This window comes from Microcaecilia unicolor, chromosome 2, assembly GCF_901765095.1.
Source record: "Microcaecilia unicolor chromosome 2, aMicUni1.1, whole genome shotgun sequence".
Classification (NCBI taxonomy): domain Eukaryota; kingdom Metazoa; phylum Chordata; class Amphibia; order Gymnophiona; family Siphonopidae; genus Microcaecilia; species Microcaecilia unicolor.
In genome coordinates this window covers 405,966,779-406,110,957 of record NC_044032.1, presented here as the reverse complement: position 1 = coordinate 406,110,957, position 144,179 = coordinate 405,966,779, and the positions used below count along the sequence as shown (strand labels likewise).

The window sequence follows — 144,179 nt, the reverse complement described above, 5'->3', positions numbered from 1 at the left end:
ACTACTAAGAGGATTCATTGCCTGGCAACCGCAGCATGGCGGTATCTTGAAGCAAGTCCTTTCCTTTGTATTTTTTGCATTGAAAAGATACTTCATTGAAGATTTTGTCACCCGGTTGTTATCAACAGACTCCTGAAGCAAGCCATGGGCGGAAACACAGTGCAGTGTAGAGTCTTTTTATCAATAAATCTTCCTTTAAGTATCAAAGTTGTCCTTCTCGTCTCTAGTATGTGGTCGATTTCCCACTTTTCTCTCTTTGTTAAAGAAACAGTACATACCAGCTTCTATGACAGCTTCAGATGTTATAGCCAGTCGTATTAGAGCAGCAAACAGGTTCCTGGAGTAGCCTAGTGGTTGGTGCAGTGCACAGTAGAGAAGGAGACCCAGCCCCATATCTCACTCAAACTGTTCCATTTGTGGTGGAAAGTGTGAGCTGTCCAAAACCCACCAAAAACCTACTATACCCACATACAGGTGACATCTGCAGCCATAAGGGCTATTTTAGTGGTGTGCAGTTGGGTACAGTAGGTTTTTGATGACCTTTGGCGGGCTCATCATACAATATCTTGGGGGAAGCTATGAGATGTGTACCTGGGACCTTTTATGTGAAGTCCACTGCAGTGCTCCCTAGGGTGCCCCACTGCTCTTCCGGGATGTCTGTGGTGCCAGTCTACTAAGAATGATGCCCCCCCCAGACATCCCAATGGCTTGTTTTTGTGTGTTTTTATCTTGGACTTTTTTTTCCCCAAAAATGGTCACAAAATTAAAACAAACTGAGCACAAAATATCTTTGAAACAAAAATGTAGATGTTTTTCTGGTTCAAAAATGGCCATGTTCGCCACTTGATTTTTGGATGTTTTCAGCAAAAGATCTAAAATCGGATTTAGACATCATATCAAAAATGCCCCTTCCCATGTTCAATCACTCAGAAATGAGGTAAATCATTTAAGTACAGTGCCCCCTCTTCTAAATTCTGCCAGGCTAACAAGCATTGTCTAGTGATTGACCAAATGAAATGTGGCAGTCAGAATCAAGATGTTGCTTGATTTCACTAACCAAGGATACAAGGCAAGACACAGTATTGCATTATTCACAAAACTCAAATTGGCATGGGTAGAGGGCATCTATTTTATTCAGGAAAGAATGAAATTGGAGAAATACAGCTTTTTCTAAAACTTTTGAAATGTTGGATATTGGCTGGAAGTTGGCTGGGTTCTGAGGGTCAAGCTGGATTTTATTTTTTTTTTAGAAGAGAATGAGAAATGAGAACCTTCCAACATCTAGGAAAGTGTTCTTCAACAAAGCTAGGTTTGACAATATTCAAAATAGACTGAAAAAGCCCTAAGTCAGAATTTTTAATCAGATAACATGGCATAGTATCTAACTTTGACACTGAAGCATACATCAAATTCATAATATTAATGAGGTAAAAAAGAGAACTAGTTGAGAAAAGTATCTTCTATGGGCATTTCAAGATGGCCGCATGTTGACTGGTTGCGGAACGTTCGATTATTTTCTCGGAGCAAAACTTACAATTTCCTACCTGACTATGCCGCATACCAAGCGTAAGAGAGTGGTGAAAAGGCTTCCCTCGCCTCCCACTACCTCTACGCCTACACAACCAAGAATTGAACGGTTCTTCTCCAGCTCCTCTCAGGATATACGGGAGAGGGATCCCCTAGTGCCGTTCGCCGGAGAAGAGGAAACGTCACGGGGAGAGGAAGTCTCCCTATCACCATCAACTCAGTCATTCCCTCCGTGCCCCGCGATGAAGACAGCCCTGGAGACGACAGGCTTTGCTGCAGGAAGTGAGACAGAGAAGTCGTCAAAAGAGGGTCCAGGACTGCCGAAGAAGACGCTGGGAGTTGAGGTTACACCTCAAATAACAACTCCGGAGGTGAACTTACAAATGATTTGGAGTAAATTGAACAAAATGGAGGACATTTTACAAAAAACATCGGGTGAGTTACAGCTCCTTAATGGGAAGTTTGATGAAATGAAAAATATGGTAGACACAGTGAAACAAGAGTTTGATTTGAAAATGACCAAAGTAGAAAAAGATTTGGGACAGCTACAAGACTTTAAAATAACTGCAATAAAGGATAATACTGAGATGAGAAGAAAAATAGAATATATAGAGAACTATAATAGACGCCTGAATCTTCGAGTCCTGAACTTCCCTAAATCCCCTGGGTATGCCCCATTAGATTTATTTAAAAGATACCTAAATGAAAACTTGAAATTCTTGAAAGATTCTATGCCTTCGATAAACAAAATCTATTATATTGAAAGCCCTAAAGGGGAAAAGAGAAGGCCTGGAAACGAGGCTGAAGGCCAAATAAATTTAAACAACATTTCACTCTTGTTGGAACAATCCCTAGAAGATATTACCCAGAGATCTACTTTATTAGTGTCATTTGTCTTCGAACAGGATCTGGATGCTGTAATGAGACTATACTTTAAAAATGCAAAATCCCTCTTTGGAGGGGAGAGGATATGGATTTATCCCGATGTTACAAAACAGACCCAGATAAAGAGAAAGGCATTTTTGGCTTTAAAAAAGGAGACGTTGGAAGTGGGGGCCTCCTTTTTTTTAGCGTACCCATGTAAATGCATAGTAAATCTGGGAACAACAAAATATGTGTTTTATTCTCCGGAACAACTTAAATTATTTATAGAAATGAAACAACTGAAAATTTAAAAGAAAATGAGAGACATGCTGCCTATTTAATTTAATATAGTTATTATGAATATGTAAACTTCTCTATTCATTTCGCCTCCCACTTGTATATTATTTAGTGGTCTAAGGAAGCGTGATGTTTATTTGTTTAGTTATATAGAAACTTTACTTTTGTTATATTCTTGCTGTATTTCTGAAACAAGTCTGTATGCTTGTTTATATATTGAAATAAAAAAAAAAAAAAAAAAAAAAAGAACTAGTTGAACAAGGACTAGCAGCTGGCAGTATAGTTGCAAGGCTGAAGATAATTATCTAATTAATCTACAGAAAGAAAAATTACTTATTGGTAATTAGAAGTGAAGCAATATCCTGATTGACACAGGGATTGTTAGTTTTAGTTCAAGCTTGTAAGAACAATATCATGGATGGGGGAGAGCATGGATAGTATAAGGAAGAGCACTCCCTCCCTGTTGATACAGTTCAGCCACCTTGCAGAAGGTGGCACTAGTCTGCAGAGGCAGAGGCTGAAGTTGAGCCTGAGTCAAAGGGATGGGTTCAGGCCAGGAGGACCAGGGGCGTAGCCAGAGAGCAGATTTTGGGTGGGCCTAGTCAAGAAGTGGGTGGGCACCAAGTGTTCTCCCCCCCCCCCCCCAATGCGATGAGGTCAGTATCAGCAGCTTAGGAAGCTTAGACTGCTGAAGTGGAGAGCAGTGTTTTCAGTACCATCACTAGGTAGCACTAAATATGTGCTGCTGTTGGGTGGGCCTGAGCCCTAAGTGGATGGGCCCCGGCCCACTTGTGGCTATGCCACTGAGGAGGACGTTAAATTTCCTGAGCCAGAACAGTTCAGAGAGGTCCCAATACAGAGCTTCCTACCAGGGAGGAGAGAAGCTGCCCTGGAGTGTGGATCTCCACAGCGTAGTGTGGAGAAACTACCCAACCTGATACATGGTAAGCTAAGTTTTAAGCTTCCTAAGGACACTGTTCTTGAGGTCTGGTGAGAGGCAAACCTGTGTGGTAAAACCTGGCAAGTGAATGTGTATACGTGTACAAACTGTGAGGTTAAAGCCAGTAGTTTACAAGCTTGTGTAAAGGTTGCCTCAGTACCTAAGAAAGACTGGATTCTTTATTTTGCTGTACTGTGAAGAAATAGGACTCAGTAACTGATTAAGAAAGGAGATTTATTTCACTTTCCACTTTTGTTTGGCTGTATTTTTATGAGGGATTCCTGCCCAACTCAGTTCACGCAATCACATATGGTGGCAGCTTGGGGAGTTTTTTGTGTCTCTGCAGAAGAGACAGCCCATGTATCTCCAGGGCTGGGGGCCTCAGTACAGTTTTGGGGGAGAGTTTATACAAAAGGCTAAGGAGAGTAGCTCCGCCTTAGAGAGACAGGGGAATAAAAGAGCTATTAAGCACTGGACAAGCAGGTTTTATTTTCTCTGGGTTTTGGAAAAGCGTGCAGTGTTGTAGTGCAGCAAGCAAACTATGGCATGGAATGCACAGGAAGACTGGCCAGGAGGGGCCAGAGAAGTGCAGCAGAGTGTGTTTGGGCTGTTGTACAGGTCACATCTATCCAGGAGAGTTGGCAAGGTGGACGAAGAGAGGAAAAAAATGTTTAAAAGTATGAAAGCAAGTACCTAGAAAGCTGTTCCCTGTTGAAAGCACAATGTGTGCAACTGAACAGTATGCTAATTGGAAACTTTGGAGTGGAGTAATTGTTTCAAGCCAGCCCTCAGCAGACATGGAGGAGAGGGGGGGTGGAGAGAACCATTGCGGGTGCCATAAGGATTGAAGAAGTAAAACTCCAGGATGGGCATTTGGGACCAGCAATGCCCTGTAAATTCTGAGCATTATTGGCCCTGGGAGTAGGGCACGGCTGAGAAACAGGAAAAGCCCAAGAAGAGGGCCATGGAACAGTCACAAAGGATGACTGGCAGAAAGCCTACTGGGGTAACCAAGAAAGCCCCAGGAGGAAGAAAGATAATGAAGTCTCCAAGAGGGAGCAAGATAAGTGACCTGCTAGAAGTAAAAGGGCTTAAGGAGTTTAAGTACACTGACAAAGGCAGGAAGCCAGGAGCCAGATAAATGGCTGGGCAGCAAATGAAAGTGATGCCTGGGCAAAGGAGTGAGTTGCAACCCAAGCCCAGAAGCCCCAAGAAGGAAAAGGGGACCTGTCATGGACAGCAGATAGAGATTAAGTGCTGGTCTCATATGCAGTTCAAGAGGTGGAAGGAAGTCAACCACTGTAGTCTAGAGATGACTGAAGACCTGGATTGTTTGTCTGCCATGGTGTCTCCACCATGGGAGGAGACAGAACCCCTTGAAGACCACCTCAGGATCTAGCTAGCGAGTTGGAGGCTGACTGCTATATAAAAATACTGACGAATTGCAGCAAGGCACTGAGTATGCTGGTCTACGGGAGGAAAAGAAGTACCTCCAACAGCAACTGGTAGAAGTACCAGTTGCAAACTCAAAGAGAAGAGTGGAAGGAAGATCAGACCAGGCTGCAGGATTTGGCAAAAGAGAAAGAGGAGCTGATGGGAGCTCTCATATAGCAAACTGAAAAGTATGGGGAGGAATTACAGAGTATCCACACTGCTATAGAAATGACACAGAAAGAATTACAGGAAACCATTGAACAGCAGATGGAACAGATAAGGCAGCTGAGTGCCAAGTCCCAAGAATGGACCCTGCAGAGACAGGAATGCAAGCAAGACTGAAGGAGCTCCAGGCCTTGGAAATCTCCTTAAGCTACAGAGAGGAGCAACTGGAGAAGGAGTGAGAGTGGTCACAGAGCCAGAATGCATGGCTGAGAGCCCAGTTGAAGGCTATGATCCAGGAAGTCCTGTCTCTAAACTGAAACAGAGAACAAGAGATCACAGAATTGAGGAACTGTCTGGAGCAGAAGACAGAGGAGGTTACCCAGCTGAAGAAGCAGGCAGAGGGGCTGCTTGCTGAAGTGGAGAAGGCAAAGAGACATCCAGTTTGCAGAGGAGCAACATGAGAAGGCCTTGACTAATGTTAGCCAATCACATGAGCAACGCAGGCAGCTGGAACTTGAGGTGGAAGAGCTTCACTGCAAAGAAGCCCAGCTTAAAGGAAAGTACCACATGCTGGCGGAGGAGAAAGCCAGCTGGGCACAAGCAAACGAAGAAGTAACCTGCAGGGTGCAGAATCTACAAGGACAGTTGGAGAGAAGTGTCCCAGCAAACCAATTCAAAGAAATGCAGAAAGGGCTGACCAAGGAGGTAGACAAGAAAGTTAAGCTACTGGAAGCCAAGGATGGAGAGCTGTAACAACAGCAACAAGCAGTCTTGGAGTTGAAGGACCAAGTTAGCTTGTTGATAGTCAAGATTGAGGGCTATCAGGCAAAAACAGAGGCTACAGAAGCTGAAGTAGAGCAGCTGCAGCAAGAGGTGGCAGCATCATGCCATGGTAGCAGTATACTGGGCTACAGGGGCAGCTAACTGAAGTCTTGCAAAGTTGCAAGAAGCTGAAAGCAAGGACACAGGCTCTGGGGGACCTGAATGCTAGGCTCCAAAGTAAAATGCAAGAGTTGAGCCTCTGGGAGGGGGGGGGGGGGGGGCTGTGAGTGAGAGAAAGCAGCCCAGCTAGAGTGTATCAGGTTGGCAGAAGTGAATGGATTATTGACCTGGCAGCTGAAAGAAATGCAAGAAAAGGTATGTGTGGAGTATGTCAGTGCATGGGAACACCAAAAAAAGGTGTCAGTGTTGAACGAAAGAGTGCAGATTCTGCAAGGGCAGCTGGCCCAGAGACAAACCCAGCTGGCCCATATGAAAGTCTCTAGGAGGGAGACCTTGAGGAAGTTGGGGTATATGGATACCCAGATCAATGAAGCTGCTCAGAGAAGGGTTCGTGTGGAGAAACAATTCAAGGAAGTGAAAAGGAGAATGACCAAGAGGCAGCTAATGCAACCCAGGGAGATGTCTCTCCAAGTAGAAGCCTTAAGGAGACAGTTAACAGAAGAATCAGACATTAGAAACGGCATGGCAGATGCCCTGCAGATGGCCAGCTGAGAGCTTGAAAGGGCTCATGCTCAAAGTGTGCTGGATACAAGAAGTGAATGCTAGGGGCGCTAGTCTGAGTGGTCACCAAAGTGATTCAGTGGCAAATCAAGAGTGAGCTGAATGGGCAACAGACATTAGAAGGGGCACACGTGAAAGAGAGTGTGGTCTGACCTGCAGTGAGAAGGAAGGCCAGTTCAGTGTCCCTGAGTTCTGGAGAACAGTTATCACAATGCAGGTGTCCTAAATGAGCTGCTGCAGGCCTATGAGGAAGCCACTGTGAAGCAGTTGAGGGAAATTACAGTGCAGTTCTTGGAGATTGGGAACCCCATGAATTCATATTGGAGTTTCATCCAGAACCAGCACAAGAGGTGGAGAGTTTGAGGGCCCAGCTCAAAAAGGAGTTTCGAGTAAAGGCTATATTGTTGGAGTATAAGCACTTGAGGAGTGGTTGAGAGAGACCAAGAGAAAGAAGAAAGGGCAAGTGGAAGAGGTACAGATTGCTCACCCAGAGTTTGCGCTGGGGGCTGAACCCTTCCTGATACTGAAGAGGATGGTTGGTCTGACACCCCAGAGGTGTGTGCAAGAGTTCAGACTGCTGATTTGTGGAGTAAGGTACATCAGGGAGATGACAGCAGTGCTGCAGAAAGAAGGACAGATATCACTGAGGGAAGTGACTGTCCCCCGAACCCAGTGCCTGAGGATGCAGCTCCAGACTGGAAGATGGATGGCCGAGTACTGATACTGCAAGGCTATTGGTGTGATGGGGCCCAATGGCTGTTGTGCTTACTGTGCTCCATCCACATGATGGTGACAGTCATGATGCCTGTCTGGGATGTGTGTCAAAGTTTGGACCGAGGACAGGTTGGTGGTCCTGGGGTGCTAGTAGGAGCTCCCCTCTAGCCCCTAGGTGGGGTGCCCCAGGTAGTGGCAAGCGCTCAACTTGGTAAGGTTGAGCTGAGGGGGAGGGTATGTGAGGGAGTGAATAGTATAGGGAAGAGCACTCCATCCCTGTTGATACAGTTCAGTCACCTTGCAGAAGGTGGCACTAGTCTGCTGAGGCTTAGCCTGAGTCAGAAGGGTAGGAGACCAGGAGGATATTAAATTCCCTGAACCAGAACAGTTCACAGAAGCCCTGATAAGGAGGTTTCCACCAGGGAGGCACGGGAAGAGAGAAGCCTCCCTACAGTGTGGGTCTCCACAGCACTGTGTAGAAACTACCCGACCTGATACAAGGTAGGCTAAGTTTTAAGCTTCCTAAGGACAGTGTCTGGGGCAGTCTGGTGAGAGGCAGACCCATGTGGTAAAACCTGGCAAGTGAATGTGTATACGTATACAGACTGTGGGGTTAAAGAGTTTACAAGCTTGTGTAAAGGTTGCCTCAGAACCTAAGAAAGACTGGATTCTTTATTTTGCTGCACTGTGAAGAAACAGGACTCAGTACCTGGTTAATAAAGGAGATTTATTTCACTTCCCCTTTTATTTGGCTGTATTTTTATGAGGGCCTCCTGCTGCCCAACTGGGTTTAAGCAATCACAACTTGCTTAATTGCAGTATCTCAAATGGAAACTTGATCTATTCTAGGGAACTAAAAGGTCAAAGAGGCCTGATGTTTAGAAGATAGTGATCCAAGATCAATCAATTTTAATTTACATAAGAATTTAATTATTTGATTGCTGGAAGCAATTGACAGTGCTACAGACATATGAAGAATGGGAAGTGAATAATTGGCCCTGACAAAGGGCTTTAGCTGCTTTTTTTTACCTCCCTCACCACCAGGTACCTTTGCTGGCAGGGATCCCCAACCTCCGCCCAGCTGAAGTCTTATTCAGCGCCGGCACCTTCGCTAATCTGTTTCTATGAATCCTGACGTCCTGTGTGCACATAATGTGCAGGACATGCACGCAGGACGTCGGAAGTCAGGACTCACAGAAACAGATCAGCGAAGGTGCTGGAGATCGGCGCTGAAGAAGACTTCGGCTGGCGGGGGTTGGGGACCCCCTCCAGCAAAGGTACCTGGCGGTGGCGGCGACAGGAGAGGGTTGGCGGCGGCAGGGGAGGTCAAAAGTGGCTGGGGGAGGAAGGCTAAATTGTGCCCCCCCACCTCAGGCTCTGGACCCCCTGAGGTCTGGCTACGCCCCTGCGCTGTAGTACTGGAAGTGGGAAAATACAGAGAAAGGCATCGTTTTCTTAGCTGTGTTAGGTTTTTTTTTTTTCCCGTTGGGGAGATCTAAAGTGTACCTGTCTATATGTGAGTAGGGAAAGCTCAGGAATTTTGAGATATTTAGCGGGGCATTTTCGATATGATGTTTAAAACCAACTTTGGGTGTTTTGTGGAAAAAGTCCAACAATCCAGTAGTGAACATGGCCATTTCTGAACCTAAAAAACATCTTTTTTTTTTTTTTTTAATGGCCATTTACTAGACGTTGTTGTGTGCTCAGTGCGTCTATCTTTTTGGACCATTAAAAAAAATGTCCATGTGAAAATGCACAAAATCAAGCCATTGAGATGTAGGAGGAGCCAGCATTCTTAGTAGACTGGCCACCAAGACACCCAGCAGAGCAGTGGGGCACCCTATGGGGCACTGCAGTGGACTTTCACATAATAGGTCTCAGGTACACTTGTCACCATTATCCTCTTTTATTGTATGGTGAACCCTCCACAACCTGCCAAAAACCTACTGTACCCAACTGTACATCACAACAATCGCCCTTATGCCTTCAAGTGTCACCTATATGTAGGTACTGTAGGTTTTTGGTGGGTTTTGGAGGGCTCACAGTTTCCACCACAAGTGTAACAGTTAGAGTGGGTTATGGGCCTGGGTCCCCTTCTCTACAGTGCACTGCACCAACCACTAGGCTACTAAAGTAACCTTCTTGCTGTTCTAATAGGACTGGCCATAACATCTGAAGAGGTCATAGAGCCTGGTATGTACTGTTTCTTTCATATCTTTGGGGGTGGGTGAGAGGGATGTCGGTGACCACTGGGAGAGTAAGAGGGAGTCATGCCTTAATCCCTCCAGTGGTCATTTGGCAGGGGCGGACTGAGAGTGGTCTGGGCTCCCTGCCTTGCTACTGCCCCGCAATCTTTTTTTTCTATTTTTGCTGCCACTGCTGAAACAGCAGCAGCAGCAGTGGTGGCTGCGGCAGGAAGGTAGTGTGTGGGAATGGGGAGAACAGCAGAAGAACGGCGGGCATCCGGGCAGAATCTCTGGGCCCTCCCGAGCCTCTGGGCCCTCAGGCATTGCCCGGTTGCCCGAACGGTCAGTCCGCCCCTGTCATCTGGTCATTTAGGGAACCTTGTTTTTATTAATAGAGGTCTAGTCCAAAACGTTCAGCTTTTAGCCCTGGACATTTTTGCTTTTTTCTATTATGGCAGAAAAATGTTAGGAATGCTCAAATCCCACCCTATCATGCCCTTGATACACCCCCTTGTGATTTGGACACACTGCAGACGAACTACATAGAAAAAATGGCTTAAAATGTGTTTTGAAAATATCAATTTGGATGTTTTTGCAAGAAAAATGTCCATCTGCAGTTTGTGCCACTTTTTGGGTGTTTTTCACTTTCGAAAATTAGCCTCTTAGCTGCTGGAGTGAAGAGTTGTCTTAGTGAGAGATTGTGTTAACTATCTTTTCTAAAAAGAACAAAAACAAACAAAAAAACAAAAAACCAACCCGCCCCCTCCCAGATTTTGGAGGAGAGAGAGAGTATTTGCGGGCTGTGAGTGGTAAATATAATTGGAGAAATAATAGGAACGTCAAGAAAGTGGAAAGAAGCTAGATCCATGCCATGATAACATCACGACTAGACTACAGTAATGCCCTGTATACTGGCTAAACCAAAAAGAGTTTGTATCAGCTCCAAATAGTTTAGAAAGCTATACTGGCTACCAGTACCTTACAAGGCTAAATTTAAAACTCTATGGGTCAGAGTACTTAAAGAATAAGTTAGCCCTTTATACACCTTTAAGACCCCTCAAGGATCATCACTATTTGTACCCTTGTCAAAAGAAATTGTACAATGTGATACCTGCCAGCAAGCCTTTCAGGAGTAGGATTACCATGAGGGGCATAATCAAACGGGGTGCCCAAGTTTTCCTGAGGATGTCCTCGCAGAACGTCCCGGTGAAGGGGCAGGGAAACCCGTATTATCGAAACAAGATGGGTGTCCATCTTTCACTTCAATAATATGGCCGGGGACGCCCAAATCTCAACATTTAGGTCGACCTTAGAGGTGGTCGTCCCCGGTTTTCGGCGATAATGGAAACCGAGGATGCCCATCTCAGAAACAACCAAATTCAAGCCATTTGGTCGTGGGAGGAGCCAGCATTTGTAGTGCACTGGTCCCCCTCACATGCCAGGACACCAACTGGGCACCCTAGGGGGCACTGCAGTGGACTTCATAAATTGCTCCCAGGTGCATAGCTCCCTTACCTTGTGTGCTGAGCCCTCCAAACACCCCCAAAACCCACTCCCCACAATTGTACAACACTACCATAGCCCTAAGGGGTGAAGGGGGGCACCTAGATGTGGGTACAGTGGGTTTCGAGTGGGTTTTGAAGGGCTCCCATTTACCACCACAAGTGTAACAGGTAGGGTGAGGATGGGCCTGGGTACGCCTGCCTGAAGTGCACTGCACCCACTAAAACTGCTCCAGGGACCTGCATACTGCTGTCATGGAGCTGGGTATGACATTTTAGGCTGGCATAAAAATTTTTTAATTTTGTTTTAGGGTGGGAGGGGGTTGGTGAGCACTGGGGGAGTTAGGGGAGATCCTTCCCGATTCCCTCCGGTGGTCATCTGGTCAGTTTGGGCACCTTTTTGAGGCTTGGTTGTGAAAAAAAATGGACCAAGTAAAGTCAACCAAATGTTCGTCAGTGACGCCGTTCTTTTTTCCTTTACCGGCCGAGGATGCCCATCTCTTAAGCACGCCCCAGTCCCACCTTCGCTAAGCCTCTGACACGCCCCCGTGAACTTTGGTCGTCCCCGCAATGGACTGCAGTTGAGGATGCCCAAAATCAGCTTTCGATTATGCCGATTTGGGCGATCCTGAGAGAAGGATGCCCATCTCCCGATTTGTGTCAGAAGATGGGCGCCCTTCTCTTTCAAAAATGCCCCTACATATGTCCTCTTTTAAGAGGACATGTCCTCCTTTTGGACTTCTTGAGATATGTCCTCCAGGTTTTTTAATTTTTAGGAAAATGTCCTCTTTTTTAATGTGCCTATAAATAACACACCTCCCCACATAAACCATCTCTGGCCTATTAGTCAGTTCACAGAGGGGTGTTAAAGAAAAATGAAATTGCTGATCTCCTCTCTGTTTCCTTGCTGGTTGTCAAAGGAATTTTATTCATGCAGCACAAATTTAGGCATATGCAAAGGCTTTCATATGTATATCAGAAGCCAGCTAAAGTAGTTGATGGATATCCACTCTGTTGACAAGTACACTTGGGCTCAAACTCAAATCTGGAAATTTTTGAAAAGTAGATTATCTACTGCTGTATTGTAAGTCAGTCACTGTTTGATATATGTCCATTAACTGTCTAAAAGCCATTTACACATTTGCTATGATTAAATATTTCTTTAGCAAAGGTAGCAACCATTTTTATTTTTTGGGGTCCTCTTTTTTGCCTCTGCGAATATGGTAACCCCCAGTGCTTTTTTTGTGCCGGTACGGCATGCCGGCACCTTTCTTGTGAGGTCCGGTGGTGTGCTGGAGCCGGCTTGCACCGGCTCGCAAGAGCCGGTTGTTCTTCAGGGCGAGCTGGCTCTTCTCCCTCCCTCCCCCGAGCTACAGGGTCCCAGTCATACCTGAAGAAGGCAACCACCCAGGTTTTCCAGTGGATTTTTTGGGGCAGGCAGGAAAGATCCCCAGTCTTGCCTGCCTGCTGCTGGCGCTGACCCTCCCCCGCTGCCGGATCGCTCCTTAAAAATGGCCGCCAAGACTTCCAGCTTGGCTGAAGTCTTGGAGGCCACCCTTGTAAGTCTCGGTGGCCATTTTGAAAAGCAATGCAGTAGCGCCGTGGGAGAGTCAGCGCTGGTAGTGGGCAGGAAAGCCTGGGGATCTTTCCTGCCTGTCCTGAAGAATCCACTGGACAACCTGGGTGGCTGGAGGAGGGGGGCAGGGAAAGAGGAGAATCGCTGGGTAGGGGGGCTGGAGGGGGGCAGGGGAGAGAGGAGAGTCACTGGACATGAGTGGCTGGAGAGGGGGGCAGCTGAGAGAAGAGAGTCGGTGGACATGGGTGGATGGAGGGGAGGGCAGGGGGGAGAGGAGGGTTGCTGGACATAGGTGGATGGAGGGGAGGGCAGGGGGGAGAGGAGGGTTGCTGGACATGGGTGGATGGAGGAGAGGGCAGGGGGGGAGAGGAGGGTTGCTAGACATGGGTGGATAGAGGGGAGGGCAGGGAGGAGAGGAGGGTTGCTGGACATGGGTGGATAGAGGGGAGGGCAGGGAGGAGAGGAGGGTTGCTGGACATGGGTGGATGGAGGGGAAGGCATGGGGAGAGGAGGCTTGCTGGACATGGGTGGATGGAGGGGAGGGCAGGGGGGAGGAGGGTTGCTGGACATGGGTGGATGGAGGGGAGGGCAGGGGAGAGGAGGGTTGCTGGACATGGGTGGATGGAGGGGAGAGGAGGGTTGCTGGACATGGGTGAATGGAGGAGAGGGAAGGGAGAGAGAAGAAATGCTGGACAGGTGGATGGAGGGGAGGGCAGGGGGAAGAGGAGGGTTGCTGGACATAGGTGGATGAAGGGGATGGCAGGGGAGAGGAGGGCTGCTGGATATGGGTGGATGGAGGAGAGGGAAGGGAGAGAGATGAAATGCTAGACATGGATGGAGGGGAGGGAAGAGTGAGGCAGGAGATGAGATGAGGGAAAAGGAAGAGAGGAGAATAATTGCACATGGATGAAGAAAATAGGCAGAAGCTGGATCCACTGGACCGTCAAGTCTGCGGAGGACCCTAATAGTATATCTTCTTTTTATACCAAGCTTCATTGTTTGCCTATTCCAGCTAGAGTCATATTTAAGCTGGCCTGTTTTCTTTTTAAAATGTCACAAAGGCAGATTCCTAACTATGGGTCCTTTGATAAAGGCGTGCTGGCCTTTTTAGTGCGCTGCTAAAAATAAGTGCACGCTAAATACTAGAGACACCCATAAATTCCTATGGGCATCTCTAGCATTTAGTGAGTGCTAATAATTAGTGCACACTAAAAACGCTACCGTGCCTTTGTAAAAGGACCCCTCTATGCTTGCTCATTTTTGCTTTGCATCCGCAAATAGAGCTTGGAGATCCAAGGCTGACAATTTCCTTATATTTCCATCTGTTAAAGGAAAGAATACATTAAGATTTTTTTCATAGATCATTAGCTGTGAATGGAACAAGATTTTGCAAATATGTTGCTGGATGTTCTGGTTTTCTTGGTTTGGGACCCACATAGAATAGAAGGCAGTAGAGGGATACAAGTCAGGATGTAATGTAATGCATGTATAATATATACTATGTAAGATATGCGTGCATTTATTGAATAGTGCTTAGATGGAATTTTGGCATTCATGTGTATACTAGCCGTTAAGCCTGTTAAAACGGGCTGGTATTAGGGTTTTCGGAGGTCGACGCTGCCCCCCCGCGTGGTCGCCACCGCTCCCCCTGCGAGGTCGCCACTACCGCCGCCAGCCCTCCACCTGGCCAAGGCCCTCTCTCCGCTACTGAACTTACATCCATTCGCCGGAACGCAGCAGGGTAGATCAGCTGAGCTGCCATCGGCCTTCCTTCTCTGCCTGTGTCCCGCTCTCGTGTGACGTAACGACAGCGAGGGTGGGGCACAGGCAGGGAAGGAAGGCGGACGGCAGCTCAGCTGATCTGCGTGCTGCGTTCCGGCGAATGGATATAAGTAATCAGTAGCGGAGAAAGGGCCTGGGCTGGGTGGAGGGCTGGCGGCGGCGACACCGGGTGGGGGGAGCGGTAGCGGTGACCTCGGGCGGGGGTGGGGGCGGGGGCGGTAGCGACCTCGGCGGCTTTGCACAGTTTCCCTCTCCGTCCCGCCCCTGTCATGACGTATTGACGCGGGGCGGGACAGAAAGGGAAGTCTCTACTGCGCGTTTGCGAGTGAGTCGGTCATTCGCCGTTTATATGTTTGATGTGAACACATATGCTTGTATATGCCATTATTCTAATTCAGTGGTTCCCAAACCTGGTCCTGGAGGCACACCAGCCAGTCTGGTTTTCAGGATATGCCCAAAGAATATTCATGACAGATATTTGCATGCAGTGGAGGTAGTGCATGCAAATCTCTCTCATGAATATTCATTGTGGATATCCTGAAAACCGGACTGGCTAGGGTGCCTCCAGGACCAGGTTTAGGAACCACTGTTCTAATTATTTATGTTTGTATTTTCTAGAATTACCCTCATCTCTGTTTTGGGAAGAATGAAGCAGTGCTACAGGTCAGAAGTACAGAGACATTGTGATTAAGGAAATGAGACAGGAACAAACTGACACATGGCAAACAGAGATGGCAAAACTGGTTTCAGAGAACCAAGTCCTACATTTAGCCATGGCGGAAAAAAAACAGCAATTTTTTTCCAAGAAGTAGCAGTACACAGGAAGGCAGGCACGGAAGAATTAGAGAAACAAGAAAACAATGTGGTATGATGCTACATCTGAAACAAACTCTATCTTACAGATTCCACGTTGTCACTATCCACAACATTGTCTATGCCGGTCTCGCCAAAATTACAAGTTTATCTTGAAACTGAATACGATAAGTGCTTGTTTCAGAGAGTTATGAAAAAGTGTAGCTAAATATAAAGGGGCATATTGTCTTCCAGAAAATTACAGCTTGCTTTCTGGTTTCTAAACATGTTTGCAGACTTGTAGAACATATTTTTGAATCTGGTGTTTTCATCCGTTCAATGTGTTGGCCAGTGAGTGATGGATTTCTGCATCATAATATTAAAAGATCCAGTTGACAGTCCAGGAAATGTTGTGCATTATGAATGAGGAATCAATTCCGCTAGTAGTAACTGTTTTCCTTTGCCACAATGATTTACACTGTTACTGTATATTAATTATGGTCAAATGATTGCTGCATACTTTGCAAAGTAGTGGATGAGAGTCCTTAAAATAGGTAAATATGCTAAGAAATAAAACCTTGTGTACTACTTAACTTGGGAAAGGCAGCTGTGACTCCAGTGACCTTGGCTTACCTTTCTCAGTCCACAAATAACTTGGCATATTAAACCTCATAGGAGAAGCATGAAAATTTGACTCTTCATAAATCTGGCCATTCGAAAACTAATACAATTCCTTCAAATAGGTGTAATATGATCCATCAACCACCCCCCATCTGACCAGAACCCAGCCAGCTGCTTTCTGAACCCACTGCAGACACTGCACCAGAGTCCCTGATATATCCAATGCACTGAAGTAGTCCAGATGGGGTATCACTGTGGCAAAGTCATGTTTCAGAAAATAAGGACTTAACTCAAACACTAAGTGGCCCTTTTACTAAAGTACATTAGGCTATTAACACATGGTGTGGTGTATGTGAACAGCTAATGCAAAAATGAGTTAACAGCTTATGCAGTATTTTTTCAGTTAGCACATAGTGAGTTGTATGTTAAGGCCATTTTTTGGAAGGGGCGGGATCGAGCAGGCCATGGGTAGAGAATGGGCGTGGGGAGTGGCACCCTAATTTGCATGCCTAAATTTGAGCTTGTGCCCAAGATGTGTGCTCAAGCTAATTGATTAACAAGCCCTTAAAGAGTAATAATTGGGTGCTAACAACCAATTATTGCAGTTAATTGGTATCAGTCAGGTTTTGTGCGTGAGTTATTCTATAAGGCTTGGCGCCTAAATCCCATAGTGTGTATCTGAAAAGGGGGTGTGGCCAGAGGAATACAGGGGCATTCCAAAAAGTTATGGGGTCCTTTCACAAAGCTGTGGCAAAAAAGGGCCTGTGCTTGCTTTGATGCATGTTTTTCACTTGCGCCGAGGACCCCATTTACTGCAGCAGGTAAAAGGCAGGTTTAAAAAAAAAAGAAATGGATGTGCTGCAAGTGAAGCCCTTGCCGCATGCCCATTGGTAACTGAGTAGCGCCAGCAATGCCCAGTTAGTGCTGGGTACACACTGGCGCCTGAAAAGTCAACATGGAAAAAAATTATGCCTAGGCGAATTCTCTAAAGTATGCCTAAATTATATAGAATAGGCTTAAACTTCCATGCAGTATATAGAATCTGCTGAGCGAGTAGCCATTGTAATAGAAGTGAATTTTAAAGATTGCTTTTCAACTCTGCCTTGACTGATATTGCACTCGGGGTCTGTATTTTTGATTAGAAGTAATTCTGTTTAAAAAAATGATTGTTTAACTTTGTGTGAAGATAAGTTGGAATGTAGAAGATAAGACACAGCTCTAATTAATTTGGTATGTGAAGAGAGAGGTGAAATCTGTTTCGAGTTCAGACTGGCCACCTGGACTGAGAAACATGTGACCACATTCCCACAGTATGGCTTGTTTACCTAAACAGAGAAATTCTCAAGCATTCTGTAATTTTCCTTACCTCTGAACATGAGTTCTAAGCCTAATTAAAAAGGGAGGCCTCTTACAGTGAAGCTGGAAGCTCATCTATGAATGGACGCATTGCATAGAACCAGACTCCTGGTCATGAGACTCTGGCTTCGCTGAAAAAGGGGCTTCTCTCAGCTGATGTAAAAAGCCTGGATGATATAAGGACCAGTGATGGATGTATGTATAATGATTGTTTATTTCTTCTTTTCCTGGTTTAGAAACTCCTAGCATTGCTTGGATGTAGGGACCAGAGATGTAATAATTGTTTATAGGTATTGTTTTTTTCAGTTATATAGCTTAATCATTGTATATATAATATCATTGTGTAACTTAGATCTTAGAACCTCTAATAAAAGTCTCATTTACCTACTACGAATCAAAAAGAATCCACAGTAATTACTGAGTAGTCTGTGTTAGTGCTGTGTCAGTAAGGCAGGCTGTAAAACCAGGTCAGAATAGCCATGTGACCATATTTGGTCATGCCCATTTATGTCATGCCTTACTTGGTGTAAATCCTGATGCCTAAATTAGGCATAGAGAAGGTGTGTTCTATAATAATGCACATACATTTTAGAAATGCCCATGCCCCAACCCTGGCCATGCCCAGTTTTCAACTATGTGACTTAGAATTTAGGTGCACCACGTTACAGAATACACTTAGCAAGTTGTGCACGTAAATCTCAGTTAATGCCAATTAGTGCTGATAATTGCTTGTTGAAACCACTCAAAATCTCCCCAATGGAATACTCTTTAGTAAACGAAACCAAATAATCTACAAAACCAAAGATAGGAACTAACTGTCTGCTAGTAGCCGTACCTTGAATTTTTTCTCTCCTTACACATTATGATATGAAACATATTCATAGTGTAGTATATTCTTATATATATGTATATGTGTAAGGGAACCCTCGGCGCAATAAGGGGAAGCCTAAGTGGATTTCAGCAGTGAGAGACACGGACACGACTTTAAGAAAAGATAAGTTAATTGTTTAGAGCACATGCAGTTTGAGCACTTTTTATGTGTTTGCAATAGCACTACAAAATAATGAATCAAGGGACAGCCCAATGAAGAGATGCTATGCCACTAGGCAAAAGAATTTATGATATTGCCTATAAGTGGTATCTTCCGAGGGTTCCCTTACACATATACATATATATAAGAATATACTACACTATGAATATGTTTCATATCATAATGTGTAAGGAGAGAAAAAATTCAAGGTAGGGCTACTTGCAGACAGTTAGTTCCTATCTTTGATAATTGCTTGTTAACATCCAATTAACAACGCTGATTAGCTAGTTAACCAATTAAGTTATGTGCGTTGTTATAGAATATGCTTCGGGTTCTTTGCAGAATTTCAGGCGCCATGTATAGAATTTCGGGGTTAGTGCTGATATTTTGCATGCCCATTTTTCAGCACCATATGCTGAATCTAGCCCTTAACGTGCTGCACCTTACTGCAGACTAACTAGAAGGCCCTAAGTGGTTTCATATTAACTGCTATCTCATTACTATGCACTAATAGACATTTTAATCTAGGATCTGCAAGTAGAATGCTGGGCACGCCCCCAGTAGTTGCCATGTTAGATTTACACTTAATACATGCTAATTTATTATGTTATTGTATTAAATGTAAAATCTAACACATTTTAGTAAAAGTGCCTCTAAGTGAAATGGCTACAAAACACTACTCATTACTCTAGCTATTTGCTTACACAAACTCCAGTGGAGGGGCAGAGTCATGACAATCTTTGACCAGTGCATCATGTTCCCCTGCAAAAGTCCTGCTTATAGGCTGGTGAACCTCGAAATACTCTTGACTGCAGTATTTCATTTATTGTGAGGTTCCTGTTTTGTCTTTCTCATTTTTCTCTCTTGTGGGTTCATGGAGTCCTAATATTATGCTATTCTAATTATCTTTTTATTATGTATTAGGGGTTCTCCTTTTCTTGCAACTGAATTTAATTGTACAGTTTGAGCTTGAGTTCTTGTTTGGAATTCTTGAAAAAAATTCAATAAACAATATCGGGCCCCTTTTACCAAGCTGCGCCAAAAGGGGGCCTGTTCTGGTATTGGCGTGCATTTTTCCAGCGTGCAAAGGCCCACTTTTACCGCAGCAGGTACTGTAAAAGGGAAGTCTCACTTTTCTGCAGGAAACGACTGTGCGGCAAGTTAAGCATTTGTCGCAAGGCCATTTCGGGGGGGGGGGGGGGAGTCCTTACTACCACCCATTGAGATGGCAGCAAGGGCTTCCACACTACCTTGGGGCCCTTTTTGCCGCAGCTTGATAAAAGGTCCTCTGAATTTTTATGCTGGTTCTCACACCCTAGAAATGTCATTACAATATACACGAGCCTCATTATTCCTTTTTGTAAATGTATATGCAAAGTCATGCTCCCACCCTCACCAACATCTGGAATAGAACAGGGAACGTGTGTGGTGCATGCTCACAGTGTACACTATGCTTGCCATACTTCAGTCCACACTCAATGTCATTTAAATATACTTTTAAACACATATGCACCCTGATCCATAGCAGAGAATGGGGACATAAGACACACAAAAGAAGATAAAGACAAAAATAATGATTAGAAATCAACTCAAACATATTTAATGAACAATGTAAATATTCAATATTATTGTTATAATAGGCACATCTTACAGTAGCGGAGATAAGAACTAATCAGAGTTTAAAATCATGTTTCAGTATATCACCTCCATCAGGGGCACTTAGGGGCCCTTTAACTGCACAGTAAAAGAGCACTACCGTGAAATGCACTGTGTTCTGCTTAGCGCGTGTTAATCCCACGCTCAAAAATATTTTTTATTTTCCAGCGTAGGAGGCATATCTGGGGACAGAGAGTAGGCATGCTTGCACTAATTTGGTAGTGTGGGCACATTACCGAGTGCTACCTAATTAGCGCTGGAGCCCTTTCTGCCTTCTAAATAGGTGACGGTAAGTGCTCCAAGTGGTAATGACCATGTGCTAATGGGGAAATTAGCATGTGGCCATTTTATTGCTGCACTAAAAGTGGTTGCAGCGCACAGGAAACCCACACACTGACAGCGGTGCTGGCTACTTTTTAGCGTGGTTTCGTGAAAGATCCCCTTGAACAGTTCTGGAGAGTCAATCTTACACTGCCTATATAAGTACATAAGTACATAAGCACTGCCACGCTGGGAAAAGACCAAAGGTCCATCAAGCCCAGCACTCTGTCTCCGACAGCGGCCAATCCAGGCCCCAAGAACCTGGCAAAAACCCCAAATTTAATAACGATCAATGGACTTTTCCATTGAGAAGACATGGGAGCATGGATTCTAAATTAAACAAAAATTAGGAATATAATAATAATGAAATGAGATAATGGAAAAAGAGACAACAAAAGAATAATGTGAAAAAAAAACTTCACCTCACAAGATATCAGCCCAAAATGCTGAACTGACAGAATAATAATATTGTGGACCATAAATATACAGACTTGCCTTAGAAGACATAAGGAACCACTAATGCAATTAGGGGGCCTTTTACAAAGCAACACTAGTGTTTTTAACTCAGTAAAAATCAGCAGATGGTAAATGCTTAGATGTCCATTATATTCCTATGGGTGTCTCAGCATTTACCGGCAGCTGATTTTTACCGTGAGCTAAAAATGTTAGCGTGGATTTGTAAAAGGCCCCCTTAATACTGTGTAAAAAGAGAGGGGGGGGGGGGGATGACGACAGGTTTTAAGTTTTAAAAACCAAACCTACTAAAATCCCATAAAATAATAACAACAAAACTTGCCAAGGCTATATGGACTCCTTTTACTAATATGTGCAGATTTAGCATGCAGTAACAATGAGCGTATGCAATAGGCTTCTTATCATTAATGTGTGCTAAATCCATTAGCACACCTTAGTAACTGTAGCCTATGTTACTAGCTTCAACAAAAATCCACGCACCATAAAAATCTTTCATATCTACCAAAAAAATCTTTTCAAACAGCAACATCTTGAAGGACTAACTGGTGTTAACCTCTGGAAAAGCAAATATAGAAGAAGGCACAAGATTAACCAAGCAGTTCTATGGGGGGGGGGGGCTCCATTTACTAACGGGTATAAAGCCCTTAGGGGCCTTTTTACTAAGCTGTGGTAAAAAGGGCCCTGTGCTAGCAGCAGGGGCCGTTTTTGCTGCATGCTGAGGCTCTTTTTATCGCAGTGGGTAAAAAGGCTGAAAAAAGACACGACCGTGCAGTAAGATTGCTCTTACCTAATGTTCCATGCAGGGGAAGTACTTACCGTTCACTGGCGTTCCTACGGGGGCTGACACCCTGGGCAGATCGCCGATGCGCCCCGCCCCCCGGGTGCAGCGCCCCCCCCCGGAACAGCGTGACGCCCCCCCATCCCCCAGCGAACCCCCCCCGGGTGCACGCCGCTGGGGGGGGGGGGTGCCGCGCGCCTGCCGGCTCTTCATTTTCATGCTTCCTCTGCTCCGAACAGGAAGTAACCTGTTCAGGGGCAGAGGGAGCATGAACACGAAGAGCCGACAGGCGCGCAGCACCCCCAGCGGCGTGCACCTGGGGTGGACCGCCCCCACCGCCCCCCTTGGTACGCCACTGTTACCATTAACCATTGAGGTGGCGGTAAGGGCACCCGCGCTAACCTGGCAGCAACCGGGTAGCGTGCAGCGCTGTCTGATTACAGTCGGTTAACCCCCTGCGGAAATATTTGTTGACTATTTCCACTAGCACTGGAAATGCTGCGCGCTGGGGGTGGAATTATTACCGGTGCACACATTGGGCCGGTGTGACTCCAAATTGGCATGCGTCAAGCCCGCAGTGGGCATACCTCCGCTTAGTAAAAGGGCCCCTTAACGTATTGTGAATGCACACTAACAGGCTACCGCAGAAATTATTAAAGCTTGCCTGTTTGCATGTGCTAATCCACATGTTATCTATTTTTAAAAAAAAATTTTAGAACGGGGTGTGTCAAGAGTGGAGAGTGGGCATTCTTGCATTATCTGACTACTTACTGCATTATGATTAGCATATGCTAACTGGATAACACGAGAGTTAATGTGGGAGGATTTATCACCTCCTATATTAATTCATTGCAGGTACTGTGTGCTAATGGGAACATTAGTGCGTGACCTGCAATTAAGAAAAAGCCCTCAAAAATTCCATATTCAATCTGGGCATAGTATGTGAGAAAGTCCCGTGTTAACCCACATTGAGTCCAGATTGTACTGCAGCTTTGTAAAACCAGCACTCAGAAGTAAAAAAGGCTTTTTAAGTTATATATACAGAACCAGTTACATTTCAAAAAGGTAAAAACTGCAGTGGAGCCGGCATTTAAGGCTTTCATTTCATGTCAATACACTTGATTTGCAAAACAGTTCTGATTGGGGTGAAATTGAAAATAAAGCTTCAAACAATTATTTAAGGGGCACTTTTTATAGTTCACAACTTTGCCAACTCTTATTAGAAAAACACAATCTTGGAATGCTTAGAACATGGCTGTTGTCCCCCCCCCCCTTTTTTTTTTAAAAGAAGACTTGTTTTACATTCTTAAAAAAAACAAAACAGAAATAAACTAAACCTTCACTTAAACAATGTTTGTCATGCCCCAAAAACCACTGTTCTCTTTTATTTCAATAAATAATTGTAAGAAATGTAAGACAGTACAGACCAGTTAAATAAAATAAAGTATCAAAAAGCATAAAGAACATAAACATCCATGAAAAAAAAGCATAATAAAAAAATAAAGCAATAATATCAAAAGAAAAACAAAAGAATAGAAAATACATGAGATTGGAAGAGAGTTGTGACTGAGAGATTGAAAAGAATTTAATTGAAATACTGTTGCACAGAATTGAATACCAATGAGAGAGTTTAGTGAGTGAATGTTGCTTTTCCAACAAATGTTTGCTATGTTTTTGAGAAAAATCTTGCACAGCCATTGGGCTCACTAATAAATAATGAAAGAAAGAAAGAAAGAGATAAAGCTGCTGGCTGTGAGAAACTGTGATTGGAGTCTAGAACTGTGTCAGAAACTGTGCTCAGCCTGGAAAACTATCTCTGGGGCTGATTCTCATAACTCTGGTGCTGTAGGGAACAGGGCCGGCCCAACCCGGTAAGCGGGGTAAGAACCGCAGGGGGGCGCCTGCGCTGCTGCCCGCCCAGAGTGGGGTCGTCCCCTCCACCGGAAGTTCCTTTCCAGCCCAGAATTTTAAAAGTCCCTCCCTCCCTCCGAGTTCCAGGGCTGTCCATTCATCCGTCCTGCCCGTCCTCCGAGTTCCAGGGCCCTCCTTCCCTCCGTCCGAATTTGAAAAGCCATCTTCTTACCTTGTCAGGGTTACGGCGGCAGCAGCATGCAGTGAAAAGCGTGCAGGCTCGGCACTTCAGCCTTCCCTTCTCTGTCTCTCAGCTCTGGTCCCACCCTTGCGGAAAAAGGAAATGAGGGCGGGACCAGAGCTGAGAGACAGAGAAGGGAAGGCTGAAGCGCTGAGCCTGCACGCTTTTCATTGCATGCTGCTGCTGCCGTAACCCCGACGAGGTAAGAAGATGGCTTTTAAAATTTGGAGAGAGGGACCCTGGAACTGGGAGGGAGGGGGACCCTGGGTGGGAGAAGAGGGAGGGAGAAGAGAGAAAGAAGATGCTAGATGGGGGGGGGGGGCAGGGGGGCGCCAACTGATAGTCTGCAGGGGGGCACCAGAGACCCTAGGACCGGCCCTGGTAGGGAACAGCCCTGGGAAATACTGCGGGAGCAAGACAGAAAAAAAACTTCATGCTCATTGTTAGCACTGAGCATTGGGAAGTTAAGGGGAAAGAACATGCCTGGAGCATGCACATAAGAGCTGTATGGTAAGCACAGATCTTGTGCGCATGCTCAACCAAAAGATCAGGAGCTCACATCTGTCAGGCCCAAACTCCTGCATGCACTGGTCCTGGGCTCCAATTCCCAGTTGGCTTGTTATGTTTGTCTTCTAAGAAACAAGAGTTTTTTGGGGGCTTATGTTTTGCACCTGGCTGGAATTACAGAAGATTTAGGTGACTCTTTTGTTGGTTTCTACATGCCACAAGTTAAGTCTGTTGCATTGCTTAATTCTTGCCACTAGGTACAGCAATTGTGGTAAGGGCACAGTCTACTTCTGCGTTGTTCTTTGAGAATTGGGGCACGAAAGATGTAAGCACGTCTTTGTAAAAGGACCCTTATATACACTTTACATTCTTGGTGCATTTTATTTAACTGAGTGTTCAATAGCTGTATGTTTTTAAATCTGTAATTATTTATTTTAAGCATTTAACATACTTTGCTTTGAGACAAACATTTTAGTGCAATTAAAAAATCAAAATGATAACAAACTCCATTGAGTCAGTTATGCTTATTGCATGTCATCTTAAACACTGCCTATTACATTAAAAACTTGGAACCTATTATTTTCTCTGTAAATTCTTTAAATGGTATGAGTTTAAACAGGACTCAGTGAATGTTACAAATCCTAACAGAAATTCCATTAATTGCAAGTGCAATTCTTCAGCACTAGGAAATTTGCATTGCCTATGTGGTAAAAATGGCCTTAACAGGCAGGAATGACCCATGTAAGCACACACCAAGGCCATTTTTTTTTACCATAGTTTGGTCAAAGGGCCCCTCAAAGATTATAATACTAATGATAAAATACATCAAATATTAATAAAAAAAACAATAACATGTAAAATTAAAAATAAAAACCATACACGGAAAATAAAAAAACTGAAGCGATCATAAATTACATGCAAAAACCAAATCAACATAATTCATATAACACATTGCCATCTCATAATCAGAGAAGCATTTCCTGATTTTGGCCAAACAGTTGCACAGTATTCAATTCAAATATAACTCTGTTCTTCTTGCTAAAATTGACTATCTATATAATAATTACCTTGTCAAGACATGGATATAACCTGTATCACAGATTCTTTCAGTTCTTCAAAGACATGCCCTTATTCCTTATAGTGTTTAACCAAAGGCATCCATTTCCCTTTTTTACCTCTAATTACTATCACCCATCTAGTATCCAGTAGATAACCCTGTGAAATGACTTGCAAAAAAGTAAGGTATAAAAGAGGTTTGGACAAGTTGCTGAAGAAAAAGTCCATAACAAATATTGGCCAGAAGACGTAGGAGAGCCATAGTTCATCCCTGGAAATGAGCTGTGAGAATGAGATCTACTTCTTGGAATCTGCCAGTTACCTGTGACTTGGATTGGCCACTGTCAGAGAGGTTACTGGGCTCAATAGACCTTGATCTGACTCAGAATGGCTTTTCTTATGTTCTTAGGCCTTTGATCACATCATAGTTCTCCTGAAGCTGGACAACATTCCTGTGTTCAAGAGTGAACCCTTCTGTTCTTATCATGAACTTCTTTGAGCCTCTTGTGTATATATAAAAGGAAATGTGCATCAGGGTTTTGTACATACTCTAAATTTTGTAATATTAGGTCTTTAATGTATAACTATGTGTTGAATTTATTGGATCAGCCAAAACTCATGTGCTTTCACTGAGTTTTAGCAATTTGGACTAGCTGGGCAGAAAATTTAATTGGTTACCCGGAGTGTTTTTAGCATGAATGTAAGACAGCAGTGCCTCATTAATAATTACTGTAATTAAAGATTTGTTGACATCCTATTGGAATTTTCCCTTCCTAAACCAAATTAAATTTGCATTGTAGATATTCTTTTTTCAATATAGTTAGACCCCCCCTCACCCACCATGTATGTACTGACAAGCCCAAATAACAAAAATATTAAGTCAGGCGATGGTTCAGTGCATGTTCTCAGGGGCGTATCTACAGGGGACCTTGGGGGCCCAGGCTCCCCAGTCATGGCTCAGGCCCCCCAAGTTGGGTGCTGTTACAGATTCTGTGCCAGCACCTAAATCTAAGTGCACTATATAGAATCCGGGGAGAGGGGATGTATTCTATAATAATGTGCGTAGATTTTAGAAATGTCCATGCCCTGCCCATGGCCATGCTCCCTTTTCAACTACGTGACTTAGAATTTGAGTGCATCACATTACAGAATACACTTAACGAGTTGTGTGCTTAAATCTCAGTGCCAATTAGTGCTCATAATTGCTTGTTAATATCCAATTAATGTAACCAGGGTTAAGAAAAAATAGTTTAAATGTATTTACCTGGGTCTCTGGGGCCGCGATTTTGTGGGGCACGTCTTTGGGGCTGCAGCGGAGAGGTCGCGTTGCAGCAGCACTGCTGGGGCTGCTCGATGGTGCTGGGGAAGAGCACGATGACAGACAGGTGCCTGAGGAAGGAGGCACTGTGGGGAAGGCGTCGTCGCCAAAATTTGAAGCCTGCAGGGTTGTCCAGTGCTGGAGCGGGAGGAAGTGACTTCGGGGCAGTGAAACGCTGGGGAGGAGCGGCGCCGTTGTTTTTGGGCTCCCGGGGACGATTGGGCATGTCCCCGGGAGCGAAGAGGAGCAGCGCCGTCATTTTTTTGATGGGGGTAGCGAGCGGGGCCTGCCTGGCCCGAGGGAGGAGCGTGACAGGCGTGACGGGGGTGCGCGCACGCGCACGAACTGTTTTTCGGCGGGAGCTCCGGCGAGGCCTACAAGCCTGGGCCTCGATTTTTAAGCCGGAGCTCCAGAAGAATCGCGGTTTTCGGGGCAAATTTTTTAAAACGCTCCGTTTTTGGCCCAGGACCAGCGGGACCGGATCCGTTGGTTGGGATCAAGTGAGGGGAAAATCTTCATTAAGGTAAGGGGTCGTTTGGCCCGGAATTTTGATTGGTTAATTTTTAAATTGTGAAAATAGTGTTTTTTATTTTTAAAAAATCAGGGGTTTATTGGTTTTAAATTATTTTTGCATACTGTATTTGGCTTCAGGGTATTTTTCTTTATTTTTGTGGGGGGTTACATTTTAAATTTTAATATTTTTGGGGGGTGTTCTGGTGTAGTGTGGGTTTTAAGGGGTTAATTACATGGTAAAATTTTAAATTCGACGTAGCAGGTAGAGGGGAGGGGGATTGAATTTTTAAAATGGGTTTCAATTTATTTTGGGATTTTTGAGGGGGGTTTAGGAGAGATAATTGCGGGCGGACTGTAAAAAGTGGTATTTTTAAATTTTAAAAGCAGGATTTAATAGGGAATGGGAAGTTTAATTGGTGTAGAAATTTTGGGGTGATTTGGATATAGTTTTATAGGGTTTTTATTTAATTTTATTATTTTTCCATTAGTTTCTATGGGGTTAAAATGGGGATTTTGCACTGCTGGCCAGAATTCCGCTGGTCAGCAGTGGAGATTGGAATGTTGGTACTAGTCAGGGATTGGCTGGAAGGGTCTTGGAACGCAAGCCAAGGCTGGTTTGGAACGCAAGCCAAGGTTGGTTACCAAGGCAACCGGGGAGTTGCAGTTGGTCAGAGTGGGATTGATGGTCAGAGAGAGTGGAGGTGTTGTGGAGGTGCTGGTAGTGAGAGGAGGGTTTTAAGGGTAAAAGTTAGGATTTTGGGGAAAGTTTCTGGTGATTGATGGTAAATGAAAGTAAGGTGTGTAAGTAAGGTGTGATTTATAGTATAAGTTTTAAAATTTTGGTAGGTTTGTATGAACTGGGGTATAAGGTAGGAGTTAAGGGGAATTTGATAAGAGAGGGTTATTAGTGTATTTGTAGTAATAGCATAAGGAGTATTTGGGAAAGGGTTTAGGAATAAATTTAAAATTTAATTCAATGGAAGTAGAGTTATAGCTTAAGGGGTAGTGAGTTGACTAAGAGTTTGAATAAGTGTAATAAAAGAATTGTGTGGGAGTGATTGTGTGAAAGGACAATCAATCTTTCTCACCACTAGTTCAGGGAAAAAAAAACCTAAAGATTAGATCTGGAAGATAGGGAACGTTTGGTTATTTTATTTTTAAAGAAAAGTTGGCCACAGTTTTTGGACAAATCCTTTAGAGTTCCCGTACGAAATCAGGAAGAGAGGGTTTTGCTTCCTGTTCATTTGCTTAAAGGAAGGTTTAGGAGGAAGACTTCAAGAAAAATAAAGCATCTGCTGTCAACGGGCCCCCACGCAAGAAAGACGGCGACAGGAACAGAGAGTTAACCAAAGACAGCTAAGTGACATGTTGGGACATATAAAAAGAATTTAAGTAAAGAGTGAAAGACTGATAGGAAAAAATATATAAAAACATACTTACCTTATTACCTTGATGAGAGAGGTGAGCTGCTTACAGTGACCTGAGAAGAGGAAAGAAACAACAAAGAATCAAATTCAGGGAAATACACACAGAGAGAGAAAATACATAAAATAATTGAGGTTGTTAAGGTTCTTTTTATACTTATCTGATATTGAGTATATCCTGACGTGAGTAAGAGATACCTAGAAGGGAAAAGAGATACAAAAATAAGTAAGATAGCACAACAAAAGAGTTAATCTGCACATTGTATTACTATCATTATTTACTTTAAATGTTATAAGATTTGTTATAGAAATTTCTGAAATTAAAGTTGACTTATTGTTTGAAAATCTTAATATTGTGTTGGTTCTGGTTAATTTGGAAAAGTATCCAATTTAGTTTATTTTTCCTCCCACATCTTTTTGAAAGGGTGGGACGTGGTTAGTATTCCTGCACCATCCCCTGAGCTCCGTGTGGTACCCAACATTAGCCACGACTACCAACAACAGGTGTTGGGTAAACCACCACAGATACAACGGAGCGCAGGAGGGTGGTTACATTAACAGCGCTGATTAGCTAGTTAACCAATTAAGTTATGCACATTGTTATAAAATACGCTTTGGTTTCCATGTGGAATTTCAGGCACCATATATAGAATCCGGGGGGTAGTGCCAGGACTCACATCTAACTTTGGGGTCTGTTTACAAAGGCATTCTAGCATTTTTAGCGTGTGCTTAAAATAAGCGTGTGCTAAACATTAAAGATGCCCATATATTTCTATGTTGTGTCTCTAGCATTTAGCACGACCTAATCATTAGTGTGCACTAAAAACGTTAGTACGCCTTTTTAAGAGGACCCCTTTGGACACGAGAATTTACACCAACTGAAACCTGATGTAAATCCTCACGCATAAACTAGGTGCAGATTCCCAGAATTCTATAATACTGACCCGACTATGCTCCTCTCATGGCCACGCAACCTTTTCAGTTACACATTTAACAAGATTTGTTGTGTATCTTTATAGAATATCACTAAGCAAGATGCATGCACAAATCCAACTTGTTGAAAATTAATGCCAACAGTTGATAGCACCCAATTATTAGTGCTAATTGGCGTGCTACTCAATTAAACTGCATGTGCAAATTGGGAGTGCGCTCAAATTTGCACAGACAACTTTGGGCACCATTTATAGAATCCCGGGGAAAGTCTTAACATTAACCCATAAAATACATTACTCAGGAATGCGCTTGTTCCTATACCAACTGTTTGTGCCCTATATAATCTTTCATTCACTTCGATTGGCTCAACCGTCCTTTTGTCAAATCTGTTTTGAGACTATATAATTCTCTATATTCTCTGTTGTTGCTCCTTCACTATAGAACAAATTCTCTTGAACTGAACTCTCATATCCCAGATTTAAGACAGGCTTAAAAACATATTTCTTCTCCAAATGTTATGGTGCCTGATAATTCATACATTAGAACCTCCAACTTTGGCTGTAGGCCTTGATGGCCTTGTAATAGCACTGTGAGTTAAGATCTTTTCTTTGGTTATTGTAGCTTCTGTTTTTCTGCTTTGACTATTATGATGTATTTGTAAGCTGTCTAGATAGCTATACTGATGAGCAGTATATCAAATGAGAAATACTACTACTACTACTACTTACTACTTAACATTTCTAAAGCGCTACTAGGGTTACGCAGCGCTGTACAGTTTAACAAAGAAGGCCAGTCCCTACTCAAAGGAGCTTACAATCTAATGAAACTTGGAAACTTGGGGGTTGATATTCAAATTCATTTAACCAGCTAGTGAAATCGCTTGTGCTGGGCTATCCACTGATGTTCAATGACAGTTAACCGGTTAGCACAGCTCAATATCACCACTGACTACTAAACTGAAAGCCATCTATTTTGTGAGTGGTCTGGGAGCAGAGTCAGCATTAATATGGCAGACCTTGTGACACAGCAGTAGCACATCTTGACTCCAGATCAGAAGGCTGTGTGTTCAAATCACATCAGGGTCATGGCACCTTGGGGCTATATCTCTCTTTTCTAGTAGATAATATAGTGTAGAGGTCAGAGCACTTGCCTCATGATAGAAGAATTTTGAGTTCAAATCCCTCAAGAGATAGTCTTTCCTAATGTGCCACGAAGAAATAGTAATTTTATTACTACTATTTGGGTTTCTGCCTGGCACTTGTGACCTGGATTGGCCACTGTTGGAAACAGAATACTGGGCTAGATGGACAATTGGTCTGTATGCTCTTGAGTGCCAATAGTCAACTTTTAACCGCCTAAGGGGCCCTATTACTAAGCCACGTAGAGCGCCTATGCATGCCCAACATGTGCCAATTCGGAACTACCGCCTGGCTACCACGTGGCCTGGGCAGTAATTTCATTTTTTACACATGTCCACTACGTGCACCGGAAGATATATTTAATTTTACAGCGCGTAGTGCTAACCGAGCGGTAATTGTCATTGTACGCACGCAAATGATTACTGCTCGGTTAACGCGTGAGACCTTACCGCTAAGTCAGGTCTCAGGCCCAAAATGGACGCACGTCAATTTTTATTTTGCCCATTTTCGGCCAAAAAGGGCATTTTTTTGCAGGTGCGCTGAAAAATGGACCTGCGCGCGTCTGATACACACGTCTACAACAGTGCAGGCCATTTTTCAGCGTACCTTGGTAAAAGGACCCCTAAATTTAGCAGTCAAATTGGGCTGCATAAAAATCAGTTTTATCTTTATGTGTTTATGTGATGTCGATTAGGCAGTTAAGTGCTTTGATATCACAGCTGTGTAAGAGATAACCAGAAACATAAACCTGGATATGCAATGCTGGTGCCCGGACACTGCCCAGCACTGAATATCTAAGAATAATGCTGCCACCGGTTAGAAAAAATAAACCTTAACACCGCTGATTGAATATCGACCCCTTGGTTTATAGTTGTACTGTTTTCTGTGTATTTATAACTGGAATTCTGTACACTTTGTGTTGGAAATGTTAATATGTAACTTCTCATTTGATGATCTTGGGTAAGTCACTGAGCCCTTCATTGCCTCAGGTACAAACAGATTGTAAGCTCCTCCAAGGACAGGAAAAAACCCCACTGCACTTGAATTACAGAGAAACAGATGAGCTAAATCCAAATAAAGTTCTTGCATAGACATAAGTGACAGCAAATAGCATATATTCAGCAATTTACCATATCCAGACAATGTCTTGCTGAGATAATATGCAAGGAAGAGACTGTCTAGCAGAGGCTTTTCTTTTTTTTGAGTTTTAGTGGATGATGTCTGAGTACACCTACTCTGTATTTTTTAGGCCCTATTCAAATTCTACCAATATCCTGGTTCTGTTTCCACAGACAACCACTGTATTTTAGTTACACTGCCAGCATACTGAAATCAATCTAACTTCTGTTTTATTTTTTTGCGCTGCTTTGTAGGCCAGATAAGTTCTTAAACTTGTGGTTTGCTTCCTGTTCTCTATTTTTGGCATTTGGTTGGATAGTTGACTAACATGACATACCAGATAATGTACTTTCCCATCTGCTTTGGATGTTATCATTTGGGCTTGTGTTCTGGAACTCTTCCAGCCCCTGTTCCAGTCTTCTGACCTGCCTACAGACTCCAAGCAAGACCTGTGGCTTTTGGCTCCAGGGTATTTCTTAGGTCATGCCTGACCTCGCCTAAGTGTCCATGCCTGGGGCTTGGACCTGCTCTAGCAATAGTCACGTGAGACTACCACTAGGGGCACCATTTGGAGGACATTACCTGAAGTGGGTAGGAGGCTAGGAGCTTCTGTCTGAAGAGCCCCTGGACCCCTGGACCACCTCATAGACCCATGGGCAACCCCCTAGGACCCCTGGACAAGCCCCTTGTCCCTCCCGGACCACAACAACCATTTAAGGTAGCCACTATGGGGGGGGGGTGGTTCTTGGGGGTACCTTACATTTGGGGGTTTGTTGGAGGGGACCCAGAGCTGCAGGCCAGGGGCATCAGGCCATGGCTTTGCGTGGCCCGATGTTCAAGGACCATGGGAGTAACGCTGCTTGTACGGTGGCTCACAAGCAGCCATATTCCCTTGGCCTGGGATTCAGCAACCTGTAGTACCACAATCCCACAGGTTGCTGAATCCCGTAGGACATCTAGGTGCAGTAAAGGTCAAACTTTCACCACACTTTGATGAATTTCCCCCTAACTCTTACTATTTTAGCACAGTTCCCATTTTAAACAAAGAGACCTGGTTACTAATAACTGGGGTTAATAGTAAAATAGCCATCTTAATGGTAGCCCAAATTGATAACTTTGCCCCTTAGTTGGTTAGCTGCCTCTTACATACAGAAGTGTACACTTCCTGCAAAAGTGCTGGTATTTTGTACATTCACGCATACAGGTGGCGTGTACATGCAGGTGTCCAGTTACAGAATTGCCCTTATGGATTGTGGGTAATTTTCCAACATCCCCTTTTACCTGGGTAATGGCTTCTGAAAACTGCCCTGAAAACAACCCTGAATTCTGAGTATGAAAATTTGTCTTTACCGATATATTTGCACTTCAGTTTGGAACAGTCTTTGCAAAAGAAAAAACAATATCATAAGTACATAAGTATTGCCATACTGGGATAGACCAAAGGTCCATCAAGTCCAGCATCCTGTTTCCAACAGTGGCCAATCCAGGTCACAAATACCTGGCAAGATCCCAAAAAAGTAGAAAACATTTTATGCTGCTTATCCCAGAAATAGTGGATTTTTCCCAAGTCTAATTTAATAATGATCTAAGGACTTTTCCTTTAGGAAGCCGTCCAAACATTTTTTAAACTCTGCTAAGCTAACTGCCTTTACCACATTCTCTGGCAATGAATTCCAGAGTTTAATTACATGTTGAGTGAAGAAAAATTTTCTCCGATTCATTTTAATTTTACTACTCTGTAGCTTCATCGCATGGCCCCTAGTCCTAGCATTTTTGGAAAGCGTAAACAGGTGCTTCAGGTCTACTCGTTCCACTCCATTCATTATTTTATAGACCTCTACCATATCTCCCCTTAGCTGTCTTTTCTGCAAGCTGAAGAGCCCTAGTGGCTTTAGCCTTTCCTCATAGGGAAGTCGTTCCATCCCCTTTATCATTTTTATCACCCTTCTCTGCACCTTTTCTAATTCCACTATATCTTTTTTGAGATGCGGCGACCAGAATTGAACACAATATTTGAGGTGTGGTCGCACCATAGAGCGATACAAAGGTATTATAATGTCCTCACTTTTGTTTTCCATTCCTTTCCTAATAATGCCTAACATTTTATTTGCTTTCTTAAACGCAGCAGCACACCGAGCAGAAGGTTTCAACGTATCATCAATGACGACACCTAGATCCCTTTCTTGGTCCGTGACTCCTAACGTGGACCCTTGCATGATGTAGCTATAATTTGGGTTCCTCTTTCCCACATGCATCACTTTGCACTTGCTCACATTAAATGTCATCTGCCATTTAGACGCCCAGACTCCCAGTCTTGTAAGGTCCTCTTGTAATTTTTCACAATCATCCTGCGATTTAACGACTTTGAATAACTTTCAGGCTTATTTTCGAAAGTGATCACTGGCCATTTCCCGACATAAATTGGGAGATGGCCGTCGATCTCTCAAAAGCGGCAAGATCGGTATGATTGACAGCATCACCGCTTTCTTGACAGCATCGCCGCTTTCCCATTGCCTTGCCGGCGAAAGTTCAAGGGGGCGTGTCAGCGTCTTAGCGAAGGCGGGACATGGGTGGGCATGGGCGTGGCACCAGATGGCCGGCTTTCACGGATAATGGAAAAAAAAAGCTGCGTTAAGCAGTATTTTGCCGGGTTTACTTGGTCCTTTTATTTTCATGACCAAGCCTCAAAAAGGTGCCCCAACTGACCAGATGACCACTGGAGAGAATGGGGGATGACCTCCCCGTAGTCCCCCAGTGGTCACCAACCCCCTCCCACACACAAAAAAAATACAAATCAAAACTTTTTTTGCCAGCCTGTATGCCAGTCTCAAATGTCATACCCAGCTCCCTGACAGCAGTATGCAAGTCCCTGGAGCAGTTTTTAATGGTTGCAGTGCACTTCAGGCAGGCAGGCCCAGGTCCATCCCCCCCTTACCTGTTACACTTGTGGTGCTAAGTGTTGAGCCCTCCACCCCCCCCAAACTCACTGTACCCACATGTAGGTGCCCCCTTCACCCATAAGGGCTATGGTAATGGTGTAGAGTTGTGGGGAGTGGGTTTGGGGGGATTTGGGGGGCTCAGCACCCAAGGTAAGGGAGCTATGCACCTGGGAGCTATTTGTGTATTTTTTAAACATTTTTAGAAGTGCCCCCTAGGGTGCCCGGTTGGTGTCCTGGCATGTCAGGGGGACCAGTACATTACAAATTCTGGCTCCTCCCATGACCAAATGCCATGGATTTCGTCGGGTTTGAGATGGCCAGCATTTTTTTCCATTATCGCTGAAAAACAAAAACCGGCAATCTCAAACCCGGCGAACTCTGGCATTTGGCCAGGCTAAACCGTATTATCGAAAAAAAGATGGCCGGCCATCTTTTTTGATAATATGGTTCCGGCCAGCTGTTGCGCCGCTGCCAAAATAGATTCGCCGGCAACGTTCAATTATGCCCCTCTTTGTGTCATAAGTACATAAGTAATGCCACACTGGGAAAAGACCAAGGGTCCATTGAGCCCAGCATCCTGTCCATGACAGCGACCAATCCAGGCCAAGGGTACCTGGCGAGCTTCCCAAACGTACAAACATTCTATACATGTTATTCCTGGAATTGTGGATTTTTCCCAAGTCCATTTAGTAGTGGTTTATGGACTTGTCCTTTAGGAAACCGTCTAACCCCTTTTTAAACTCTGCCAAGCTAACCACCTTCACCACGTTCTCCGGCAACGAATTCCAGAGTTTAATTATGCGTTGGGTGAAGAAAAATTTTCTCCGATTTGTATTAAATTTACTACACTGTAGTTTCATCGCATGCCCCCTAGTCCTAGTATTTTTGGGAAGCATGAACAGACGCTTCACATCCACCTGTTTCACTCCACTCATTATTTTATATACCTCTATCATGTCTCCCCTCAGCCGTCTCTTCTCCAAGCTGAAAAGCCCTAGCCTCCTTAGTCTTTCTTCATAGGGAAGTCGTCCCATCCCTGCTATCATTTTAGTCACCCTTCGCTGCACCTTTTCCAATTCTACTATATCTTTCTTGAGATGCGGCGACCAGAATTGAACACAATACTCAAAGTGCGGTCGCACCATGGAGCGATACAACGGCTTTATAACATCCTCACACCTGTTTTCCATACTTTTCCTAATAATACCCAACATTCTATTTGCTTTCCTAGCTGCAGCAGCACACTGAGCAGAAGGTTTCAGTGTATTATCGACGACGACACCAAGATCCCTTTCTTGGTTCGCAACTCCTAACGTGGAACCTTGCATGACGTAGCTATAATTCGGGTTCTTTTTTCCCACATGCATCACCTTGCACTTGCTCACATTAAACATCATCTGCCATTTAGCCGCCCAGTCTCCCAGTCTCGTAAGGTCCTTCTGTAATTTTTCACAATCCTGTCGCAAGTTAACGACTTTGAATAACTTTGTGTCATCAGAAAATTTAATTACCTCACTAGTTACTCCCAGCTCTAGGTCATTTATAAATATGTTAAAAAGCAGCAGTCCCAGCACAGACCCCTGGGGAACCCCACTAACTACCCTTCTCCATTGAGAATACTGACCATTTAACCCTACTCTCTGTTTTCTATCTTTTAACCAGTTTTTAATCCACAATAGGACACTACCTCCTATCCCATGACTCTCCAATTTCCTCTGGAGTCTTTCATGTCAAACGCCTTCTGAAAATCTAGATACACAATATCACCCTTATCCCTTAGGTGGCGCTCTAACATAATGGATGACTAAAACCTGTGTGAGGTTAACCAGTTCGGTAGGTAGAAAAACAAAATGAGCAGTTGTAGGCTATAGGTCATATTTAGAACATTTACTTTCAGATATGATTAGAATTCCTGCTGCTTACTTCTAAATCCTTCTGAAGCTGACTACATGCTCTTGCACCGTAACAAAAACAAACAAACAATCAAAATCATAGGAAACAGTCATATTTCCTGGAAGAATCAGTCTTGGGGAATCTTAGGTAAAAAATGGCTTTAGCACTTCCTTATGTGGGTCATTCCCGCATGCTAAGGCCATTTTTTGCTGCAGGGTAAAATGGCCAATTTTTCCATTTCCAGTATTAATGGCCACATGCTAATATTCCCATTAGCACAACGCCATTAGCATATGAGCCTCTACTGCCACCTATTTTGCAGGTGGCAAGGGCTCATGCGCTAACCACGTGCTAATCTGTTAGCCCGTGGCAATGGAGCTACGCTAACTGATCAGCACAGAGTATGACCATTCTCTGTCACTAGACCCACCCCAGAGCTAAAAAATAAATATTACTTTTTAGTGTGTGGGTAGTGTGCGCTGATCTCAAAACTACTACCAGTTGCCTGAGCGCACCCCGCAGTAAGGCATTTTTAGCTGCAGTAACCACGCGTTGTGCTTACCGCAACTTAGTAAAAGGATCCCTTAGAAAGTAAAATTATTTCTGCATTCAAATGGCACTTTATTGCCAATGCAATAAAATCAGTAATTCTATAACTGGACTTCTCCAAGGTCACGTGATGCGCTGAGAGTGGCAGCTGTGTTTGAGCTCTGCTCCGGGGTCCCCGCTCCGTTTTCTGTGACATAACGCAATCCTAGACCTCTGGTTTGGAACAATTTGACCTTCAAGTGGTGTGTGAAGAGTGCATGGATTAATATCTGGTACCAATGCCGGCCAAGACTTTGAAAAGGGGAGTAGAATCGGAGAAAGACAAGTCACTCTACGCGGAGCCAAAGATGGCGGAGGGGCCGTTGCAGATGGATCTCGAGTTCTCCGAGAAACAACTGGCTCAGATCACTGTGGCGGTGGGTGCAGCATTTGAACCCCGATTTGACTTGCTGACCGGTCAATTCTGTAAACTGGAAACTTTGCTGACTGAAACAACAAAGCGGACCACTGAGGTGGAGAAAAGAATCTCAGAGATGGAGGACTCATGGGCACAATGTAATCCCGAAATCTCGCTTTTAAAATGTAAGCTACAAGAACAGCACAATAAAATTGAAGATTTAGAAAACAGAACGCACCAATGTAATCTTAGAATAGTGGGTCTGCCTGGGACATTACCTGACAGGAATTTAGGCCCTCCTCTGGAACAATTGCTGGCGAAGGAGTTTGCGTTGTCCGACAGCAGCGGTCCATTCTGCATCAAGAGAGCCCATAGAATTGGCAGATTGCAAGAGGGCAGGCAGCGCCTTAGGGTGGTGATCATTAAGATTCACAACTATGTGCATAAAACTGAAATCATGATGGGCTACAGATCAAAGCGGGACTCTTTAGCATATGAGGGTACATTGATCAGAATTTTTCAAGACTACTCCGCCAGTGTGCAAGAGAAGAGACGGCGATTTGCCCCTATATGTGCGGCTCTTGTGGAGCGGAAAATTTGCTTCATGCTTCAGTATCCACTTCTGAAGGTACAATTGGGGGGGGAATGGAGCTCTTTTGACTCAGTGTCTGTGGTAATGGATTTCATCAACAAAGATTCGGGAGAGGTTCATCTGCCCTCCGGATGAATGGGGGTACGGCGAGTGGCCCTAATAAACGTAAAGCAAGATCACTGTGGCGATTTCTATGTGAGGATGGACCTTTTTCTGGACATTACTGGTGCTTGGACATGAGATTACATATGTGCGGATTTGGGATATGCAAGGTATTGCAGTTACGGGAGGGGGCTCGGGGACCCCAGCATGTTGTGACCTGAACTCTGTGATGGTAGTTAATCCATCAGGGTTTGAGGGTTTGGTTCGGGGGGAGGGAGGGGGGAGTTCCGGGGAGGGAGGTGGGATCGAGGGAGGTGGTGTGTTTGGGAGGGGGTTTGCAAACTGTGTTAGTTGTTGATGTGAAGGAGAGTGTTGGGTGTGTGGGGGGTACGGGGGGGGGGGGGGGGTTGGGGTTCCATGTAATAGTTACGCTGTATGTATCAGTTTGATGGGGGGAGGTGGATTTAGGTTCTTGGAATTGGCTAGAAGTGTACTTCAACTGAAGGTGCAGGGGTCTGGTGGTGTGATATGGGTCTGCAAATTGTTTAAACAAGGTGAGGTGGTGGATTTGGGGGAAAGGCAGGGCCCTTGGATTTGATGGGGAATTATGCTTCTCTGCATAAATTAGTGACACTCTTGGGTGATGCTTCAGTGTAAGATAATATCATGGAATGTGGGTGGGATCACATCCCTGATCAAGCGTAAAAAGATTCTGTCCCATTTAAAACGGCTTAAGACGGACATCGCATATCTTCAAGAGGCTCGCCTCTCGGACTCAGAACATAGTAAGCTAAAACAGGCCTGGGTGGGTCAGGTTAGTTCCGGCTCTTCAGGGGGTCAGAAAGGGTGTGTGGCGATCTTATTCCACAAACAGTTGGTCTATACCTCAGAGGTCCTTTTACAGGATCCGCAGGAAAGATATTTATTGGTGCGACTATGGCTACAGGGCCGGAAGCTATATTTATTATCAGTGTATGCTCCGACTCCATATGATCCGAAGTTCTTCCCTGGGCTCCTGGATAAATTGTTACCATTACAGGGCAAGCTGTTACTGATTGTGGGGGACATGAACTTATTAATGGATCCTGAGGTGGACAGCACAGGGGCCCGGGGGGTGGGGGGGGGGGGCGGGGGGAGCAGTTTCATGCAAGGCAGGCAGGGGAATGCTGCAATCTTTCTGCACCTCCCTCTCCTTGGTGGACACTTGGAGGTTATTGCATCCTGGGGAAGAGTAACCCTAGATCCTTTAGCACTCAACATGCTAATTCACTCACTCATAATTTCACAGCTTGACTATTGCAATTCATTCTACCAAGGAATCAGAGGCAAAGACCTCAGATTGCTACAGTTAATACAAAATACTACTCTCAGGCTTACAGAGAATATTGGCAAATATGTTCATATTATCTGCCACCTAAAAGTAGCACGTTGGCTACCCTTTCTGCACCAAATTAAGCATAAGTTGCTCCTTTTAGTTTTTAAAACCCTGCTCTCAAGAGGAAACCTCATACCTTTCCCATCACTTGACTTGCTATGTTCCCCATTGAACACAGATCCCTCAATCAGAATTGTCTTTATACTTCTACTCATGAAGAAACCATCCATGAACACACAAGGGATTCCATTTTCTCTGTCCAGAGCCCCCTCTCTGGAATTCCCTGCCCACACATCTTTGCCTTCAAACTTCATTGACTCAATTTAAAATTGATTTGAAAACGTGCAAGATGCTTTCGCCTAAACTCTCTTTAGTCAGAACCCTGTTGATAATCCATAGGAGACACATTTCCCTTCCCCACTTTTCTATCTACAATTGTAATTCTGCCCCCTTTCCTCACTGTGTTGTTACATGTCTTCCCTTTCTCACTCCCCTCCCTAATAATTTTAGATTGTGAGTTATCTAGATGGCACGTCTATAGCATAGTATGGAAAGTACCGAATAAACTTGGAAACTTGGTTTATAGAATAGTGCTTAGCACCAGGAATAGCAACTACATTTAGGTGCGACCATTTACACCTGGTGTTAATCCCCACATGCAAATTAGGCTCAGATCCCACTAATTTTTATAGCAACATGCATACATTTCAGTAATGCCTCCTTACCCTCCCATGCCCCTCCCGTGGCCACACCCCTTTTGGATCCATACACTAGAATTTACATGCACCTCTTTATAGAATACACCTACAAAGATGTGCTTTAAATTCTAATTATTGCCAACTAGTGCCGATAATTGCTTTCAATTGTCCAGTTATTGGCACTGATTATTTCTTTATTTATTTTGTTACATTTGTACCCCGCACTTTCCCACTCATGGCAGGCTCAATGCGGCAGGCAATGGAGGGTTAAGTGACTTGCCCAGAGACACAAGGAGCTGCCCGTGCTGGGAATCGAACTCAGTTCCTCAGTTCCCCAGGACCAAAGTCCACCACCCTAACCACTAGGCCACTCCTCCACAATCAATGAAGTTGCACATGCAAATTGGACACGCATCCAAATTTGGCATGCACCTCAACTCTTTCAGTAATTCATCCTCCTGGAGTAGAGGCTGTAGATCTTTTATGATTTTTCTTAATTTTTCCAGCTCTGGGTTATATCAAACATATAAACGGCAAGTGACCTGACTCACCTGCAAATGCGCAGTATAGACTTCCCTCTCTGTCCCGCCCTCGCGTCAAGATGTAATGATGTCAGAGGGTGGAACAGAGAGGGAAACAGAGTCGGAGTCACTGTCGGACGCTGCCGCCTGGAAACGAACATCGCGCGCACCAACCTCCACCTTCCCCCCCATCCCTGCCGCCGCTCCCGCCCTCCTCTGTATCGGGCCCCCTGCACTGACCTGACAGCGCCTCTCACCTCCGTGTGGAAGCACTGCAGGCAGAAGCAGAGCAATCTGCTGCTGCCTGCAGCGCTTTCACATGGAGGTGAGAGGCGTTGTCAGGTCAGTGCAGGGGGCCCGGCACGGAGGTGGGAGGGAGCGGCGGCCAGGAGGGTAGCTGGAAATCTCGCCCATTTTAACAGGCTTAATGGCTAATGTCACTATAAGGTGGATTCTGTCTGTGGCTTTTTTTCCTTTGTACTGTAGCAGATTTTCCCTGGGTGTTTTGAGGGAGGAGGCAATATTCTTGGAGATTATTTTGGGGTTGTAGCCTTTCTGTTCGAAGGATGCAGTCAGGATTTCAAGGTGTCTGTCCCCTGGGTCAGAGCAGATACGGTGGTATCTTGTGGCTTGGCTGTAAATAATGGATCTTTTTGTATGTGAAGGGTGGATGCTGGAGTTGTGGAGGTAACTGCATTTGTCTGTGGGTTTTTTGTATATGGATGTTTGTATATAGCCATCGCTGATTGAGACTGTGGTGTCCAAAAAATTGACTTTTTCTGGGGAGTAGTCAATTTTGAATCTGATTGTAGGATGGTATGTATAGAGGGTGCCTAAAGTTTGGTTCCTATGGATCTTATATGTACACGTAAACTAATTAGGCACTAGCAATCAAATATTGGAGTTAATTAGAATTGAATAGCACTTAATTGGCAGTAATTAGGATTTACAGGCACCTCTCCCCTAGACCTTATTCTATAACACGAACACCTACATTTCATAGTGTGCAACTCAAAAGGGAGTGTGACCATGGGACAGACTTGGGCGGGTTAGGAGCATTCTCAGAAATTAGGTGTGATGTTATAGAATACTTGGATTTACATGCCTAAGTGCCATCAGTTGGGCATGAGGATTTATATCAAGTTTCAGCAGGTATAAGTCCTTATGCCCCAAGTTGGGTGCAGAAACCACACTCAGTTTAGCTGCCAATTATTGGTGCCAATCACACGCACACAGAAGCGCTACTGTTCTATAGACCAGGTGCAATGTTTTGTCTAAATTAAGGTACCAGCTTATAGCATTGTGTCACATCTGTGGCCGTGACCACCCTTAGCCTTACCTTCTTTCTGGGGGTCAGCAGCTCTGCTGGCTTCTGTCTGTGTTTGTCTTGTCTCTAGTCTCTGTGCTGATTGCTTCACTAGACCTCACCTGTGTGGGCTATGCCTCTCTAGGGAGCCAGCATCTAAGATGGCTGCCACCGGCTCTGTGCCAGCGTCTAAGATGGCTCCAGCTTGTCTTTCCTGTGGGCTCACTTCCTATGTGTGTCAAGCCTCTCTTTGGGGTCAGTGTACTTCCTGCTTCTGTCCTGCTGCAGGTGACTCATCAGTGAGAGCCTTCATAAGGATGTGCTGTGCTTGCAGTCTGGGCCTTTGCATAAGTGTTATGCTCTTAGGCCAGGTCAGGTTAGTAAGTATCTGCTGCACTACTGCTTAGCCTCTCTCTGGGTTCCAGCCCAGTTTCTTTCTGTGTCTCTGTTGTCCTTCCGTGGGGGGTCTTCCCTGCCACTGTCTGTCTGTGGACTGCAGTCCTTCCTGGCTTACCCTGTGTTTGGGGTGAAGCCTCTGCTCCAGGCTTATCCTGTGTTGGGGTGAAGCCTCTGTTCCTGGCTTACCCTGGGTTGGGGTGAAGTCTTTGTCCGGGTTTGTTCTCTGTCTGTATGCGAAGCCTCAGCCTTTGTGAGTTCCTCAGTCAGTGTGTGGAACGGCTGTGGCTTCAGACCCTTGGCCTGTTATTCCTGGTTTGCTCTCTTTACCCTGAACCCTGCCTTGCCTAGCCTGTGTGCCTTCCCTGCTTGTAAATCCTGAGGGTATATCCTGAATCCTGTATCTGTCTGGCTAGTGTGTTTTCCTGGGTGATTATTCCTGTATCCTGTCTCCACCTAGCTAGAGGGTTTACCCTGTGGGTATTCCCGGATCCCTGTTCTGCCTAGTGTGTATGCTGCCCTAGTCCTTGCTCCTGCTAGGCTTCTGTACGCTTTGTGTTTCTTGGTCTGTCTTCTGGGTCTTGCTAGTGGCTGTGCAGCAGCACACTGTCTGTGTTTAGTTCCTAGTCTGGTTTCCCTCGTGTATCCCAGACCCAGGGTGGGTCCTCTGGATCTTCAGTTCCTGCCTTATCCTGCAAGTCCTGCCGGCCACCTGCACTTCGGAGCTCAACTCCGGAGGAACGGTGGCTAAGTGCAGGTGAAGCTGTTCCTGTTTCGTCTGTTCTAGTTGCCTGCCTTGTACTACTCCAGTCCAAAGTTCCAGTACTGCTCTTCGGGGTATCCAGTTCCAAGGTGGTCTTGCCTGCCGCTGCCGCTCCTCGGCAGTGGTCCAAGGGCTCACGAACTCCAGTCCTGCCTCGAGGAACTGACAGTATGCCAAGGCCCTCGAGAACACAACACATTGCCCTTTGTGACAGCAAATGGAGATTGCATTTATATCTGTACAGAAATTTCATACATGCAGCTCCTTGCTAACACGGTACTACATATAAAATAAAGTTAGAGAAAGTGAGAGCCTGCAGTGACATTCCTTTAAATGTCAGTACATTCATATGTAGCGGTGAACTTTTAATAAAATAGACAAGAAAAAAAATCCCTCATATTCCATCTATTCATTTATGCATTATAATAATAAATTCATGTCATTGTATCTCATTTCACATGATGAATTTCACCTACAAGCAAATATTTTTTTGCAACCTATGGTCATCAAGTGGGCTCATTTGTAGTAGTCTATGAATGTGGCTTATAACTGTTATTAGTTTTCTCCCATATTCTTACGGGTCGAAATTCAAAGGATTTCTTTAGCTAACTTTTACAGTTAGCCCAATAGAGCAAAAGGTTTTTGTTTCAAAAATTCTTGTTTTCTAGATGTTGTTGTGCTCAATGCGTCTATCTTTTCATACCATTAAACAAAAATGTCAGGGAAAAACACACAAAAATAATTCATTGGGATGTCTGGGGGCCAGGATTTGTACTAGACTTGCCACACAGTCATCCCAGCAGAGCAGTTGGGCAACCTAGGGGACTGCAGTGGAACATACAAGGTCCCAGGTACATACCTCATCATAACCCAGTGGTTCTCAAGCCTAGTCCTGGAGGCACTCCAGCCAGTCAGGGTTTCAGGATATCCACAATGAATATTCATGAGAGAGATGTGAATGAACTGTCTCCACTACATGCAAATTTCTCTCATGAATATTCATTGTAGGTATCTTGAAAACCTGACTGGCTGGGGTGCCTCCAGGACCAGGTTTGGGAACCACTGCCATAACCCCCTTATATTGTATGGTGAGCTCTCCAGGAACATCAAAAAATGTACTGTACCCAACTGTACACCACCACATAAGCCCGCCCGTAAGCCTGCATGTAGGTACAGTAGGTATTTAGTGGTTTTTGGAGGGCTCACACTTTCAACCACAAGTGTACCAAATAGAATGGAATATGGGCCTTGCTCCCCTTCTATAGATTCCACTGCATGACCACTAGGGACCACTAAGAGAAATGGCCATTACATCTGCAGCTGTCATAGACCCTGGTATGTACTGTCACTTTCACCTCTTAGGGGAGTGGGAGGGGGTCAGTGACCTCTGTGAGATTAAGGGGGAGGTCATGCTTTTGTCCCTTCAGTGGTCATCTGGACAATTTGGGCAACTTTTTGGCACTTAGTCATTATTGAATCAGGTTCAGCCTAAAACATCCTATTTATTGGACATTTTTGCAACGTTCCATTTATCACTGATAAACATCTCAATCATAATCCTACCCTAGTCCCACCCAAGACGTGCCTCCTTGAGATTTAGATGAATTGCATAGAAAACTGTCTTAAAAATGGCTTTCAAAAATAGCGATTTGGATGTTTTGGCAAAAAATCCCATCCATCTGTCACTTTGTGCCACTTTTTGGATGTTTTTCTGTTTTGAAAATGAGTCCCTAAATATTGTGCAACCAAACTATTGAATATTGTACTCTTAGAGACAGCACTGTACTGAGCTATAGCTGCACCATATGTGTTTCGTTTATTTGCATCCCTACCCACCTGCTTTGCCAATACCAATAAGAGATGGTGGACTGGAAGCAATTTTAACACCCCTCAATATTTGCACCCTGTGTGGCCTCACTGCTTGCACGGCTCTGGCTACTGCAGAGTAGATGTTAATTTTATAATAGGTGCCTATTGGGCTCATTTTCAAAATAGAAAAACATCTAAAAAGTGGCATAAAGCAGCATTTGGCCTTTTTTCTCACAAAAACGTCCAAATCAGCATTTTTGAAACCTATTTTTAGATGTTTTTCTTTGAAGTTTATCAGACGTGCATCTAAATCTCAAGGGGGCGTATCACTATGTATGTAACTATGTAGACGTTTTTCAGCCATATTGGAAGAAACAAAAGCACCCAGGATTAAAACTAAGACATTTTGAGCTAGACCTGTTTTTATAATTAATAGGGCACAAAAAGGTGCCCTAAATAACTAGATGACCACTGGAGGGAATCAGGGATGACCTCCCCTTATTCCCCCAGTGGTCACTAACCTCTTCCTACCCTCTAAAAATTTGATGAAAAACATTACTTGCCAGCTTCTGGCCAGCCTCAGATGTTATTCTCAGGTCCATTAGAACAGCATGCAGGTCCCTAGAGTAGTCTAGTGGTGGGTGCAGTGCACTGCAGACAGGTGGACCCAGGTTTCTACCTCCCCCTACCTGTTACACTTGTGGAGGAAACTTTGAGCCCTCCAAAACTCACCAGAAACCCACTGTACCCATTTATAGGTGCCCCATTCACCTGTAAGGGCTATGGTAGTGATGTACAGTTGGGGGTAGCAGGTTTTGGTTGGGTTTTGGGGGGCTCAGCAGCCAAGGTAAGGGAGCAATGGTCAGATGTGTACCAGGGAGCATTTTATGAAGTCCACTGCAGTGCCCCCTAGGGTGCCCTATTGCTTTCCTGGGATGTCAGGGGGACCAGTCTACTAAAATTGCTGGTTCCTCCTACATCCCAATGGCTTGATTTTGTGTGATTTGAACCTGGACTTTTTTTTTTCAAACATGGAACAAAAAAATAAAACGTTCAAATCACAAAACCTTCTATTTTCAAAAACAAAAGATAGACGTTTTTCTTTTTGGAAAATGACTTTGTTTGCTATTCAGATTTTGGAAGTTTTTTGCAAAACGTCCAAAGTCGGACTTAGACGTCATATCGAAAATGCCCCTCTATGTGTCTTTATACAAATATTCAACAAACACTGCACATACTGTACACGCACACCAGCTCAGGAGCTTTGATAAATATACATGTGTGCAATGTGTAAGTCACACATAATTTGTGACTCTACTCACACTCTACCCAAAATCTGCCCCTTCAAACATGCCTACACCAGAGTCACAGGGGCAGATTGTGACCAGAAATTGGCCCAGGCATGAGGATCTTGTCCCAGCTCTTCCTGTCCCTTCAGTTTCTCCCTCTCTTACCTTCCCAGCTAGCCTTGATGATGCATCCTGTATTAGTCCAGGCTTTGGCTGCTATTGCTTCACTCATCTCTGCTTGAACCATGACTGCAACTGATGTAAACAAACCGCAGGAGCAGTAGTTCAATTTCAGGTTTGCCTTCTTAAAGGCACAGGGGTTCATAGACTGGCAGCTCTTCCTATTCTGCTGGCCTGCCAACCCATGCACCTTTAAGAGGATAGACTCAAAGAGGATGCATTGTTGCAGTATGCTTGCATCAGTGGCCCTCTGGAAGATACTTGATCCCCAATAGGCCAATCTGCCCTTGCATAGTCCACACTTGATATACCGCCTTTCTGTAGATACATTCAAAGTGGTTAGTTATGCACAAGTATGCACATTCAAGACTTTGCATTTGTACATGTGAGGCAATTTTATAAGTGGCATTATACACATATTTAGTGGTATATATGCTCAAAAAGCCTTTATATAGGGCTAGATTCTATATATTGTGCTGAGATTTCTGCATGGAAATCAAAGTGTATTCTGTAAAGCAGAGGTTTTCAACCCAGTCCTTGGGGCACACCCAGCCAGTCGGGGCTTTCAGGATATCCCCATTGAACTCAATGGGGCCATCCTGAAAACTCTGATTGGCTGGGAATGCCCCGAGGACCGGGTTGAAAATCCCTGCTAGAAAGTATGCTTTAATTTCAGGGTACCTTATAGAATATGCTGAGTGCTGGTCCATGTGACTAAATTTAGTCATGTTCAATTATGCCAACTAAAACCTGGTATAAATCCTGACGTATGAATTAGGCGGGTGTATTCTGTAATAGCCCATATGGATTTTAGAAACCCCCATGACCTGCCCATTCCATGCCTATAACCATGCCCACTTTTCATTGATGTGACTTAGAATTCACACGCACCACGTTACAGAATACGCGTAGCAAGTAGTGTGCGTAAATTCTAATTAATGCCAATTAATGCTGATAATTGCTTGTTAACATCCAGTTATCAGTGCTGATTAGCTTGTTAACTAAGTTATGCATGTTGTTATGGAGTACGCATCGATTTCCACAAGGAAATCTCAGCGCGATATATAGAATCCAGGGGATAACTGACTATGTTAGAGACCAATTTACTAATGTGTGATGAAATTTGCAAAGATGAATTTACATGCTGCAATTGCTTTTAGCATGATTAAAATGGGACTTTATTTGTGGTTTTAGCATGCATAACTTCACTTTTTTTTTACAGTGACTTTAATAAGTGAATCTTTTTCTTTTGTGAATTTTCATGCAATATGTAAAATGGCATATTTATTGGGAATACTGTATGAACATTCTATCCCCAAATTTTTATCTCTCGGGAGGTGCAGTTAAATGTTTCACAATAAAGTGCTTATGTAAACTACATGAGAATTTGCCACTGGGCTTATTTGTGTTATGATTTCTGATAATAGAATAAACAAATAAACAAAAACATAGCATACCAACTGCTGCACATTTCAACAGACTTTGCTGCATTGGCTTCTTTCTGAGCTAATTTCTAGTTTTGTAACTCCAGAAAAACTCTTAAAGTTAGCAGTTGGTTATGTTGGACCCACTTAAAAACTGGATGCAGTGCCTGAAAGCAGTTTTGTCCTCTTTATAAAGCTACAAATAATAATAAAATGCATACTTTGAACATTTTGTAGAAGTACAAGCAGAAGCTATGGAAAGCAAATCAAAAACACTTTGCATTTGAGAGTTTAAAATGTAGAATTTTGCTTTTTTACAGCATTTTAGGAAGAGTGCATAACTGGAAATGTTGCATTCTAAAGCAATCGTTAATAAAAGGTAATCAAAGTTACATTTTTTAATGAATCATATTTTGCTGTACACTTAGAAAAGCAGTCAATTGTTTTATTTTGCTATTATAATTGGAAGTAATTACTAGTGACTACTGATTAGTTAACTATAAGCTCTGCTGAAATATTCATCCTCAGAATATTTCTCCTTCAAGTCTTCGGGTACTGCAACTCTATTCATTTGATGTGAACAAAAGAAGAAAAGCAGGAAGAAATGTTCTCATGACACCAAAGTGGTTGGTTTACGTCGTGCCCATCTGCGTCCTTCACTATGAGATGTTCTATGGGCAGAACACTCTTGATTCCTTGGCCTGGAAACTCTAGTCTGATTGGTCACTATTGCTTCGACTTTCAGTTGATTGGCTACTTTCACTGCTACTTCCAGAGGACTGGCTACTGTCATTGTGGAACTTTTTCTTTCTTAGACGTTTGTTAATCTTCTGACGCACGGTGTTATTATATATCCTATCTGCAGCCTTTCTGTTGTTTTTGACTTTCACAACTTCCCCATTAGTGGTGACAGTATGAAAATGACCTTTCTGGTTTTTCTTTTTATTATTAATATCATTAATATGATTGTTTTGTGAACTCTTGCTCCTGCCCTGGTGTTTATTTTTATTTGAAATGTTTTTGTGCAAGGGATTCTCCACACTGACGGTTGCATTAAGTTGATCTTTTCCACGTATATCTGTATAATCAGCACTTTCTATTTTGCTATTGTTTTTCCTTTCATTAACACGGTCAGTATATTCTTGTATCCCTGAAGTCTCAGTATAGATAGTTTTCAAATTGTCCCAATCAGCTGTTCCATTACTGGTACTGGTGTTGTCCTCATCCTTTTCTAGAACACCACTGTAAACAGTTTCTTGTATGTCACCACTGGAATTCCAATGAACCTTCCCAGACTGAACTATTTCTGGGGTAGTGAAACCTGGATTAACAGTGGTGTCTTCTGTTTTATCCAGAACAACAGTGGAATCATTTCCTTCTGTGCGGCTGTTGCTGTTTCCACTACCACCATCTTCTTCATCTATGTTGAGAAGGTTTGTATCATGAGTGCTGTCCATGTCATGGTGATCCCTATCCGTGTCTTTCTTTAAACCGTTTGGGTTATGGCTGGTACTGGAATGTTCACTCTTCTTTGGAGATTGTACCTTATTCATACCACCTGGGTCACTGTGCATGTCTTTCGATCTATCATTGTTAACATCTTTCAGAGGAAATGGCGTATCAGTACTGCCTGTGCTTTCAGGACTGAAAACCCCGTAAGTAGCATCAAGTTCAGTACCTTTGTGGCTTTTGTCTAGAAAATCACTGTTACCGCTGCCTTCTGTGTCACATCCAAGGATGATATCAGCATCCACGTTTTGTAGATTCTGGATACCAGAAGCAATGTGACAATCTACATGAAGTTTGTCTCTACTGTTAGGCATGGCATCCTTTTCAGACTTTTCTTGAATTATATTCTCCATGTTTTTAACAGCTGGTTCATTCTGGTGTTTCTTATGATGAAGATTCAGAACGTCTGTCTGTAGATTTGCAACATAGACATCCTCAAGCTGATGCATGGCAGCATTGATGTGGGTACCTTTGTCTTCCTTCTAAATTGTTTAGAAATGAGAACAAGACATTGACTTCAATATTAAATATGCCTCACTGTCTAAACAGCCTTGTTTCTGTTTTTACACTTTTGCTAAATCTTTAACAAAATTTTTTCTACATTTGTTCTCGATGACAGCATATATTAGGTTCATAAAGTGCTTCTTCCATGACAGTATCTTTCAAATCCAAAGGTTTGTCCGTTTTCAGGAACAGTTTCTGACATAATCATGACATTTTGGGGTGTAGTTATCAGTGTGGGCTACCGTTAAGGTGTGATATTTTACCACTAACCCATGCTATTTTATGCAATGAGATGTAGTTACTAATAACTGGGGTTACCATTAAAATAACATCTTAACAGCAGCCCATGTTGCTAACTTCCCCAATTTGTCCTGGTGCCCATCATTTACAAAGTACCAGTTTCCAAGAATGGCATCAGCCCAAGCAACAGTGACAGGGTGAAATTTACCTTTTGTGAGAAATATTCAATCTTTTTTTTTTTGAGCTTACAAGTTTAAGGCATTTAAAAATCTTTCAAAACTTTTAAAATCTGTCTGATATTCAAAAGAGTTGAATGGGGCAGGAGAGGTTCCTGCCTGGTTAAACCTTTTTGAATGACGCGTCACGAGATATCCAGCAGCACTTGACTGGTTAGTGCTACTGAATATCACTGCTAATCAGCCGTCTCCTAACCAGTTAGGTTAGGGGCGGGCTGGGGAGGAGCATGGGAGGAACATCTACTTAGCCGGTTAGCTAACCGACCAACTAAACCTATAAAGTTAGGACAGTAAAAAGTCTCCCCTAACTTTATGTGCTAAAGTTAATGGGGCACCGGTTAACTTCCGGGTGATCACTGAGACCTGGAAATTCAATGATGGGTTCCCCACATGCCCTGGCGTTTAGTATCCAGGGTCAGTTCTGTGGCTGTGAACAGCTCAGAAGCCACTTACCCCTATAGACTGAATATTGGGCAGTATATATTACACAAAAGGTAAATAAATATTGTCACTTCTGCAGACAAAGACTAGTGTTCTGATGAGTGAATTGTAATAATCTAAATCTAAAATCTAAATTGATACTTCTAACCACTTATTCACTATAAAGGTCCAAAGCAGCTTACAACTTTAAGAATTTTTTAAATATTTAACACATGCTTACAAATTATAAAAATTCTTGATATGTAGCAAACACTTTAAAATTATAAATAAAATACATATCTATTTAGACATCTAAATTCACATATTTCTTTAAAAAGAAAAGTTTTCATAGCCTTCTGAAATAACATATAAGAAGGTTGATTCTTTAAACTGGATGGTAAATTATTCCAAGCTTGAACAGCTTGGTATGAAGAAGAATTTGACAAAACTTAAAATCTAACTCCCTTAAATGAAAGAAAACTTAAGCCCATCTGATATAATGACCAAGTAGAACTTAGACTAGATGAGTAAGACATCAATTGAATAACCTGCAAAGATGTTAAGCCATACCAAACCTTAAAAATAACACAACAAATTTTAAAATTATTCATGCCTGCAATGGAAGCCAGTGTAGCTCCTTCAATAATGGAGACACGTGATCAAACTTATTCATTCTAAAAATCATGTGAGCTGCTGTAATTTGTAATAGTAGTAAATGATTCCTCAATTTCACTGATATACCCAAATACAACAATCCAATTGGGCCAAAATGAGACTCTGAACCAGTAACCTGAAATGGTGCTCATGAAAATAAGACCTAATAGTTCGTAGTTGTCTTAATTTCAAAAAGACTTTCCTAAATAGGCTATTAATCTGTGCTTCAAAAGATAAGGACAAATCCAATATCACTCCTAATACTCTGGAAAATTTCTCAACTATCAATTTATCATATTGCCCAATTTGAATTGATTCTGGAAGACATTCAACTTGATTAGCAAACCAGAGAACATTGGTTTTACTTATATTTAACTTTAATTTAGAAGCTGATGCCCGAATATTACTTTACTCAATGTGTGATTCAAATCATCAAGTACAGGCACCAGAATAAAAATGTCTCTGCATAAGAATAGATCACTTTATCAGTGGCCAAATAAAGAGAATAAGAGAGAGTTTGTTCCCTAAGAGTCACGCCCTCAAGGAAATGATGTCAGAAGGCGGGACTCTGCGGAACAAACCACGTCACGAAGGGAGAGAAGACTAGAGACGGGCAGGGCAGGCTGAAATGACGCGGCCGTCGCTGGGACAAGGTAAATTAAAGATTTAAAGGGCGGCGCGGGGCAGATAGGAAGGAAGTGGAAGGGGAGGGAAAGGGAGACTCACGGCGCCGCTCGCCCGCCCAGAAATTCGGACAAACGGGCTGGCGGGCGGCCAAAACCCCTCGGATGCCGGCTGGGGAGGCTTAGCCTCCCCAAGCCTCTTATACCGGGCGCCTATGCCTCTGGGGGAAGGTAAAACTTGTTCAATTACCATGCATTTAAGATTGTCAATCGTGTGCTTTTTCACTACACAGTGCTGCACCAGAGGAGCTCCAAACGTTTGGGCTGCTACACGTGAACAGTGCTCAATCATTCTCTCATGCAGAAATCTGGTAGATTTTCCTATATACAGTTTACCGCAGGGACATCTAATGTAATAGATGACACCCACGGACCAGCAATTCGTGCTGCCTCTCAACTTATAAATCTTGCCTTCATTCTGGAAACTTCTTCCTTCTATTGTTATTAGGCATGTCTTACAGTGTATCTTCATACATTTATGATGACCCAATTGAGTTGTTACTTGTCTTGCCACGGTCATCCCCCCAATTTCAGGTAATCTAGCTGGACTAAGTATTTCCTTCAAATTCCTAGATCGCGAAAAAGCAGTTCTAACATTATAATTGCTGAATAGGGGGTGTGATCTCATTACATCCCAATGCCGTTTTATAATCCCCATTATGGCTTCTCCTCCAGGTACATATCTCGTCACAAGCGTCATAGTATGGTCATCACGATCTTGTCTTTGTCTTTCCTGTAGCAACAAGTCCCTGTTGTTAAATTTCACCCTGGTGTAAGCGCGCTTCACAATTTTATGTGGATAATTTCTTTGTATTAATCTGGCACCAAAATGTTCAGAATGTGCCTTGTAATCTTGTTCTGATGTGCATATGTGCTTAAACCGAAGAAATTGGGAAAACGGGAGGCTCTGTCTCAGTGCTTTCGGATGACAACTCCCATATTCCAGAAACGTATTTCTGTCAGTAGTAAATGCTCTCGTACTAAACTGTTTGTGCATCAAAAGTATCTCTACATCTAGGAAGTGTATCTTATCATGTGAACAAGTTAGCGTGAACTGAATTCTGGTGTGAGAACGATTCAGCCAATGGTGAAATTCTTGAAGCTGTTGTACATTCCCATGCCAAAGTACAAAGACGTCATCAATAAAACGTCTCCATATACCTATCTTATCTTTAAAGGGGAGGAAACCAACCAATTACCCTCAAACCATGCCATGTACAAATTGGTTAATGTGGGGGCGAACGTCGCCCCCATTGCCACTCCAGATTTTTGCAAGTAGATGTTATCACGAAATGCAAAAAAGATTTTACATAATGCTATTTTCGTTAATTCTGGCAAAAAAAACTTGTAGGGACCTCATGTGGTCTCGGACGAGAGTCCAATGTATCAGTAACTACTTTTAGCAGCTCATCCTGTGGGATCATAGTGTACAGTGACTTGATATCCCAAGTTGCCATCAGTGGCGTTCCTAGGCTGCCTGACACCCGGGGTGGATCCCCGATGCGCCCCCCCGGTGCAGCGCCCCCTCCCGGCGAAATTACACCATTCCCCCTGGGTGCATTTTTACCTGCTGGGGGGGGGGGGGTGCCGTGTGCCTGTTGGCCGAGTCCGCTCGTTCCCTCCCTGCTGCTCCCTCTGCCCCGGAACAGGAAGTAACCTGTTCCGCGCAGAGGGAGCAGCAGGGAGCAGCAGGGAGGGAATGAGCGAACTCGGCCAACAGGAGTGCGGCACCTCCCCTAGCGGCGTGCACCTGGGGTGGACCACCCCCCGCCCCCCCTTGGTATGCCACTGGTTGCCATTAGTATGGGACAATCTGGCACCTGGACTGCTTGTAAGATGTTCAAGAAATGAGTGGTATCCTTGATGTACGCTGGAGATTTTTTTTACAAAATCTTGCAGAAAGGTATCCACATAAACTGAAATTGGTTCCCTATGCTCCTATGTAATTTTGTAAGTCTAATTGCTTTGAAAATATGCCTCCTACTAGGTCTCTTATTGCTAGGGAATGTTCCTTTTGTTTGTGATTGTAATATGTATGTCTTTCTTTCTTCTCCGCCTTGGATAAAGGCAGTTTAGAAATAATAAATTCTAATTCTACCCCCAGATACTATATATAGTGCCTAGATTTTCACATCCTAATATGGACACGCTCCCAAGATGCACACGCAAATTAATTGGATAACAACCAATTATTGAAGTTAATTGACACCCATTAGAATTTGTACGTGCATCTGGATTTGTACTTTTCTATATGGCAGTGCACCTAGCTCCCACTGGCGTGTACCTCAAAAAAGGGGCACGGTCATGTCAGGGATGTTACAAACACTTGTGCGTGTAGTTGTAGACCACTGGGTCATTGTGCCCAACTTGGGCCCCAGCATTTACGCAAGGTTTCAGCATGCGTAAGTCTAGGAGTGTATTCAGACCTGTTATTTTGGGTGGGCCCTGAGTTAACCTGGGTGGGCCCTTCCCTTCCCACCCCCACCCCTGTCCATACATACAGTATGTAAGCTATGTAAGACCAACAAAAAGAGAGTCCAAGTCTCCAGCAAAAAACACAAAACAACAAAGAGAGCGGAAGAGAACCAAAAATCTTTACGCCTTTGATCGATTTCAGACAGCACCAGCGTTTATGCTTTTTCTCCATGTGAATTCTGGAGGAACATCCATGTACGTCAATTTGAAGACCCCTGAAGAAGGCCGTTTGGCTGAAACACGGACCGTGTTGGGTCCCAATAAAACGTTTTTGGTGCTCTTACTCTTTGTGGTTGTTGTCTGGTCTATTTTGGTTCTCTTCCGCTCTCTTTGTTGTTTTGTAAGCTATCAGGCTTATTTTTGAAAGAGATCGCCGGCGATCTTCCGACACAAATCGGGAGATGGCCGGCCATCTCTTAAAACCGGCCAAATCGGTATAATCGAAAGCCGATTTTTGGACACACTCGCCGGCATTCCGTCGCGGAGGCGGCCAAATTTCAAAGGGGCATGTCGGCAGGGTAGCGAAGGTGGGACGTGGATGTGCTTACGAGATGACCGGCTTCAGCTGATAATGGAAAAAACATTTTTTTGCCAGCCTCTATGCCAGCCAGCTCCATGATAGCAGTATGCAGGTCCCTGGAGCAGATTTAAAGCCAGGTGCACTAAACTGCACGGAAGAGTCCTTTCCTTAACGATCCCTTAGCGAATCAGTAAGGGAAGGGCATGCATGAAGGAAATCGCATGCAAATGAGCTGCTCATTTGCACGCGAATTTCCTTCCCTAGGAGGGGAAGCCAGTCGGCCAGCTCGTAAAAAAAAAAAGGATCTTGCTGATCAGTTATGTTATGACTTACCGTATTTTTCAGACTATAAGACGCACTTTTTTCCCCCAAAATTTTGAATATCGCCGAGACCGTCAGGCAGCATACAGGAGGATGGAGGAGGACGGAGAGCAGCGCGCTGGGCAGGAAAGAGGGGGCTCTTTCCTGCCCCGACGTCACTAGACCACCAGGGAACATCGCTGACGTGAGTAGGGGAGGGCGATCCCGAATTCGGACAAGACGCACCGGAGCACCTAGGTTTTAGAGGAGGGAAAAAGGAAAATTTTTTTTTTTCCTATTTCCCTCCTCTAAAACCTAGGTGCGTCTTATGGTCCGGTGCGTCTTATAGTCCGAAAAATACGGTACTTATTCTGGAGTGCTGTATTTTGTGATACTGTTTTGAGAAATGTTCAATAAAGACTTCATACAAATTAAAGAAGTCCCTGCCGTGCATTTTCCCTTGATGGCCATCTTTCTCCCCGAACAGGTAAATCAAAATTGTTTTTGCTCATAGCTTTTTTAGTAGTAGCAGTGGGATTTGAACCAGCCATGTCTACATTACAAGACCAGTGATGTAATCACTTGGCCACAGCTCCACTTAGTTGGATGTCCCTCCCTTTTGATTATACCCCTTCAGGTCTCTCTCAGCCAATCAGCGCACGTTTAGCTGTCTGTGAGTGGCTGACAGAGACCTGGAGGGGCATAATCAAAAGGGAGGGACATTCAAGTAAGTGGAGCTGTGGCCAAGTGGTTACATTACTCATAGGTGCCGACTCCGTGGGTGCTGTGGGTGCTCGAGCACCCCCAATATTTCGCCGACCGGAAGTTCCCAAAGTCCCTCCCTCTGAGTTCCAGGGCCCCCCTGCCCATCTGTCCATCCCTCCAGGGCCCCCCCGCCCGTCTGTCCATCCCTCCCTCCAAGTTCCAGAGCCCCCCCCCCCCGCATTCGCCCCTCCGTCCGTCCAAATTTGAAAATCCATCTTCTTACCTCGTTGGGGTGTTAAGGCGCCAGCTGCACTTAGTGAAAAGTGTGCATGCTCGCGCTTCAGCCTTCCTTCGTCTGTCTCTGAGCTCTGGTCCCGCCCAAGTGGAAACAGGAAATGAGGGCGGGACCAGAGCTCAGAGACAGACGAAGGAAGGCTGAAGCGTGAGCATGCATGGTTTTCACTACGTGCAGCTGACGCCTTAACACCCCGACGAGGTAAGAAGATGGATTTTAAAATTTGGACGGACGGAGGGAGGGAGGGATGGAGGGGCGAACGCGGGGGGGGGGGGCTCTGGAACTCGGAGGGAGGGGGGGAGGGATGGGCAGAAGGGCGGGGGGGGGGGGGCACTGGAACTGAGGGGGGAATGCACCACCTCTAAAAAAAAAATAGAGCACCCCCAATCATTTAAAAAAGTCGGCTCCTATGACATTACTGATCTTGTAATGCAGAAGTGGCTGGTTCAAATCCCACCGTTACTACTAAAAAAGCTGTGAGCAAAAACAGTTTTGATCTTCCCGTTTGGGGAGAAAGATGGCCATCAAGAGAACAACAGCCATTAAGGGAAGTGCACGTCAGGGATGGCCATCAAGGGAAAATGCACTGCAGGAACTTTTTAAATTTGTATGGTCTTTATTGAACATTTCTCAAAACAGTATCACAAAAAACAGCACTCCAGAGCAAGTAAGTCATAACATAACTGATCAGCAAGATCTAAATATCCAGAAGTACCAGTGCACTACGAATGCTGGCCCCTCCCACAGCCAAATGCCTTGAATTTGGCCGGGTTTGAGATGGCCGGTTCCAGTTTCCATTATCGCTGAAAAACAAAGTCGGCCATCTCAAACCCGGTGATCTATGGCATTTGGCCGGCCCCAACCGTATTATCAAAACAAAAGATGGCTGGCCATCTTTAATACGGTTCCGGACAGCTCTTTGCGGTGCCGCCAAAATAGATGGCCGGCCATCTATTTTGCCAGCGCCATTCAATTATGCCCCTCAATGTAAGTCAGCTGCTTAAAGTTTAGGCACAGGAATCAGTACAAAGGGAGTCTTTTACTAAGTTGCGGTAGTGTTTTTAGAAATCAGCTGGCGGTAAATGCTGAGAAGCCCATAGGAATATAATAGACATCTCTAAAAACACTACCGCAGCTTAGTAAAAGAACACCCCCTATGTGTGAGTCTATAGTGGGCGCGCACCATTTATACAATTGTGCTTAGAACTGATCTTTTCCGGTGCCCTTTCTTGAACATTATTTATAGAATCCAGCCCCACCTGTGTATTATCGCTTCATAGTATAATCTATTGCTCAGTCGAGTGTGCTATTGCTCAATGATGTATTCTATTTATTAATAGGTGCTCTATTGAATAAATGATGCACACTGTTGCACAATAGTGGACACCTTTTGAGCAACAGGATACACTGAGCAATAGGAGACACTTTTTGAGCAATAGGGTGAACTATTCACAATACTGCCCTCTATTGCACACTAATGAATTCTATTTACAATATTGTTCGAAACAAACCCCCTCATTAAGCAAGAAATCCCATAAATGGCATGGAAATGAAACAAAATGAAAATCAGTATCTTGCATGGGTATGTAGCAGCATGCAGAGATTTAAAAACAGTGTTTTCCGGGTGTTGCATGCCAAGTTTTCCCCCAGTAGGTGCGTATTTCATATTTTAGGATGCCAATACATGTATACTTCAAACAATTTCCATAGTGGCATTAACACTTGTTTCAAACCATTCAAAAGTCCAGCTCACTTCTCATTTCTACCTGGGGTTTAGAAGGTTGCTTGAGGGGAGAATTATGCTGACATCTCTGGAGTTTATAACCATCTCAAAAAGCCCAAAACTTTATTTTGGTTGCTCAGCTTCCCTTGAATGTGCTGTGCTATAAACTCTGCCACTTACACATGTAAATGACACCACCTACATGCCTAAGTACTAAAATGACCACTACTTACATGTTCAAAGCCCTGACTGAGCCCCCTGTTTTGCTGAAGGTTATGTGTGTCAAATGGCTTCAAGTAAACATACCTCATTGGCAGAGCTATATGTATATTGTAAAAAGCGCCATCCACCAGCACCCATAACTTTCAAGGAGTTAACATGTATTCAAACTCAAATGAACTCCTACCAAAGTTGATTTTAGCGCTAACCTCAGCGGTGACACTCACCAAATCTTTTTCTTCATATGGTGAGAATTACACACCCACCTCTTCATCGGGTAGTGATACATATTTTAATTATCAAATTATTAACATTTAAATATTCTTCTTCACGTATTTATAGTAGCAGCAATATAGCCATTTTCTTCAAGTAAATAAGGCTTAAAAAGCTTAATACTCATCTTTTTAAATGCTCATATCAGCCGGGGGACATTATAAAAAGCACTGCATCCAGTGAGACGTTTTGTAAATATTTGGATTTCTGATCTAGATGACCTATATAAAATTATTCTCTGAGTTTTCTGTCTAGAAATATCACCTAGTGAGAACATGCATTTTCAAGGTCACTAACACCAAAAGCTGTTCACTCAGCGGAAAGTTATTGCTACTGCAAGATATTTTAAAAAATGAGAGCTTTAAGGAATTAAGCTCCTCCATGGGTTGTGAGGGAGATAGGTATTTGTTTACAGAAGCAGGAATCTCCCAGACCATTATTACATCCGACTGCTGACAGAAGCAGAGCCCCATTCCTGTTCTGTCAAGTTCACAACTTACAATAATGAATGGCTTCATCCACTTGGTTCTCCTTTAAATGCATAGGAGCTTCTGCCGCCTCCTTGCTCAGGTTGTACAGAACGTTCGCCAGTTCATTAACTGAGATTAGCAAGGGCCAGAAGAATGTGGATCATAGCTTCTTTCTTTCTTTCTTTCTTTCTTTCTTTCTTTCTTTCTTTCTTTCTTTCTTTCTTTCTTTCTTTCTTTCTTTCTTTCTTTCTTTCTTTCTTTCTTTCTTTTTAATTTATAGAATTTTAAAGGTATAATTACAAGATTACACTTGCTTTAAGAAATATAGTCAAATCAATCTGTACAATAAACAAAAATAAAGCAAATAGGAAATAAGGATGAAGATGAAAAGACTTAATTAGGCCAAGGGTGGTGGTGGTAGGGGCTAATTCAATAAGAAAAAAAGGGCACATAATCAAAACCTCAAAAAAAACAACTTAGATTACAAAATGCCTGAAACTATTACTGGAGAACATCTCTATAGTGTTTCTTTGTAGCAGAAAGTTGCACAAGATCTACCTACTGTAACATTTGAGAAAACTCCTTCACTGTGTCTAGGGAGGGGTAATCGGTGTAGTGTTTGACACCCCAATCATTTAAAAATGTTGGTGCCCATGTCTGTAATTGAGACTGATCTTAGAGTGCAATTCTGTAACCTATCTCATGTACCTAATGGTGCATTGAGAAACTCTTAGCAGCACTGTAGCACAGATGAGCTTAGCAAGTGCAAAGGGATATTGAAATACTCACTGGCAGTGCATGAGCTGGAGTAAAGAGGCACAGACACACAAGTATAAGTTTCATTTTCAAGAAATCCTGCAAAATACAGCAAAGAGAAACACCTTCTTTTACAATATTTCAAAAAATGGAACATTGTTATTCTGTAAGTCTAGAAACCTTTTTTATACTATGAAAAGAGGAAGTTGGAATACATTTTCCAAAGCTTATGTGGGACTTATGCATGTAAAATAAGGCACTACTTGGATTGGCTATAGGTGGATTTTAATAACAAAATCATGCACAGAAATGTATACAGTAATATACTTAGGGATGTGCTTTCATTTAAAATGAAATAGGATATGATTACTGCAGTTGTCTGGGTCTTGCCGTGTTTGAGTAAGTGGAACCAACGTTTCAGCCATTGTGCTGTGGCTGAAGAAAACCACAGCACAATGGCTGATATGTTGGTTCCACTTACTCAGATGTAGCAAGACCCGGACAACAATATGATGCCAGCTGTGGAAGCCTAATAAGAGAAATAGGATATGTCAACAGAGGGGAGTGGAAAACTAAATAAACCATAAATGAAATAAAAAAATATAAAATGAAAAAAAAAACCTGAAATAAAAAAAAAATAGTAATCAAATGAAAAATCTACCTGTATACATTCCTAAAGTGGATACTTTACGCTATCTGTGGGATTCTATATATTGACCTTAGTGTTCTGCGCATAAATCTAAGCATATTCCATAAGAATGCATACAACTTAATTGGCTTAACAAGCCAATCTGCATTGTTAACAGCACTTAACAAGCAATAATGAGCACTAATTGGCAATAATTAGAATTTACACGCATAACTCACTAAGCGAATGCTGTAATGAACTTGCCTAAATTCTACAGTGTGTAGTTCAAAAGGGGTGTGGCTATGGGCAGGGAAATGGGCATTTCATGGGCGTTCCCAAATTTACATGCATTGTTATAGAATATGGCCCGGTCTGCATAAATCTACACGCAGAGATTTATGCCACATTTTCATTGGTGTAAATGGATGCGTATAGTTTTAGGCACTGGGATATCAATTAAGCATTCCTTAGGGAAAAATGATTTCCACACAGATTTTCCAGGCACCATATATAGAATCTCCCCCTATATGAAGTAAAGTGCATTCTGGAGATGTGCAACTTGAATTCTCAAAAGCTTTGTAATAGATAAAGTCACATACATATATTTAGCTGCATAACAACCTGATGTTTAAAGTTACTTTATGTGTATATTTCGTGTTTGATAATCTGGTATTTTGAACATGTCTGAAATCACGCATCATCTTTGCAGTTGGAGAATTTTATTGTCAACATATAGGATAGTGGTTGCATTTGAATGATGAAAACCTATATACCTTGCCCTAATATATTCCTAATTAGGAATTGTCCACACCAACTTTCCTGGAGATAGGAAATTAATGGCTTATAGAGGTACTTCTGAAGAAATCTTATATCCTGTATATACTGACTGAAAGATCTTAATAGAAAGATTGCAATGCTGAAAGGTAGACAAATAGAACATCTGTCAGTCCCTACAGAAGGGGTCTATACCTCTGCTTCTCAAGGGCCACAAACCAGTGATGTTTTCAGGATCTCCTTAATAAATTTGCATTAGACAGATTTGCCTATTCACTGCTTCCATTGTATGCATACCTATTCCGTGTATATTCATTAAGGAGATCCTGAAAACATCACACGTTTGCAACCCTCAAGTCAATTGTATATGGGAAGGGGGGGCATGGCCCTCATATGCCAGCCTGAAGGAGATGGTCAAGAAGCACTGCTTGGCACTGAAAACAAAAGCATAGATCCTTTGAGTCATTTTGCATCCACACCCCTTTCTTTACGTCACCAGCATTTCTCTTGGTGGGCAGTAGAAATCTGCAGAGCACCAGGCAGGCCAAACAGTAGATCTGAGCTATGAACTGCGTGGGCAGGAGAAGCATGAGCAACAGGAAGAGCAGGTTAGAGAAGCACTAGGCCCGCTGCACTGCCAACTGAGATGGTAGTGAGTTGGAGATGTGTGTGTTTGTGTGTGATTGTACTAGAAGTGGAGGTGGTTGTTGTGGTGTTGTGTATGGTGGTAGTAGTGGTGGTGGTGGTGGGGTGCGTGGGTGTATGATAGTAGCAACGGATGGCCAAAACCTGATTTTATAAAGCCAGGAAATAGATGTATAAACTGCAGTACATGCATGTGGCAAGGGAACATGGTCTGGTCATGTTTTGGGCAGGACTAGGGAGGATCTAAAATATGGACATCCAACTCTGATTTCAGAAGGGGAAGGGTCATCTATGTCTAAAAAATGGAAGCTATTACTTAAACCTGATACTTGGCAGTCCAGGTTATTGAAGGGTTCTCTGATTGAGCAGCTGTCCACTGGAGGGATTAAGGCGCTTCATCTCCCTAATCCTCCGGTGGTTGCTGTCCCCCTCCTTCCCCTAATGTGAAAATGGCAAGGGATATCAGGATCTATGACAGTTACAGGAACCGTAGATATTCTTAATAGACTTCTGTACAGATCTGAGGAGTAGCCTAATGGTTAGTGTAGTGAACTAAGTGCGAAGGGACCGGTGTTCAAATCCAACTTTGTGTGTTTTATTAAATTGTGAGCCTTCCAGTTACAGAAAAATACATACTGTACCTGAATATATAAGAAACCTGCAAATCTTCCTGATGCATTTATGACAATAAACACTGTGTGCAACAAAACTATCGACTCCCTGGTTTGTGTTGGAAGAGTCATCCTCATACCTCTACTCCACTTAAACTGGGAGCCTATTCTATAAAGGCACCTTGCACCCAGATTCCATTATAGAATGCTAGCATAATCTGATATCGGCATTTCTAACATTTATGTGCAGTTATACCAGCCATAGACCCGGTGTAAATGTGGGCATGAAATATGGCAGGGAGGTATGTAACTTATAGTATTCTGTTAGTTATGTACAGAAGTAGGAGCCCTACCCATGTCTCGTCCATGCTGTGCTCAATTATACACAGCCTTGCACTCATACCCTATGCTACTTATGCATGCCATTGTAGAATAGCACTTAGGGCTTTCATGAGTAACTGTACACTTAAATGCATACGTACTAATATTCTATACCTCTGCGTATATAAGAGACACATAAATGTAGATGCAGAGGTTATAGAATGCTTTTAAAGTATCTTACTATTGTTGACTATTTACTCTCTGAAGTCCTTGAAGTAAGCACAAAAAAATTAGTATGAAATATACCTTGTAAATACAAGGGACTTCATATTCATTTAAGTATCCCTACTCCCTTAGGGTCATATGTGTGCACTTGGTGCAAAGAGCTCCTAACTCTTAGGGTACTAGTCTGATCTCTGGATCCTCGAGTAACAGACTTGAAGGAGCTTAGGCAGACAGAGAGGTATACAGTATAGAGGGAGTTTTCAGAGACATAGTATAGAAGTTCCACCTCCAGTCTGATTGGAAGAGAGAGGTCACTGGAAGAAGAGCATCATGTTTGTATGGCAGAAAGTGATTTGTAGCCAGGACCTGCCCGCCAGGGGATACAATATCCTCTTCCACAGAGGATGTGTCTTCAAGGGCTTTTGCCCAGGATGGAAGGATTCATATGGCTGTTTGAGTTGATGATGCAATCATTAGGAATATAGATATCTGGGAGTTGTCAGGATTGCTTGTAACTTGCCTGACTGGTGTGAAGGTAGCAGCAGCATCATCTACAATTTAGATAGAGCTGGGAAGTAGATGGCTGTTTTGGTACATGTAGATATCTATGACATAGGAAAGTGTGGGAGGGAGTTCTGTGGGCCAAATTTAGGCATTTAGGTAGGCATTTAGGTAGAACCTCTTGCCCCTAATACAGATGTTAGCTGAAACATGTCCATGTTAGGCTTTACTGCCCATTTGACTTAATGGTTTTATTGAATGATTTTTAGAGATTGGTGTATGGTCTTACTTTTTGTTTGCTGTGATCTTTTTTTAAAACAACAACACTTGGCCTCTCTCCTATTTAGATGATTTGATAAACAATTGCCATCAAAAGAATGTTACAGTCTGGTGAAAGTTACAGTGGCAGTCACTGATGGTTTTTATTCTCAAGAGTACAGTAATTTCTGTTTCTCATGATCCTTTAGGAAATGCATCTTTCATTTTTTCATGTCTAGAAATTTGTTTTACTGAGGTAATGAAGATAATATAACTCTTAAAAACTCATTACTAATGTATTGTTAGCCAATTAAATAACAATACCTCCCTGCAACTTATATATTGACCTTTATTTCTATAAATCCTAATAAATATGTTGTAAAAGTATTTTTACTGAACAATGTTTTCCACCTTTACAGTTTTACTTATAACTCCCTCTTCACCTAGTACGAAAATAGCATGTCGGCTATCCAGCTATAATGAAAGCTAGCAACTACCTATGCAATTTTTCTACAATAACTGTTCTTTGTGAAAGAACATTATTATTGGACAGTGATTATAGTGATATATAGTAATTAAATCATTTTCTCATTTTGTACAGTTACAGCAGTGTACCTAGAGAAACAGAATGGACACATTTTAATGGATTTTAAGATTTTTTTGGTTTGTATGCAACTTTTATATCATTTCTATGTATTTTTAACTGTGCTACAGACTGCTTATAACCAGGTGCCAGTAGCCTATAATTAATGTAAAAGATCTAAATCTCAATCTAAATCTGGAGATTTATATCAACATAGATATACAGAATCAGATAAATATGTTTAAATCTATAGATCTACACATATAGAGATATATAAAATTTTACATTAAATTGATTTCTTATGGTAACTATAGAAAGGTTAGCTAAAAGAAACAACAAAACCTAACAATAATAATTATAAAATGATTTACCTTTTGTCCTTGGAATGTAAGATGTCTTCAACAGAACTTGTAAACTTTGTGCATTTTTCTGAAATTTAAAGTTCTGGTAAAGTTTCTACTCAACCAATCAGCTCTGTCTGCTTCTGGTAAATAGTGCCTCATATGTGCCCACAGACAGCAGTGGGATAATTTTATTCTAAAAATTGTTTTTGTGGTGACAAGAGCAAATAAGAGATGTTCCACATAACAGAAAAACAAAAACAAAACAGATGCTGTATAAATATCTTTGTTTTGAATTCAATTGTAATCATAATTCATTGTGAAGCTTTTGGATTGAAGTAGCATAGCTGTACAATACACCAACTATTTTTTAAAAAAGTCTTATAAAATAAACAATGCAACCACATTTTAATTATACCCCATGTCCCCCTTTATTTCATCTCCATCCTAGATAGCATGCCACAGGCCAGGAGGGAAACTCTTTTGGGACTTACTCTTAGTATTGCTGTGACTGTAGGGTGACTCCATTAACAGCAGCCATCTTCCCTTCCTCCCCACTCTGCAAAAAGCCTCATAAAATGACCCCACATGGCAGTGGTGTTCCTAGGTTGGCTGCCACCCAAGTACAGTCCCGAAGCGGGAGCGGAGCGGGACTGCTCCTGACCTGGGCAACTGGATTACAGTGGAGATGCTCGGGGTGGGTGCGGGTGGGTCAGCATCAGTGGAGGTGAATCTTATGTTTAGGGGTGGAGCTTTTGGAAGAGCAGGGGTTCAGATGAGGCAAGACTTGAAACTTAAGAGGTGATGGAATGGAGGGAGGGGGATATCAGGGGGAGGTGCACCACCACAGCGCTTCTTTCAAGTACAATCATGTTATTGGACTACTGCTTCTTGTATAGACATATGTAGACTTTAAAAAGACCATCAAGCCAAATTCAACTTCAAAGACGCCTCTTTTGGCATTTCTTTGTAGCAACTATTTCCATTTAGTGGTTTATGTAATATCAAGAGAGTTTTACCTTGCTTTAGGAGTAAATGCAGAACTGCTATCAACTGGTGTATTGACTATGCTTTACTGGATCAGAACTCTTTTAACCATGATGAAGACATTTTGAAACATGGGCATGACGGGTATTTGATTTATAGTTCAATAATGACCTTTTATCTTTCATTGGTTCCTGGATCTGCTGTTTTTCCATGCCTCCCTTGGGTGTGGATCTTACATAGAGACATAGAAAATGTAGACAAAGACCATATGGCCTATCTAGTCTTTCCATCCATGCCATTTACTCTCCCTATCACTTCTTTAGAGATCCTGCATACTTGTCCCAAGTTCTCTTGAATTCAGATGCTGTTTTCATTGCCAACACTTCCACGGGGAAGCTGTTCCATGAATTCACCACCCTTCCTGTGAAAAAGTATTTTTCTGTGAAGAAGTATTTCCTCAGGTTACTTCGGAGCCTATCCCCTATCACATTCATCCTATGCCCCCTTATTCCAGAGCTTTCTTTCAAATGAGACTCGCCTTCTGTGCATTTATGCTGGATAGATATTTAAATGTAACTATTATATCTTCCTTCTATCGTCTTTCTTCCAAAGTATACATATTGAGATTTTGAAGTCTGTCCCCATCTGCTTTATGATAAAGACCACTGACCAGTTTGGTAGCTGACCTCTGGACTGACTTCATCCTGTTTATATCATTTTGAAGGTGCAGTCTCCAGAATTGTACACAATATTTTAAATGAGGTTTCACTAGAGGGCATAATCAGCTCTTTTTTCCTACTGGCCATTCCTCTCACTATGTACCCAAGCATCCTTCTAGCTTTAGTCATTGCCTTTTCTACCTTAAGATTATCACATGTAATCACACCCAAGTCCCATTCCTCTTTCACGCACAAAAGTTCTTTACCTCCTAAACAAGTGACTTTCAACCCTTTTCATCTGATGGGACGCTGACAAGGAACAAAAATTGTCAAGGCACACCATCAGCTTTTTTAGGATATATACGTATTTTATCATTTAACAAATGAGTATTAAGATTGTGTTTACAGTTCTTTGTACTTGAATGTTTTTATTGAAGACCCAAGTTGGCAAAAGGGTAATAATACACTTCAGAGATAACGAAATAGCCACAAATACATGCATTCAAAAATATGGAAGGCACTATTCAAAAATATTCCAATTCTCATGTCATCTGAGCTATAGCAAAATAAAACTCTCCACTATTAAGCACATTGTGAAATACATAACACAGACAAAGCCGCATCAAATACAGAACAGAATCACAAACTAGAAATAGAGATAGAAAGGCAAAAATTGAACTGGGAACCCCAAGAAGTCAAACTAAGCATGTACCACAACATGGGAGAAATAAAAACAGAAATGTATTTCCTCTTATACTGAACATAATACAAAGACAGCCACAATATACATTTCCAAAACTAACATTGTTAATAAATTCAAAATAAAATACTTTTTTCTACCTTTGTTGTCTGGATATTTTTCTCATCATGTTGATCCTAGTTTTTCTTTCTGCTTTCCTGTCTGTCTTCTCCTCTTTCCAGGGGTTGTTGTTCAGTTCTCATTTCTCTTCTCTCCTCTTGTTCTGTTCCCTTATTACATCTGTCTCTGACATATTGATCTTTCTGTTTTAGCTCTTTCCTCCCTTTATTTTTCTTCCACTCTGTCAACTCAGATTTCAACCACTTTCTCACCCCACAGTTCTCTATTTCTTTTAACTTTTCAACTACTTATCAACTTCCACCTCTTTCTCTCACCCCCTAGCTCTCCCAGTTTCTATCTCATTCCTTCTCCTACCTCTTAAACCCTTCTATCTTTCCTTTACTCCCTATTACCGCATTTGTACCATCTGTACAAATTATCCTCCTCTCACTGATCTCTTTGATAACCCCCATGACCTCTCCCTCATGGTTCCTCCATTCCCAGTTCCTCCCCTCCCTCTTCCTCCTTCTGTCCCCATTTGTTAGCCCCCCACCCCACCCTCCCTTCCTCTCTTGTAGCCTGACAACTGTATATTTCTTCTCTCCATCCCCCAGTATCATTTCTCTCCTGTCCCTCACTGCCCTATGGCCCAACATCTTTCTTCCTTCCCTCCACCTTCAGGTCCATCATTTCTCTCTTTCTTCCTCTCTATCCCTTGGGTCCATCATTTCTTCTCTCCCCCTTGAGTCCACTTCTCCTTCTTGCTTCTTTCCCCTCAGGCTCATCAATTCTCCCTCCTTCTTGTCCATCACTTCTCTCCTCCCCTGTGCCTCCTCTGGTTCAAGGCTTTTCTCTCTTCTTTCAAAACTTCCCTCTACCACTAGGTTCAGTATTTATCTCTTTCTCCCCCCCCCCCATGGGTCCAGCATTTTTTTCTTCCCTCCCTTCCCTTTCCCTCCTCATGGTTCCAGAATTTGTCTTTCTTCCTTTCTCCCTCCACCCCCAGGTGCAACCTCTCTCCCTCTCTCTTTCCAACCCCCCACCCTCATGTCTACTTTAAATCATGTCTTCAAGGAGGTTCCCTTCCAGTGGCAATAATTCACAGCCACTGTATGCAGCCTGCTCGGAGCCTCTCTTCTGACCTGATCTGCCCCTGTATAAATGGGAAATTGTGTTAGAAGGGGGTGGGTCATGGCAGAAGAGAGGCTCTGAGCAGACTGTAATCATTGGCTGTGAATTATTGCCACTGGAAGGGAACCTCCTTGAAGACATGATTTAAAGTAGACATGAGGGTGGGGGGTTGGAAAGAGAGAGGGAGAGAGGTTGCACCTGGGGGTGGAGGGAGAAAGGAAGAAAGACAAATTCTTTGTAGATGTGCCATAGGTTCATAGTGACTCTTTTACTTAGGAGTCTAGTTAGGGATTTATGTGCATTTATTCTAAGCCAGTGGTTATCAACCTGGTCCTGGAGGCACCGCAGCCAGTCAGGTTTTCAGGATACCCACAATGAATATTCATGAGAGACATTTTCATGCACTGCCTCCACTGCATGCAAATCTCTCTCATGAATATTCATTGTGGGTATCCTGAACCTGATTGGCTGGTGTGCCTCAAGGACCAGGTTTGGAAACCACTGCTCTAAGCTGTTTATACAATCAGACTGCCCTTGTCTTTATTCTTGCTTTCTTTGCATATTATCTTTGCTGCTATTGTAAATAACGATGAGGGAACACATTTGATTCTGACACTTTACTCACTAAGGCTGGTATTGTAACTGGGGTAGGAATTAAAAGGAAAACAATACTTACCTGGGGTCCGTTTTGGGGGCTCCGGGCTATTTTTGTGGATGGAGGGCGTCTGGGTGCCTGGAGAGGTAGGCAGGAGCGCTGCGGGAGGAGTAGCGTTGTGTTTCCGTGGCCCGGGACGTTCTCGGGTCTGTGGAGAGGACCGGGCGGTGAGAAGTAGCGCTGAGTTTTTTTAGGGGCCAGGAGGGCGCTGCGGGAGGCAGCGCCTTCGTCTTGTATGTCCGGGGACGATTGAGTCCCCAGACATGTGGCCTAGAACCGGCATCTCCGGTATTTTCGGGCCCTGCTGGGCAGCGTTTTCGCGTTTAGGCCGAAGCCGGGGCCTAAATTTTGGGCCCGGCTTCGGAGCTTTTTTATTTTTGCCTCCGTTTTTGCGGGAAGACAGCGAGGACCGGAACCGAAGGCAGGGGTCGTGTGAGAGGAAAATCCCGGTTAAGGTAAGGGGTCTTTTGACCCGAAATTTTAATTTATTTATTTTTAAAATGTGTAAATTCGGGTTTTTATTTTTAAAAAATCAGGGATTTGTTTAATTTAAATTCTGTTTTTGGTTTTGGGGTTAGGGAATTTTTTAGGATTTTTGTAGTACTTTAGTTTTTTAATTTTTGTTTTTTAAATAGGAGTTTTTGACAGGAGTGGGTTTTATAGGGTTAGGAAAGGGTTAATTTTTTAAATTCGACAGGGTAGGTCCGGGAGGGGAGTTGGAAATTTTTGGGATAGTTTTTAATTGGATTTGGGAATTTTAGAGGGGTCTGGGATAGTTTGTTTGAAGGCGGACGTCAGAATTTGGGATTTTTAAAATTGGAAAACAGGGATGGATAGGGAATGGGGAGTTTAATTTTTGGGTCAAGTTTGAAGTGATTTGAGAAAATTTTAAGGTGATTTTGGTTAATTAATATGATTTTCCATTAAAGTCTATGGGGTTTTATTTTTTAAAATGGAGCTGTAGCAGCGCTGGCCAACATTCCACAGGTCAGCTCAGCCAGCTTGGAATGTTTAAAAGGGATAGTGATTGGCTGAGCTGGTCTCGGAATGGCAAGCCAGCGCTGGTCTCCCTGGAAACGGTGGTTGAGGCAGTTGGTCAGAAGGTGTTGGTCAGTCAAGGAGAGAGGTGTGTGGTGTGTGAGGGGAGAGAGTGGAATGTGTTTGAAGGGTAAAAGTGGAGGAAATTTGAGAAATTTTGAAGGAAAAAATAATTAGAGAATAGTGTATTATTGAGGGGGTTATAGTGATTTAGTGGGGAAGTTTGGTTAAAATTTATTAAGTTTAGGAAATAGGATTAATAGTAATTGGGTTTGTAAGGGGTGCAGGGTGTGAGTTATATAAGGGGGTGTTTGGGAATATAGTAGGGGTGTAATAGTTAAGGAATTTTTGGAATTTAAAATAGTTTTTTTTTTAGGAGTTAAGTGTTAAATTACTGAAGTGGTTAGAAAACAATATAGAAGTATGAATGGAATGTAAAGTGATATAAAGTATTGTGAAAGAGTAGTGAAAGTGTCTAAGACCGGCCAACACTATTACATTAGTGTTAGTTAGGGAAAGAAAAAATAGTTAGAAAAGGAGAAAACTTAAGAGAAAGGGACAAACTGAACTTATTTTAATTTTAAGAGACAGAGGGCCACAGTGTAAAATTCTCCTAGAAGCAGAATTTCTGCCGTTACCCAGAGCAGACAGGGTTTTCTCTCCATTTACTTTGGTTTTGAGGGGAGGTTTAGGAGGAAGATCAGCTGTGCATTTAAGAAAATCTACAAGGGCCCCGGCGCAAGAAAGATTTCACCGGCACGCTTGGAATCAAAGGAATTGATACACCGACAGCTAAGTGACTGAGATACTGGGACTGAGTATCAAGGGGAAAGTGGGGGTTACTTACCTTAAAGGGGAAAAAAGGGGAAAAGAGAGAAGAGAAAAAAATTCCAAACCAAATGCTTACCTGTTTCTGAAGGGGGGGAAGAAGACGTTTCTTGCAAAACATAAAGGGGAACACAAAGTATCAAATTCCGGTGAAACATCTTTTGGGAGAGTACAAAGAATTGTTAACAGGGGAAAGATTTAGTGAAAACAAAAACATTATACTTATCTGATGTCTGTTCTGATTCTGTGATAAGAATACCTGAAAAGAGAAAAGAAGCAAGTTTATATTTCCTTTTAGAAGAAACAGGTTATTCATTGTACATAAATTGTGGGATCATTGTATAATTTTGTAAGTTGTCTTTAATTTACTTTGAGATTGAATTTAAAGAATTTAAAATAAACACCAATTTATTGTATTGAAAAGAACCCTGTGGCTGATTGAGTTGTGTGGGAGCCCAATAGGGAGAATCCTAAATTTAGTTTCATTTTCCTCTTCCATTCTTAGAGAGTGGAAGACGAGGATAGTGATTCTAACGCATTTCCGGTAACTTATAGTGTGCTCGCATTCAGGCCCGACTACAAACACCTGACTTTGGGTGAGCACACAGTTACAACTGAGGTACCGGAAGTGCCGGTTGGAGTATCACTAGAGATCTAATTTAGGTGGAATCTAAGCTAAGTGACAGTTAGCCTAATAACACCACCAAAGTGTGTTATCTGTAATGTGCCTACAGGGTGAGCAGAGAGTTGGATCGAGGGAGAATGCTAGATGTGGTGTATTTATATTTTAGCAAAGCCTTTGACATGGTTCTGCATAGATGATTCATAAACTGAGTGCCCTCTGTATGGGATCTAAAGTGACTGAGTTGGGAGCTGGTTGAGTGGAAGGCAACAGAGGACAGTGGTAAATGGAGCTCATTCTGAGGAAAAGGATGTTACCAGTGGTGTGCCACAAGGTTCATTGCTTGGGCCAGTTCTTTTAAACCTTTTTTAAAGCAATATTGCTGAAGGGCTGTCTGATGTTTGCCTTTTTGTGGATGATACCAAAATCTGCATTAGGGTACACAACCCAGATGGTGTGGATAACTTGAGGAAGGTCCTAGTGAAGCTAGAGGAATGGTCTGGAATTTGACAGCCAAGATTTAATGCTAGAAAATGCAGTCTCATGCATTTGGGCTGCAAAAACCCGAGGGAATGGTACAGTTAAGGGGTTAAGAACTTTTGTGCTTGAAAGAGGAGCAGGACTTGGGTGTGATTGATTATATGTGATGATCTTAAGGTAGAAAAGGCAATGGCAAAATCTAGAAGGATGCTTGGGTATATAGGAAGAGGAATGGCCAGTAGGAAAAAAAAGAGGTGATGATGCCCCTATAAAAGACTCTGGTGAGACCTCATTTAGAATATTGGGTACAATTCTAGAGACTGCACCTTCAAAAAGATATAAACAGGATAGAGTCAGTCCAGAGGGCGGCTACTAAAATGGTCATTGATCTTTATCATAAAGCAGATGGGGACAGACTTAAAGATCTCAATATATATACTTTGGAAGAAAGGCAGGAGAGGGGAGATGTGATAGAGACATTTAAATACCTAGATGGCATAAATCCACAGGAGGTGAGTCTCTTTCAATTGAAAGGAAGCTCTGGAACAAGGGGGCATAGGATGAAGGTGAAAGGAGGTAGACTCAGAAGTAACCTGAGAAAATACTTCTTCATGGAGAAATGCTTGTTCACATAAAGAGTGGTGAATTCATGGAAGAGCCTCCCCAAGGAAGTGGTGGAGATGAAAACAGTATCTGAATTCAAGGTATGTAATTTATCTTTTATTAATATGTAATTTATCTTTAAAATCAAACATGGTACCGGAAGACTGGGGGGCCAATGTAACACTTGTTTTTAAAAAAGGATCCACAGGTGATCTGGGAAATTATAGACCAGCGAGCCTGACGTCGATGCAAGGCAAAATGGCAGAGACTATTATAAAGAGCAAAATTGCAGAGCATATTCAAAAGCATGGATTAGTGAGACAAAGCCAAAATGGATTTAGTGAAGGGAAATCTTGCCTCACCAATCTACTACATTTCTTTGAAGGGGTGAACAAACATGTGGATAAAGGTGAACTGGTTGATATTGTGTATCTAGATTTTCAAAAGGCATTTGACAGAGTACCTCATGAAAGACTCCAGAGGAAATTGAAGAGTCATGGGATAGTAGGCAGTGTTCTATTATGGATTACAAACTGGTTAAAAGATAGAAAACCCGGACTATAGCTATGTGATGTAAGGTTCTACATTAGGAGTCACAGACTAGAAAAGGGATCTAGCTGTCATCGTTGATGATATGTTGAAACCCTCTGCTCAGTGTGCAGCGGCGGCAAATAAAATGTTAGGTATTATTAGGAAAGGAATGGAAAACAAAAATGAGGACATTATAATGCCTTTGTATCGCTCCATGGTGCGACCACATCTTGAATACTGTGTTCAATTCTGGTCACTGCATCTCCAAAAATATATATTGGAATTAGAAAAGGTACAGAGAAGGGCGACGAAAATGATAAAGGGGATGGGACGACTTCCCTATGAGGAAAGGCTAAAGTGGCTACAGCTTTTCAGCTTGGATACAAGATGGCTGAGGAGATATATGATAGAGATGTATAAAATATTGAGTGGAGTGGAACCGGTAGACATGAATTGCTTGTTTACTCTTTCCAAAAATAGTAGAACTAGGGGCACACAATGAAGCTACAAAATAGTAAATATAAAACAAATTGGGGGAAATATTTCTTCACTCAATGTTGGAAACAGGATGCTGGGTTTGATGGACCTTTGGTCTATCCCAGTATGGCAACACTTGTGTTCTTAAGTACATAGGATCTCTAAGGGAGTGATACTGAGAGTAGATGGTATGGATGGGAAGACTGGATAGGCCATATGGTTTTTATCTGCCTACATTTTCTATCTCTATGTAAGATCCACACCCAAGGGAGACATGGAAAAAACAGCAGATCCAGGAACCAATGAAGAATAAAAGGTCTTTATTGAACCATAAATCAGATACCCGTCATGCCCATGTTTCAGTAATGGACAATCAATTTTGGTGGTTTTTGCTGCAAATTACGACGCTTCAGGATGCGGTTGATTCTGTTTCTGCTACCTGCCCTTTTGCTATACAAGCTGCATTTAACCATCATTGTGCTGGGGCACTTTTAGCTGCCTTGCTTTTATTTATGTTTGTATATTATTGAGGAATAATATCTGTTTTAGTTGTGTTCTGAAATGTTTTGATCTCAGTTGACCCCTGATGCAGGCATATACATGCCGAAACACAGCCCATGTCGTGCCAATTTATTAAAGCACTCTTGATTGTCCCACACTTGAAGGCCCTTGTGTGCTTTTTTTTGCTTTGGCCTTTGAAACTTCTATATGATTGTGGGACACAACCCCCTCCTTAGGGAGATTATCACCTATGTGTACTTTTCCCTCCCTCCCTGGTCTCCTCAAGAACATGCCAATAAGTCATGGGGCGATGTGCAGCTACTAGCATCAGTGAGGGCCACAAACCAGCTAACATGATGATACCACAGGTTGAAGCCCCCAAACCTAGCTTTCCCACCTTTCAGTTTGTAAAGTGCCTTTCTTGGGGGTCCCAGCAGAAGTGGCCAGAAGGATGGGAGGATCAAATAAGGTCTCCTGCCATCTCCCAGCCAGCTGTAAGCCACATCATAGACACACACACACACACACACACACACACACACACACACACACACACACACACACACACACACACATCCATGACAACAGCTGTAGCAATGGCCCCAGCCCTGCAACACTGCAGAGGCATACTACCTCCCAGCCAGTGCCTAGTCACCCAGGGCCCTCCAGCAGAGCCAGGACCCTTCTTGCATGCTTGTAGGGAGACAACCTTCTCAGAGGACAGAAAGCTATCATATCAGTGGCTCCATGGTTCTCTGCCACAGATCATCCATGTCCCCGATGTAACAACCAACAGCCTCCAGCTGGCTCTGTCCTTGTATACCAATAGCTAGCTGTACCACTATGAAATTCATGTAGGATGTGCTGATCTCAATTGGAAACCTTGAAACACATAGGTCACCCTTCAGCTTCCACCCAGCCCGGCTCTGAGCGGTCTGCCCTGGACCAGCACGGCCCTGATCAAACTACCCAGGACCAGTCTTCTCTGGATCAACCCCATCTGGACCAATCTGCTGCCAAGAGGGCCTGGAAGTGCTGTTGGTCCCTGGCCAGTGGGAGGTGTTCCTCATCCCACAACAGGCCATACCCAGCTCAAGACTGAACTAGAGGAGGAAGAGGACCCCTGGAGGGACATGATCCCATTGGAGGGGGAAGAAGGGGCTGACAAAGTGCCTCTCCAGGCAGCTAGACAGGAAGTCACAGCAACTGATCTTTCTGAAATGGCTGCCATATGAAGTTTAGATGAGAGGTGAGTTGATCCATGAAACATGTGGGTGGGGCTTTTATTAAGTAGTTGGGGCATGCATCAAGGGTGTAGTGTGCGGCTGAGAATTATTTTTATCGCTTGTGTAACTGTTGTGATGGTTATATTTGTGAAGGACATCCAGGTTCTGTCTGCTGGTGTTTCATCTGGGGGGTGGTCGAGTTCATTCAGTAAGTTTTCAAAGTTGGTATTTGCCTGAGGTAGATTTTTTCGTATGTTGAGAATTTTCTCCTCAAAGTATTTGGCCAGTTCTAGTGCTGGTGGAGGTTCATCATTTCCTGTTGTTATGGGTTTGGTATTTAGTAGGTTGTTTATGAGTTTGTAGAGTTTTTTTTCTGTTTGAGTAGTCTGGGCCTACTTGATCTTTGTAGTATTTCCTCTTGGCCTGTCTAATTTTGTTTTTGTAATTTCTTTGTGGTGCTCTCCATGCTCTGATGGTGGAATCATTTTTGATTTTTTTCCAAATCCGTTCATGTTTTGTGCTTTGGGTTTTTTGTTGTTTCAGGTCTTCGTTGTACCATGGGATGTTTTTTCTTTTTTTGTATGATTTTGGGTTTTGTGGGGGAGATTGTGTTTTGTATGGTGGCACATCGTTTGTCCCATTCTGTTAAGAAATCTGTGGAATCAATTGGTGGTGACCATTGGTCATCGTATACAGCGGACCAGAATTTGGTTGTGTCGACCTTTCCTCATGATTTATGGAGGGTTTTTGGTTGTGTAGGGTTGATGTGTTGTCCTTTCCAGTAGAGGGTCATGTTCAAACTGAAATGATCAGACCATGGGGTTTCTGTACATTGTTGGTTCTATATTTTAAAGTTCTGGGTTGTCGAGAGTCTGTGTGCTATCAGGTCTAGTGCATGGCCTTTGATATGTGTCAAGGGGTCATGATCTTTGGAAGTTCTTGAGGTGTAGGAATTCTAAGCAGTCTTTGGTGAATTTGGAGCTCTGATTCTCCAAGTGCAGATTAATGTCTCCTATTTTCATGGTGTTGGGGTTAGTTAGATTGGTGTTTAAGATGAAGTCCATGAAGTTGATTTGGGCCAGTTTTCTACTACCACTACTACTACTACTACTACTTATCATTTCTATAGCGCTACTAGATGTACACAGCACTGTACACTTGAGTTTCCTGGAGGTCTGTAGAATAGGATACACGTCAGTTGGTTCTGTAGAGTTTTGTTGCCTATTTTAAATGAGGCGATTTCAAGTTGTGGTGTGATGGATTCTGCGATGGGTTCTGCTGTAAAGAGGGATCAGTAGATCATTGCGGTGCCCCCTTCTTTTTTCCCAACTCTCATCCAATGTAGAATTTTGTATCCTGGGGGACATAGGTAGAGTATTATGGGGTCTTCTTTATCGTGTATCCAGGCTTTGTTTAGAAAGACCAAGCCTAGGTTTTTTTCCAATATCCAATCTTTGATCGTTTCAGTTTTGTTTACCACTGACCTGGATTTGATATATCCTACAGGTATTGGCAGATATCTCTCTTCTGTTATTGTTGATTTAGGGATAGTCACTAGTTGACAATAGTTTGGGTTTCGAGGTTGGCTGTTTTTTGTCGATTTTTGTAGTAAGATGGTTTTGCTGTTTGTCTTATTGCCAGGTTGTTTGGTTGAATCTATTTGTTTGTGAATGTGGAGTTTGTCTTGTGGGAGCTCAGTGTATTTAGTTTGGTGATTTGGATTGCATAGATTTGGATTGTGTAGTCATCTGGCATGAGGGTTTTTGTGTTTGGAAGCAGTATGTTTAGTAGTGTCCATGTAATATGCATTTTTGTTTGTCTGTGTTGCAGTGTAGCTTGGGGGTTTTGTTAGGGAGTTTGTGTTATTGTGTGGATTGGAGGTTTTTGTCTTTTCTTTTCTTTCCTTTTTTTTGGTTGCTTCTTCCTTGTTCCTTTTTTTGGTTGCTTCTTCCTTATCCCTCTACCTTTGTCTTCTTGCAGTGGGTTGCGATGGGATCCTACTCTTCTCATGAGTTCTGATGTTGAGGAGTCAGTAGCACTGGAGCTCTGGTTATGCAGTCGTCAGGGAGCAGTGTCCAGCTGTTTGCTGGTTGGTGTGCTTCTGAGGGATCTGGAGTCTGCTTTCTCTTGGGGAGCTTTTTCCAGCAGTGCGTGTTCCTTCTGGGTCTCGCAACTCCTCCACTGGCTGGTGCTTCTTTGAGAGGTCGCATCCTGCTCTCTCCATGAGTCCCTAGCAGCGGAGCGCTTCCCTCTGGAGCTGCATGGCTTCTCTGCTGGCCAGCACAGTATTGGGGGTCACGGGTCTAAGCATTAGACTGTTGGTGCACTGCACAAGTCCTCTGGGACACGCATGGTTGGACTAGCCAGGGAGGAGCACGCCAGGACTGGCCCGGTCAACCTCACAGGTGATAAAGAGGACTGCCGAGACAGTGGATCACTGAGAGGCTGTACAACTTCATTGGAGCCGTGGGCCCCAGAGGACTTGTGCAGTGCACCAACAGTCTACTGCTTCGATGGAGCCATGGGCACTCTGACTGTCCTCCACCTCTGTAGTCTCTCTCGCTTCTGGTGGGTGGGTGGTTGGTTGTCCAGCCCTCATATTCGCTGCTCGATCTGGTGCACTCTGGCCATCTCGGGGGCCAATCTATCTCAGCTCATTCTGAGTGCAGTTTGTTCTGTTCCTCACAGGTGACCTGTCCTCTCAATTTGGTGGACTCTTGCTTTTGTGGCCAATCCTGGATCCTTGGCCTTGGTTTGAATGCTTCTCCTATCCTATCCGGCTGATGTAGTAAGTCCCGGTCGACTCCCAGGGCTTTGGGCCTTGACAAATCTGGTCAGTGAGTCCGGAGCTGCCTCAATGCATCCATCTTAGGCAGCCATGTTGCATATTTTGCATGCATTTATCCTATTTCCTCCTGTCTTATTCCATTCTCTTACTACAGCTGTCTACAACATATTGATGTTTCTCTTAAAGCTCTCTCCTCTATTTGTTCCCTTTTCTGCCTCTGTGTCCATTCAAATTTCAACTTTTTACTCTACTCCTTTTCACTTTTCATCTACTCATCAACTTTCTATTTCCTTCTCTCATTCCCAGCTTTCACATTTCCCATCTCACTCATTTCTCATCTGCCTATTCCCTTCTATATTTCATTTGCTCCCCATTACCACATTTTTACCCTCTGCACTGACTATTCTCCTGTTACTCATTTCTATGACAATTCTCCTATGGTCTCTCCCACATGACTCCACTATTCCTAGCATGTCCCTTCCCTATCCCTAGTCTTTGAGTTCCTGTCAAGCTCCAGTCCTGCCTGTAGCCCCAGCCTGGTTTGTCTTGTCTCTTGTCATGTCTGGTACTGTCTGGATCCAGTTCTTGCCCTGTCTTGTCTGGACCCAGCTCCTCTCTCTCTCTTTCTCATCCCCACACTTAAATCCTGATCTCTCCTTCCCTCCTGCCTTCCCTCCCCCAACTATGACATCTCTCCTTTCCTCTCTTCTTCCTACCAAGTTTGACATCTCTCCTTCCCTCCCTACTGCCCCACAAATACATCTCTCCCTTTGCTCTTCCCTAAGTCCATCTTCCCCCTTCTGCTCTCCCTGAGTAATCTCTCCCCATCTCCCATCCGCTCCCACATCCTTTTTCCCCTCTCCCTTTCTCTATTCTGCCCCTCCTGGAGGCTGACATCTCTCCCTCCCCCAAGTCCATCTCTCCGTCTTCCCCTTCTTACTCCCACCCTCTCCGTCCATCTCTCCCTCTTCTGCCCTCTCCCCTGAATCTGACATCTGTCCCTCCCACCCTTCCATTACCCCATTCTCACCTGACATCTCTCCCTCCTTCCCTTCTTTACAGCCCCCCCCCCCCAAGTCCAACATCTCTCTCTCTTCTGCCTCTTGTTTTCTCCACACTCTCTGTCTCTCTCCACTCCATCCCCCTTTGACCATGGTCTGGCATCTCTTCCTTTCCATCCTCAACCCCGTTCCTCAAGTCTACCTTCCTTCTTTGCTTTCCAAATGTCATCATCATCAGCAATTCTCATTTGCTGCCCTGCTGCTAGCCTTTACCCATCTCTATGACATACTTTCTGTTTCCTTAGAGGTGGGCCACAGTAGAGAAGTGGCCAGGTCAGGTGGAAGGGCAGTGTGTAGGAATCACTGCCGCTGCCTACTTTTGAAAAGCAAAGAAGGAAAGGGGGATGAGGAAGCAAGGGGGGAGATGTCAGACTGCAGACAGAGGGGGGAGAAGTGAGGGAGAAATGTCGGCCTGGAAGAAAGGGGATGGAAGAAAGGATGCAAGTTCTGCAGAGAAGGAGAGATGGTAAGTAGGCAGACCAGCAGGCAGCGGCAAAATGCCACTCCATGAAAGGTGCCACCTGAGGCACTCTCCTCAGTTGGGCTAATAATACTACGGTATTTGTAAGCCACATTGAGCCTGCAAAGAGGTGGGGAAATGTGGGATATAAATGCAGAAAATAAATAAATATGGCCTCCCCTGCCTATAGGTGTCCTCATGTGCTTTTTTTTTGGGGGGGGGGGGACCTCTGATTACAATATGTGTGCAGTCAAGGAGGCCTATGATGGTGGGGAAGTGGTCTTTGGTGTAGAACTGAGCCATGTTGTTCTGGAGGACCTGGGCGGTAGTGGAGAAGGTAATATACTGTGCAGTGCGGGTGAGGAATGCATCAAGGAACTGGGTAAGACAGTTGGTGGGATGGATGAGGCCTGCAATGACTACTAGCACTGACTGAAAAGCGCCTTTGGGAGTGGCGTACCAAGGGCGGGGTGGTTGAGGGCAGTGTGCTCCAGGTGCACGCTGAAAGGGGGTGCAGGGAGCAGCCTTATGGCTGTCATCTACACCGGTTCCCTTCTCCCTCTGACATTACTTCCTATTATGGGGCAGGGAACCGGTGGAGCTGACAGCCGTGTGACTGTTGTCTGCACCCCCAGGAGGTAAGAGCAATGCGCTTGGGAGGGGGGTGGAGGTGATGTGCCAGAGGATGATACACCGGGGGGGGGGGGGGGTGCAGTGGAGATCCGCCCTGGGTGGCAGCTGACCCAGGACATTCAGCGCATCCATGATTGACGTGCAGGTGTAACCCACTGACCCCAGTAACACCACTTTGTACACCTCCATCTCCTGCACCTAGTGAGACCCAGCCCCAGCACACAGCACTCACTCTCCCAGCAGCAGCACACAGCACAGTGAAAATCTGGGACTGGACAAACAGAACAACAATGAGAGATACAATACACGCAGGTAGGGAGGTAGAATGGGGTGGTGTGGGGGTTTGGAGACAGTGAGGGTTTGGTGGAGGAAGAGGGCTAGATACAGAGCAAGGGATGATTGTGGCTGGGGTCTGATTCAAAGATTGTAATACGATTTAAGCAAGTTGAATTGAAAGACAAAATTTTGTATGAAGAATAAAGTTTTGTATGAGGAACAACACTGAATCCCCATTATTAATGCTCATCATGGAAGGATATTGAGAACTTGCCATCAAATTTTATTTTTGTGGAGTTCTGGGTTTTGGGTTTTATCATATGAAATGTTTGCACATACTGTATATATTTGAAAAGCAAAAACTCAAAAAAGAGGACCTCATCAAAATATACCAAAAAAAGAAAAAAGTAACCCTAAAGATGTTGATGAATTCCAATTTTAAAATAAATAAGTAAACTATAACAATGCCTTAAATATTAAATTTAGTGATGAGAGTGCTCAGAATCCCAACCACCTCCCTCGTAAGTGTGGCATTTGGATTATTACTGAATGTCTTTACTACATAAGATAAGTGTTTTTGCTAGACTTTATTTTGTGATTTTCAAGATTATAATCCTTTAAAGACTTGCTTCTATTTTTAGAACGATTCACTATGAATGTTGATGAATTTGAATGTGTGTATGTGTGTGTTGCACTTTATTTATTTTGACACATTTGCACGGGGAGTACCGATGATAGTGTGAGCTTGATATACACGGGGGGGGGGGGGGGGGGGTGTCACCTGCCTTCATTAAGGGATACATTGTTTTCCCATTTACATATATATATTTGAAGCAGAGAGTTACCTACCAAAAAAGGTCAGTAATGAACTTTAGAACCATCCCATTCAGTGGTAATTATTGAAAACAGTGATTGGTATGGATGCAGTGATGCCACACCTGCTACTGCCTCACAGTTCTTGATCTGAAGGAGAATGCACAGACGCTAAGGGTGTTTTTTTTCAGACACCAGGCCTTTCCAGAGTGACATACATTTGAACAGGCCTACACAAGGCATTGATTGTAAGATCATACACTATTATATCAGTATACATGTCTGGTAGACAAATATTTTCCCCTACTGAACCCTAAGCCTGGATTCATGGTTATGGGAGCTGAGTAATCTCGGGGCACCAGCATAACAGGATCGAGTAGTAGAAAGGTGCTTCTAATTTAGAGAATATTGTTTATGAGGAAGATATTACTCTGGAATTAGGAAATAGACTATAGTAGCACAAAATTATATATTTGTCACATCTGGGGAGAAGTTATCAATGTGGGCTACTCTTAGGATGGGTTATTTTACCACAACATGTGCTATTTTAGCACAGGGTCCCATTTTATGCATTTTAACAGTAGCCCACGTTAACTTCTCCTTTTAGTAATCATAGGGTAACATTTTGACTTTTAGACAACCTTCTTACAGCATTTCAACTCCTCTCCCATCCCCCCCCCCAAATTGAATGTTGAGGTTTGCTCTGAAAGCAGCCGTTTTCCGCTTTGCTTCATTGAAGACAAAACCTTATTTCACATAAAAAAAAAATCCAGGGTATTGTCCAGAGACTCTTATTCAAAGATTTTTTTTTTTTATTTCTGACAGCAAATTACAATGAAAAACATATATTATATTTATTTCTTCTCCTTCCCCTTTCTCTTCCTTGCTGCTTCTTTCTCATGGTCTGTCTAGCCCACTTCCTGTTATTTATTTTTTGTAGTAACAAATTGTTGGCACACTGCCTCTTCATCTTAATCTCCTAACCTTGCACAAACCCTTCCGTGCCTGCATTTCTATCACCCCGATCTGAGAAGCAAAGAGCTGCTTTACTGTAAGATAAAATGTGTATGCAAGCTGAATCATCTTCCTGGGCTTTTAAAAAACCTTTTTGAATTCTGATTTTTTTTTTTTGAGAGCAGGAGAGACCCCCATACATGTATTTAATTTATAGGGTTTTTTTTGTTAAACATACTGTAAATAATTACAATGCTTTTGGCAAGCAGGCTGGTGGAAGATTGAAAATAGCTTGTTACTGTGATCAGCATCTGTCCTGCTGGTATAGTAAGAGGAGTGACTCAGCTCTGAGAACAATTTTGACAGCGCACAGAAAAGAGAATTCACAGCTGATCTGGTCAGCAGGTCATCTTTTGGGCAACGCTTTCTGTAAAGAAACCAGTTTCTGTGATTTTATGGTTACAGCCTGGGTCTTTTAGTTTTTTCTAACCATGCTGATCATTCTGGTAATCAAGGCTTTTTAATGGGTCAATCTTGGATATTATTGATGTAGAAATCAATTTCCCAGTTCTACTCCAACATAAATTGATATGACAGCAATGTGAACCCCTACTACTAATCATTTCTACTACTAACTAGCTGTTCAGCCCGTAAAAACGGGCTAGTATAGGAGGGGGGGTTGAAAGGCCCCCCCCACCCCGCCGCCGAGTTCGCCGCTGCCGCTCCCCCTCCGAGTTCGTCCCCCCCCCGAGCCGTCGCCGTCGCCTCCCACCTTCCACCCGGTCGGGCCCTCGCTCCGCTATTGAAACAGCGAGGGCACGCAGCACACAGCTCTACTGCTGAGCTGCCGTGGCCTTCCTTCTTCTCTGCCTGTGTCCCGCCCTCGTGTGACGTAACGTCATTGAGGGCAGGACACAGGCAGAGAAGAAGAAGGAAGGCCGACGGCATCACGTATTGACGCGGGGGCGGGGCAGAGAGGGTCTCTACTGCGCATTTGCGAGTGAGTACGACACTCGCCATTTATATATATTGATCATTTCTGTAGCGCTACTAGATGTACACACAGCGTTGTACACATTATATGAAGGTGCTTTCTCTGCCCCTAGAGGGCTCGGTCTGTTGTCTCTCCTCTGCCTCCCCTCTCCCTGCCCTCCTGCTTTGTTTAGTTTCCCTAGAGCCTGCTTTAACCCTTTGTGTGCTGTGTTTGGTGTCTGGCTCTCGTGTAACCCTGCCTTCTTAGGCAGTCTTTCTCAGTATCTGTTTTACTGGTAGTGTGCAGTGTTTATTGTTTGTGTCTGTTGTGAGCTCTGCCTCTTTTAGGTAACCTTTCTCTGTTGTCTGCTTTAACCCTTTCTGTACTCTTAAGCCCTGCTTTCTTGTCTTTTTATTTGAAAGCAACCTTTCTCTGTAGTTTGCTTTTGCTCATTTGTTATTTGGCTCTGGAGAGCTCTGTTCCCCTTTTCTGGTTGTGGTTGGTTAGTTAGAAGCTGCCTTTTCTTTCTATCTGCTTTTACCCTTAATGTGTTGTGTTTGATTGGGCCCTGGTGGGTCCTGGCCCTCCTCTGCCTGGGGAATTCGAGCAACCTTTTCCTTCAGTCTGTTTTTTTCCTGTTCGGCCATTTCTGTGGAGCTTCGCTCCTTTAGGTTCCGAGTCTATAGTGTCCTGTTCTGACCCTGGCTTTCCCTTTTCCCCGGTGGGCTCTGCCTTCCGCTACCTGGGTTATTCTGTAGCCTTTGATGGTATTCTCTCCCTCTGGTTGTCGTCTGTATCTGCCAGTTTGGTCTGACACCCTTCCCTTTGTGTCTGCCTGGCGCTGTGTGACCTGCCTGAGCTCCAGTCCCTTTTGGGACCTCTCATTCTGTTCCCTTCCATAGTATATGATTCGGTTTCAGTTCGGCCTTGCGGCACGTACGCTTGGACTCTGTACGAGTGGGTTCCTGATCGGCCTTGCGGCCCGCATGAGTAGTCTATTTCCCTTTTCTGGTGGTGTGTGTTGATTTTCCTGAGTGTGCGGGGCTTTGTGGCCTGTAGTATTGCATAGTGCCTGTTTGGTCTACCCTAGGCCTCGGCCAAGGTCTTTTCTAGGCCTGGGCCTGGGCACAAGAGCTCACAAGCAGATTAACACTTCCAAATCACAATAAATATGCTCATCTGTACTATAGCTATGGTGGTGTTGTGTGAGCCTTTCCAGGTCCCTGATACAGTGAACAAAACAGAGATCCTTGCTAGCACCAAGTCGATTATTGCCTACGGCAAGTGCTTATTGGGCATTTTTATTTTAGTTATGTTATTGTGTGTTTTTGTTGTGAACATTATTTTGTGAACATTATTTTTGGACGTTTGAGTAGACTGATGATGTTTGATTGCCCTATAGTGTGGTTAAGGGAAGGAGGGGTTACTGGTACAGTGGCACTTAAGCTGTGTGTTCTCAATTTAGGGGGAAAGGGAATGGGACTTGATATATCACCTTTCTGTGGTTTTTGCAACTACATTCAAAGTGGTTTACATATTATATACAGGTACTTATTTGTACCTGGGGCAATGGAGGGTTAAGGGGCCCTTTTACTAAGCCGCATAGGTGCTTACGCGCACCCAACACTTGTCAATTTTGAGTTACAGCCCGGCTACCATGTGGCCCTTTTGGTAATTTCATTTTTGATGCGTGTTTGCTATGTGCGCAGGAAAAGAATTTTTATTTTCTGGTGCGCAGCAGAAACCGGGTGGTAATTGTCATTCTACATGTGTAGATGATTACCGCATGGTTAACGCATGAGACCTTAGCGCTAAGTCAATGGCTAGCGGTAAGGTCTCAGACCCAAAATGGACACATGGCAATTTTCATTTTGCCGCACGTTCATTTTGGGGAAAAATTTTAAAAAAGGCATTTTTTACAGGTTGTTCTGAAAAATGATTCTGCGCGTGCTCAAAACATGTGACTACACTATTGCAGACCATTTTTCAGTGTGCCTTAGTTAAAGGGCCCCTAAGTGACTTGCCCAAAGTCACAAGGAGCTGCAGTGGAAATCAAACCCAGTTACCCAGGATCAAAGTCCACTGCACTAACCACTAGGCTACTCCTCTGCTTATGTAGTGCTGATGGTCTCTCATTTTTACATATATAAAGATAGAATGATGAAGATTAAAAAAAACTGACCTAATATTTGTATACATTTTTAGTTATTTTGTCCAGCTGTATTAAGGGTCCTTTTACTATGGTGTGCTATCAGATTTAGTGCACGCTAACAATTAGCGCATGCTAAATGATAAGATGCCCAAACGAATATTATGGGTGTCTTGTCATTTAGCACATGCTAATCATTCATGGGTGCTAAGGGCCAGATTCTATATAAAGCACCTAAAAAGTCCTTGCAGTAAACATTTCTGCCTATGCATATTCTATAAGCGGTGCCTAGATTTAGGCACAGTATATGCTTAGTTGATATCCCAGTGCCTAAAACTAGGCGCTTCCATTTACTCCAAAGAAAACATGGTATAAATCCACTCACGTAGATTTACGCACATTGGACCATATTCTATAACTAAGTGCGTAAATTTTGGAACAACCATGAAATGCCCATTTCCCTGCTCATAGCCTCACCCTTTTGAACTGCACACATTAGAATTTAAGCTCAGATCATTACAGAATATGCTTAGAAAATTGTGTGTGTAAATTCTAATTATTACCAATTTGTGCTTATTATTGCTTGGTAAGTGCTGTTATCAAAGCTGATTAGCTTGTTAAGCCAATTAAGTTACGTGCATTGTTATAAAATACGCCTGGATTTCAGCATGGATCTATAGGCAGGCTATATAGAATCCAGGGGTAAATCCATTAGCATACCTTAGTAAAAGGACCCCTTAGTGTTCTTATTGAGGAGTTTCTCTGATTATTATGTGATTTTTTTTCTCTTGGGAATTTGTTAAGGTTTTTAAAGTATGGCGTAGTAATCTGGCATGTGTATTCTGCTGGCATGTGTAATATGTGCAGCCATTTTACATGTATACATGTTGAAAAATGAACAGTATGGATCTAGTAGCTTCCACTTGGAGGTATTAATTTTGCAAGTTATGGGCCCCTTTTACTAAGCGGTGGTAAGCCCAACCCTGCTTGCTAAACAAGAAGTACCGTTGGGCTACCGCAGCAGCCCGGCGGAATTTCCCACTCCTAGCAAGCCGTCATATTCGGAAGTGTAACCAACGGTAATTAGGCAGTGCCGAGCGCTGCCCGGTTACCGCTGGGTTAGTGCAGGAGCATTTACAGCCACTTCAATGGGTGGCGGTAAGGGATCCCCCCCGAAATGTCTGCACAGCAAGTGCTTTACTTGCTGCACGGCAATTTCCTGCAGGAAAGAGAGACTTCCCTTTTACCCATTGCTGTAAAAGGGGGCCTTGGCGCGTGTAAAAACACGCTTCAACACCAGCGCAGGCCCCCTTTTGCCACAGCTTGGTAAAAGAAGCTCTATATGTGTTAGTGGCATTATTTCCTAAACCTAAACCTACATTACCCAAATTGTAAAAGACTTAAATAGAAAACAACTTATGCATCCTGCTTCTCCTACATACGCGCACAACTATGGAATGGACTCCCAAAAAGCTGTGAAAACAATCCATGACCACCTAAATTTCAGGAAATCACAAAAAACCAACCTCTTCAAAAAGGCTTACCCCACTGACCCACCGTAAATCCCCACACCCAGCAACACAGCATAACCAATGACTGTACTGCAGGGGCATAACCAGACTTCAGCAGGAGGGGGGTCCAGAGCCCAAGGTAAGGGGGCACATTTTAGCCCCCCCCGCCATTGCCGACCCCCCATGCCGTCGCTGCCGCCACCACCACACCACCAACTTTGACCCCCCTGCCGACGACCCTCTCGACCCCCCTCCCGCCCCCAACCCTCCCCCGTTGCCGTCGTCGCCTACCTTTGCTGGTGGGGGACCCCAACCCCTGCCAGCCGAGGTCCTCTTCTTCTGGTGCAAGGCTTCGTTCTGTTTCTGTGAGTCTGACAAATGTGCAGGATGCCAGACTCACAGAAACAGAACGAAGCCTTGCACTGGAAGAAGAGGACCTTGGCTGGCGGGGGTTGGGTTCACCCGCCAGCAAAGGTAGGCGACAGCGGCGGCGGGTCGAGAGGGTCATCGGCAGGGGGGTCCATGGCCAAATCTATGGGGGCCAAGGCCCCCGTGGCCCCACGTAGCTATGCCACTGCTGTACTGGATAACATACAATCTTCACTCCCTTGACCCTCATAGTGCCTGTTATGCATCTACCTCATTCGACCACAATATAAGCTTGTATTTGTTATCAACTGACTTGGCGAACGCCTTGACGGTACTATGTAAGCCACATTGAGCCTGCAAATAGGTGGGGAAAATGTGGGGTACAAATGTAACAAATAAATAAAAATAAAAATAAATTTCCATGTATAACTGTCTGTTTCACAAATCTGCATGTGTAAATTCTGACAATTAAGTAATGAAGCAACAATTTTAACATGGTTTTATTTGGATGTAGAAACCAAGTACATGGGACTCAGGAGAATGGCTTTCTTAATCCTTTGTGTAAAGCCCTGGCTGAAATGAGCACATTAAAAAAAACCCATGTGTGCCTTTGAGCTAGTGTAAAACCGCTGTGGAAATTTCTCCCCATATACATGCGTTCCTTGTGTAAAAGAGTAGGTGCATAGAAAAAGTGTGCGTGAATTCATGGAGGCATACTTTAGGACCCCTCAGTGCATGTTTTTGATGCACACAGTCGATAAAAGGCTGTACATTTTGGAGGAAAAGAAATCACACGGCCATTTCGGCGGGAGCCCTTACTGCCACCCATAGGTACTCCCGCACTAAACCCAGCAGTAATCGTGCAGCACATAGCGTTGCCCAATTACTGCTGGTTAAGTTCTGGCTCTATAGAAAACTAAAAAATACCCACAGTACCGGAAATGGCACATGCTGGGGGTGGGAACTACTGTTGGGCTCTTGCAATAGTTCCAGATTGGCGCATGGCAAGCCAATTGCTGTGAGCCAACCCTTTAGTAAAAGGGTCCCTAAGTGCGATATTCGGCATTTAACCCCATAAGTGACACCACATAAAGATAGAAATGACTTTTATGCGATCTGATTTATTTATTTATTGGGATTTATTATGAAGAGAGTCAGGTTTAACCACTCTAAAGGTTATCAATAGAAATCAAACAAAATAAAACATGGAAAAAAAAATAAGATGATACCTTTTTTATTGGACATAACTTAATACATTTCTTGATTAGCTTTCGAAGGTTGCCCTTCTTCGTCAGATCGGAAATAAGCAAATGTGTTAGCAGATAGTATATATAAGAGCTTGCAGATTGTCAGAAAGAAACAAAAGTGAACAGCCATCTGCAAATCTCTTATATATACTATCTGCTAACACATTTGCTTATTTCCGATCTGACGAAGAAGGGCAACCTTCGAAAGCTAATCAAGAAATGTATTAAGTTATGTCCAATAAAAAAGGTATCATCTTATTTTCTTTTCCATGTTTTACTTTGTTTGATTTCTATTGATAAGGTTTAATCACTAAACATAGGCAGTTAAGTGCTGACTCCGCCCCTGGACTGCTCACAGAGTAGCTGGCCTTGAGTTTAGTGGTCTGTGGTGAAATTCAATGGCACTGTTTGAGTGCCACTGAGTATCCATGCATAGGAGCGAATAAGAGCCGTTTCTGGCTGGTTCAATTGCTTTGAAGATTGACTCCTTTTTTTTTTCAGGTTAGAAATGACATGAAACAATGTGGGAAATGCTGAGACATTTTCTCTGTTGTTTGAAATGAATGCACATCCTTAAGAATGATTATCCAGACAGACTTATTTCACTGTACCTGCTATGTCTGGGATCCAGCAATTTGGAGTCCATTTGCCTATGATGATTTGCCATGTTCTTATATTCTTACATATTTGTTTAAGAAATAGAGCAATACCTTGGATTTTGGAGGATAGCACCTGAAGACGATACTCTCCTTTTTATCTTGCAGATCAATCAAGATTTGAATTTGGATTTAATTATCAATTTTTTCTAAATCCAAACTCACAGCAACTTGCAATGATGTATACAAATAAGTGAACTGACCCATTAAGTTATAAATAATTTTTATCTGGTTCACTATAACACAGTTGATGGACTATTATCAGTTCAGTATTATTACGCCTATAAACAGCTGTGATAAAACTCTATGCCAACATGCTACTTTCTGATAATGTGTAAAGGGTTTTTTGACATTACTATAAACTGTAATACAATTGCAGTCCAAAAATGTACAATGAGGTTTCCATAAATAATATCCCGTTTCACATGCAGCACCTTCCTCTGGCATTGATTGAAGGTCTGCAAAGATCATTATAATTCTTCTACAGGACCGACGCAACTACTACAGTTTGGCACTACAGTATTTCTACAAAGGCTTGGTGAATACTAAATTTTAGCTAAATAAATGTGACATGCTCCTATTATTAACAATTCTTGGAAAGGTCAATCCTGTCAGCAACTTCCTACTTTTCTTTCACCCTCTTAGGCTAGATTTTCTAAAGGCACTGTCACATTACTCTGTGCTAACATACATTAACACACATTAGTTTTATAATGAGGTCTGTTTGCCAACAAGGCACGTTAATGGCATTAGTGTGCATTAACACGGTAGCAGACTTTAGTAACGTGTAGTGCTTTGTAAGACATCCCTATAGTCATAATATTGGGGTTACAAATACAACACATGATTTAGTTGCTCATTGTTCACTGTAGTATTCATGGGGATATCCACCGTACCCATTACTGCTATAATAATTATATTCATCATCATATCCTACAAAATTGTCACCTCGAGTGATCCCCCTCCCCTTCTCATTTCCATCGCCTTCTAGAAAAACAATGCCATTTTCAGTTTCACCTTGATTGCCATAGGGGTCAACATTGCTGTCCTCAGTGGTGCTATAACTTTCATGGCCTCCATTTTCATCCTGGTGATTCCCATTGCTGCTACTTTCACCTTCTCCTTGCTGCGCATCTATAGTGGAGCTATAGAAAGGATAAGCAGCAGAGGTAGAACCAGGAGCGGAAGGAGTAGTAGATTCTGACTGTGCAGTTGTTCCATTGTATCCTTCTGTTATACTGGAATCCGTGCTATTGCTATCGTGTGCATCGTCATCTACTTTTTCCCCATCCTTCTCCTCATTCTCCTGGCCTTCTTTGCTCTCAGCTCCATTCTGATTCTCAGCTTCTTCATCACTTTCTTCAGTCTTCCCCTGTGTTGTGAATCAATAAAATGGCTGTGTTAAATGCATAAATTTATCATTAAACAATGAAAGATATGGCCCTGGTGCTCGCCCTTCCAACCAGGCACCTAGATGCCTTCTTACCCTCTTCTCCTATGCCCCCAGTTATAAAATTACCCCAACCTGTTTGCTTTTAATTTCTGTGTGCAGTTATAAAATTACCTTCTAAATGTAAGTTAACTTACAAGGCATTTTAGAAAACCTGAAGACTAGAGTTTGGGCTAGGGATAGGCAACCCACAAATTTTTGTGTAATTTGTTTTCATTCCCGAAGCTATTGAGATAGACATGGGGGAATGTTGCTTCTTCTCCTATGCCCCAGTTATAAAATTACCCCAACCTGTTTGCTTTTAATTTCTGTGTGCAGTTATAAAATTACCTTCTAAATGTAAGTTAACTTACAAGGCATTTTAGAAAACCTGAAGACTAGAGTTCGGGCTAGGGATAGGCAACCCACAAATTTTTGTGTTTTTTTTTTTTTTTCATTCCCGAAGCTATTGAGATAGACATGGGGGAATGTTGTTTCTAATTAGGTGTCTGTCAGGTACTTGTGACCTGGAATGCCCGCTGCTGGAAGCAGGATACTGGGCTAGATGGACCATTGGTCTGACAGTATGGCTATTCATATATTCTTATGAATGTTGTCAAGAGTTTGCTCTCCTTGTAAAGGAGGGCACACTGTGGGCAGAGAGGGCACACATTTCTTAAAGCGTGCTCTCTTCTTAAAATTGCGGTTGCGCAAACCACCATGCATGGCATGCACACACTGTCAAGAAAGAGGGTGCAGACTAATATCAGTGAATGGCAAACAATGACCCATCCCTAACTGAGACTCGCTGATTTGACTCCAAAGGAATATAGATTTAGGGGTGACGTAAGGTATTAGATGTCCTAGATGAAACTTCAGCCTTGCACTCATGGGCCCGAGATTTTGATAACTAAACTCAGCAATTGTGATCATTTCAACAGCACCTCTCGTACAACAGTCCTATTAAACATCATATTTTAAATATATATACTTAAGGAACCCTTTATTAAAATGCAGGTGGAGGATAATTCTTTAAGTGGAGCCTATTCTATAAATAAAAGTAGACACCCTAAAGACAAAGGATAGGGAAAGGGACTTGATATACCTTTCTGTGGTTTTTGCAACTACATTCAAAGCAGTTTACATAGTATATACAGGTACTTATTTGTACCTGGGGCAATGGAGGGTTAAAGGTGACTTGACCAGAGTCACAAGGAGCTGTAGTGGGCATTGAACCCAGTTCCGCAGGATCAAAATCTGCTGCACTAACCACTAGGCTACTCCTCCATGCCAGTTAACCCTGGCAGGTCCATAGCTAGCCATGTGCCCCATTCATTGGCCTTCCTTGCTTGGCTATGATGTGGTGAGTGGGGTGGGAACACTTGGGGGCCTGCCACAGAGGGTTTCTATGCTTCTGAATCCTGGCAAGCTTTCTGGACATACTGGATGGACTGAGCTGGTCTTTACCTGCCGGTATTTGCTATGTTACTATTAGTCATTTATCTTACCTAATGGCTATTTACATGGGTAAATGTGTTCACCCTCCCTGTGAATAAAAGCACACACTGATAGTTCTTTGAATGTGTGTTACTATTAGGTCCCATTGTTTTGCTTTTCACTGCACTTATTTATTTATTTATTGCATTTCTACCCCACATTTTCCCACCTTTTTGCAGGCTCAATGTGGCTTACAGAGTGTTATTATGATGTAGTCATTACATGATCTTAAATACAATCGATAGTAGGCTGAAGGTAGATGAGGATTTAGATGGGAAGGTGTTGGGTAAGGTCATGTGAGAGGTGTTTTTGATGAACCTGAGTGGTTTAAGGAATGATTTGTTTCATTAAGGATGTCTTTTGTAGGCTTTGTTGAAGAGATGTGTCTTCAACGATTTGCGAAAGTTGGTTAGATTGTCCATGGTTTTCAGGATCATGGGTAATGCGTTCCATATCTATGTGCTTTTGCACGCAAAAGTAGTGGCATATGACTGTATTTAATTCCTTTACAGCTGGGGAAGTTCAGATTGAGGAATTTGCGGGCCGATCTTTTGGCGTTTCTGGGCGGTAAGTCCACTAGGTTTAACATATAGAGTTGGGCATCTGCGTGGATGATTTTGTGAATGGTTGTGCAGATCTTGAACTCAATTCGTTCCTTGAGCGGGAGCCAGTGCAGTTTCTCTCTTAGGGGCTTCAAACTTTCGTATTTAGTTTTTCCAAAAATGAGTCTGGCTGCGGTGTTCTGGGCTGTTTGGAGTTTTTTAATGGTCTGTTCTTTACAGCCTGCGTACAGGGTGTTACAGTAGTCCAAGTAACTTATCACTAATGATTGTACTAGTGTGTGGAAGATGTTCCTTGGGAAAAAAGGTTTTATTCTTTTGAGTTTTCACATTGAATAGAACATTTTTTTCGTTGTATTCTTCACATGGGTATCGAGTGTGAGGTTTCGATTAAAAGTGACTCCGAGAATTTTCAGATTTTCTGAAATAGGCATTGTGCAGTATGGTGTGGTTACAGTAGGGTATTTGTTTGTGTTATATTGGGAAGTGAGAACTAGACATTGAGTTTTTTCTGCGTTAAGTTTTAACTGGAATGAGTCCGCCACTTGCTTTTTGCGGCCCCCCCTTCAAGCTGCTATTCTAGGCAACCATCTAGTCTGCCCTGGAAAGAGGTAGCAATAACAAACAGGGTTTCTCACAGTTTTGCCTACCTTCTGTAAATCTCCGTGGCTAGTAGAATTCTTTCCTCCATCCAGCTTCTGAGAATCTTTGCCATCATTTCCCTTGGAACCTTCACCTCCTGCTTCTGCAGATTCTTGATTGCCTCCAGTGCCCCCTTCCTCTTCCATGGAATAACTCTAGCAACATATCACATGTTTTTAAGCTTAATGTACACCAAAACCACTAAAACATATAAAGAAAAATCCTACTGAATAGAGGAACCCAAGACCTCAAAAAGCACAATTTTTTCCATACTAATTATAGAAACAAATGTAAGCACAGTGCCACTATTTTATTAACACTCAGTTTCTTCTGGAAGGAGCAGCACCTGTGTAATTGTAAGTCATGCCTGCCTCCCAACTAGCCATAATTTGACTTGTCAGAACTTTATTTTGCATGTTTACCAGTTAGATATGCTGCTTTTACAATTGTGAAGATAATAGTTTTTAAAACTGGGCTCTGAGTCTTTAGTGTGTATCAGTAGCCTGAACTGGCTGAGGTGAAGCAGGATACATTAAAACTGAAAGCATAGGTCTGGACCTATCAAACTAAGAAGTTAGGTTTGCTGAAATGCACTAAACAATGTGTGAATTAACACCTGCTAATTGTTAGGGCATGAGCACAGTAAAAATGCGACAGCATGCTTGAATTCATGTGCTAACGGCATATTGCACTTTGGGGGTGGGATATGGATATGAATTATGCTTTCAAGTCAGGAAAAGATGCTTTACCATATGCTGTCACTTGTAAAGTTAACTAATGTGCATTTACCACCTCCCAAATAGCAGGATACACTTACTTTGTGATAAAGAAATATTCTGTGTGGTAATTAGTGCACTGGTTTTGTACTTATCTTATGTTAATTTTTGCATTTAAATGCAGTCAGTGCAAATCTTTACTACACTTTAGGAGACAGACTGCTAAACATGTATCAGTGCCTAGCATGTCTTCTTTAGGACTAAATAATTTTATACATTTTCTCTTCTATGCTTCAGTTTGGAAAACTAATATTCTTTTCATGATGATTACTTCTATCTATCTATCTATCTATCTATCTATCTATCTATCTATCTATCTATCTATCTATCTATCTATCTATCTATCTATCTATCTATCTATCGTATTCCAATCTAGGCTTGTTATCTTCAATTGGTTGTAATTAGCATACACACGCTTTCTTAAACAACCGTTACATTTAATTATAATGGATGTTGAGTGGAGTGTATATCTGGATTTTCAGAAGGCGTTTGACAAAGTGCCGCACGAAAGACTCCTGAAGAAATTGCAGAGTCATGGAATCGGAGGTAGGGTATTATTATGGATTAAGAACTGGTTGAAAGATAGGAAGCAGAGAGTAGGATTGCGTGGCCAGTATTCTCAGTGGAGGAGGGTAGTTAGTGGGGTCCCGCAGGGGTCTGTGCTGGGTCCGTTGCTTTTTAATGTATTTATAAATGACCTAGAGATGGGAATAACTAGTGAGGTAATTAAATTCGCCGATGACACAAAATTATTCAGGGTCGTCAAGTCGCAGGAGGAATGTGAACGATTACAGGAGGACCTTGCGAGACTGGGAGAATGGGCATGCAAGTGGCAGATGAAGTTCAATGTTGACAAGTGCAAAGTGATGCATGTGGGTAAGAGGAACCCGAATTATAGCTACGTCTTGCAAGGTTCCGCGTTAGGAGTTACGGATCAAGAAAGGGATCTGGGTGTCGTCGTCGATGATACGCTGAAACCTTCTGCTCAGTGTGCTGCTGCGGCTAGGAAAGCGAATAGAATGTTGGGTGTTATTAGGAAGGGTATGGAGTCCAGGTGTGCGGATGTTATAATGCCGTTGTATCGCTCCATGGTGCGACCGCACCTGGAGTATTGTGTTCAGTACTGGTCTCCGTATCTCAAAAAAGATATAGTAGAATTGGAAAAGGTACAGCGAAGGGCGACGAAAATGATAGTGGGGATGGGACGACTTTCCTATGAAGAGAGGCTGAGAAGGCTAGGGCTTTTCAGCTTGGAGAAGAGACGGCTGAGGGGAGATATGATAGAAGTGTATAAAATAATGAGTGGAATGGATCGGGTGGATGTGAAGCGACTGTTCACGCTATCCAAAAATACTAGGACTAGAGGGCATGAGTTGAAGCTACAGTGTGGTAAATTTAAAACGAATCGGAGAAAATTTTTCTTCACCCAACGTGTAATTAGACTCTGGAATTCGTTGCCGGAGAACGTGGTACGGGCGGTTAGCTTGACGGAGTTTAAAAAGGGGTTAGATAGATTCCTAAAGGACAAGTCCATAGACCGCTATTAAATGGACTTGGAAAAATTCCGCATTTTTAGGTATAACTTGTCTGGAATGTTTTTACGTTTGGGGAGCGTGCCAGGTGCCCTTGACCTGGATTGGTCACTGTCGGTGACAGGATGCTGGGCTAGATGGACCTTTGGTCTTTCCCAGTATGGCACTACTTATGTAAGACCGCTTCTGACCAGGTTCCTGAATACATTCCCTGGTTCTTCTTGGCTGACATGTTCAGTTGACAATATGGACTCCAGATAAAGGAATGTGTATGTGCAGGACTTATTGATTTAAGTATAGACATTAGGAAAATTAATGGCCTGTTGATACGATATGATTATGTTTAGATATATGGCCACTGCTACTTTTGATAACGATTGTTGAAAACACTGTCTTGATTATCTCTGGTATTGATTTATGAAGTATATGATGTTATGTAATGAAAAGGATTTGTATAATTGGTTTTAGGGATGAGTGTGAATGTAGTAAGTATGGAGAAGTAGAGTGAGGAAGTAGTAAGCATGAAGAAGTGTTGGTTTAAATGATGATTTTATTAGTGATTTGTTGAACAACATTGCGAATTATTAAATGTAATATTTGAATAAAGATTTATAATTAAATGTAACGGTTGTTTAAGAAAGTATATGTGTGTGTGTATATATATATATATATATATATACTAGCCGTTAAGCCCGTTAAAATGGGTGAGATTTCCAGCTACCCTCTTCGCCGCCGCTCCCGCCCCCCTCCATGCCGGGCCCCCTGCACTGACCTGACAGTGCCTCTCACCTCCATGTGAAAGCGCTGCAGGCAGCAGCAGATCGCTCTGCTGCTGCCTGCAGCGCTTCCACATGGAGGAGAGAGGCGCTGTCAGGTCAGTGCAGGGGGCCCGATACGGAGGTGGGCAGGAGCGGCGGCGGGGATGGGGGGAGGGTGGAGGTTGGTGCGCGAGATGTTCATTTCTAGGCTCCAGCGGCAGCGTCAGCATCCGACAGTCCGACTCCGTTTCCCTCTCTGTTCTGCCCTCTGATGTCATCACGTCCCTCTCTGTTCTGCCCTCTGATGTCATCACGTCTTCACGCAAGGGCGGGACAGAGAGGGAAGTCTCTACTGCACATTTGCAGGTGAGTCAGTCACTTGCCATTTATATGTTTGATATATATATATCTGGATTTCTATGGAAATATAGCAGGATGAAAAGCATTACATTTGACTAGAGCACAATGATTCTTGCTGCATATTTGTTTGATGTGGAATATGAATAAGAACTGTATTCTAGGGAAGTGTCCAATTCTAAGTATTATCTATTGGGCAGCTCAATTGATGATGTAAAATGTAGCTACTTATGACAAAGAATAGGAGACCAGACCAGGAGTTAAGAATGAATTAAACTCTTCAGGACAGGGGAAATATCTACCTGAATACTTATCACCACTGAGAACAACACCAAGAATCTGAAGAACTAGTAGTAACTTGAGCAAAATGTATTGAACTTAGAAACTACACCCAATATCGCCATGTTTCGCTCAAATGGGCTGCATCAGGGGTCATATAACATCAAAATGGATACTGTTCACTCAAGTCACAGCAACAATATAAAGACATAATTGCCACTTCCTTAGAGCAACATAATCAAGCTCCTTTTCACAGGCAGGTGCATCATGTGTTTGGGGGGGGGGGGGGGGGGTTGGACAAGAAGAAGTGGAGGTGTTGTGTAATGTGTTTGTGGAGGTGGGAAGCAGCAGATTGGTGACAGGGAGGCACTCTGTGCTGTAGCAGTGGGGGGAGGGGTGCCTTTAGGAAGATAATGGATACACTGGGGCAGTGGTGTAGCCACAGGTGGGCCTGGGTGGGCCGGGGCCCACCTACTTAGGGCTCAGGCCCACCCAACAGTAGCACACATTTAGCGGTAGCTGGTGGGGATCCCAAGCTCTGCCATCTGAACTCCTCTCACTGATGGTAACAAAAATTCTACTCTCCACGATACTGGCATCTGCACATGCTCAAGTTTCAGTGCATGCCTGCTGAAGACTGCCAAGGTGGAAAGAAGCATTTTCCCACCGACTGAGATATTTTTTGGTGGTGGTGGTGGTGGGGGGCCCTTGGTGCACACCCATTTCTTACCCAGGCCCATCCAAAATCTGTTGTCTAGCTACGCCCCTGCACTGGGGAATCTTTGGGGGGGGGGGGGAGATTTCAGGGAGCTTTGGGAAGGGGATGGATGTTCTGGGGGGGGGGGGGTGGCAAGGGGCACCATGGTGTGTGATTGTACAGGTAATAGTTGTGGCTTGCTATGGTCTTGATGTAATGTACTTGCATAAATTATAAAATACTATAATTTACATATGTTCTTGCTACCATTGAGATGTAAGCATTTACACCAGCCTCACACTTTAAAACAATATGCTAGTATTGTATATAAAAAAAGCATCACCTACTTTTCTTTATAAAATAGGCTTGAAAAGTGTGTTTTTGCTGCCTTGAATTAGGTACTCCATTATAAAATTACCCTCTCTATGTAGGACTGCTGAAGAAAACACTGCATATTTTTTGAGCAGACTGAGAAAGTAGCTGCAAAAGTGATCAAACAGAAAGCACTGTGGGATAGAGTGACCCCACTGCTGTGCGTTTTACATTGGCTAGTGGTATAGTTACCAGTTAGGTTTAAATTATTGTGTTCAACTTTTAGAACATTTGAGAGATAGGCCCAACCTATCTTAATGAGAAGCTTCAAAAATATGTACCAACTTGAAATGTGAGATCTGATCAAGCTTACAATTTAGTGATCCTAGGGCTGAAGGCTTTAGGTTGGAAATATCCCAGGTGGCATCTTTTTTGGGAGCAGTGCCTAGTTACTGGAACAGTCTGCCACAAGATGAAATTAAAGGATATGCAGGTTTGTAAGGTTTTAAAACCACAACTGTTTTATAATTTAGAGTGAGGATAGGAAGGAGTGGTGGTATAGACTAAATGGGAGATACTGCTTATGCACTTGTCAGTGGACAGAGAGGAAGCGAGGATATGGAGATATAAAGGGAATTGGATTAGTGTCTATTTTTATTTTTATATTTTAAATAATACCTGCCTGAAGTGTTTACCTGATTGCAATATTTTTGTATGCTTCTTGAAGTGAAAAAGCAATTAAGATTTAAATTACATTAAACTTTGTCAAGATTGGGGCATGCTAAAATCTAGTTGAGAACATCTGGGGTGAAATACAAAAGCAATGGGCAAAACTGCTGGCATCGGCGTTTAAGAAGGAGATAGAGCAGCTTTTAAACTAGAAATGGGGGGAAGGCCGACAGTCGCTCAAAAGAGCATGGTTCGGGATAAGGTATCTTTCAAAGATATCACCATAACAGGGAAGATAGAGTATCCTGATAGTGAGGTTGCAAAAGAGATTGTAGTAGATCGGGTATCTTTAAATAACAATAAAAATCAGACAAAAGATTGCCAATTAATACTGTCAAGTACTAAGCATGATGTACTTAGGAACAACAAACATAGTTTGAAATGTCTATATGCGAATGCCAGGAGCCTAAGAAATAAGATGGGGGAGTTGGAATATATTGCACTAAATGAAAAATTAGATATAATAGGCATCTCTGAGACCTGGTGGAAGGAGGATAACCAGTGGGACACTGTCATACCGGAGAAAATTTTTCTTCACCCAACGTGTAATTAGACTCTGGAATTCGTTGCCGGAGAACGTGGTACGGGCGGTTAGCTTGACGGAGTTTAAAAAGGGGTTAGATAGATTCCTAAAGGACAAGTCCATAGACCGCTATTAAATGGACTTGGAAAAAATTCCGCATTTTTAGGTATAACTTGTCTGGAATGTTTTTACGTTTGGGGAGCGTGCCAGGTGCCCTTGACCTGGATTGGCCACTGTCGGTGACAGGATGCTGGGCTAGATGGACCTTTGGTCTTTCCCAGTATGGCACTACTTATGTACTTATGTACTTATGTAAGGGCAATTAATTAACCTATTTATTAGGGAAGTAAGTATAAATAATATGAAAAAGGGTTGCTATATTTTCTTAAAGAAGAAGCAGAAGGTAAAAAAAAGTTAGCTTTCATGAACTCCAAGAGATCACAGAAAGAGGAAGCCAGTACACTAACTTCTAGTAAAATTCAAATAGAACATAAATAGCAAATATATTACAATGGAATGATGACTTAAAAAAAAAAGATATGTTAAAGATAGGAGGGAAGCAGAGGAGTAGCCTACTAGAGCAGTAGGTTGACAGTGGAGGAGTAGCCTAGTAGTTAGAACACCAGCCTTGGTATCCATGGGTGCCTGCTTCAAATCCCACTACTGCTCCTTGGGAAAGTCAAGGACAGAGAAAATACCTAGAGTGGAGGGCTCATAATCTAATTTTGAACCCCTGAAACAATGGAGGGTTAAGTGTCTTGCCCAAGGAGCAGCAGTATATCAGCTAGACCAGTCCTCAAGGAAGGGAGCCATGGCATCAGCAGCCAGGCCTGTCAGAGCATACAGGGCCAAGGCCTACTCATAGGTAGATTCCACCAGCAGCTTCCCTTCCCATGCTAGGGGTTGTAGCCACAGGGGACAGATAGCAGAACCCAACCTAGCAGCAGGTCCAGGTAAAGACAGGAATGAAAAGGTTTAAGAAATTGAGTGAGTGGGAAAGCAGAAGTCTTCCTCCCTCCTATGAGATTGGTCTTGAAGTCAAACCATGTGCAAGGGAGGAAAAAACTTTAGCTGTGGTCAGATTTTCTGATGTTGGTTGGGTCCTGGAGAAGAAGAGAATAGCAGCAGTTAGGGTAATGGGGTTTGATAGAGTAACACTGGGAATTTGGGGAAAAGCCTAAAAAAACATAGGTTTGTGGGGTGTGAGGGAAAAAGCAGCAACTGGGAGATGGTGGTTAATGGTGACTATAGGAATGGGTGAGCAAGGACTGGAGGGTACAAAGGGCAGCAACTGGGTGATTGGGATGAGTGGCAACTGGAGTAAAGTGAGCAGAGCAAGTTCTAGAGACTGGAGGGTGGCGTGAGCTGGGGTTTGGTGGGACCAGAGTGTGTGTTTGGAGTCTCAAAGCTAGGAGTATTAGTGGGAAGCATGGAACAGAGAGCTTGCAATGTAAGTGTAGGACAGTGTAAGTGGAGGTCCAAGAGACAACACCATGAAAAGCTGATGTCTGGAGATGCCACACATAGTTCTCTATGGCCTTGGAGCTGGGGAGATGAATAACTGGGATAAGGAGAACTGGAGGGAGAGGAGGAGTGAAATTTACTTATGAGTGAATAGGGAGGCAGAGAAATGAGATGAAAGGGAAATATCAATACCAGAGACAGATGTAGGGAGGAAGTGCACCAAGCAGGAGAGGGAAGAACCAAAATGCAAAGGTAGAGGAGTTTGGAGAAAATAGAAAACAGAAGACCTTGGAGACAGAAAAAAAAAAAGACAAGACTATCAAGTTTAGAAAAAAATGCCTAAACCAAGGGCAGAAAAGGTTTTTATTTTTAAGTGTAGTGAATGGAATATGTCAACTTTGGGAATATGCATTTCTGAATTTCACACAGTAAGAATGACATGAATTTCTGTTTCTTGCTTCAAAGTTACCCTGCATGTAGGGTCTAACTTCTCAAGACATCTAGTTTTAATCTGTGGTCCTTTGTTACTTGAGAGTCTGTGTGTTCAGCCAATACTCAAAGAGAGAGAGAGAGAGAGAGAAAGAAAGAAAGAAAGAAAGAAAGAAAGAAAGAAAGAAAGAAAGAAAGAAAGAAAGAAAGAAAGAAAGAGAGTGAGTGAGTTGGGGATAATGTGGATTGAGAAAATGTGCTGGGGAAGAGAGACATTAGAGTGCCTGGTGAGGATGAGAAGGCTAGTAAGAGAGAGATACAGTGCTGATTGAAGATCTCGGCTGTAGACTTAAATAGTAGTAATTTTGTTCTTTGTGGCCTCTATGAAAAAAAATATCCCCTGGATCACTATTGGGGGCAATTCTATAAGTGGGTGCCTACTCTATAATGAGATCTGAGGAGCCGGATTCTGTAACAGACTACTAACATATAACCGCTTTGTTTCACTTAAATGAAAGTGTGTCCACTTAGACAAGGTTAATAGTAGTAAATGGGCATATCTAAGCGCACCATGCAATGTGTGTAGCTTACAGTATTCCGTAAATTGCATGCATAAGCAGTACCTTGCCCAGGCCCCACCCATGCTTCATCTATGTGCACACCCATTGCAATTACGTGTTATAGCACTTACACACATCTTTATAGACTAGCATGTAATGCATGTATCTGTGTAAGTGACACTTTTCTGCGTGCTTATGTGTGCAAGATGCACATAACTGCAAGCACTCAGTTTCACGTTCCTGCAATCTGCCCCTGGTCAGGAATGGTTATGGATGACTGGAAGCAGGTGGATACTTTTCCTTTTGCCTAAAGTGGAAGTAATGAGAAGCTTGAGAACTCTCTGGTGAGTAAATGAATTGAACTGATGCAGAAATAGAAGATAATGTAATTTCTGAAATTTCATCCAGTAAATTACAGGATCCGAAGCAGCATGGCTTGGCTAAAAGTAAGTCTGGTCAGATAAATTTGATCAATTCCTTTGAAGGGTGACTAAAGAGTTGGATTGGTGGAGGGGTAGACTGGCAGAGCAGTGGTCAAAGAATCAAGGAAGTCAGGTTTAAATCCTGTTTATGCTCCTTGAGATCTTGGGCAAGTCTCTTAACTCTCCATGCCTCAGGTAAAAACTTAGATTATGAGCCCTCTTGGGACAAAGGAATATCTACTTAACATTGACATTCACACTTCAGGCAGCCCTTAACACATACTTAAAATTTTTTTAATAATTCAAACAACAATTTCTTTTTTGGAATAAAATTTGGCTGCAGCTTTATTTCCAAATATTAATAAATTCATTTACTTAACATCAACTTAGTAACATATAATTTTCCACCAGGTTAACTTCAGAATGCGGTTAATAATGTTAAGCCCTTCGGTAACGAACTGGCTCACTTTCTCCCCACTTCACAGTGTGATTAATAATAATGTTAATCCATTCGGTAATGAACTGGCTCACTTTCTTCCCCCCTTACCCCCCTCCCCCCAGGTGACTTACGGTACCGTCAAGCCACCTCTTACTCATGGCGGTTCCGCCCACGAGTTCATTTCCATTTCATATATTTCATACAATTACTTTAACCGCTTCTGGTGCCTCTTAAACCCCTCATCCAGGCACCCCTTTCCATTTAAAAGCTGCTACCCTTTACCCCCAAATCCTCCACTTTCCTTAACCATCTCAAAATTTTGTCCCCACCCACACCCCCCCACCAAGGGCGGGCTGGGATGGGTCTTTCACTCCCTCCTATTCACCCTAACCCTCTCCTACCTAACTAAAAACTAATTCTGAGCGCCCAAATCTTCCCTATCCTAGCACTTCCCTTCCAGCCAATCCTATCCCTTAATTCCTACCCAATCCCCTTTCTCCCTTTCCTGTTGCTAACCTAAACACTAACTACTTCCAAACTAACTCCCTCCTGCAACTCCCCCCCCCCCTTTCCTTTCTTCTTCTGGCTGCCTGGCTTCAGTCAATGTTAACACCCTCACAGCTTAACTGTGAGGGCTTCCGTATCTGAATGCACTGAAAAAAGTTTGATCTGAATCCAATCCAGGGTAGAGTGCTAGAAATGGTGCTTACATTTCAGCAAGATTTTTGACATGGTTCCACATAGGTGGCTTATTAATAAACTGAAAGCTCTTGGTATGGGCCCTAAGATGACTGTGTGGGAGTTGACAAAGGGTAGTGATATAGTTCATTTTAATGAAAGATGTGTTTTCCAAGAAAACTTGAAATTATGAAGGTTCAAAGAACACGTACTTATGAGCTTCTCAAGTAACTATACATTTACAGAGTAATCTTACAAATACTTGCATTCCAGAGAGCATGCCTCCAGGGCAGCAAGTAAAAATGTCTTTCTTCTACCTTGAGTAGATTTACACAAATCAGGAAATGGCCACAATTTATAACCAAGAAATAGTGCAGATCGATTATGACAATACAAACTAAATATTCCTTCTTTACCATGCTCAAAAACAAAATCCCTCCTCCTTCTGCCTCCCAGATAGATGAGTTACTTCCTTGTCCAAACTGCTACATGGTCTCCCCATCCCAAACTGTTTCTTTTCTGGGGCACGGGGTGAGGGACAGCAGGAGCAAATGCTCCCATACAGCAAGAAAGACACTTCAGGAGTGAGCTGAGGGTGGGCCTGGACATGGGACTGGACAAGGGTTTACTGTACCAGGCCTGGGGTTCTTTCAGGAGTGGTGGGTTCTGTCCAGGCCCACCTTCAGGTCACTCATGAGGACTCTCCCTTGCTGCATAGGAGCTATACTCAGAGTGATGCACCGTGCTAGGAAGGGTGTCATGGACCTGTATGGGAAGATGTATGTCAGCTCTTTTTCAACCACTTTGGATTAAAGTGGCCATAATTTAAAAATTAGGAAAGGCCACTGGTATATGGCGTAAAGTTCTGTGCACCAAAAGTAGGATCTAGGGTGATTGTATCTGTGGCCCAACAGGTATAAAAAGTGATGGCAAAAGCCAGAAGGATGCTTGAGTCCAGCAGGAAAAAGGAGATGATAGTACCTCTGTATAAGTCTCTGGTGAGACTTCATTTGGCGTACCATGTGCGATTCTGGAGATTGCACCATAACCTGATTAAATATGTCCAGAGGGTAAGAACTAAAATGGTCAGTGGTCCTCATCACAAAGATCTAATATGTACACTTTGGAAGAAATGTGGGATAAAGAAAATATGATAGAGACATTTAAATACCTCTAAGGTATAAATGCACAGGAGCTGGGTCTCTTTCAATGGAATGGAGGCTCTAGAATAAGGGATCATAGGATAAGGGTGAAAGAGGTAGACCCAGGAGTAATGTAAGGAAGTGTTTCTTTTTAGAAAGGATGGTAGCTGCATTGAACAGCCTCCTAGTGGAGGTGGTAGAGATAAAGGCAGTATCTGAATTCAAGATTGCATGGAACAAGTATAGAGCATCTCTGAGAAAGAGATTGTAGAGCAGAGTAGCTGGTGGGGCAGATCTTTATGTACTATCATTTTCTATCTATCTAAGATGGTGGTAGTAATAGTGCCAACCCTTCAGCTGAAGACAACAGCCTTGATGCAGCTATAGGCCACCATGATAGCAGAAGACAGATTACGGAACTAATGCAAAAACAGTTAAGATGATTAGGTGCTTAGACCCCTAAACTAAAAAAGAGTTAATGCACTTTTATCCCTAGATTTAACACCACTTGTGATAGTGATAACACATTTTACTACCTCTGTCCTATAAAGAACTAGACCTTTTCTCATTCCTCCTAGTCTCTCTTTCTGAAAAAAAAATGATACCATGAGACAGTGACATGTCAATATTGATTTCCTTTACGTCAAGACTTGGTGATTACACCCCTATCGAAGTCTATCTCTGCTATGGTGGTCTGCACTAGGACTCAGTGGGGCCAATATTCAGGCTATGGGAGGTAACTAGGCTGCTTCTCACGGTCAGCTCTGAGCCTGGATAGTCAATGCCGGGCTGTTTCCGGTGACCGGCATTGAATATATGGTTTATTTTTGATCGGTTTAAACATGAACAGCCAAGCTGATATTCAGCGCTGGCTGGTTATGTTTAAACTGGCCAAAGATATCACTGCTATTTTGGCGGCCAATTTGGCCCAATTTGCACACGTAATTTAATTGAATGAGCCAATTAGTGCCAATAATTTGGTTTGATTGGTGCTAATTGAAATCAATTAACATGTACGTAGGTAGATTTAGGCATGTGATTTGTGCCTAAATTTTACACATGTCCTGCAAAAAGGAGCACAGAAATGGCAGGGCCATGAGCATTTCGGGGCTGGAGTGTGGACATGGATTTGAGTTAAGCATTCAATTATAGAATAAAGAGGTTATACGGGTAAATTTAGGTGGGGCATTTGTACCATGTTTTCACTGGTGCAAATGGACGCACTGTTGCAAATAGACCTCAATTTACATGCAACTTCTGCGCTTAAGTGCTATTTTATAAACTGCACTTAGGCATGGCTTATAGAATAGCACCTAACTGTTTTTTTCAATGTTGATTTTTTAGGTGTGATTTATAGAATTCACCCCAAAAAGTGGTTACATTTAGGGCCCAGAGGGAGCCTTGATGCATAGAGCCAGAGTAGGCCATTTTTCGGCGTGAGTTAGTAAAAGGGCCCCTAATTTAGGAGCTCAGCTTTTTTTGAATATTAGGCCTTAAGTCAATGGATGGCGGTAAGGGCTCAGGCCATAAATAGGCATGCACTAGTTTTAATATTAGCGCAGGCCAATTTAATAATAGCCTTTTTCCTAGCCACAGTAAAAAATAGCCCAGCACATATAGCCCAGCACATAATAGATGCACCTACTCTACCACAGGCCACCTTTTACTACGGCTTTGTAAAAGGACCCCTTATTTCCCTAAAAAGAATGTCTCCTTCTTTGGGCAACATATTATCATTTTCCCAGACATTGCTAGGTCTACCCAATTGAGGCAGAAATGTTTTCTTCAGTTAAAAGCTAGAGTTTTGACCTTAGGTGCCTCATGTTTTTTTAAATTTCCTTGAAAATTTATGATAATGCTTGGGAATAATTCTTATATTTTTCTTGATCCTACTCATTTGGAAACATTTTTGATGGAAAAAAGAGAAAGCTAGTTCTTTATTTTCCTTTTTAAGGTTTCTTTTTCTAGCAGGGTTTTTTCTTAGAGCTATAGATAATAATATTAGTCTGATGAGTTTTCTCATATATTATTTCCTTTATAGATAGAGCAGTGATTGCTTTTTACAGTTCTCCATAACGTTGGCTTGTATGTATTCTTTTGTGTATATTTTGTTTGGGCAGTTTCTTGAGGCATAATCCTGTAATATTTCTATTGTAATCCTATAATATTTTTATTCTATATTAATCTGCAAACAAACCTTTTCCGGAGATGGGAAGACGGTAAAACTCGAGGACATGAAATGAGGTTGAAGGGGGGCAGACTCAAGAAAAATGTAAGGAAGTATTTTTTCACAGAGAGAGTGGTGGATACTTGGAATTCCCTCCCTGTAGTAAAAGTGAATTTTAAAGATTGTTTTTCAACTCTGCCTTGACCGACCAGTGCACTTGGGGTCTGTATATTTAATTAGAAGTAATTCTGTTTAACTTTGTGTGAAAATAAGTTGGAATGTAGAAGATAAGACACAGCTCTAATTAATTTGGTATGTGAAGAGGGGGATGGTGCTTGTTTTCGAGTTCAGACTGGCCACCTGGACTTGGAAACATGTGACCACATTCCCACAGTATGGCTTGTTTACCTATTCTCAAGCATTCTGTAATTTTCCTTAGCTCTGAACATGAGTTCTAAGCCTTACAAAAAGGGGAGTTTCTTTCAGTGAAATTGGGAGCTCATCTATAACTACTACTACTATTATAAATCACTTTTATAGCGTTACCAGTCGTACGCAGCGCTTTACAATTGAACATGAAGAAGAAAGACAGTCCCTGCTCAAAAGAGCTTACAATCTAAATCAGGACAAACAGCCAGGACCAAAAAGGATAAGGGAAGGACAGACAGAAGGACACATAAGGATAAGAAATTGGGAGCTCGTCTGTGAGTAACGTACGAACTGTGCAGAGAACCATGTTTCCTGGTCAAAGAAACTCCTGGCTTTTGAATAACATCCACACCTGCTGTAAATTTTTAAATTTGCAGCTGCTCTTCTAAGCTTTTTTGGGGCTCTTTTACAGAGCGGCAGTAAGCCCAATGTGGGCTTACTGCTCGATCTTCCAGGACTACTGCCGGCTCAACGTGGCCACTGGCGGTATCCCACCCCGAGTGCACACGATTTCTGGGGGAAAAAGGAAATCTCTGGAAATGGCTTGTACTGCGCTAACCTGGTGGTAATCAGGCACCGCTGCCCGGTTACCACTGGGTTAGTGTGGGAGCCCTTATCGCCACCTTAATGGGTGATGGTAAGAGCTGCCCATTGCCTGGCCATGCGGTAAGAGTTCTTTTACTGCACGGCCATGTGTGCTGGGGGCTTTTTTACCCATTGCAGTAAAAAGGGCCCTGGCATTCGGGAAAATCAGCCCCCACCGCTAGCGCAGGGCCCTTCCCCCCCCTTTTTTTAACCATTCTCCACATTTTATCATAGTCTCCTTTTTGAAAGTTAAATGCGAATGTATTGGATTTCCTGTGTGTTCTTACTCCAGGCAAGTTAAACTCTAATGAAATGGGAGGTGCCAACTGTATAATGTATAACCATAATAAATAACCATAATAATGATAGACTATGATTTCTGTAAGCAGGCAGTACTATTTTGTAAGATCTATCTCTGTCCATTTGAAAACTGCAAGTCTTTGGACCTTTTTGTGTACAAGAGAAAATTAAATGTCTAGTTGTATGAAAACACTGTGCATAGAAAGTTCAATGTTTATTCTGTAGGAATATTTTATTTTTCAGGAAAAAAAGCAGACCACCCTTATTTTTGGCTGCATCCATCCTGCTTTGAGGCTATAACCCCAGAATGGCATCTAAATAAGAAGAACCACTTCTGTGGATGGCATGAATGCTGATGATGACTCATACAACCACAGTGCAGAAGATTGCATGTTACACTTCTGCAACATAAATAGCACATTTACCCACTGGAACGAGCCCTAGAACATTGGCGCTGAGAAAATGGAATGTTGATGCTGCCCAGGCTATTATGCTCTTTTTCTGCTAACTATGACAGAGACATTTACAGCAAGCTGGGGGATATAAAGTGTTCTGAAATTTACAGGGAAATGTGCCAGCCTGCCAACAATAAAATTAGCTACAAGAAAACCAACTAAGCATTGGGCTAGAGATGAACCTTTGCTAAGGCTGATGACCAGAGAAGAAAACCTTGCTGCCCAAAAAACTTTAAATATTCACTGTCTTATAAAGGTATCATTTCTCCTCCACTACTTTGGTGGTTGTTAACTAATTTTAACATTTAATAACAGTGTTCTGCAGTTTTGAAGCATTTTGTCTATAATTTTGGTGCAATCCTATTTGTCTTCCTGACTGATTTTTTTTTTTTTTTTTAAACTGTGGCTCCTTTTTGCTAAACTGTGTTAAAAAGGAAGAGGATCTAGGTGTCATCGTTGATGATATGTTGAAACCCTCTGCTCAGTGTGCAGTGGTGGCTAAGGGCTCTTTTTACTAAGCGGCGGTAAACCCAAAGCGGGCTTACCGCTTGCTATACAGAAAGTACTGCTGGGCTAATGCAGTAGCCCGGTGGTATGTCCCATACCTAGTGTGCTGTCATTTCCAGCACTATAAAAATGTATTTATTTTTGTAGCGCCGGAGTGTACCCGGCAGTAATCGGGCAGTGCCATGCACTGCCCAGTTACCACCGGATTAATGCAGGAGCCCTTACCGCCACCTCAATGGGTGGTGGAAAGGGATCCCCCTGAAATAACTGCGTGGCAAGTGCTTTACTTGCCACACAACCATTTTCTGCAGGAAGGCGAGACTTCCCTTTTACCAGCTGCGGTAAAAGGGGGCCTCTGCGCGCATGTAAAACACATTCTGATGCCAGTGCTGGCCCCTGTTTTGTCATAGCTTGGTAAAAGGGGCCCTAAGAAGGGAATAGAAATCAAAATTGAGAATATTATTAATGCCTTTGTTTCGCTCTATGGTGCGCCCGCACCACGAATACTGTGTGCAATTCTGGTCATCACATCTTAAAAAAGATATAGTAGAATTAGAAAAGGTACAGAGAAGGGCAACGGAAATGATTAAGGGAACGAGATGACTTCCCTATGAGGAAAGGCTAAAGCGGCTAGGGCTCTTCAGCTTGGAGAAGAGGCAGCTGAGGGGAGATATGATAGAGTCTATAAAATACTGAGTGGAGTGGAAATGGTAGACATGAATTGCTTGTTTATTCTTTCCAAAAATACTAGGACTAGGGAGGCACATAATAATAAGAATAATAAACTAAACTTATAACAGATGTTGGTAAAGTATTCCAGTATTTGGCTCCTTGATAAGAAAACAAGCATGAAAAAATTTGTTTCGACCACGAACTCTTAAAAGTTGGAAAAGATAACCTAAAAGTGTTACGAGTAGTATTTCCTGAACTCAACACTTTAATTAGAGGAATCATAGTATAGAAATTATTCTGCCCTCTATTGGTAATCAGTGAAGTTGGATATAATAGAAAGGAGCACTGTCAAATTTCTTTAGTGAGCAAATTAACTGAATCACAGTCTTTTGTATGGTTTGAAACTTTCTTAATACAGTGCAATCTGCTTAAGTGCAAGGGTCTGGGACCAAAGAAATATATGCAGTTAACCAGAGCGTGCACTTAACCGCTGTGACCCAAAAAAGAAGCTTGACATCTGATAAACATATGTACAGTACTGTTTATTATATGTACAGTATACAGTCTCCATTAACTAACGTTAGGCTTACTTGAAGTAATCAGTCATAGTCTTCTGTACACTCTTGTGTCTGTGAGTTCCATAGAGGCTGGCAAAAAAATGAATTTTAATTTTTTTTTTTTTGGGTGGGAGGGGGTTGGTGACCACTGGGGGAGTAAGGGGAGGTGATCCCCGATTCCCTCCGGTGGTCATCTGGTCAGTTGGGGCACTTTTTGGAGGCTTGGTCCTAAAAATAAATGGACCAAGTGAAGCCGGCCAAGTGCTTGTCAGAGCTGGCCTTTTTTTCCATTATCGTCCGAAGCTGGCCATCTCGTAACCATGCCCCCGTCCCGCCTTCCGTACCCTGCCAAAACACCCCCTTTAACTTTGGCCGGCCTTGCGATGGAAAGCAGTTGGAGCCGGCCAAAATCGGCTTTCGATTATACCGATTTGGCCGGGTTTAGGAGATGGCCGGCCATCTCCCGATTTGTGTTGGAAGGTGGCCGGCCATCTCTTTCGAAAATAAGCAGGGTAATGTTACAAACACTATTGTGCTCATTTTCGAAAGAGAAGGACACCCATCTTTCGACATAAATCGGAACATGGACGTCCTTCTCTCAGAAATGTCCAAATTGGTATAATCAAAAGCCGATTTTGGACGTCCTCAACTGCACTCCATCACAGGGATGACCAAAGTTCAAGGGGGCATGTCGGAGGCATAGCGAAGGTGGGACTTGGGCATGCCTAACACTTGGACGTCCTTGATTCATAATGGAAAGAAAGAAGGCCATCCCTGATGAATACTTGGATGTTTTCACCCGGACCTGTTTTTCTTACGACTAAGGCACATAAAGGTGCCTGAACTGACCAGATGACCACCGGAGAGAATCGGGGATGACCTCCCATTACTTCCCCAGTGGTCACTAACCCCCTCCCACCCTTAAAAAACATCTTTAAAAATATGTTGTGCCAGCCTCTATGCCAGCCACAGATGTCATACTCAGGTCCATGACAGCAGTATGCAGGTCCCTGGAGCAGTTTTAGTGGGTACTGCAGTGCACTTCAGACAGGTGGACCTAGGACCATACCCCCCCCCCCCCCCCACTATCTGTTACATTCGTGGAGGAAACAGCGAGCTCTCCAAAACCCACCACAAACCCACTGTACCCATATATAGATGCCCCCTTCACCTGTAATGGCTATGGTAGTGGTTTACAGTTGTGGGTAGTGAGTTTGGGGGGGGGGGTGGGGGGCTCAGCACACAAGGTAAGGGAGCTATGTACCTGGGAGCAATTTATGAAGTCCACTGCAGTGCCCCCTAGGGTGCCCGGTTGGTGTCCTGGCATGTCAGGGGGACCAGTGCACTACAAATGCTGGCTCCTTCCATGACCAAATGGCTTGCATTTGGTCGTTTCTGAGATGGACATCCTTGGTTCGAAAATCGCCATCTTGTTTCAAAAATACAGGTTTCCCCGCCCCTGGATTGGGACGTTTTGCGAGGAAGTCCAAATCAAAACTTGGACGTCCCTTTCGAAAATGCCCCTCCACATCTATTTATCTACTTATCTATAACCTAGTTTTTGCTGTTCGGAAACAGTTCCTAATGTCTGACAAGCTACTTACTTCTTCTGAGCTATTTCCATTTCCATCTTCTTCAGATGAATCGCTATTACCCTAAAGTGAAAAAAAAAAACAACAACATGTCCAGTATGTGTTAGATATAGAGAGACATTTTTGAAAGAACATCCAAGTAAGAATTGGAGCGTCCCGCTCATAACGTACAAAGAAATCTGTCCATCTCACAGCCATTTTCTAACAGGAAATACGTCAGGGTTTCCTGTTTAAAAACACGTGAGAACATCCAAAATGAACAACCATTTTCCAAAATAAAACATCCAAATTACGAGTGCCAAAAAAGCGGGACAAGGACGTCTGTATGGCAGCATTTGTACAAAAATGGCCACACAAATGTCCTTTCAGAGCAAAGGGGCAGCCTAGTGGTCAGTGCAGTGGACTTTAATCCAGGACACCCGGGTTCATATTCCACTGCAACTCTATTATTTTAAATGGTGAACTCTCCAGAGACAGGGAAATACTTACTGTACCTGAATGTGCACCACCTCAATAGCCCTCAGGCTTCCAGTTGTCTTTAATATTTAGGTAGAGTAGGTATATCTCTGTTTCTGGAGGGCTCACAATTTAAAGGTTAAAAAAAAAAAAGAAAATAGTTGAAGTGGGATTTGAACCTGGGTCCCCTGGTTTGCAGTCTACAGCACTGAAAACTTGGCTACCATTCAGACCTGTCTAGAAACACCATTCATGAACATCTGGCTAATCATTCCTATCCTTAGTAATATCATGCAATCCACATCTTTTCTATTCAGGACTGGCATTAGGGGGTGGCAAACAGGGCAATTGACCTGGACCCTCATACCATAGGGGACCCCATGGGGGGCCTCAAACTTGGTTCAAGCTAAAGGAGGCATAGGCTGAAGGCCAGCTTTGGGCTCCCTCCCCGGTTTCTGCCCTAGGCCCTTGAATGTCTAACACCAGCCCTGTTTCTATTGTTGTCATGGCCTCACAGCCAGCTTCCACACATCAACACAGAGCAGAAAGTGTAGGAGAAGTGCACACTATCAGTGGAACTATGTAATCATATGAAGAACCAATGAAATCGAGGTCTAAAATTGAAATAGGTCTTGCATTCCCCGTGCATAAACGTCTGAAATTAGAAGCTTCTGGAATTAGAAATTGGCAATAACAATTCTTGCCACAGTTACTTTCTTCAATAGTGATAGTTATATTTTCCAGTGCAAGCCGTAGAAATTTCTATACGGTTGACAAAAACTAAGACAATGATGAATTCAAGTGAAAGAAATAGTTACCCGAGTTAGTGTTAGCATTTGCTTCTGTGGTGGATGCATAAAGGCATATTTGTAAAGGTAATACTGATATCGCGGCCTGAAGACCTGGCAAAAATATAAGAAAATGGATTCTGCTTTGGTTTTCGGTACACAATATGGAATAATACAAGTACTTCTCAAGTAAACATGCAAATAAAAGTAAAAGTTATTTGACTTATTAGAGCTTACCGCATTTTCTTCAGAGCTTCCTGCTTTTCCTCTTCTGTAGAAGCGACTCACCTATTGGAAGAAGTTTATGAGTCATATTTATACTTAATATAAAAGTACTGCATAAATACTTTTGGAGGTAATATTATAACAGGGCACCTAAAATAAGTTCAACAGCTTATTTATGAAGGCAACTTAGGTACCTTTGGGGCCCTTTCACTAAAGCTTAGCGCGTACTATTAGAATTAGTGTGAACTAAATGCTAAGATGCCCATAGGTATAAAATAGGCTTCTTAGCATTTACTGCTGAATTTTAAACAGCACAGTTGGCATTCTGTGCCAAAATCTAGGTGTATTCTAATTTAATTAGCATAACAAGCTTATCAGTGTTGTTAATAGTGCTTAACAAGCAATAATGAGCACTAATTGGCAATAATTAGAATTTACACGCACAAATTGCTAAGTGTATTCTGTAACGCACTGTGCCTAAATTTTAATGCATGCAGGGAAAAAGGGGCATGGTTACAGGTGGAGAAGTGGGCATTTTGTAGGCATTCCAAGATTTACGCACACTGTTATAGAATATGGCCCTCTGCATCTAAACCTACGCGCTGGGATTTACACCATGTTTTGGTCAGTGTAAATTGAGGCACATAGTTTTAAGTGCTAGGATATCAACTAAGCGTATTCTATGTATCATGCCTAAATCTAAGTGCTGTTTATAGAATATGCTTAGGCGGAAAACATTTCCTCGTGGATTTTTCTGGCACCATATATAGAATCTGACCCTTAGCATGCACTAATTCCATTAGTGCACCCTAAGCTTTAGTAAAATGACCCCTAAGTGCCTTTATAAAATAGATTCCTACATGTCCCTTAGAAGCATATAAATGCCCTTGTGCAAACTTATACCTGCTCCAAAGAAACTGTAAATGTGTGTATATGCTCTATGGACTGGATTCAGTAAATGGTGCCCACACTTGGGTGCTGGAAAAAATCAGCGCTGAGCACTATTCTCTAAAGAATGCTCTTAGTTGAGCGCTTTTTATAGAATAGCACTTAGAGCTCATCCCTACATCCAGATTTGGGTGCCAGTACTTACACCAGCTGAAACCTGGTGTAAATGTTGGTACCCAATTCCTAAAAAAGCAAAACAGCGAAGATGACTAACAAAAACTGGTTTCTTCTGTTTTTGGTACCCAATTCCTGGCATTTGGACGTAGTAATGGTGGGATTTTATAACTCCGTGTGCAATTTTTTTGGAATGCCCCACCCCAGTCCTGGCCACACCCCCTTTTAAGTTGCACGCTAAGGGATTTAGATGCATAGGGTTATTGAATAACACAAAGGAAGATGCATGTGCAAAATCTAATTACTGCTAATTAACTGCAGTATTGCATTGTATTGTATTATGTGATTTCTATTCTGCTTTTAACCTGATAGTGCAAAGCAGATTACAAAACTTTAAAAGAGAATCCCAGTCAGAAGAAATTTACAAAAAAATATAGAATTTACAATCCTTATTGTTAAGATGACCAAGTCTGAAAGCTAAAAGATCAAGATTGCTGATACAAGAGCAAATATGTTTTCAGCGCTTTACAGAAGGAAGTAAAAGGTGTAATAAGGTGAACCTCAACAGGAATATTATTCCAAATCTTAACTCCCTGGAATATAAATGAGCATTACCAAATCAACTTTAAATTCTTTATTGACATCAATTTATTGCTAGTTAATGGCTTGTTAGTTAATTAATCCAAGCACACATCTTTGATCCACATGCAAATTTCAGCACCCAAATTTGGGCACCATATTTAGAATCTGGGGGTGTGTGTGTATAAGTACATAATTATTGCTATACTGGGACAGACCAAAGGTCCATCAAGCCCAGCATCCTGTTTCCAACAGAGGCCAATCCAGGTCACAAGTACCTGGCAAGATCCCAAAACAGTACAATACATTTTATGCTGCTTATTCTAGAAATAAGCAGTGGATTTTCCCCAAGTCCATTTTAATAATGGTCTATGGACTTTTCCTTTAGGAAGCCATCCAAACCTTTTTTAAACCCCGCTAAGCTAACCGCTTTTACTACATTCTCTGGCAACGAATTCCAGAGTTTAATTACACATTGAGTGAAGAAATATTTTCTCTGATTCATTTTAAATTTACTACTTTCTAGCTTCATTGTATGTTGCACTTCCACCCAAACTATGCTCCCGGGAATGTCTATGTCCAGATAGCATAAGATTACAGTAAGCACAATCTCATTGTGCATCTATTTACTACACATGTATACCCCACACATTTCAATGTGTACAGCATGCTTTATGTGTGAAAAATGTTTTATTTTATATCTTCTATACCATCTTCAAGCCATCAAAGAAGTGTACAGTCAGGTGCAGAAAGTATTTTTCTGTCCCAGGAGGGCTAACAATCTGAGAAGACCTTTTCTTAAAGGGCATTAAGCTCATATTGTGGGGTTAATGCACAGAACCAGGCTACAGTGTAACCATTTTAAGGGGCACTGCGGTAATTTCCCTCTTTCCACATATTAAACTGCATGTTATTGAATTATTTTCCAGATTTTTCATTAGGAGGTGTGGCATGAGCATAAAGGGCGTGTGAAAGCGTTAGGCAGCAAGCTTATTATACTAACTGGTGTTAACAACCAATCATTGGTATTAATTAGAGTTAACTGGCATTTAATTGGTACTAATTTGGATTTATAAGTGCATCTGCCTAAGGGCTATTCTATAATGCTGCATGTCCAAAGTGTTATGCGTCCAACCCAAAAGAGGGCGTGGCCATGGGAGGGGCATGGACAGGTCAGGGGAATTCCAAATATTTAGGTGCAGCATTAGAGATTGCCCAGGTTACACACCCAGATTGTGCTCCAGGATTTACATCAGATTTCAGCAGGCAGAGTAATCCACCTAGACTGTATATATGGCATCTGAAAATTTTACATGGAAAGAAATACGCTTAGGTGTATTCTGTAAAGCACGCCTAAATTTTATAGACTAGCTTAAATTTCCATTCGTATATAGAATAACACCAAGCGCCTCTCCACACGACCAAGTGTAGCCATGGCCATTTACACCATGTTTTACTTGGCATAAATCCCAAAGCCTAAATTAGACACAGAGTGGGTGTATTCTGTAACAACAAGCATAGATTTTAGAAATGCCCATGCCCTGCCTATGGCTATGCCCCCTTTCCAACTATGCAACTTTACAGAATTCTAGCTCAGCACAGATCATCCTGGCACCTAATTATGGGTACTACGATCTTTATACCAGTGTAAACCTATTCATATGCTCATATTAATACTATAAAAAATGTGTTTAAACATTTTTTGGGGTTCTCAGTGTGAATAAAGTGCATATCACTGGAGGTATAAACTCTTATTGCAGCACTGTATATACTGTTCTATCATTGCACCATTCCCCTGCCTCCTGCCATATCAATCTTTAAATTAGTTGTTAATATTATTGGAGTACCAACCATTTCTCAACTGTTCATAGCAAAATCTAACTCCTGTGTCAGCATCCTGAACAGCAGAGCGGAGTAGGAAGAAAGGTCTCTTCCATGCTAGCCGATAATGTATTATATTGTGAGAACAACGTTTGAAAGAATTATTTAAAGACTTTTGAAAGAATACAGATTGATATTCTTCTGAAGTAGCCATTGGATGTCGAAACATGGCACCCTGTCGAGAACAGGAATACAACTGTAGGGGTTAGATTTTGATTCACAGACTCATAGGAGGTTATGTTTATTAGTGATAATTGCAAGCACACAGCAACCCCAAAGGACTTGCAAGTTAAGGGACCCTTTTACTAAGCCACGTAGGTGCCTACGCATGCCCAATGCGCATGAATTAGGAGTTACCACCTGGCTACTGCATGGCCCATGCGCTAATTTCAATTTTGACGTGCATCCGCTGTGTGCGCCAGAAAATTACTACTACTACTTATCATTTCTAAAGCGCTACTAGACATACGCAGCGTTGTACACTTGAACATGAAGAGACAGTCCCTGCTTGACAGAGCTTACAATCTAATTAGGACAGACAAACAGGACAAACAAGAGATAAGGGAATATTAAAGTGAGGATGATAAAATAAGGGTTCTGAACAAGTGAATAAGGGTTAGGAGTTAAAAGCAGCATCAAAAAGGTGGGCTTTTAGCTTAGATTTGAAGACGGCCAGAGATGGAGCTTGACGTACCGGCTCAGGAAGTCTATTCCAGGCATATGGTGCAGCAAGATAAAAGGAACGGAGTCTGGAGTTAGCAGTGGAGGAGAAGGGTGCAGATAAGAGAGATTTACCCAGTGAATGGAGTTCCCAGGGAGGAATGTAGAGAGTGAAGAGATACTGAGGAGCTGCAGAGTGAATGCAAAATTGGGCGGTAACTCCGATGACACGTGTAGGCGATTACTGCACAGTTAACGCAAGAGACCTTCCCGCTAAGTCAATGGCTGGCGGAAAGGTCTCAGACCCAAAATGGACGTGCACCAATTTTTATTGGTCATTGGTTGTTTTATTGGTTGGTGTTGTGGACACGTGCAGATCCATTTTTCAGCGCACCTGTAAAAAAAGGCCTTTTTGAAAAATTTTGCCAAAAATGGATCTGCACGCATCCACAACATGCGCCTACACTACCGCAGCCCATTTTTCTGTGCACCTTAGTAAAGGGACCCCCCCAGTGATTTTTCAGACTTTTGGAGGACATTGATTTTGATAAATGAACAGTTGAGAACTGTTATATAAACAGTGAATATAATGGTTGGTACTCCAATAATATTAACAACTAATTTAAAGATTGATATGGCAGGGGGCAGGGGAGGGAATGGTGCTGCAATAGGTATTTATACCTCCAGTGATATGCACTTTATTCACACTGAGCATCAAAAGACATTTTTTAAACAAAGTTTTTATAGTATTAATATGAGCATATGAATAGGTTTACACTGGTAGAATGATAGTAGTACTTAGAATTTTATACCAGTATTATAGTAAAGAGCCAAGACAAACTGACTACAGTCAGTGGCATACCGAGGGTAGGGCAGTAAGCCCTGGGTGCACGCTGCAGGAGGGGTGCAGGGAGCAGCCACTCGGCTGTTGGCTTTGCAGGTTCCCTGCTCCCTCTGTTGTTACTTCCTGTTCTGGGGCAGAGAGAGCAGGGAACCAGCAGAGCCGACAGCCATGTGGCTGCTGCACCCGGGGGTTGGGGGCTTGGAGGTGATGTGCTGGGGAGGACGCTGCACCTGGGGGGGGGGACGGACACTGCATCCGGGGGTGTGTGCGCGCAGGGGCATTCCCCCGAGTGGCAGCCGACCAATGAACGCCACTGAATACATTGTGTACTACTTAATTTTGGGTGCTATTTATTGATTCCCCCCCCCCCTACAGTATGAAAGAAGAGGGATGCACTGGCAGAACATTTTTCTTTGATTTTGATTCTTTTTATTTTGTTTTGTTTTTCATGTGTGTGTCAGTCAGGAATAGTGCACACACTATCTAGTGCAAGCTAAATGAAATAACCTGTGCCATAAGGAACTGAACAAACTGAGGGGTCCTTTTACCAAGCTGTGGCATCAGCACATGTGTTTTTGACATGCGCTGAGACCCCCCTTTTACCAAAGCAAGTAAAAGTTTGTCTTTCTTGGTCAAAAAGAAATGGCCGTGTGGTAAGTGAACCACTTGCTGCGTGGCCATTTTGGGAGGAAGCACTTACTGCTACCCATTAAGGTGGTGGTAAGGGCTCCCCCACTAACCTGGCGGTAACCATGCTTCATGCAGCGCTGTCCAATTACCACCGGATAAGCACCAGCGCTACATAAATAGAACATATTTTTTGTAGCACCGGAAATGTCACGCGCAGGGAGTGGGACCTACCGCTGGGCTCCTGCGGTAGTTCTGGAATAACGAGTGGTAACTCCGCATTGGGCTTACTGACATTTAGTAAAAGGGCCTCTGAATGAAATAACCTGTGCCATAAGGAATTGATACAAACTGATATAAAAATGCATTGGCTAGAAAGGGAAGAATGGCCATTCAAAATCCTTTGGGTATGGTATGGGCACAAATTTGGGGTGTCGGATAACAATTCTTTGTAAATTGGTTCTATAAGAAAATGTAATGATCCATTCTAATTACTTACTGGAATGGCACTGGCAATGCCCACAAGAATGACCAGAACAAATTCAATCTGCATCCTGGAAAAGATTCCTGAAAAACAAAAGGAATAGGACAAACATTTACTCCCATTTATGGAAGATGTACACTAATAAAAGAATCAAAAGAATAAACTAGCACTGAGAAATGGGAAATTAGAAATCAGTATGCTGTTCATTCTGTTTAACTGCAGTCACATCCTGTGATTTGTGATTTGGAGCACAATTTGCATATCCTTTCAATAAATTTCTGAGATAAGTTTTGACAGGTAAAATAACCAACTAAGTTGAGGCAAAAAATGGCACCAGTGCATCCTTGCATGGGTTTTTCCTGTGCACAAAGGCCATTTTTGCTATGGTCATAAAATGAATGACCATGACTCGTGAGTTTTGCAGCATACAGTGGAGACACCGAAGTAACTGTTTCTTCTGCGATCATTCTCTATTCTTCAAGTTAGTGGAAGTTCAGAGTACTTTCGACAGTTTTGGACACCATGTGCATTGACTCATTAGATGCTAAGTATTTTTTTTTGTTTTTGTACCTTTATAAAGTTTAAGATTTGATACAGTGATTGTCAGCACGAGGGTATCAATGGAATTTTTCTGGCCAGTGATGTTTTTCCTTGAGTAAGCTAACTCATTGTTTTGAAAAGCTTTAATATCAAGGGTTCACTGAGGTCTTTTCTCTATATTTTTCCCCACTCCTGTTTTCTGTCTTTTGATTATACCTGTTGACCTGTGGTATGAACTATTTAGCATTCAGCTCCTAGGGCCCTGTTTACTAAGCAGCGTAATAGGCATGTTAATGTTTTTAATGTGCGTTAACCATATATGTGCCTACAATATCCTTATAGGTGCCTACATGGTTAGTGCACGCCCTAAGTGTAGGCGCGCTAAAAACAGTAACGCATCTTAGTAAACAGGGACCCTAGTTGATTCTTGCCATTAACATGCAGCCATTAAAACAAAATTACTGCGTGAGTACTTACTGACAAAGAGTGAAGGACTGGCCTAATGGTTAGTGCAATAAGTTGTGGACCTGGGGAACTGGGTTTGATTCCTGCTGCTGCTTGATAGTCGGCAGTGGGTTGAGATCCTGGGGAACCAGGTTCAATTCCCTCTGCAGCTCCATGTAACCATCAGCAAGTCACTTAGCCCTCCGTTGCCCCAGGTACAATATATATAACTTAGATTGTGAGCCCATTAGGGACAGTGCAAAGTACCTGTAATAGAAACTGTAAACCACATCGTTGCCTCAGGGATCACTTGCCGTATAATAAGTGCTGAGAATCAAACATATAAATGGCGAGTGACCGTACTCACTCGCAAATGCGCAGTAGAGACTTCCCTCTCTGTCCCGCCCCCGCGTCAATATGTGATGACAGGGGCGGGACAGAGAGGGAAACTGCGTGAAGCCGCCGACGTCGCTACCGCTTCTCCCCCCAAGGTTGCCGCCGCCCCCCCCCCACCCGGCCCGAGCACTCTCTTTGGTATTGAACTTACATCGGCGAAGCGCAGCACGCAGAACAGCTGAGCTCCCGTCGCCCTTTCTTCCCTGCCTGTGTCCCGCCCTCGCCGACGTTACAGGGCCCAGGCAGAGAAGGAAGGCCGACGGGAGCTCAGCTGATCTGCGTGCTGCGGCGATGTAAGTTGAATAACGAAGAGAGGGCCCGGGCCGGGTGCAGGGGTGGTGGCGGCAACTCCGGGGGGGAGGGGCAGCGGCGAGGGGAGGGGGCTTTGCCAAAACCCCATAATAGCCCGTTTTAATGGGCTCAACGGCTAGTAAATAAATAAAAGGGCTGACATGGTAACCAGTTAATGAGTGGTAATGTAGATGTGTTAAAGGATTAGCCCATGAATGTTCTTACCCCACCCCTGACATGCCCCCTCAAACAAATAGAAACATTTTTAGTGTGTGGATTAGCTTGCACTCAAATGGAATCTGCGTTAGATGTACCTTAGCGCCTAAAACAGCTTAGTAAAAGGATCCCTAATCAAACCTTCTCAATAAACAAATGTCACTAATATTTCTAAGAATGGTGAATAAATCTGAATTTCCACCCTCTTTCTCTGAATGGAAGTTCATCCCCATCTTTCCTTCTTCAATTCCCATTCTCTCGTCTTTCTGATTAATTTTATTTTGCATTGTTTTGACTTTCTTTTCTTTTGTTGTAGGGCAACACATGGATCTCAAGCACCAATGTGCTCTGTCTATCTATGCTCGTGGAGTAGGGTTTGGGAGTATGTGTGAAGAAAGGTGTGATGCTGCCATTAATATTTCATCAGTGACCAAGAAAAAATATTGATTTTCTAGAAACCATCATATTTATGGACATCATTTTATGTTATCAAACGTTCTTTTGATACATCAATAATATACTATGCCTGATGGTTCTGAGCTGTCTAGCACTACGTATTGGATCTTGCATTTTCTCACTGTTTTTCCTGTGAAACATACATCAGATCACATTAGAGTAGCTCTAACCTGCTTTTGCTTTATGCACAGGTCACTGCTCAAGTTTGACATGTGAAATTAGAGTATAATGACTTTATTTTTCAAATTTGATCAGGACTTGAAGTAATTTTTAAATCCTGATTCAGAGCCATCTAGAGCAGTGAAATTTCTGATTTGCAAGGCTCTCTTTGGAAATGCTGAAGATGAATGGATTAGGGGGGTGTTATCAAGTTGCGTTACCGCCATAACGCATATTATTTGGCCCTTAACATATGTTAAAGGACTCTAACACAAATTTCAGTGCTATAACGCAGGATATTTTTATGTTACTATGGGGTACAAAGTAATGAGTTGCAAAGCATGCAAAACATCTCATTACTACATTAATTCCATAATGCTGCTCATGGTGAGTACTGCAAGCTGTGTTATAGCTGGAAAATAACTCCAGCATAGGCTGAGGCTATTTATCGTACCAGGGGCATTAGGCCACAAAGCTATGGCCAATTGCTGCCTGGATGCATCTTAAAGGAGCGGGTCACAGTGAAAATAAACTGCCCCCTATCCTTCCAAATTAGAAACCTCCCTCCCAAAGGCCTCCTCATATGCTATTTCTCCTTCTGATGCCTCTTCCATTCAAGGTCCTCCCCACTTCAAGGCCCCGTCTAGCTGAAGAGCACCCAGACAGAAGACCCTCCACATTCAGAAGCATCATTTGAAGTCACATCCTCCCAGAAATACTCCACAATGTGAAGCGCCCTGTAGAAGGCCCCCCCCATTATCTATAGTCCTCACCAAAGAACCCCCTCTGGGGCTTACCTTGATGATTCCCTGGGGTCAAGTGGGGTCTAAGGACGAGCAATCCCTAGCTGCTCCTTCCCTTGTTGGTGTTGGGCTCAAAATGGCCTCTGTGACCCTTAACAGTAATCTCATGGTACTACCGCTAGAAGTCAGGTTTCCATATAAGGGCAAAAGGACCTTATACAAAGACCTTATCCATAGCAGTAGTACTGCAAGACTACTGCTAGGGCTCACAGGTGCTATTTTGAGTCTGACTTTCTGTGGAGAAGGGACTTTCTTATTGTGGGGTGTTTTCAGAGACAGAGAGTGACTTAAGAGGGAGCTTCTGGATGGGGGGAACTTTTGGGTAGGGGTCTTCTGCTTGGGGGGGTCTTTAGCTGGGGCCTTAAAAGCATTGGGGTGGCGGTAGCTCTGGAAGAGTGAGCTGTAAGCCCATGTTGGGCTTTACCTCCGGTCTGTAAAAGGGCCCCTTAACCTTTAATTCATGTTGTCAGACTGAAAATTACTACTGTATTTTTGGAAATAGGGGTCAACAACCAAGTTGTTGATCTATCATCTACAACTTTGTTGTTAATCCTTATTTCCCCATATCCAAGAGGACTAATATGGCAATCAGAATTCTATACTGTATTTTTGATTGAGCATTACAGACTATCTGCTTCTTCAGCCTTCCCACTGAAGGAGTAATTTTCAAAATTATTTAAGCCCTTCTTTTAGAATCATTTCTATGTGTAAATAGCAACTTTTACAGATAGGCAAACATGAGTAGTGGTTATTTTAGAAAGGTGTTATTTACATGTACAAATACTCTCCATGTTTACATTGGCAGGAAGTATGGTAGAGAGAGAGAGAAAGAGAGAGAGAGAGAGAGAGAGAGAGAGAGAACAAAACTAGATTACCTACAAATCTAGGAAATAACAATAAACACCTTATATATTATTTAATAAACCTAGATTCACAGATCATATATGTACACTAAGGGCAATTCTATAACTAGGTTCCCCTTTGCATGTCATTATGGGCAAAAATGAAGCACTTATGCCTGTTAGTGCTCTAAGTGCATGCTACAATGTGCAAATTAAAGGGGGCATACAGGTGGATGGAGCCAGGGGCAGCAGAATGCCTTTTTGTCTTGGGGTGCCCAAGCTCTGCTCCCAGCTCCACCACCAACCAATCCATAGTCCCCACACAGCATCCAGCATCTTTCTTTTCCTTCCTCTTTTACAAGTCCCTCCCACGGTGTCCAGCATGTCTCTGCTTCCCTCCCTCTCAAATCCTCCCATTGTCTCCATCATTTCTCTCCTGCCCTCCCTCTCAACCCCCCCCCCATGGTCCATCTTTCTTCCCCCACTCTATAGCATTCAGCATCTCTCTCCTCTCTCCCCTTCCTTCTTCCTTCCCCCTCCTGCTCACAGAGTCCATTCCCATCCCCTCCCCCTCCTCACTTTCTTTTTTGTTTCTCTCCTCCTTCCCCCTCCTGCCCATGGTGTCTAGGCTAGCATTCCCATCCCCCTCCCCCTCAAGCACCTCTCTCAATCCCTTCTTCCCCATACTGTCCATGGTGTTCAGCATTCCCCTTCCTCTTCCCACCTTCAGCATACATCTCTCCTTCTTTATCACCCCCAACCTACTGCCATGAGATATTTATTCCATTACCACACTCCCCCAGGGCAGTGACTATCATTTGCCCAAGAGGTAATGCATAACCAGCCAACATGGGGCCTTGAGCATCTACATATGCTCAAGACCTGCCAGATCCTGCCCCTCCTGAAGTTCCTGTTTCAGAGAGGATGAGCGGCCGGCCTTGAGCACACGCAGATGCTCAAGACCCCATGCCGGCTGGCCGCCCGTTACCTTTTAGGCAGATGATAGAGTCACTGCCCCAGGAGAGTGAGGTAAGTGAGTAAATACCTCCGGAGAGAGGCAGGGATCAAACATTTTGGGGTGCCAAGGCACCTGTGGCTCCCCCCATTCTGTCACCTATGGGCAGAGCATTTAGGTGCCCATAGTCATGCCAAATCTATAGTGTAATTGTGGGAACCTAAATTTAAGGTGGGCTGATAGTGGGTTACACTAATAACTCTATAATAAACCTGGGTACTCAGGTGCTGGTATAGAATAGGCTCTCACTGCATAGCATCAGAGTGCTTACAATGAGACACCCACTTATAGAATTGCCACCACTTTTATAGGATTATCTCCTGAATGTAATGTCTTCATAGTATACCCTTAACTTTGGCACCCAGTTATATAATAGTCCCATAGTACCTCTGAATGTCGGTGCACAGGGCACTTATCTCCATAGCAGTTGCTGCTACACGAATATGGGCTTTTTGAAACTCCAGCTCAAAAGGTTTGCTAGCACTTGTGTACATGAACCCGCAATTTTTGTTATGTTTAATGTTAGCAGTTGTATTCCAAAATGTGATTGTCTTTTTTGTCTTCTTTCACCTACAGTTTGTTTGTATTGAACTTTTGCTCATCTTTCGGAAATATTTTACAGACGAGGACCTGACTTTTTAACAGGGCAAGCCATAATCTGACATGACTGTTGCAGAAATGATCTCGAAACAACTAGTTTCATCTTTTATAGTAGACTGCCAGCCTATCCTTTAACTTTTTAAAATGTAGAACTTTTATTTTAACATGATCAGGCCTATATATTGCAGATTTTGAAGTTCTGCAAAATGTTTGCAATAAGCAATTCTCTTTGGGATAGAGGTGGAGTTGACTATCCTCTGAGTTGGCCTCAAAAATGTTTTCTACTGTACTTAAAAAAAAAAAAGATGAATCTTCAACAGTTAGCCATGTTCAGCACTGAATACAGTGCTGGCTGTTATGTATTACTGGCAAGTTGCAATGTCCTGGTTTTCACTTGGGTTGGCATGCAAAACACTATTTACTCCACTAGTCAGTTGAGATCAGTGGGTTGTGACAGCCACCTTCAACAAATCTCAGACACAGGGAGCACAAATAGATTGTTGAAGGTAAATGGAGAAGGCAGAATTTGAACTCATGGCTCAATTAGTATATAGACAAGGACATGCTGTTTAATTTGTGTAACATGAACATTAGATATTGGTTAATAATCTTCCTTTAATTTTCTCACAATGGCCAGAGATTGAGATTAAATGCATCTATCAACCAGTTTAAGGCCCTCTTTGATGACTGAATGGAGTTTGCCATAAAAAATTGGTTTCAAAGTATGTGCCAAAGAAGTTGGGTAAGAAAGCTGGATTCCCATTTTATTGTGTTTTTCCTAACAAATCATGAAAAGCAAAAGCATCAGGGCCAGCTGAAGAAGTGGGTGTAATAGACACCTCCTCCAGCCATGGGCCATAATGTCTTTGCTATCACTGTTAGTATGTTGGTGGTAGAATTTAAGTTTTCTGGTCACTTCTGTGTGGCCCCAGGACTGCCTACAGCCATATCATTTCCAGGTCACTCTACCCTCTCATGTCGCTGGAGGGGGAAATGTGACCCTGGGTTGTCAGGATTACCCTACCTGGGATGCTGAGAACCTTTGAAATGCACCTTGAAACAACATAGTTCTAGAGAGAAGAAACATTTCTTCATTAAATAACTTTATGAGAAAAATATGTGCTTCTGGGATTCTGGCATCATTTGCAACTACATGGACATTTCTCCCTATTTATATTCCCCCTCCTCCCAACATATCCAATCTGGTCATTTTGGTGAGAGTTCTAGATCAGGGGCACCAGGAATGCTTCAAGAAGTCTGAAATCGTGGGGACTGAATATAATCATTAGGGGTCAATTCTATAACTGGGTGCCGAGAGTCTGTTCTATAATGGCGTCTGGGTGCCCAGATTCTGGGATGGAATATTAGTGTAGCCTGGAATCGACAAGCCTTACATTAACATGCCTACAGTTATACCAGTCATACACCTGGCACAATGCATGAGAGGCACGTAAGTGCGGGTACCCAGTTATAGAATTACCCTTTACGAGGGTCATTTTATAACAGGTTGTGCAGGTTGGTGGGGCAAGTAGGCTCATATGTAGGCTTATTTTATATACTCTAGCCAGGGGCGTATCTGGACTCGGGCGGTAGGGGGGGCCAGAGCCAGAGGGAGGGGGCACATTTTAGCCCCCTCTCCCGGCGCCACCGATCCCCCCCCCCGCCATTTCCGGACCCCCCCCTCGCCACCAATGACACCCTCCCCCGCTGCTGTCACTTACCTTTGCTGGCGGGGACCCCAACCCCCCGCCAGCCGAGGTCCTCTCTTCCATGCAGGCTGCGCCGCTGCAAGTTTCAACGCTTCCTGTTCTTCTGAGTCTGACGTCCTGCACGTTGTACGTGCAGGACGTCAGACTCAGAAGAACAGGAAGCGTTGAAACTTGCATCCTGCACGGAAGAGAGGACTTCGGCTGGCGGGGGCTTGGGGTCCCCTGCCAGCAAAGATCGGCGACGGGTTTGTGGCGGGCGGGCGGGCGGGAGGGGGAGGTGGAGAGGGTCTGTGGTAGGGGGGTCCAGGGCGAAATCTGCGGGGGCCCAGGCCCCTGTGGCCCCACGCAGATACGCCCCTGTACTCTACCAATCTATACTGTGGAGTCAATTTCTTTTCTTTTTTTCTTGCTAACCACAAAAAAAAAAATTAAAAAATTAAAAAAATTAAAAAATGGAGGAAAAAGTCCTCAAAGGTCTGTCGTACTCACTGTCCAATGTCAAGACTTATCATTCGTCATTGACCAGAAAAAAATTCCATAAAACAGTACTCAAAACTCTTGACATTGGTCAGTGAGTATGACAGACTTCTGAGGCTTTTTTCCTCCATGTTTGATTTTTTTTTTTTTTTGTGGTTAGCAAGAAAAAAAGAAATTGCCTCCACAGTATAGATTGGTAGAGCATTCTTTGGCTCTGTGGAATAATCCTATTGTGTTGAAGTGGCCTTTTTTATATATCCATATAAGTGCTTATGGGGCTCTTTTACTAAAGCTTAGCTCGAGTTATCTGCAGCAGGGCCCATAGGAATAAAATGGGCCCTGCTGCAGATAAATCAAGCTAAGCTTTAATAAAAGACCCCCTATGTAGCTTTATTAAACCATAAAAGCTACAGAAATCATGGATAGAATGAATCCACGGACATTTATACCAGTTCAGAAGAAGGTATAAATGTTCACTGTAAATTACATGTGAAAGTGTGTATATTTTAAAGTATCCAAATAATAAAAAAAGTGGAGCTAACTATTGAAATATCCAAAAACACAAAAGGTTTACTAAATTCTGTGCATGATACAAGTTGTGCGTGGCTATCTTAAAATATACCAAGCAACAAACCTTGGAGAACTCGCTCCGCAAAACACAAGCAATGAACAAAAAGCAGCAAAATGGACCATGGTTGCCAGAAAGTCTTTATTGCAATGAAAACGACCTAACACAGACACTTAGGAAATAATAAATTCAATTCAGTCTTTAAAAAGACTAATGCAAACACAGACCCCAAAAAGTCTTGGTGCTGAGGCTCTCAATCACCAAACGTACCCTCCTAAGATTGAGAGCTTCTGCACCAAGGGGCCCATTTACTAAGGTGCGCTGAAAAATGGCCTGTGGTAGTGTAGATGTCTGTTTTGGGCACGTGCAGTATCATTTTTCAGCGCACCCATAAAAAAATGCCTTTTTAAAATTTTTGCCAAATATGGACGTGCAGCAAAATGAAAATTGCTGCGCGTCCATTTTGGGTCTGAGATCTTACAGCCTAGTGGTATGGTCTCACACAGTTACCAGGAGGTAATGGTCTATGCATGTAAAGTGCCTATTATCGCCCAATTACCGCCCACACGCCAGAAAATAAAAATATTTTCTGGCACACGTAGAGGGGCATAATCGAAAGTCATCTCCGTGGGTAGCCATGTGAAGGGGTGGGACAAACCGTATTTTCGAAAAAAGATGGGTGCCCATCTTTTTTTTGATAATACGGGTTGTGCGGGGCAAATGCCTAGGATTTGGGCGTTTTTGAGCTGGGCGCTATCAGTTTTCAGCGATAATGGAAACTGAAGGTGCCCAGCTCAAAAACGAACAAATCCAAGGCATTGGGTCGTGGGAGGGGCCAGGATTCGTAGTGCACTGGTCCCCCTCACATGCCAGGACACCAACTGGGCACCCTAGTGGGCACTTTTACAAATTAAAACCAAATTAAAATAGCTCCCAGGTGCATAGCACCCTTCCCTTGTGTGCTGAGCCCCCCAAATCTCCCTCCAAACCAGGGCCGTGCCTAGGGTCTCTGGTGCCCCCCTGCAGACTATCAGTTGGCGCCCCCACCCCCTCCGTCTAGCAGAGCAGGAACAGAAGGGAGCAGGCAAGTAAGCTGGACCTCAGGAAAAAAATAGCACTGTATGTATCCCTCATTGATAAGTCTCTGACTCTAAAGTTTAGCAATTTCATTAAAGCAAAATGTATTTTCATAACACTTCAAAGATTTCCAACTCAAAATAGGAATGCTAATTCAAAATGTGAGCAAAGTCCTCTTAGTTTCCAAAGATTCTTTTTCTAATCTCCTTTGCACCAAAGGATATAATTCAGATCAAACATTTGTCTCTGATCAACTATCTCAGATCAAATATTTATTTCAGATTAAATATTAAGGTTTCCTTGCTTACAGTCACTTAAATCTACCTAGCCTTTATATAGCTTATAGGATTTAAACACTCTTAAATTGAAATTCACCCTTTTCTATTCTTCATAAACTTAAAGTAATCCTGAAATATTCAGATCCTTTTTCACTAGAGAAATCTCAAACTTCGATCTCCACCAACCTCTTTTCATTCATATTTTCTCATTTACCACATAATCTGGCAGTCTTTTATAATTTCAGTCAACACACACAGGAACTCACTGCTGCATGTCTCTCTTGGCCAAACCGACAGTCAGTTGCTGTCTCACTCTGTTCCCTTCCGGCAGATTTCTAACAAAAGCTGATCATCCAATCAGAGAGCTCTATTTGAATGCAGATTAACATACAGACACTGTAATGGGAATTTTTAGTGAAAAACACTAGATAAACCCTTCATTTTTGGACCAAACTTCACAGTTTTGATCAGAGCCATGCCCTAACATTAAGGCTGTAAACACTTCCATCATTTTTTATTCATAAATATGCAAATGAGAACCTCCCAAAAACGGACTAATTTGCATACGATTTAAACAACTCTGAGCATATGACAACCAAGTACAGACTCCCAGCACCTGAATTCTGCAATTAGATTTAATACAAATACTTTAAAAACTTATTTTTAGCACTTTTAAAATTTCAGGTTGTCTTTAATTTGAATGCAGTTCAAGCTCTGAAGCTCACCCTGAGTGAGGAATTCGCCCCAAACCACAGCATATATAGCAATTTGGTTGCATTCTTTAAAATAACTTGAAGAGCCTGCCTGCCTCAGTGAATACTGCTGTTGCTTTCACTTCTGGTTTGACATGAAAAGGAGGGCAGGGGCGATCGCAACTTCAGCTAAAAGATTTTGCAAGTGAGTGGAAGGCAGGGACCGCAGGGCAGCAGCGCCCCTCGAAGGCAGGCGCCCCCCTGCATTGCTTACCTGGCTTACCGCATTGGCACGGCCCTGCTCCAAACCCACTGCCCACAAGTCTACACCATTATCATAGCCCTAAGGTGTGCAGGGGGGCACCTACATGTGGGTACAGTGAGTTTTGGTTTTCTTTGGAGGGCTCAACATTAACCAGCACAAGTGGAACAGGTAGGGGGAGGGATGGGCCTGGGTCTGCCTGCCTGACGTCCACTGCACTCATAACAACTGCTCCAAGGGACCTGCATACTACTGTCAGGGAGCTGGGTATGACATTTGAGGCTCGCATACAGGCTATCAAAAAAAGTTTTGAAAGTTCTTTTTTTGTGGTGGGAGGGGGTTAGTGACCACTGGGGGAGTCAGGGGAGGCCATCCCCGATTCCCTCCGGTGGTCATCTGGCCTGTTGGGGCACTTTTTGGGGACTTGGGTAGTGAAAAAAAAGGGTCCAGCAAAGTGACCCAAATTCTTGCTTCTGCCGCTCTTTTTTTTCGACTATCGGCTGAAGGCGCCCATCTCTTCTCAGCCGATAAATACGCCCCAGTCCTGCCTTCACCACACCCCGTCAACTTTGATCATTCCCGCGACGGAGTGCAGTTGAAGACGCCCAAAATCGGCTTTCGATTTGGGCGCCTTTGCGAGATGGGCGCCCATCTCCCGATTTGGGTTGAAATATGGGCGCCCATCACTTTCGAAAATAAGGCTGACTGTGGGCACACGTAAAAAAATGAAATTACCACACGGACCATGAGGTAGCCAGGTGGTAACTCAGAATTGCCATACACTGGGCACTCGTAGGCGTTTACGTGGCTTAGTAAAAGGGCCCCCCAGACTTTTTAATGTTTACATTAGTTTTGCAATTTCTTATTTTCTATATTACGGATTATACATTGCATTATCATAACATCAGACACCTGATACAGGCCTTAAAGCCGAAACACGACCCGTGTCGGGTCATTTTCATTGCAATAAAGACTTTCTGCCAACCTTCGTCTGTTTGGCTGCTTTTTGTTCATATTTTAAAATATACACACTTTCCACTGAAAATCCACCACCAAACATGTCTACAGCTGAGTTGAGTAAAGTTGCCTGTGTTCCAGTCACTATACATACTGTTAAGAGGAGGTTGGCAATTTCCCTCCAATATTGATGTTGCAGCGGTCAGTGTTTTTTTTAACTGCTGACCACTGCAGGGTAAAATAGATCCGATATTCAGCGGCCGTATGCTGCTGATTCGTGGTGCTATCCAGTTACTGGTGATATTTATATTGAAGAGTGGATAGATATCTGGTAAAAGTTTGGATAGTCTTTTCATTTAATACTGAAAAAAGCTACAAAAGCCAAGCATTAACATTCTTTTTCCTTCTTCCCTTCATTATTGAATCTGATGAATATGAGTGCTGAACATGCAGATCTATGTCAGATATATCTGTCATATATTTCATGTTATCTCTGCCATCTTCTAAATACTGAAAGTTGAAGGATAATTCATTTTCTGGAATTACAATAATTTACTGAAATGCTGAGTCAACTACTTAGGGTCCTTTTTTAAAAGGAATTTTTCCTCAATCTGTACTTTAAAATGTTTGTAAAATATTGTAATTTTTATGGAGCTGTCATGAAATGGATTACTGGGAATTCTGGGAAAAGGCCTAGAATTGTAACTAGGAAAAAAAAAAAGATTGTCTGATTGATGATATGTGCAGTGCTGTGGAACTGAAAAGCTATAATTAAAAGCATGCATCTGAATTCTTCAATTTCAGCAAGCCGGGCAGACAGCACAAAGTTCTGTGACTCTTACCGACTACTCATCAACATACATATATCAGGCTCTCAGATTTACAGTGGGTACATATTAGCGGCTCACTTGATTGTTATGTATAATTTTGAATTCAATAAATAGAAAAAAGAGAGTACATAGTAATAGGTTTCAAGCAAAGAACAAAAGGCTAAATTTAATATCCAATAAGCAAGAATAATCACAATTTCATAAAAAAACAAGCAAACCATTAATAAATTGTTGGGGTGGGGTGATATCTTTATCATGCTGTTAAATAGTTTAAACATGTGAGCTACTGGGACGACTACGGACTCTTTCTAAACTTGATAGCGGCTGAGGAGGGCAGTTCAGTCATCCTGAAGACTTGCATTTTCAAAAAAAATATTCTTTAGCTTCATAAAAGTGGCATTCAGATCCAACTATTTGGTTAATTTTCTTGTAACAAATGTTGCTTTAAGTGGCTAACCTGCTGCTTATTTTCTCCAGGGTAAGTGTGCATCAAAAACTCTCAATCCCATACTAGAATAAAAATCAGACACAGCTAAGAGATGTCCAAATTCATATCTATAGAGAGCGAAAGAGAGAAAGAGAGAGATGAATAGATTACCTGTGCTGTTCTATTCAGGTTTGGTTTAGGCAGGCTGGTAAAAGAAGAAGAGACAGACTTCTGCTGGCCACTGCTTTTTCAGTAGCTCACTCCTTCAGCTGCACCTCTTGAACCTGTTTTTGTTGCCCTCATGCAGCCAATCAATGTGCGTTCTCAGGGTGTGATGTCACCACGTGGACTCTCACCACAAAACCCAAAGTTTCAACACTTTCTCTGGTCACACACTATGGGTTTGTGTCTATTTTTTTTAAAGATGAAACATTGCTCTATTGCCAACAAGTTTGTGTCATTCAATTTAATTAAAGGCCTAGGCTCAGATGAATGGTTTGGCTACTCCATGTTATAATAATGTCCTGGATTTTGTTTCAATCAAATAAAACCTCAGAATAAAAAAAAAAAAAAATCACAGCACACAGTTTTAGTGCCTTCCAAGATGAGATGGATTTCACCAAATGTTTACTTTCCTTCCTATTTTAGGCTTTGTGAATTTACTAAAGTATTTTTATATCTCTCACTCATCGGATACTGTGCATAACTAATATATTTTCCTTGTCATAATTAATTGTTATATTGGATTTTTTTAATGAAGTGAAAACCAAAAGGAGATAGAAGGTTGACGGCCCAAGTAACCCCTGATAGCCTGTTTGAATTCTTAAGATAAAAGACAGTTTATTAATATATGCCCTTATTTGAGATGCTGTTCATTTTGTATGTATGTAAATTGCTGTCATTTACCCTATAATTGCATACACATGTAAAAATCTGATTTTAGAAAGCCAATGGCAGTCATTTTACAAGCACTATTTGTGCTTTAAATGTCACAATCCTGACACATTATCCCCCTAATTCCATAACAGCCGCCAAAAATTGCGTACGAAAATTTGGGCATACTCCCAATTAGCATGTGGAATTTAATTGAACAGCAAGCCAATTAATGCCAAATAATTGTCTTTTTAACAAGCAATTATTGGCACTAATTAGATTTAATTGTTATATGTGTATGTAAATTTAGGCACAAATTTCACACGTGGCCCAAAAATGGGGAGGGGGGGGAGGGCAGAAATGGAAGGGTGATGGGCATTGCGGGGTGGAGGGTAGGCATAGTTTTAAGTTACACATGTAATTGGGCACCGCACTTAAATTTAGGCACAGTCATTTTTCACCACAGTTTCATTGGTGCAAATGGCGGCACCTAAATTTACGCATGACCCCAGTTCCTAAGCCCTATTCTATAAACCGCACCTAACTTTAAAAGCATGGCTTATAGAATAGTGCTTTTTTTATTGCTGATCTTTTGGGCGCCATATATAAAATTCACCCCTATAAGTACAAGCAGCCAAAACGTATAAGCCCATATTTTACTAAAGGCAGGACAAAATGGTTAAAGCCACAAAAATGCATAGGGTGGTGGATGTTTGCCGGGGCAGTACAGGGGAGCATCAAGAGTGGCACTGAGTCAGCGATGCTTATCCACAATTCCTGATAGCCTGCCGATGTACATCCAGATGAATGTTAGGACCTAGACCATCTTTAAATCATGAATAAGTGCTGCAGCATGTCTCTCTGACTGTTTGCATTGGTGCTGACAGCGAGAGAACTGAGAGAGAGAGAGAGTCTGTGAGCATGTTTCCGTCCACCCATGTCTATCATCTGAAACTCCTCCATCCCCACACCTACTATCCCCCCCACCTTCGAATTCCATGCCAAATACCTCTTTCCTCTCACCTCTTTCCCCTCCCCCTCTAGGGTGAGAAGTTCTCCTCTGTGACCCTGTCTGGTTCTCAGCATGTTCATCGTTCTGCCCACAACCCCTTGTACCATCTGAGGTGCTGGGACAGTCCTCCGTCACCATGGTAGATCCCAACCCATGCTTTTTGTGTGATTTAGGCATCTAGCCTTTGCCCTGCCACAGCAAAAAGCTTTTTATGGTGTCTCTGCACTTCCTCTTCCCCTCAACACACATACATGTCTACCTCTTCTGAGGTGAGGTTTCCATTGCGGGACAAGAACTTCTGCTTTGGAGCCAGTACAAACCTTCCCATGCAGCTTCTGTCAGAGATTGTAAAATGGCAAGCATGACTGTTCGGTGTGTACGTGGGAGGGCTGTAAATGTTGCTACTTGGTATGACCAAGTATCTGAAATTGCCAGCAGCTCTAAACGTTTAGGGCTGCAAAACACCTATGCCTGCCATTTTTCAAAACCAGCTGCTTATCTGGCATAGTAGCTGTCTCTGCCACTGGGGAGCCACTGGGGAGTCTAACTGTTGAAATGTGAGCCGGAGTTGTTTATAGAAGATTTGGGTGGTACAACATTCTTTTTATGTCAATTGCTTTTTTGTGATTTGATGCTGTAGTGGAGGAGTGGCCTAATGGTTAATACAGCAGGTTGTGGACCTGGGGAACCAGGGTCAATTCCCTCTGCATCTCCATGTGACGCTGCCCCAGGTACAACAATAGTACTACTTAGATTGTGAGTCCACAAGGATAGACCCAGTACCTGTAAAATGAAGCTGTAAACCACTTAGGTATAAGCAGTATATCTATACTGAAATGAAAAAGAAATATGCTAATGGTTTATGTATCTTGTTTCTTGTGCTTATTAAATAAAAGTAAAAACAAACTGGTTGCTAAATGTATTGCACTGCTCTTAGGAGGATTTGAACCTTGAACTGGGCGCCACTGCTCTAACCACGAAGCTACTTCTCTGCTCCACCTTAACTACTTCTCTGCTTCACCCCAGAGCAGTGCAAAATGTTTTGCACCTTAGAGCAATTCTAATCGCTGGGCTTGATATTCAGGAGTGCACAGTTCTAATCCCACTGCTGTTCCTTGTGACCTTGGGTAAGTCACTTAACCCGCCACTCCAGAGCAGTGCTAAATATGTTTTACTAAAGTACAGTAAGATCTAGCACTACATCTTAAAGGCAAAAATTAACATTTGGTAAGTGGAAAACTTTAGCAAATGCAGAAGTGGTTCCCATCAGGGCCTTTATTTACCACACAGGGCAGAGTCATAGTACATGGCAGCAATGTTCCCTCTAAGTGGAGCGCATGAGTGATTTCTCATACATTTTAGGAGTGTCACTCACAGATTTTATATGGTTGCTCATAAAAATGTGTTTTGTTTTGTGCTATATACAGAAATGCATTCCTAATACTGGCACTCATAAATTGTTGGTTTTTAAAACTTGTTGCTCGCATGAAAAACAAATTTGCACACACCAGGCCACTCCTTAGAGGAAATATTGCATGGCAGTGCATTACCTGCAATGTCAGATAGCTTGCGTTATCTGGCACTGCAGAAAACGCATTGCGGCCCTAACTAAAGTAAAGAAATAACACACAACCAAATACTGCGGCAGTGCTCCTCATTCCAACACTCCGATTCAAGTTCCTGATCATCCTAACCTCCCCTTAATTGCAATATTCAAGCCCACAATTGCATACCCCTCCAAGCTCCCTAATCCCCCCACCAAACATCACAACTCAATAGGCCTACCCCTACCAAAAGTCCCATTCTTAAGTAGCCGGAACCCTTCTCACACCCTCCTCACTCCTTCCCAGGCCCTCCCATCACTCCTGGGTCATAGCGGAGGTGATCGTTGGTACCATGGACCCCTCTGCTCCCACCAATCCTGCTGCATCTCTCAAAATGGCCAGGGACAGCAAGCAGGAAAGACCTCTAGGTAGACAGTACAATCAAAAAAGAGAAGAAGCTGGCCAAAGGACAATCCAACACAGGAGATGGTGCTTAAAAGATGCTTTATTTGCTGCTTGGACAAAGGGACCCCACACAGTCCTGTTTTGGTGTCTTAAAATGCCTGCCTCAGGGGTCACAATAGTGTTCAAAGAGATTACTGAACAAACAAAGCAGCCCAAAGGCATTCGCTCTACATAATGAAAAAATGAGAGCAGGAGAAATGCTGAACAAACAGCAATATTGAGCAGATTCCTTTGGGTAATGCTGTTTGTTCAGCATTTATCAGTGCCTCCTCCCATCGGTGCCCCTCCCCCACATCAGCTTCCTGTAGTTTGGTGTCTTTCTCTCTCCCTTCCCTTCCCTCCGTTAGTCCAACATCTCTCTCTTTCTCTCCCCCCACTCCCTGGTCTAGTCCTCTGACAGCTCTCTGTACCCCCTCCCTGCAGATCTGGTATCACTCCCTCTCCTCTCTTCCACCATCCCCTCCATGGCCTTGTAAACTTTGAATGAAGTGGGGCAATGAAGGGGGGAGTGATAGACTAGACTGGAGGGTGGGAGGAGGAGAGACACTTAACCAAGGTAGGGATGCCAGGCCCATGGGGAGGGAGAAGAGAAGGCTTATCTATTGTACCAGGTGAGGCACTGGTGGTGATCCCAGGACTAGGGGGCATGCGATGAAGTTACAATGTAGTAAATTTAAAATGAATCGGAGAAAATGTTTCTTCACTGAAACACGGCCTGTGTCAGCCTTACTATTTTAATTCCACAATTTTCCATTAAAGCTTTGGTTTTATCTACACTGATCTGCTCTGTTTTCTTCCCATCTAGTGCGTGGCATTTCCAGCGCTGATGGAATTTTTAAATAGGAATATTCAATGCCAGTGCCCGGACATGGCCCAGCATGAGTAATGATACTGGTGGTGGCCAAAAACTGCTGAATATCTACTCCTTTTTTCTGGGATACGACCTGTATTTACATTTCAAAACAAGAGTTGCAGAAGGTTGCTCCCCTAATAGTGCTAGTGGGTGTTTTATGCAAATTAAAAGGTCATATACTGTTATTATGGATGAATTCGTATGTATTTATTTATTTTAAAGGCTCATACCCCACTTTATGCCTAAGCAGCTACCATAAAAACACATATACAGTGAAACCTCGGTTTTTGTTGACGTCGGTTTTTGTCGGTTTCGGATTTCGTTGATATTTTTGACTAGAAATTTGTCTCGGTTTTCGTCGGTTGCCTTGGATTTTGTCGAAAAAGAAGGACGTCCATCTCCCAATTTGTATCGGAAGATGGACGTCCTCCTGATTTTGTGCATCCTCGTTAATTGCCTCGGTTTTCGTCGGTTTCGGATTTCGCCGATTGTTTTCGGATGGATTATTGACGAAAACCGAGGTTTCACTGTATAAAAATGTACAAATATACTTATACAGATAGGGGCCCTTTTATAAAGGCGCAGTAAAAAGTGCTTTGCGTTAGTGTGGGCAGGTATTTTGGATAAGCACTGAGCAATTTTTTTTACCTCACCTGGAAAAAGGTTTTTATTTTTTAATGGGCCGGGAAATTGATGAGTGGCAAAAATGAAACTATTGTGCCTTTTTATGGCCTGAGCCCTTAATGCCACCCATTGACTTAGTGGTAAGGGCTTGTGTGCTACCCACATGGTAACTGTGCAGTGCACACCAACTACCAATTACTGTTGGGAATGCCCCCCCTCCCCCACGGTAGAAAATAGAAAATTATTTTCTCCCACAGGATTTGGCGTACACCAAACTTGGAATTACCACCAGGCACATGGTGGTAGTGCTGATTTGGTGTGCACAACCTGCGCGTTAGCCCGCCTGCGCCTCTGTAAAAGGGCCCCTTAATCTTATAACCCAGAAATAAATGGCCATGCTATATTTTACATTTCAAAAAGTTGACTGATAAAGACATAATGTTGCATACTACAATATTAGAAATCAATAATCAAACTACTATTTTCATAATTTTTAAGGACCTATCAGAAGCGACTGATGCAACCAATTCTTTAAACATCAGAAGCCAGAGTTGACTATCTTTTCATCATCGGTGCACTTTTCCACAATTTTTCATATAAATATGTACTAAAACTTCATACATCAAGAGTGCAATGTGAAATTTTTCTTGAAAACATTTTCTTTATGAAAAACCTATCTGAGACTCTGGAAAACAAATTTTCAACATAGCTATGTTTCAAGCTCTGCTTCAAGGCAAATGGTCTCCTAAAACAAAAAATATGTGAATAAATATCTATGGGGTCCTTTTACTAAGCTGTGCTAAAAAGTGGCTGGCGCTGTGTTTAGTACATGGGTTTTCCATGCCCTGTGGCCAATTTTAGCACGATGGTAAAATGGCTGCATTTCTTTATTTTTCATTAATGGTCACATGCTAATTTCCCAATTAGCTTATGGCCATAACCATGGGAGCCCTTACCATCACTTAATTAGTAATCACTAAGGGTTCCTGCGCTAACCCCATGCAAATCAGGTAGCACACGGTAATATACCAGCACTATCCATTTAGCAAAGACACACCTCACTAGCCGCATTGAGCCTGCCATGAGTGGGAAAGCGCGGGGTACAAATGTAACAAAAAAAACCAAAACTATAAAAACAATTTTTTAGGGCCCCTTTTACCAAGCTGTGACAAAAAGGGGCCCGTGCTGGTGTCAGCGCATGTTTTACAAACGTGCCGAGGCCCCTTTTACTACAGCTGATAAAAGGGAGGTCTCACTTTCCTACAAGAAATGGCTGGGCTGCAAGTAAAGCACTTGCCACATAGCCATGTCGGGGGGGGGGGGGGGGGAACCCTTACCCATGGAGGTGGCGGCAAGGGCTCTCACGTTAACACGGCGGTAACCGGGCACTGCCTCATAACCACTGGGTACACTCCAGTGCTACAAAAATAAATAAATGTTTGTAGCGCAGGAAATGACGACACGCTTGGGGTGGGAAGTACCACTGGGCTGCTGTGGTAGCTCAGCGGTACTTCCTGTATAGTGAGCAGTTAGCCCACATTGGGCTTACTGCCACTTAATAAAAGGAGCCCTTAGAGAGGGAGTAGCGAGTGCTAAAGGGCACACTACTGAGGACACCTCAGCGAGTCCCACGGCAGTGCTTTTTGCCACTCGGCAGGCATGCGTTAGTGCCTACTGTGTCTTAGTAAAAGTTTTATGGAAGAAACATATTTTTCAAAATTTCTTCCACATTTCTCAAAGTAATGTGACAAGTAAGTAACTAGAAAATATAAAAAAATACCTGCTTAGAAGACTCAGAGGGGCATTTTCGAAGAGGGACGACCATCTTTAAGGGCGCCCATCTCTGAGGATGTCCGCGTGAAGAGACAGGGCATCCTGTATTATCAAAACAAGATGAGCATCCATCTTTCATTTCAATAATACGGTCAGGGATGCCCAAATCTCAACATTTAGGTCAACCCTAAATGCTGAAGTTGCCCTTGTTTTTTTGCTGATAATGGAAACCGAGGGTGCCTATCTCAGATACGGCCAAATCCAAGGCATTTGGTCATGGGAGGGGCCAAGATTCGTAGTGCACTGTGTGACGATGAAGCTTCTGTTCCCACTCTCCAGCAGGCCTCACTGGCCTGTGGCCTCTGAACAGAGCTCCAAACAGTCTCTTCTCAGTATCCTGAGCAATCCAACCTCAAGCTCCTGGGCCCCTTTTTCACTCAGGGTGAGCTGCTTCTCAGTATGCAAATTTGTATGCAGATTAGCATGTTATCCTTTCACGCTCAGGGTGACCTGGTTCTCCAGAGGCAAAATTAAACAGGTCTTACCAACAGCATATTCAGGCAATTCTTTATTCCAGCCCCTGGGCACAGTTCTTCTAGCTTAAATACTTTATACATTTACATATCTTCACACTGAGCCTCCCCACACAGATTCCGGGCTCAGCATTAACCTCAATACTTTGGGGACTTCTAACCCCAGGCTTTGCAGCCTGCTTCTCAGTACTGGGACACACAGCCCTACTTCTTCTTTGGACACCCAGTCCTTCCTTCCTTGGACACCCAGTCCTTTCTTTCTTTAGACTCCCAGTCCTTTCTTTGAACACACAGTTCCTCTAAGTACTAAGGCTACACAGTCCAACACTAATGCTTTAGGGACTTCTTACCCCAGCCTGTTTTTCTTCCTTGAGCACACAGTCCACCCCAAGTCCATAGGGTTTAGCCAGTTCTTTCCAGGGGAATTCTCTTTCTTCAGCTACCAGCTCTCTTCCTTTTCCCTTTCACACTCAGGAGGGGTATAAAGTGGTTAATTAGCTACACAGGACCCAGCCCATAACCTCCTACACCTGTGGACCTCCCAGGGCTCTCCCCGGTCCTAGCGACCTCCACCTATTCTTCTAGCACCCTCTAGTGGCCTACCCCGGACATCCTGGACATTTTTAGGGGAACAGCGGCATCTAGGGGCCTGCCCTGGCTAGGACAGCCTCTTATTTATCACAACTGGTCCCCCTCACATGCCAGGACACCAACCGGGCACCCTAGGGGGCACTGCAGTGGACTTCACAAATTGATCCCAGGTACATAGCTCCCTTACCTTTGGTGTTGAGCCCCCCCCCAAAACCCACTCCCCACAACTATCCACCATTACCATAGCCCTAAAGGGTGAAGGGGGGCACCTACATGTGGGTACAGTGGGTTTCGGGTGGGTTTTGGAGGGCTCACATTTACCACCACAAGTGTAACAGGTAGGGGGGATGGGCCTGGGTCCACCTGCCTGAAGTTCACTGCAGCCACCACAACTGCTCCAGGGACCCGCATACTGCTGTCAGGGAGCTGGGTATGACATTTGAGGCTGGCATAGAGGCTGGAAAAAAAAGTTTTTAAAGTTGTTTTTTTTTTGGTGGGAGGGGGTTAGTGACCACTGAGGGAGTCAGGGGAGGTTATCCCCGATTCCCTCCAGTGGTCATCTGGTCAGTTCGGGCACTTTTTTGGGACTTGGACCTGAAAAAAAGGGACCAAATAAAGTAGACCAAATTCTCGCCAGGGACGCTCTTCTTTTTTCCATTATCGGCCTCCGACACCCATCTTTCCTCGGCCCATAAACATGCCCCCATCCCGCCTTCGCTATGCCTCCGACACGCCCCCCGGGAACTTTGGTCATCCCCGCTATGGACTGCAGTTGGGGGCGCCCAAAATCAGCTTTCAATTATACCGATTTGGGAGAAAGACGCCCATCTCTTGATTTGTGTCGAAAGATGGGCATCCTTCTCTTTCAAAAATAAGCTGGTCAACTTTCTCCATTGCATGGCCAAAGCAAAATGGCGGCTGCGTCTAACGCTATTTATATGCAAGGTTCGATCACCTGATATTTTTGGACCAATAAAAAGAAAGTATTGACTTTTAAATAACTGTCATCCAGTTCAACAGTGTGGAAATAGAAAATCCAACGCTGCCAAAGGCAGACCCAATCGAGGATAGGCAGAGGAATGCCAGCGAACAGAGATGCTCCCATTGCTCTGCAAATGATTTCAAAGTGTAAGGCAGTTAAGAGAAGGGGCAACTGGAGATGACAATTTTGGAGGAGCCAGGATCCAGGTAGCTTCTCCGTTCCAAATCCTAAGCTGTAATGCCAACGGTGTTGTGGTGCAGGGTCAATGCAACAGATAAGTGGTGGCAGCTTTTGGCGCTGTGCCCCTGAATATCGACACCCCCCTGCCAGGCTTATGTTGTGTCAGCCCTGTGTAAATGTAGTCTTTGACAATGTGCTAATGTCATTAGAAGTTTTATGGTAGCCTGCCTAAAGAAAAAGGCAGGAAAAAAAATCAAATCTGAATATATATAAATAAATAGCCTCCTGAAGCACTGGGCTAGAAATTGCTGAATCCTTCTTTTTGGACTGGCATTACATCAGGGCCTGTCTCGCAACAAAATGAATCATTACAATGTGGCTCTTTCCCTCCCTCCCAGGGCCGCATTCCTAAGGAAATTTAATTTAGAATTGCATCGCCCAGTGAGATTCTTGCACCCCATAACCGCATGTGGCTACGCCTCAGTGCCACTGTCTTTAGAAGTAACCCTCACTCAGTTTATACATCTAAATGCAGCCAAACAGAAACTTAAAAACATTGGGCAGTGCCAGAAAAAGCAAATCCATTCTCAGGCCCATAATCAGTTAGCCCAAAGAACAGCTAGGAAGTGAAAATCAGATTAATTTTTCCATCTTCAAAGCATCTTCTACGAGCCACCTTGTCTGCTGTGGAGCATCATGGTTCAGTACTGACCTGGAAATTCCATCATCACAATCTAAGTGGAAATTTTGCTGAATTGTCTGTTTGATTACATATATCTCTCTATTAGGTTATTTTGAAATATTTTAAAATGTTTTTAGCATGGGCAATCTGTCCCATGTTTGGTGGTTTTTTTTTCCCAGAATTTAATTTCTTAAATTTATTTTTCAAAATTTAAAAAAATAAAATAAAGATTTTTCTGTAAAAATAAAATAAAGTTTTGTGCCTCACGACAGACTAAGGGCTCCTTTTACAAAGCCGCGCTAGCAATTCCAGTGCGGCAAATTCGATGAAGCCCATTCAATTCCTATGGGCTTCATGGCATTTGCCCTTCTGGAATTGCTAGCTTGACTTTATAAAAGGAGCCATAAATATTTTCTCTAGGGCTATACAATCAGGGCTGGACCAGTTTTCTTATTTTTGATGTCTTTATCTTTGTTTTAGGCACAAAAGTGTAAATATTTAAGACCATTTAGGGGACTAGTTATCAATGTGGGCTACCATTAAGATGTGTTAGATTGCCTCATTTTATCCAATGAGTCTAGTTTTTAATAACTTGGGTTAACAGTAAAACAACATGTCTTAATGGTAACCCACATTGATAACTTCCCTCCTTATCTGGTTAACTTTGGGAGCTGAATAGCTAGGTTAAATTTCCTGGGAAGCTAAATTCATAGCTTTCGGCTCAGCATCTCAATATCTGGCCAAAGTGTATTCAAACATTTGAAATGAGGAGGTGGGAGGCAGGATTAAACTTTAATTAGATATCATTTTAATCCAGCCTCTATCTGGTTAAAGTTATAGGGTTAAGTTGGCCAATAGCCATAGATGTAGCAGGCCTGAAATATCCTGAGGTGAGGAATGAGCTGCCACCCCAGCTTTTCCATCCCTTGCCATGGTCTGACATTTATTTATTTGTTACATTTGTACCCCACATTTTCCCACCTATTTGCAGGCTCAATGTGGCTTACATGGTACCGTAGAGTAGAGAGCTACACGGCTTCCGTCCCCACGGGAATCCCGCGGAACCCGCGGGAATCCCGCGGGGACGGAGGCAGTTACTGCGGGGTTCCCGCGGGGATGGAACCAGTTCTGTGGGCTTCCCGTGGAAGTGTAAGCTGCACCTGCACCAGCCTCTCATCTACCGAATACCAATTTATTTGAGTGCTGTCTCCTCCTTCTCTTCTTCCTTGATTTAACAGCATAAATGTGGAAAGTCTTCCATTAAGGAGGTGGTAGAGTCACAAATGATGACGGAATTCAAAAAGGCGTGGGATGAACACAGAGGATCTCTAATTAGAAAATGGAAATTATATAAAAGCTAACCTTAAATGGCTGCATGTGTGTGGATGTGTCAAGTGATGCTTAGATGGCGACTCTGGCTGTGATGAACTAGAGCTGATACCTGGCAGACTTGTATGTTCTGTGTCTCATACATGGCAATCTGGTGTAGGATGGGCTGGAAAGGGCTTAGACAGCAACTTCAGTGGCTGGAACATGAGGACAGTGCTGGACAGACTTTTACGGTCTGTGTCCCACAAATGAGAACATGAATAGGCTGGAGTGGGCTTCGATGGCAACTCCAGCAGTTGGAACATAAGGATGGGGCCAGATAGACTCCTGTGGTCTTTGTTCTAGAAACACGAAAGAAAGACCATAATCAAGTATATAATATCACACTCGTTGATTTAATGATGAATTGATCATGAGTGTGACTATTGGGCAGAGTGGATGGACCGTTCAGGTCTA

At 43.0% G+C, this 144,179-nt stretch overlaps 2 protein-coding genes across 3 annotated transcripts; both read right to left on the bottom strand.

Moving 5' to 3' along the window:
• Nucleotides 1–47,427: 47,427 nt before the first annotated feature.
• On the bottom strand, nt 47,428–64,833 carry LOC115462518 (transcription initiation factor TFIID subunit 1-like). The gene is made up of 3 exons (XM_030192509.1): nt 64,752–64,833; nt 59,868–59,933; nt 47,428–49,843 (listed from the first exon to the last, which is right to left on the bottom strand). Exons 2-3 carry the CDS (start codon nt 59,919–59,921, stop codon nt 48,563–48,565), a joined length of 1,335 nt encoding a protein of 444 aa, XP_030048369.1. The 5' UTR covers nt 59,922–59,933; nt 64,752–64,833; the 3' UTR covers nt 47,428–48,562.
• Nucleotides 64,834–89,385: 24,552 nt separating this feature from the next.
• IBSP (integrin binding sialoprotein) lies at nt 89,386–134,505 on the bottom strand. Of its 2 annotated transcripts, none has more exons than XM_030192508.1 (7): nt 134,427–134,505; nt 119,259–119,326; nt 113,119–113,169; nt 112,912–112,995; nt 111,650–111,700; nt 93,285–93,431; nt 89,386–90,520 (listed from the first exon to the last, which is right to left on the bottom strand). In XM_030192508.1, the coding sequence occupies exons 2-7, from the start codon at nt 119,310–119,312 to the stop codon at nt 90,005–90,007; spliced, it is 903 nt and encodes a 300-aa protein (XP_030048368.1). In that variant the 5' UTR covers nt 119,313–119,326; nt 134,427–134,505; the 3' UTR covers nt 89,386–90,004. The 2 variants fall into 2 exon arrangements, with proteins under 2 accessions (XP_030048368.1, XP_030048367.1); XM_030192507.1 differs by lacking the exon at nt 134,427–134,505 and adding an exon at nt 132,454–132,533.
• Between the last annotated feature and the right edge of the window lie 9,674 nt (nt 134,506–144,179).

Excerpts from the sequence above, each read along its gene's own strand:
- IBSP (XM_030192508.1), bottom strand. The coding sequence starts at position 119,312 with ATGCAGATTGAATTTGTTCTGGTCATTCTTGTGGGCATTGCCAGTGCC. Across the intron at positions 112,996-113,118 it reads GAAGCTCTGAAGAAAATGCG|GTCTTCAGGCCGCGATATCA; the intron begins GTAAGCTCTAAT and ends TATTTTTGCCAG. Across the intron at positions 93,432-111,649 it reads ATGGAAATAGCTCAGAAGAA|AGTTATTCCATGGAAGAGGA; the intron begins GTAAGTAGCTTG and ends ATATGTTGCTAG.
- LOC115462518 (XM_030192509.1), bottom strand. The coding sequence starts at position 59,921 with ATGAAACTTATACTTGTGTGTCTGTGCCTCTTTACTCCAGCTCATGCA. Across the intron at positions 49,844-59,867 it reads CTCCAGCTCATGCACTGCCA|AAGGAAGACAAAGGTACCCA; the intron begins GTGAGTATTTCA and ends TAAACAATTTAG.